This window comes from Labrus bergylta, chromosome 6, assembly GCF_963930695.1.
Source record: "Labrus bergylta chromosome 6, fLabBer1.1, whole genome shotgun sequence".
NCBI classification, from domain to species: domain Eukaryota; kingdom Metazoa; phylum Chordata; class Actinopteri; order Labriformes; family Labridae; genus Labrus; species Labrus bergylta.
In genome coordinates this window covers 4,719,970-4,853,409 of record NC_089200.1, presented here as the reverse complement: position 1 = coordinate 4,853,409, position 133,440 = coordinate 4,719,970, and the positions used below count along the sequence as shown (strand labels likewise).

Sequence of the window (133,440 nt, the reverse complement as noted above, 5' to 3'; positions counted from 1 at the left end):
GTATTGGATCAGCATTAGATATCAATCTCATCAACAGCCAAGACTTCACTGTGAGCTGTCAGGCTCTCAGCCCGGAAGTCGTTTTAAGCAGAGCGCTCTGCCTCAGAGGACAATGATTTGAAAGAGGCTTAAAGAGACCATTGACCCATGTTTGCTTCAGGCCTATTTTGTGAGTGACAGAATATCCCTCCTCCAAATGGTCTGGCTTCGGTTATCTTCAAGTAACAGCACCTTTAAAGTACCCTCGAGCAAGCCACTGTTTTCCAACCACCTCCTCAAGATCTGGTGTGTTGTAGTAGAGTGTAGCACCTGTGCTTGAGCAGGTTTTTATACAAGTTTTGGCAAAAAAAAAAAGAAAAAGAAAAATTGCCACATCCTTTTTTGAGCCTGTTGCTGAGATTAGAGTGTTTGTGTTTCTTTTTCTGTTAGCTTAAAATGCAACACCATGGCCACAAAACCACTGGCTGCGGTACAATGGAAGTGTTTACCTTGGTCTCTGCATGTGCACACTATGCACATAAACATTGTGTGTCTGATAAGAGAGGATTACTGTGTTGTTGATGCCTGGCTCAGTGAGCATGCTCTGACTTTATGCAGTCTGCAGTGTATAAACACAGATTAAAAGTGTGGTGTGTGTGTGTGTGTGTGTGTGTGTCATCTTTAGAAAGGTTTGACATAGCTTCTACATAGTCTTAGGTCAGCATACAGCTTTACATTAAAGGTTTTATATGCGATTTTTTTGATCCAGCAGATGTCGCCCTTGAGCACCAGCATGAAACCAAAACAACTTGCGCTGCATTGTTGTGTTAGCATGCTAATGCTAGCGATCTTTATTATGCTGGTATCTTCACACTGCATGTAAATTTACCTGAAATGAGCGTGATCTAGAAACACAGTTAAGCAGTGAGTACAGTATGTTATTCTTCTTTTCTCTAGTCCCTCAATTAAACAACTTTTATACACGAGGGGAGGAGTCAGCCGGCCGTCCGGGCGATGTAAACAATCTGAAGATAGGACTCTGAAAACATCACAGACAGTGGGACTCGGGTGTTACACCCATTGTAGACAGTCATGACTCGCAGAGTTATTTTCAGAGGATATACTTGATTTCTATTATATTTAAGTGTGAAAAATCACATAGAAAGACTTTAATAAAAAAAGATGTATCATGATTTTTTGTTAACATTGTAAATACTCCTTCCTTCCGTTAGCTCCCAGATGGCTCCTGGTTATGCAGTTGCAGTGATGGGGATAGACTTCACCCTACGCTATTTCTATAAAGTCCTGCTGGACCTGTTGCCCATCTGCAACCAGGACAAGGGCAACAAGATCAGGTAAGAAAAGGGATGCTAGGCTGACCTGTTTGTCCCTTTTTCTCTCTCATTTCTTTTTTCTTTTCTCCCTGAAATTCTGCAAGCAAGCAAGTTTAGCAAGCAAGAAAAAAAAACTTGCAAGGAGATGGGCGAGAAAAAAAAGAAAGGCCGGAAGAAGAGAGCTGATTATCATGGCATTCCTTCTGGAGATGTGACGTTGCTTCTGACTCAGTTCAACATTCTTTCTCCAGCTTTTATGTCTTTTATTTTTCTTTCTCTCTCTCTCTCTCTCTCTCTCTCTCTCTCTCTCTCTCTCTCTCTCTCTCTGTTGGTGTTCAGGAGCCATATAAAACAGGATTAGCCCAAAGGGGGGTGTGGGACTAAGAGAAGCTGCATTTAGTAGAATCTTTAAGAAATGGAGGGAAGCTGAATCGAGCTCTTCTATGAAGGGATTCGTGGAAATTTGAAAAATGTAGTGGTTATGTATGACTGATGTATTTATTAAATGTATCCTAACCAGACCACCACTCTGTCATGAACCCTCAAAGAACACATATAATATCTGTCTGCAGTCTTTAAATACATTTGTTTGTTTACATTGTAGGTGCTTTATAATGGAGGACAGAGGATACCTGGTCGCCCACCCTACTCTAATTGACCCCAAAGGTCACGCCCCCGCAGAGCAACAGCACATCACACACAAGGTAAAGGGATCCTGCTGAATGACAACAATCTTCCTTCTTGTTTTTTCATTATTCTGTACATTTTTGTCTCTAATTTACCATTTTTGTCTCCTTGTCTTTTTCATGGCAGGAGCCGCTGGTGGCAAATGACATCCTGAATCATCCCAACTTTGTCAAGAAAAACCTGTGTAACAGCTTCAGTGACCGCACAGTGCAGCGCTTCTATAAGTTCAACACCAGCATAATGGTGAGTGTGAAGAAACCCGATACATAACATGCTGTGTGAATGACTGCACTCAAAACAAAGTAGAACAGCGACACTCATTAGCAAGACGGTCACACACAAACACACACTCCTTTCTAGAGACTATGAAATATTTGAAAGGGTAACACTGCCTCCTTGTGGTGGACCAGGGTGTTGCAGCGTAGACATGTTCCTGTTTACTTTTAAGTGTTATTGAGTTAGACTCATCGAACCATTTTAAACTTCTCTTACCAACTTCAAGATGAAGAAATAGTAGACTGAAAAAGTGTAAAAAAAACAAAACAATTGTAAGTATTTTTTTTTGTACATTTAAAAAAAAAAAAGTTTTATTATTATTTATTTAAATTGTACTGCGTTCATTTTTTGTTTGCAATCTTTGCTCTTTGCTGCTGTAACAATGTAAATTTCCCAGTTGTGGGATAAATAAAGTATTATCTTTATTAGCTGAATGTCCTTTATAGTACTGATAACTGGTTAAGTTGTATATTCTCCTCTCTCTCGCCTCTTTTTAAATTATAATTAATCTTTGTGAGGAGTTCTTACTTTCTCTTTTTTATATTAAAATTTTAGGATTATTTTATTTTATTTAGAAGTATTTGTTTCTAAGACAGGAAGCAGCACAACATCATTGAGACAGCATATCATCTAGAATAAATTAATAAAAATAAATTATAATTTGACTGACTAGAGTCCAGTGAATTGATGTGAAGTTCTATAAACTTGTTACCGATACCCAGTGTTATAATGTGTTTATGATGTGTCTCTTTCTCAGGGGGACCTCACTAACCTTGTCCATGGTAGCCATTGCTCCAAGTATCGTCTGACCCGAATCCCCGGCACCAACGCCTTCGCTGGTATAGTCAACGAGACGTGTGACTCTCTGGCGTTTTGCGCCTGCAGCACCGTGGACCGGCTCTGTCTCAACTGCCACAGGTATCTCTTCCTTACCTCACACACTCCTGAGAGAGCAACTGGTTGAGCTGTTAAAACACTGAGGAGGACGCACACACAAGATGATGCTCCTGCTGTAGATTATTAAAGACATATTTAGTATTTGGCATGTTGGCTCAACAAGATCACACGAAGAACCTTCTGTTTTTATTCATTATCCACATCTCATCGTACAATTCTGCACAAGGGTCAAGGGTCATAGTTTAAACATCGCATACTGTACGTGCATGTGTAAAAGGTAAATGTCAGTTCACTTTAATGAGATTGTTTGTCACTGAATACTGTTTTTCAGAATGGAGCAGAATGAATGCGAGTGTCCATGTGAGTGCCCCCTGGAGGTCAACGAGTGTACTGGCAACCTCACCAATGCTGAGAACAGGTCAGTGTGAAAAAACATGTCTGAACTCTCCTTACTTAAAGATTACAGTGAAAGTTACTTAGCATTACCTATAACCTGTCGAGTATATTGCATTCAGTAATGGGGATGTGTAAGTGGAAATGTTGACTCAATATAGTATGAAGAATATTGTTTCTTTTAAGATGATGCTTGACTGATTTGGCATGGAAATTGTCAAGAAGCAATACATTTACATCAATTCCTGTACACACACAAAAAAAAAACTTTTCAGAGTTTTGGGAGTTTTTTTCCCCTTAATTACCCTCCTACACCAGCTCTGTGTTCTTAATTAACATATTATTTTGCACGTCTGATTCAGTGTTTGATGAAACTAATACAAAAGTGAATTTCTTCAGTTATTCCGCATGACGCGTTTCTTCTACAAATGCTCCTACTCTCTGTTATTGTTTCCTCTGTGCTCCTGCAGACACGTTGGGAGCTGAGTAAATGTTTGTGGGTGTTTCCTCACTTCTTTCTCTTTCTCTACCTCTCTTGTTTGACTCATCTCCTTTCATCAACCGTCATCCGGCTTCGACAGCGCACCAGTGTTTAAAACGCTCGTTCTTTCTTTGTTCTGGGAAGACGTGCAATTATCATTTTCCACTGTCAGATTTTTCTTTGTGTTTCGTGTCAAGCATCGATGCTGTTTGTCCTTTAAGCGCCGATTAGCATAAAATTAGCTTGCTGAAGTTATGACTTTGATGGTTCATGCTTCGGTTTATTTTATTATTTATTCTAAGTGTACTGCATTTGTAATCTAGCCGTGCTTCATTCTAGGATCTGAATGGATGCAGTCAGATAAATGTATTTTTGTATAACATATGCACGGTGTCATCACCTTTTATGTTTTGTTGTGTTGCAGGAACCCGAGTTGTGAGGTGCACCAGGAGCCGGTCAGTCTGAATGTGATCGATCCCAGTCTGCATGACACCCTGCCCCAGTGTATCAACACTCGCTGCAGCCAAAGATACACCAGCAGGTATGCACGCTTTACTGCACATGAGCACACTGCATGTGTTATGAAGACACCGTTGTTTGTATAAAGTGAATACAAATACATTTACAGAGAAATACACCACACAACACCTACACTAGCAGACCCCTATGAGCCATTAGGACCCTTGGGGAGCATCTTATATACCTCAATACCTCAGAGATGCAATATTTCACTTTTCTTTTTCACTTATTATTCATATTTCTTATTCATCTTTTGTTTGTATTCTTATTTATTTCTTGTATTTTTCTTCTTTCTCTTTTACTTACTACCTCAGGGATAAATTATATCAGATTCTCTTCTTGATAGAGACTTGTACTTAAAGTGTTATGTTCACTAATAATAGCCAACATATTATTTAAATGTAAACTTATCAATCTATGCACACTGCAAATGTTACCTCATGTAAATTCACCCATCTGTCACATAATTAAATACCCTATTTTTATGTCTATTTCAGCATGTTTGCACTACTGTCTCATTCGCCCTTGTACATGTTGGTCTTTGCTTAGTTTGTGTTTATTGTTGATTTAGTTATACTTTTGTACATAGAGAGCACAGTTCACCAAAGTTAAACTCCATGTGTGTGTGTGTGTGTGTGTGTGTGCCAGTACCTGGCCAAAAAAAAGCTGATTCTGATTCAACTAAGAGGATATATTTGGGTTATATATTAGCAACAGCACACTGCCCTCTAGTGGTAATAAATAGGTAGTTTGAAAAGTGACCTTTAAATGACAGATTCACTTTAATCATTTTGTAAATAAAGAAAATGTTCCTTTTGAATAGTTTCAGTTAAAGTATCCCTTTTGTTTCTGGGAGATTATTTATCTCTTCAGAAATACCTCCTTACTTCTTTTCATGTTTGCTTATTGTGACCTCTCTGTTCTGCTCTGTGTCGCAGTGACTGTTTCGGCGTGCTGGACTGTGAGTGGTGCATGGTGGACAGTGATGGTAAGACTCACTTGGACAAGCCTTACTGTGCCCTGCAGAAGGAGTGTTTCGGGGGCATCGTGGGTGCAAAGAGTCCCTATGCCGACGGCCTGGGACTGCTAGGTGAGTGAAATGCGGAGAAGAATCGAGAGTATAAATTGATTAGATAGAGATTTTTTTTTTTTTTTTTTTTTTTTTTTTACATATTTCAACATTGTCTGTTTCCTTTCTTTAACTTCAGGTGAAAAGTCGAAGCTTTACAGAGTCTTGCTTTGACAGTTATGAAATTTGTTTCCCCTGATGTACTGTTGTAGTAACTTGTCAGGCTGCAGGCTGAAGACAGAAAAAGGTCAAATTGTATCCAAGGCTTCTGGGAGAGTAGAAGTATGAGGGTTTTTTTTTTTTAGGTCAGGGAAAAAAGCAATACTTCAGACGAACTGTTATTTTCATCTTTGGTTTTGTTATCACTATTTCAAAAGGAGAACTGGCCGCCTTCCTGCAGTTGAATAATTCATCTTTGGCATTCAACACTGATAGAGAGAGAATAAGATCGCAGTAGAAAATATCTTGGCTGCGTCGGTGTGATTTAGGATCTGAGCCCGAGCTGTTTCATATCGGCTTGTTCTCACTTCTGATAACATCTGAGATCCTTTAACGTCTTACAACAACACCCAACCTATTATTTTCCTTCTTTTGCTCCTCCTCTCTCTCTCTTTCCCCTACAGATGAAGAGGTGGCTTCTCTGAACATGATCAAGAGCGCACCTGTGGGTCCGGTTGCCGGGGGCATTATGGGATGCATCATGGTGCTGGTGCTGGCTGTGTATGCGTACAGACATCAGATCCACAGACGCTCACACCAGCACATGTCACCGCTGGCAGCACAGGGTAAGACTGAGGGATACACTCAATCTTATAAAACATGTTTAAGTGAAATTGTTTGAGTTATGAAATTAAAGATTGAGTGAAGTTCAAGAAGACCATGAACATAAAAACCCACAGCATGGTGGTCGACATTTAATGTGGAGTTTTCCGCAACCACTGAAACATGCCTGGAAAAGCAGCTGCTTGCATGAATCTTCACATTTCCCATCACATACTGGCATTTCTGTTGATATGGAAGTTTAAAAGCATGAGGCAAGTGCTGCTGGAGCTCAACAGCTGACATTAGCGTCACACCACCACAGCAGCTGCAGCAGCAGAGATTTGTGTAATTACTCAGCGCTATTGACAAACCATCGCACCAGATTACTACCTCATTAAAACTTTTGAGTCCAAGTCACTTCCAGGCTCATGGTTTGGTAAACAACTTGGGATAGATGGCAGACAGTGTGGCTACATTAGTACCAAGGCATTAGGCGGAGGAATTAGCTCGTATAGTTGCTGTGTTTGTCTTTGTGTGTGTGCGTGCGTGCGTGCGTGCGTGCGTGCGTGCGTGCGTGTAAATGTACCAGTGACACACACACATGGTTCAAACAAACATAGTCAGAGGCAAATGTAGGGTTTCTATACTTTTATATACAGTATTGAAAAACATTTCTTCTTTCAGGCTTCTATCTAAATGAATTAATTATAGACAAAAAACACTCTCAACTCACTTTCAACAAAAACTACTGGGTGCTGAATCCCAACAAAATATTTCAATAAGAAAAACAATAAGGACAGCACTCCAAATGTTATATTTTCACACGCTGAGGAGGCATGAGGAAACGTTTTTCGTGACAATTAAAATATCAAATTTGGAGTGTTGTCCTTCTCGTTTTTCTATCTAAATGAACACAGGTCATTATGTGGCCCCAAAAAAATCAACTTCGTCCAAGGATATTCGGCTTTGAAATAAAAAATTCTGTTCACGTTGTATTTCTGCCCTTCATGCTTGTAATTTAAAAACAATTTTTCAATAGTTGCATGTATCTCACCTTGGCTTTCCTCTCGTCTTTTTCCCCCGTTACCTTCATGCTGCTCCAGAAATGTCGGTGAGGATGTCCAACCTGGACAACGAAAGAGATGAGCGGGATGAAGACAGCCACGAGGACAGAGGAATAAGTATGTACAGTTAAAGATGATGTTGTGTATCGACAACATGCTTAATGCAGATTATGAAACAGAAAAATGACCCCTGTGTGTGTGTTCTGTCCCCCTTCAGTCAGTAACACTCGGTTCATTGCTGCCGTGATCGAGCGGCACACTCACACTCCTGAACGGAGGCGGAGGTACTGGGGACGATCTGGGACGGAGAGTGACCACGGTGAGACAGATGACTTATCTCTCACAGTTCTATACAGAACATAGATTGTTATTGGTGGACGAGTTGTTGGCTCTGTATTATATCATACAGTGTATCAGCTTTGAAGGAAAAAGGAACTGAGTGGGTTGTATCTGAAATGCTGCGTCAAAGCAAAATGATTTGTGCACTTCCTGTTGTGGTATGCACAGTTCAACCTTTCTTTTTTTCTTTTTTCTTTATTATAGGAACACCCAATAGACAAACAAAAACACAAGAGGTACACTTCACCTCTCCATAAAGCCAGGACAAAACAAAACACAGTAAAACAAACAAAATAAATAAAACAAAACAAAAACCAACAAAAAATTAAAATTAAAAAAGCAAAAAAGCAAGACCCTTCCCGCCTCCGTCAACCGTCAAACCAGTTCCTTCCCTCCCCAATCTTTATAAATGGAAGATAATAAAGATAGTAAACAGAAGGAAGAGTCAGTAACTCAACAGATCAGCGAACATTTGTAACCGAACAGGTTTCATCTAACCGTAAACCAGGAAAGATAAAACTAAGAATTGTATTAAAATAAGCGGGGGGAAAAGAAAAAGAGAATCACTTGCCAGATCAAGAAACAAGACATTTTGCAAACGCTAAGTAAAACTTGAGTGATGATATATATCATATATTTACATGCATATATACAGTCATATATATATATATATACACACATACGTACACATTCATACACATTTCTATTGTTTTAATTAATTATTTTGTTGTTGTTTATTGCTAAAGTGATATTAAATAATTCAGTTCAACCTTTCTAATCTAACGGACTGTGCTTTAAAATACTCACAGGCCAAGCCGGAGTCATGGTTGTTAAGTTGTTAAGATCTCCATATTTCAAGAGGAGGCATCAATAATGTCGTCTGGCACGCTTCTTTTTTTAACAGCAAATATTTAATGGTAGTAATTGTTGACCAGTTCAATAACGACTTGATCTCTTCTCAACCTTCAAATCCATCACAGTCAGCTTTCTGTTGAATGCATTCTTGCATCCTCGACCAATATTTTGTCTGTGCGTCATGTTGCTCTTACACAACAGTCTAAAATAATCTGTTTCCTGTAAAATGAATCATCCATCAGTTACAAAACCGGCCCATCCTGCTCTGACTTAAATGTCAGTTTTAGACACACAAGTTCTCCTGACATTTGTTTTAAAGAAAGCAAACTACATAACTCAAAACTTGCTCAGGTAGAGGGGGGTGCTGGTTTAGCTCAGTTGGTAGAGGCTGCAGTCCTTGATGGACTTGGCCCTTTGATACAATCCTTACCCCACTCTCTCTCCATCTTAAGCCGTCCTGTCGATAAAAGATGAAACAAATTGCCCAGTTAAGAGTTACAGGTGGACTTGGCTTGCTGTTACAGACGGGATGAGGGAGTTCACACACTCACAGACATCCAGAGCAAAGCTGTTACTAATTTCTGTTGAATGGAACAGTTTTAGGTTTCCATTCAGGAAGCTCTATGAACTCGACCAGCTGAGGAGGAGACCTGTTACTTCAAATGAAGCACAATGAAAAAGTGATGCATGCAAAAAAGCCAAAGGAACCCCTTTAGATCTCTTAGGAAAAGCTTAAAGTTGTTGGGAAAAGTGTGGGTTATATTTCCCTCAACCTTTTGCTGCAGGTTTCAAAAAAATGTCAGAATAAATCAGGACTCTTTACTTCACTCAACACAAAAACGCATCAAGGTCAGCTGTAAGTATACTATTTAAATTCAAATAAGGGGCTTACTGTTGATCTTTTTTTAAAATCACACTCTGAAATCCTCGCTTACCTCTCTGTTGTTTGGCCGTTGTTTTTTCTTCATCACGTCACATCACGGCTCAGATCCCCGTTTCCTCTCGTCTCCAGCTTCCGGGAGAGTTTTGCTCATGTTTTTTTTCTGTAACTGATTGTACAACTTGTAAGTCTGACACTCGATAAAGCGTGGACGGACAGTTTCACCCACGCTGCGGGGCTCTTCACCACCTACATATGGCATCACTCCACTTCCTGGCATACGAGAGTCTCCAAACCCTTGTTGCATAACTGATGATGGCAGAGAGAAGCGAGGATGATGAAGAGGGAGAGAGAGTGTGGGCTAAAGTGAAACAAAGACATTGAGCGAGAGCTTGTCAGACGCATGTGTTGTACAGTATCGCTGTTAAACCGGAGAGGAGGAAAAAAGCCAGGACATGAAGCTGCGGGGAAAATAACATTTGTTCAACAACACCAAATGTAGTCTCCTGAGACTCTGCTGTGTTCTTTGCATATTCCGACTGATTTGTTACCATCCTAAATATCAACTAACTTGTGACTGCTATGCATGAAAATAAGACATAAACAGTTTTCTTTGAAAGGTTTTCTAATTAGCTTAAGAGAGAGCATATCGCAGCGACCCTGTAAATGGACTGAAAGGAGGATCACATGTTGTGTATGAGGGGGGGAGAGAATTTAAGTAGAATATGGAGGACAAGTGGAGGGATGCAAAAAATGATGAAAAGAGGGAAATAAGAGTGAAATCTAAGGTCAGGAGGAAAGGGACCAAGAAGAAGAGGAGTAAGAAATAACTTGGGGGGGGAGAGGGGGGGGGGGGGGTTAGTCCGTCAGCCCGTCAGCCCGTCAGCGATTTAATACAAATTCGTCATTAAGATGATGCTTCAAAGTTGTTGCTTCTTTCTGCTCAGTCAAAGGTGCCCTCCTCTCCCACAGTCCACTCACTCATACTGCTGAAGGATATGATGAAACAAACACACACACACACACACACACACACACACACACACACACACACAATAACTACATGCAGATCAGTGAAGGATGAGAGCATTTCATCTGTTGAGTGACGCACACATCCAGCAGTTCCTGTCGAGCTGTAATATTAGCTTACAGGCTATCACTTCACGTAGGTGTGAGCAACCCAGTTATAATGAAATATACTGTATGGTTGTTATATAAGCATCAACTTAAGTATACACACACTGCATAATTATAAGAGAGGAAGGGGTAGATATTATACTGTTCATTTTGGTGCAACAAATGTAAAGAAAATAATTTTTTGAAGTAATTTCTGTATTGGTGCATTTAAGAGATCACTTCCAGTTTGATGGACATTTTAAGTCACTTTCCAAAAAGAGAAAAATATACGTGAAGTTTGATACCACAAGTGCGTTAATGCTAATTCAGAAGCTACAGCTAGCAGTGGGCAACGTTAGCTGAGCTAGTTACCGCTATTTTGCAGTAACATTAAGATAGCACATTTGAACTTTTAACATTGTTGTAAGAATAAAATACACATACAACACTCACTAAGTTTACAATTTTTAACTTGTGGATGGAGAAGGTTTTCTGGTTTATGTGCTAGGCTAAGCTATCCCAGCTGCTAGTGTTAGCGTACTCAAAGCACAAAAATAAGTGATATTGATCCTTTTGTCTTGCACTAAACAGAAGGCAATAAGGTATTGATTTATCTATTTCTATTAGATATAGTTGTTCATATGTCGATGAGTCTTTAAACTGCAGTAAACCGCCTACAACATGCTTCCAGAGTTTAACTTGTCCCATCCCTCCAACCCGCTCGAAGAGAAAGTCTCGAGTGATTTTAAATCTCAAAGGCACAATTATCATTAGTCAGAAATGTGGAGTGTATCTGCAGGAGGTAAAAAACATGGTATTCAAACCACGTCTCTCCACGTCTCTTAACATTTAGAAGATTTTGTTTTCCTCACCTTGTGCAGCTAAAGAATCCTCAAAAAGGACACGGTTAGCTTAAAGTGTGGCTCTGGCTGTGAGTCATAGAGGGATAAACCGTGCTGAAGTTTACATCGTCCATGTCTGGAAATTCTTTGAAGTCTTCACTCCTTCCTTCCTCTCCTTAAATCCATCCTTTTCCTTTTCCTCTTCTTCGCTCTCTCTCTCTTGGCTCTTTTTTTATTTAGTAAGCATTTGCGATTTGTAAAGCCTGATAATGACAACAGATGTCCAATAAGACGTCTGCATGGTAGAATAAACGTTTAGAGCCACCAGAGGAATCTTGACATTTTCACTTGATGGTTTAGATTATTGAATTATTAATATACACCACATGGAAGATTTCTCGGTGATGCAATTGACACAAGGCCACAAACATACTTTAACCTACCAATGTTTCCCTAAATGCTCCAGACATACAACTCCCATCTGACAATGATACAATGCTAATGAATCATTTTGCTTTGTAGGTTTAGGGTTAATACTTAAAGGCTTAATATGCAATTTTTCACACTTAAATGTAATAGAAATCAAGAATATCCTCTGAAAATAACTCTGTGAGTCATGACTGTCTACAATGGGTGTAACACCCGAGTCCCACTGTCTGTGATGTTTTCAGAGTTTTCAGAGTCCTATCTTCACTTTGTTTACATCGCCCGGACGGCCGGCTGACTCCTCCCCTCGTGTATAAAAGTTGTTTAATTGAGGGACTAGAGAAAAGAAGAATAACATACTGTACTCACTGCTTAACTGTGTTTCTAGATCACGCTCATTTCAGGTAAATTTACGAGCATAATAAAGATCGCTAGCATTAGCATGCTAACACAACAATGCAGCGCGAGTTGTTTCAACATCGGCTGGATCAAAAAAATCACATATAAAGCCTTTAATCTTCCAAAACTGTGGTGACTTTCTAATAGATATATTATTGACACACTGTGGCTTACACTAGTTATTTTTGCTTCACTGTAATAACAGACCCATCATGCAGCATGTTGCTTATTTCACTTTACAACCTGAAAAAATGCACTAAAGGAATTCACTTGAATGTCAAGATAACCTCCCCAATATTTTCAGATTTGTCAGACTGTCTGTTTCAGTTGGATTTCATTACCCTGGAGGTGAAGAAACTCACTTACATTGTGCAATTTTAATTTTTTTTTAATCAAGTGAGAAAATTAAGCAAACTGAATAAATCCAGAGCCTACGAGGGCTTCATGAAAATGTGCAGCTGGAAGCCTTGAGCAAGCCGAGCACATGATTAATAATCTCAACCGTCACAAACTTGGAGGGTAAATTTGACTGAATCAGTTGATTGTTATACAATATTTGTCTCCATGTTCAATCTGTTATTTACTTTCCCTGACCTCGTAATCGCATTGTTTTCAAAAGGCAGCGGTACTGCACTCCCACTGATCCACTTACCGATGTATCCTAACCAGCATGTTGGCTTATGTTCTAACGTCCTCGGGCTAAACGTATGTGCAAGATGAGTAGGAGAGAGGTCATAAATATGTATGCTTCTTTTTTTTTTCCAGATTGTATGAGAAAGCTGAACACAGGGAGCCAAAAAAAACCCCAAAAAAACACCTAGTGGGGATATTTAGTTGTCAAAGCGCCATCAGAGAGCATGTTGAGCTTTCAGAGACATTGTGTGTTACCATGTAATCACTTCTGTGTTCAATGTCTTTGACTTGAGGGCGTCATCTGCTGACTCGTTTCTTTCATGGTGTCTTTCCATTTCTTTTCATTGCTCTGCGTCTTAACAATCACATGTACACCAACTCTTACCACAATCTCCCAATTTTGGGATCAATGAAGTAATTCTATTCTATTCTATTATTCTATTCTCGAGTTCCATAGACTGTATTTTACATTTGACTGAAACTCCCACATTTTTTACTTTTTATTAATTCAATTACCGGTAAACTTTTTCTTGAGTGATGTTGAAAAAGGGTAACGCAAAAAATATAAATGTTTGCTTTTCATCTTTTCAATACAGTCACAAATCACACAGCTGTGGCAACAAATCTCTTTAAAATTTACATTCACTGAAAGTGCTGTGGTAAAGTGCCAGATCAAAACAGAAGGTATCTCATGACTCTAAATATAGAGCTGGTCTGGGGTCACACTCTTTGTGATAATGTAGGAGAAATCCTTCCTGCATATCATCCCACATGCTCTTTTGTGAAGTGTCTAGAGATTACAGTTGTTATGAATTGGCGCTATGCAAATAATTATTAAATGATTGATTGATGATATTTGGAGAGAAAGTAAGGTCAAGTATCGAGGCAGAAAAAAGTCAAGATATAGAGAGAAGAGAGTGAATAAAGAATCATAAAGTTTACAGTGGGTTGTATTGTTTTGCACATTGATTCTCTAAAAACTTATTTAGGTTGTTCTTTTAGATAAAACTGTCCAATCAGTGGTGCCAGGTGGACTAGCGGTTTGTTTGTTGGGAGGCTGTAGTCCTCCCAATTTGATGGCCCGAGTCTGAATCTGACCTGTTGCTCCTTTCCTACATGTCTTTTCCACGTTCTCTCTGTGATTTCCGACTCCGGCCGCTGTCCTGTCTCTACAAAAAGGCCAAATAAAACGAGGCAAATCATTGTTTTGTGTATTTTCTGTAGTGTTTCATGTAAACTTTAAGGGTAAGTAATGTGGCCTCTTTAAAATGAGGATAAGGTCTTGTTTTTCTTATTTAGTTGTTGTTATGTGGTTTAGATTTCCACATCTATAGACTCAATAAATGAACATTAAAGTAATCCAAACCTTTGCATGTTTTTGTGTGTGTCTCCAGGCTACAGCACCATGAGTCCGCAGGAGGACAGCGAGAATCCGCCCGGGAACAACGACCCGCTCTCGGCGGGTGTCGACGTCGGTAACCACGACGACGACCTGGACCTTGACACGCCTCCGCAGACGGCGGCATTGCTCAGCCACAAGTTTCACCCTTACCGCCACACGCACACGCATCACCACCCGCTGCACACGCACACGCACCACCTGCAGGCCGCGGTCACCGTGCACAGCGTGGACGCAGAGTGCTGATCTTCAGTGCCACATGAACTCTGTTTGTTTTGTTTTTTTACTACTAAAGAGTATTTTTTTTAAATATGTTTGTGCGCAGACGAAGTGTCAGGATGGACACTCAGAGGGAGAGACTGTAAACCCCAGAGTGTCACTGAGCTGCTGGGACTTCTGTCAAGCATGGACGGTTAGCTTGATGGCTATTAGCCTTATGGTCTCATTGTGCCAACACCTCCATCTCAACCCTTTTTTTTTTTTTTTTTTGACAGCCTGGCATGTGTACTAACTTTTCATACATGACATGACCAGATCTGGGTCAGTGAACCCAATCAAATGGGATTTTTAGTTTTTTTTTTACTGCCCGAGAACAACTTCTGGGAGCAAGCTACTACAATGTTTGGACACAACTGGAAGCTGTGTGTGTGGGGGCAAACGTGTCCATTTCCACATGGAGGCCAGAGGATAATCACATTAACATGCCTCCCCACCTGTGGCAACAACAGGATGGGGAACAAAGCACTCATAGATTCATCTTGGATCAGGATGACCAGGATGTGTCATGTGGAATTCTAACATGGATTCATCTGCAGCTTTTACTCTCCTCGCTTTGGACTCTCCTCACTTGACTTTTCTCTAACAGTTGCTGCTGGCCTTGAAAAGATGTGGTTTTTGGGAATACATTTGGACATTTTCATGGAGTATCTGTGTGCTTCAAAGTACAAAAGAATTCACATAAATATAGGAAGAAACACTTTGAAGAGGAAAAGATTATTTTTCTACTATTTATTAAAGAAGGTAGATTTTCAGGACAGATGAGCGAGCAGTTAACACAACTAGAGAGTAGTCAGGAGAAAAGATGCATAACAAACCACTTCCTGTCAGAGTTAGGGGCTTAATTATTTTCTTTTTTTTGTTTCCCTCAGAATACACGACTGGTTGTGTTTGTTTTGAATTTTGAAGAAAATCAGAGTAAGAGTCAATTTTCCTCCCCGTCATCACACCAAGAAACTGCTGTGCATACTAAGCAGCGTGTCTGATCCATCTATTACACTCTTCATTTTCAATTACAAGAAACGCATTCTAAGAAATCCCTTTTCAAACAGAAGTTACCATTTATTCTAGAAACAGAAAAATGTTTTTTGGGGAGAGCAGCGACTGAAAATCTGAGTCAAATCATGACTTTCCAATGGGGGAGGAAAAAAAAAAAAAGTGAGAGATGTTGTTTTCTCTTGCCTCTGAGGCCGGGCTGATACTGTATGTATGTTGAGATTGTGTGAAGAAAATCAAGCTGAATTTTCCAGGAATGCCAGCGATGGAGTCTCTTTCTCATCCATGAGAGTGAGAGAATAAAGAGGGAGAGATGCTGCTGCTGTTTGTTGTACAGAGGTTACACCCATCTGTCGGCTCCTCTGTGGTTAACCACTCAAAATATCTTTTTCTACAAGACTCTGGTTTATCTGTTACGTGTATAACTGTATGTGAAAATATGTGTGTGTGAGAAAGTGTGTGTGTGTGTGGATGAATGATTGTCCACCTGGAACATTTTCATTGAATGCATAATTGTGATTTTTTTTTTCATGATAGTATTAGAGAATTATAGGTAAAATTATAATGATTGAGAAATCCACTTATTTTTATGAAGAGTCATATGACCCCCGCCCCCCCGTTTGTGTGCTTTATGGGTATGATTGTTGAGCTGGTCACATGACATCATTTCTTTCTGGATGCTTCAAATGTCTATTGTTTTTCAGAGATTCATTATGAAGTGTAAATACAGAATCAAAAAATAGCTATTAATGTCCTTGTACCCTCCTTATTTTTTTAAGTGTGAAGACATGATGTATGTCTCGAAATGAGGCTCAGATATTCGGGTTTGATATATTTGAAATTGTCTGTTCATGGTGTCTGATTATATCTTTTTGATGCCTTGGATTTTATTTTAGATTTTTTTAGGTCCATATTGGATGGAAGTAAGTACTTGGGGGGAGGGGGGATACCTGTACACACTTTTTATGTTTGAGAGAATTCTAGTTTTTAGAAGTTGTATCATGTGTCCTCAGAATGTTAAACAAAAGCATTTCTCTCCACGTCTTATTCAGATCTGAAAGTGAAAAAAACGGTACTCCCATCTTTTTACAGAGTGATGACCGAAACAGCCTTGAAGTGGATTCTAGGTTTACAGTGATCCTCTGCACGTCTGGCTTTGGTTCTGTTCCTACTTTTGACTGCTTACCAAATTCATTATCAGTCGTTTTCAATGTTTTAGTCGCTCAAGTAGAATATTTACACTTTACACAACAAAAAGTGAGCTCAGCAAACTTCTCAATGGATGTGTAGGTGTTTAAATATTCCACTTAAGACTTCATTTACAGAAAGATTTATCAACAGTGATACCATGAGACCTTTTAATGTTGGATTTCTGACAAAAAAAAAAACAGATTGCCTTCACTTGACCCTCCATAAAACATTTGAAGAAATCCATTTTTGCCACTTCATTGCTACACATTTTGAGTTCAGTTGCATTAGAGCAGTCTTGGAGCATTTCAGGGCGATCTTCAGATCAAATGCAGTCCTGTATGTGTGTATGAGTGTGTGTGTAGGAATGCTTGTGTGTGCATGTGTGTGTGTTGGAGATCATTTAGTTCTCCAAGTCGACTTTTATCATTGACATTTCTGGAGAAGTTTCAAACAGTATTTACAGGCTGTGCTAAACAAGTATGTTAAGTGTGTACATACACTCTGAATCATAATGACTAATGTACTGAAGGAATGTGTGCATCACCCCTCCCCCTCATGTATCATATAAAGTTATCAAATTGAGATTTATTGCAATGTGAATGTGATAAAGTCCATTTTACACTTAATCTGTCTGCTCTCTTTTCATTTCTGTGACAGTTTCAAGGTCAAGATGCACTTAGCCGTTTAGCTCAGCAAAGTGCTGTTTAGCTGCTCATTGGGGTTTAAATTAAAAAGTCTGCTCTCTCCTCTAATGTCCACAGGGGGTTTACCATTAGTGTTAAAAGCTAACAGCACTCAGTTACACCTGTGCTGTGTCCTGTTGTGATGAGACTAAACAAACTGCTCTGAAATACATCTTTTTATGTCAATCTACAAGGCCTGCATGTTTATTTCCATTTGCTTTTAATAACTTATGGTACATCAACTTGGAAGCGATTAGCGATTTCATCATAAACCCTTTTCAAACAAACGGAAATCTCCTGAAAAACTCTGGAGATTTGGCTACCCGGATGTTCTTTAGGCTATGTGTGAACCCAAACAGACGCATTTCTCGCACGGATTTTACCCAGAGTTTCTCCTCCAGACCTCTAGTATTTTATCCGCAGAAAGTCAGAGTGAGTTGATGTCTGAAGGCTGCAGCATATACTCCGGAGATTTCAACTCGAGCCAATAGAAAGAGAATGACGTTTATATACAGTGACTGTCTAAAGTGTCTGCACGCGACCTCTACGATCTCCGTGCTCTAATTAAACGTCTGCATTCTGTTTTCTGTTGGTCAATATGTTGTTCTCCTCTCTTTTCTGGATGTTATCATTCCATTGGATTACACATAGCATTGATATAAAGACAAATATTCTCATTATAACGTCGTGTAGCGGACTCTGTTGCTTCAGTCGCTACTTCCGCGTTGTTTATTTACGTCACGTCTTACCTCAGGAAATCCCCCGCTGTGAGGAGCATATGTGAACGACTAGGTCGGGAGAATCTCCAGAGAAGTCCTCCTGTTATTATCTAGATATTATCGGGAGTGCATATGTGAAAACGGCTATATAGATGAAATTGCTAAGACGCTAACCAAAAACTTAAAACCATAGGGAAACTGTTTCTGGAAACTTGATGGATTCAGTATTCACTTCACTTTCACTGATGAGAAAAACATTAAGTCTTTAGTAGTTACTTTTAGTTTGTTCACAAGCTAACAGAAGCTAGCTGCAGGCTAGTAACTCATTATGTCTGCTGTTTGTCGCTGGACAGAAAGCATTCAGCCCAGAAATCAGGTGATTGTTGACCTCAAGCTAATAGAATGAAAATCACAAAGTTTAAATGTTGTTTCATTGGAGAATCCTGTTTTGTTTTCACTAGCATGCCAAGTGAATTATTACAGCGTCATTCCAGTAATTTTCTAAAACTTCAAACCTATCTACTAAATAAGGCAACAACTACCAAGGTTAAGGGATCATAGATATTCTGAAAATAAGTCTTTATAAGTTTTAAAGAAGAAATTAGAAGTTGATGCCGGAAACTTAACGCAATTATGTAATTATAAATATATCTAAAAAAAGATGTCTTTTACTTGACTGTAAGAAAAACAATTAGTCAGCAGTCCAAAACTGTATTTTAATTTCCTCACAAACGTTTCCAGCAGACGCTCTTCTTCAGTGTGTAACAGGCAATTTTCTCAAACAATCACAGGTGGGACTAATTTATACTTGTCCAAAATAGGTACTAGTCCATTGACTGTACAACCTTTTCCCCGTACTGTTGGAGGTCGTGAACAGGTCAAGTGTGTGTGTGTGTGTGTGTGTATAACCTGGTCCAGTATTCACGTGCACTGACAGCAGAGTAATAATGTCTGATGCCTCTCTGGCCTGTATTATTGTTTCTGGTTCATTCAGGGACATTTAGGACACTTGGACTCCAAAAACGCTGCTCTTCAGAGGCTTTTTGGCCTTGTTTGGAAAGCAGGATTGTTAATATCACAGCTGGTATGTCAGACTTAGATAATAGTGTGACCAGCAGCCATAGAGATTTTAACACAAGATCCACATATGTCAGTGAGCGTCATCTACCCTTCTACAATTCACTTAGCAGACGCCTTTACCCAAAGCGACGTACATCAGAGAGTAAGTACAACACAAGCAAGGATCTAGAAAAAAGGGAACAATGTCAGTAAGAGCAAACGATCAGCTTTGAGTCTGATTGGACACACAGGTGCTGACAGGAAGTGACCAGAGGCAAAGCACAACATTGAGGGCAGTTCTTGAGAGCTCTAATCAGTATAGAAACCATCTTATAAGTCGTCCTTATCAAACAAAAACCATCGTCATTACCATCATCATCATCAATAATATGGAGACCATCATCATTAAGTTAGTAGGTATTCATGAAAGAGCTGGGTCTTTAGCTTTTTCTTAAAGGTACAGAGGGACTCTGCAGATCACATGGAGTTTGGAGGTTCGCCCTTGAGTTCACACTTGAGTTTGAGAGAAAGCCTAGTTTGATGCTCTGTCAATAATGTTGCAAACAGCAAGATTTTAAAAAAGGACATTTAAATTTAAAAACAGAAACAGCTGATCAAAGAGCTGTTCATGGCACAAAAGACCAACACAGTCAAATTTACAGAAGGAGACCAAAGCAACATGATTTAATTTCTTCGGAGGCCTCTATACAGCCCTCATGTATTTGGATGTTTTGTGAGGAAATACATTGTCAATCAAATCCCTTTTTTTAATCTTTAAAAAACCCCCTTTGCAAAGTTCATTTTAAGCCGTTCAACCCTGTTTTAAGAAACATATCCTAACTGAGACACAGTCTGCTCTGAGCTCGACAGGAGGGTCTGTTATTTTCAATGGGTGTGAATGAGCCTTAGGCCGTAGGTCATGCCATTTGTGGTTGGTGGAAGAATAGCTGTATCAGTTATTCATGAGGCCTTCCTGTCCATACAACGTTTCCTGCCAGGGGACAAAGGGAAAACAACCACAGATGGAGCGACAACATGGTGGAGATTAAACAAATAACAAGAGGATGCTGTATTTTTTCATTGGGGGGGGGATTTGCAAAGAAAAAAAAGTGGTGACACAACTTCAACTTCTACATGTTTTGATTTTTGATCTCTTATTTACTTATTTAAGTAATCCTATAAAAACACAAGACCAACACTAAAGATTTCTGATCAAATTGACAAACAAAGAATGTGAAGCAAAATCCTTATATAGGCTACTGTATGTTGTTCTGCTTTGCCATAGACCTCTATTTTGCCAAGTGCTACCTCATTATGTCTATGAATCACTGCATTGCACTGAGGGAACTTGGAAATGATGAAAATAGACACTAGTTTATTTACGAGTCAGTTGTAACGACAGCATCCTGCCGACATTAAAGCTCATATATGCTTTGGAAAGCCGCTGTAAACAGTCCCGCAAAAATAACAAAAAACAAACAAGTGATGCATTACGGTAACAAGCCGTAGGTTCAGTTGAACCTTATCTTACTCCGCTGTACTGTAGTGTTTATCTCAGTTTTTTACAGACTTTTACAGTTATCTTTTGTCTAACACGTTCATCATATTGAAGTATTATTTAAGTCAAGCTGTTTTATAATTGTGTATTTGTTTATTGTAAACACTGTAGAGCTAACTTCTATCCAAGCTAGTTCTCTTGTTATAACAGCATCCTCTAATTCATTTGATCCCTTTACTTCCTCTTAATAACTTGTAAAACTCACTTTTATGATCATGGTTGTTAGAAGTTGACTGTTGTTAATAAAAGACAGAATGTTTTTATTTTTTGGAATGGATCATTTTCTGTGTCTATGAAAATAGAAAGTACTTTTAGTTAAAGAGTTATTAAGTGTGTTTGTCAAAGATTTAATTTGAGATATTCAAACTGAGCACTGGATAAATTGCAAGGTCAGTTTTCTTTGATGCTTTAACTTGATCTTATCTTTTCAGAATTATTTTTTTTTTTTCAGAGGAACCATCATTATAGGTAAACAGTGGTATTTCTTTTTACAAGGTTATATGAACCAATTAGCCAAAACATTATGAGCACCTTCCTTATCTATCCTTATTCCAACTCACCCCACATCACTTCCTGTAAGCCCCCATCTCGTTTGACCCTGACCGGATGAGACATGGACTCCTCGAGACCTCTGAAGTTGTGAGGTGGGGCTTCAATGAATTGTGGACTTGGTTGCCCAGCACGTCCCACAGATGCTCGATTGTAATCTTGTGGATTTGGAGGACAAGTCAAGTCGCTAAGTTCCTATGAGCCACCGTCTTCCATTGCTCTGTGATCCAGTTCTGCTGCTCACGTTCCAGCTGTAGGCACTTTCAGTGATGAACTGCGACAGTTGAATCGCACCGTGACCATCAGTTCTACTTCCTTGGATCATTTTTGGTAGGTATTTTGACCACTGCAGACCTGGATCATCCCTTAAGAGCTGCAGAGTTGGGGATGCTCTGACCTGCTCGACTAGCCATTACAATATGGCCATTGTCAAAGTTGCTCACATCCTTACTCATCCTTACCATTTTTCCTGCTTCCAAAAAATCCAACTCCAAGGTCAAAATGTTAACTTGCTGCCTCACATATCCCACCCACTGACAGATGTAACACTAAAGAGATAAACCATGTTATTCACTTCACCTTTCAGTGGTCTAAATGTTATGGCTGATCGGTGTATATGCCTATTTTAAGAAAAGGTCTAATGTGCAGGGAAGTGAGTTATTTCTCCTTGAGTTGGGGAGGAAGTTTAACTCACCCCACATCTCTTCTTCCTGTCTAGCTGTCGCCATGTTTCATCAACCTGATCAGTTTGTCAGCGTGCACCCAACCCTCCCCCTACATGTCCCTGTTTTTGTCTCTTCCTCACTGTCAGTGTTTCTCCTCCACCCCTCCATCTCCCCCCTCACCCTCTTTTTCATCCCGAGCTGTCTGCTGCTTCCTGCCAGGGAATCGCTGTGAATTAGAGCACCGAGCTCACTGTGTCCAAGCACCCTCGGGTCATTTCAGTCAGACCTCGCTCTGCCAACTGGTACAGCAGAGATGCACTAGCAGCAGATTTTGTGCAGTCAAGAGTCCCAGTTTCCCAAATGCATCTTGACCCTGTAATCATCTTACGTCTTCCATGTAAGCAATTTTAAAGCACTCTGAGATCTCTTTGATAGACAATGCTTTCTATAAAGTCATCTGAGTTCAGCTACAAAAAAAAAAGATGGACAAAATACCTTATAACCAAATATGAAAGGGATTTGGTCACAGTGTTCTACTTAAAGAAGAAACATTGCAAACCACAAGTAAAAACTTCAACTATTTCCAGGGCTAAAAACAGGTAATTATTGTGTTTAAAAAAGACGCAACTTTCTCATTACCTACTCGACTTGCTGGCCACATAAAGGAAACTTACCCTGGCTGATGGTGAAAATGATTCTTATGACCACAGTAATTAGGACATGAGTGGACAGGGAACCCTTGTGAATATTGTACCTGTGGGTTTAGGTCAGATTTTTTTAGTAGGTCACATGTCCCTTAATCTCTTCTCTGGGAGAGGACAAATGAGGTCACAGCACCACATCTCATCTGTGGGCATTTATGAGCACAGACTCATACATGTAGGACAGAACAATCCTGTTGCCCTTGACAGCTTTTTGAAAAATGTATTAAACATGAAAAAGTATATATTGAAGGAGTCTCTGTAAGGAAATGATCTACAGAGGAGACCATGAGCTAGAAGATTGTGTATTTATAATGTTTTTCTTTTATGCCTGTGAATGTTTCCACCCAGTCGGTGTCAGACAAAGAATTCACAGTCTGCAGACAATTTACTCACAGGAGCTTTGAATGAAAAACTTCTTACAAAGAACAGGGTTTTCTTCAAAGGGCTGACATATGGCTGCAGTTTTACCAATGAGCTATAATAAGTAACTGCAAACACTGACACAAGCAGAGCAAGTCGGTCAACATGTATTTAGGAAAATTAATATCTTACAGTGATATATGTTTTATGCAACAAAAACAAATCTGCAAACATTGAAACTTTAAGAGTGTTGTAAATTGGCCTTTTAGTATAGGCCACACTTGTAGCCAGGCCATTTAAAGCTTTAGTGTTTTCAGAAGAAAAATCTCATCCTGCTTTCCTTTGACACTCAAACTTGGAGCTCATTGTGAATCTATTATTGAGGAAAGGTAAAGAAAGGCTGTTTAGGCACCTACCCGACGGCAGGGTTGACAGGCATATAGGATAACTTTATAAAAATAATCAATCTTCTGCCTGATTGGTCTCGTTTGCTTTTGTGGATTTTCTTTACAAATGTAACAACAACCTTCCTCTGTATACAAATATACATTGTTATCCATTCATCTCTCTTTATTAAAATGTTCTTTTAAGATCTGGGCCTCATAAATCATTGAATACATCAGACGTAGAGCCTGCTGTTCTTTTTATATCTCTCCCTGTATTACAGACAGGATTTTCAAAAAAAATGTCCTTAATCCTATTGCACAATCACACAGGATATACACACATACACTTGTGCTCACCATCAACTCCCACACACACTTTTCAATTTAGGGTTCATCCCCCCCCTCTCTCTCCTCCTCTTCTCTCCCATCCTCACGCCTACATGGACTCATCCCAGGTGCTTGCTTTTGCCCGTTTAGCCACTCTGGCCACCCACGCCTTCACACTCTCAGTCCCAGCAAACAGCAGCAAGCAACCCCCCACCAACCCCCCCACCAACCCCCCTCCACCCACTGCTTTTTTTTTTTCTTTTCCTCTGTCTACTCCCACCCACTCCAAACGGCTGTGAATCACTGGCTGACACGCAGAAGCACCATCAGGGCTCTTGTGTTTTACATGCAGAGGGGACGAGCATCTCTCTTTTTTCACTCGGCTTGTGAAGCGCATCCCATTCTGATGAGGGTTGACTTGCACATGGGCTGTGAAAGATACAGAGTTTGTGTGACTGTGTGGGGAAGCTGACATGAGTTAATACAGGTGTGTGTGTGTGTGTGTGTGTGTGTGTGTGTGTGTGCGTGGCATGCATTTGTGCATTTGGCAACCGAGGGGAACAAATTAATTGTCCTCTCATGGAAACGTTGTTTTGCACCTTAGCGGAGTGATTCATGCGTCGACCAAAATCCGCCTGTACGAGTGACAGGAGAGTCCTATAGCTGCCTTTTCAGAGAACCGACTGCTCAATGATTCATGTCCCCCAAATCTGTCAGGAGGCGGCAGCCATTGTTTGAGCAGCACTTACATCCAAGTCTGACTTCTCTACAATGTTTATCAAGTGGAGAAAATGACTGGTGCGGATGATAGCAGCTGAAAAGGAGTCGTCATTGTTACATGCAGTTGACGGCTGCTGATATTGGCCTCAAACAGCTGCACTGAAACATCAGACTAGAAACATTGAGACAACTCCACACCTGTGATAGTCATTTGTCTTAAAGGCTTTATATGTGATTTTTTGATCCAGCAGATGTCGCCCTTGAGCACCAGCATGAAACCAAAACAACTCGCGCTGCATTGTTGTGTTAGCATGCTAATGCTAGCGATCTTTATTCTGCTCGTATCTTCACACTGCATGTAAATTTACCTGAAATGAGCGTGATCTAGAAACACAGTTAAGCAGTGAGTACAGTATGTTATTCTTCTTTTCTCTAGTCCCTCAATTAAACAACTTTTATACGTGAGGGGAGGAGTCAGCCAGCCGTCCGGGCGATGTAAACAAAGTGAAGATAGGACTCTGAAAACTCTGAAAACATCACAGACAGTGGGACTCGGGTGTTACACCCATTGTAGACAGTCATGACTCACAGAGTTATTTTCAGAGGATATACTTGATTTCTATTATATTTAAGGGTGAAAAATCACATATAAAGCCTTTAAGAGGACTTTTTTTAAGACTTATTTTGAACCTATCAGCTATTGTCTGGCAAATATATATGCTTCTGGGAGCAGGGGAAAACTTCTTGGTAATTCTGGTGCAGCCAGCTGGTCCACATCAAAAGACTTCCAGTCAAGGCTTCTTTTTCCAAGCGCTGCATTGATTACAGCCCAAGTGCTGTTCATCTGTTTTAGGTGAATCTCAGCTTAATAGTACATTGTGGGTTCTTCACTTTCAGTATACAGATTCACTATGCTGCGGCTGCATGAACCCATAAAGGAACCCGTTTCCTGATTTACTTGCTGTGAACAGATCTTGAGCTGAATCATCATTTCTGATGCATAGCAGTTGGGAGTTGGGAAATCGCTGATTGGCTTTTGCAACATGAAAATCAAACATTGTTCGCTGAGATGTTTGATTCAGAACAGATTTTTTAGTTGCATTTTGAAGCCAATGGGAGGCTATATAGATGTCTTTAATGGGATTTATGTTCTGGCTTCTTTGAGTCTCCATACAGCCTGTTCTTCTGAATACACCACAGCCTGCTGATACTTGATTGGTAAATACTACTCGGGCTGAAAAAATGTCCAACACTTAAAATCAAGATCCACATTTCTTTGTAGGATCATGTATCGAGAGTAATATAAAACCAATGTGAGCTAAGTCAGAAATTCACAGAGAAGCACCAGTCTACCCAAACATCAGGAAACTAAGAGTTATTCCTCTGTGTGTTCTGGTTCAAAAAAGTATACTAGACAACGTTCACAAAAAAAAGTGTTGTCTGTAAGTAAGGTGTGACCTTAGTTATTTATTGAGGTGCCATTTGCTTCAAACCTGTCCTAGATAATTAATACACTGACTGTAAGAATCTCATACAGCCTTGATTAAATAAATACAAAGTACCACTTGAACTTTCTATTAGGCTGCAACAAACACCTTGTCTCTATTGAATAACTTTTCTACTAACATGAAGACTGAGTTCATTGTAATCTCCCAGAGCCTGATAGTGGAACATCACCAAATGTGTTTCATCTCCTAAGCAACAGTTCAAAACCCAAAGATACAATATTCAGCTTCACCTTTTTAGAAAAAAATAATTTCCTGTTTCTTCTTCTAATGTCTATTTTAACAAGTAGTGCAGCTGCATTCAAACATCCCCAATGTCTTTCAAAAAACTAAAACATAAAAGTTTGCATTTGTACGGAAACCCTTATGGACATGCATCCATACATTTAATTTACAAAACTTTTCAGTTACTATGAGTAATTTCTCTTTTTTTCTCCAAGATCTTGACTTATTTATCTTCATATAGCGACGCTTGTTGTCCCACGATAATGAGCTCATTTCAGGTTTATCAAGATCTTCAATTATTTTCCTTGTTATGACTAAACTGTTCAGATTCATTTTTCTCATTATCTTGAGATAAAATCTTGTTTCTTTGTGATGAGGGTATTTGATGATTTAGAAAGCAAAACAAGGGAATGGTCACTGTGATAGGCCTCACCATGACATGCTGCCATCGCCCACACTGATCAGGATAGTTGAGCCTATTTCTACGGATTTTGTGTGCTTTAAAGTCTTTAAATGTGATTTTTCACACTTAAATGTAATATAAATCAAGTATATCCTCTGAAAATAACTCTGAGTCATGACTGTCTACAATGGGTGCAACACCCGAGTCCCACTGTCTGTGATGTTTTCAGAGTTTTCAGAGTCCTATCTTCACTTTGTTTACATCGCCAGGACGGCCGGCTGACTCCTCCCCTCGTGTATAAAAGTTGTTTAATTGAGGGACTAGAGAAAAGAAGAATAACATACTGTGCTCACTGCTTAACTGTGTTTCTAGATCACGCTCATTTCAGGTAAATTTACATGCAGTGTGAAGATACCAGCATGATAAAGATAGCTAGCATTAGCATGCTAACACAACAATGCACCGCAAGTTGTTTTGGTTTCATGCTGGTGCTCAAGGGCGACATCTGCTGGATCAAAAAATCGCATATAAAGCCTTTAAAAAAACTCAGAGGATACATTATAAATAATCATGGGGAAACAGAGTGAATAAAATGTATGGATGCATGATGTCCACTTAGGGCTTTCGTACATGTTTGTCTTTTTGGAGATCCAATGCGCCCTCATACAGGTGTTCATTATTGTGATGGAGCACGGTTTCAATTTGCAGGACATGTTTGTGACTTGGATTTTTTAGCACCTTTAATACTAATATATGACGACATGTTTAGTCATTGCACTCTCGTCCAAACTGTTTGTGATGTCATAAAAATGTTCTTTTCTTTGGCCTTCGCACTCTGCAAACACTCGAGTGTAAGCCTGGTTGAAGCATTTATACAAACAGTTCATATACAGTCGGCGGGTTTCAGTTCCACTGGTTCAACCACTTGGCAATGTGAGATCATTTTCACCCACTGACAACTGTGATTGTCTGGAATCTCGATCTGCCAAGAAAGGCTTCACACAGATGGTGAGAGAGAGAGAGAGAGAACACGGAGGATGGATGATGGAGCTTGATTTCACCCTCTCCTCTTACAGACCTTGGCATAATCACGCAGTAAATATTTCTTTAGTGGGTTGATGTGTTCTTGCTGACATGTTTGTGGGCCTACATGAGTGTGAGTGCGTCTTAAGAGTGTGTCTGTCGGCAACGCACGCAGCCTGCGGAAGCACATATACGCATTGTGAGGACTCGGCGGGGAGCTCTGTTCCCTTTGTGTGTGCCAGGAGCAGCTTTCCACCCACGGTGGGCAGGCAGGCAGGCAGGCGGGCTCGGTTGGTTGGCGCCTAGTTTGGCATTCACTGGATGACTATGGTAGAAAGCAGGGAAGGCACACAGCCATTCATGGTAACATTATGCACATTGGGAAACAGGAAAGCTGTGGTGGTTAAGAGATATTCTCCAATGAACGCCTCCCTCGCTCTCTGTCTCTTGAAACAAAAGAATAGATGTGTTAATTAGGCTTTAGAAGAAAAATAAAAAACTGAATTCCTCTTTAAAGGCTTTATATGTGATTTTTTTTGATCCAGCAGATGTCGCCCTTGAGCACCAGCATGAAACCAAAACAACTTGCGCTGCATTGTTGTGTTAGCATGCTAATGCTAGCGATCTTTATTATGCTGGTATCTTCACACTGCATGTAAATTTACCTGAAATGAGCGTGATCTAGAAACACAGTTAAGCAGTGAGTACAGTATGTTTTTCTTCTTTTCTCTAGTCCCTCAATTAAACAACTTTTATACACGAGGGGAGGAGTCAGCCGGCCGTCCTGGCGATGTAAACAAAGTGAAGATAGGACTCTGAAAACTCTGAAAACATCACAGACAGTGGGACTCGGGTGTTACACCCATTGTAGACAGTCATGACTCACAGAGTTATTTTCAGAGGATAGACTTGATTTATATATTTAAGTGTGAAGAATCACATATAAAGACTTTAACCATTCACTGTCAAGAATGTACAGACGATAGTCCACTTCCTAGACTGAATGTGAGGTTAATTCACACCGTTTTTATTTGCTTTAAATCTGGGGAGAAGTAGGATCCCTTCAAAAATAATTAATATTCCACTTAGACTGATAACAACCTTCACAAGCACTAGGTTGTAAAAAAAAAAAAAAAAAAACTACGTGACGTCCTGATGTTTGAACTGACGGTCCTTCTTCGGCTTCCATACATTAGTCAGACAGATGGGGTCGCCAGGAGTCCACAAGGAGCAAACTAACAGCCAGGCGTAAACATTTCAACAAGTAGCCCTCTCTCATGTGTTTGCAAAGTGCCTCTTCCTATTTTACCTTAAGATTAAAAACTGAAGAGGAAAAAAAAACAAGTTTTCCTGATATATATAAATATATATTAACGAAAAATAAATTGAATGTTGATTCCAAGAACAAAACTACAAGCTGTAAAATGATTGAATGAGTTTTGAATTTAATTTTAAAATAGGCCTTTATTTATTTCATTTTATTGTTTTCTTTTCGCTCTTCAGCTGACACACCTCCCACCTGCTCTCGCTCTCTCTCTCTCTCACACACTCTCTCTCTCTCTCTCTCTCTCTCTCTCTCTCTCTTCCACTCACTCACTTCCCTCACACTTTTCACTCTGCTACCCAAGATGGCGGCAGCCCCATCCATCCAGCCGCCGAGCGTTCACTCTTCTCTAGCCGGGGAGAGCGCACTTTCTCCGGAGATGGATAGCCCTGAGAGCCGGCAGCCGGAGGATGAGGAGGCAGCAGCAGCGGCGGCGGGGGGAGCGGCGGCGGCGGCAGCGGCAGCGGCGGCGGCGGCGGCGGCAGCAGCAGCAGCGGGGGGAGCTCAGCCCTCAGACTCGGGGATTAGTGTCCGGGACCTGCCGGACCTGGAGCCGGAGGAGATCGAGAAGCGGCTGGCCAAAACTCGTCAGGAGCTGAGCAACAGGAGGAAAATCCTTATGAAGAACCTGCCGCCTGACACCACGAACCAGGTACACACAAGAGAAACTGCAGGGGGAAGCAGAGTGGGTCACTTCGCTTTCAGGTTTCACTCTGACTTTTTGTAAACCGGGGGTGCTCAAAAGTTCAGTTTGCACTTTTAAATAGACTATGGTTAAAGAACTGTTTCCCAAAGCTTTTTACTCTTTAATTTTCAAAGTAGGAGACATGGTAAATTAAACTTTACCTGGAAATATCAGCACAAATATTCTTTTTATGTAGCCTACTTCAAAATAATGTGACATTTAAATCTGAATCATTTTGTTTCTAAATGAGTTTTTGCAAACGATATCACAGGTTTACAGGTTTGCTGTCCTGACAACCATTGCATGGTGAAGTAAATATATCAGTGCACCTATATAACACTGAAACAGCTACATTACTGGATATTTTAAACATACTAAAGCTGTGCATTCAGATGCACAATTTCTATTTGATGCAGTCATCTGTTTTGTTCATGCAATCATCATTCTTGTAACTTTTGCAAGCCAACATTTTATATGCAACTCGATCGCCTTGGCATTAGCTGACTTATAATCAATGCACAGTTAAAGTTTTCGCTGATGGGGTTCTTGCTGGACAGATATTGTTTTGAACATTGTAAACTTGAGTATCCCAGATTTTCATACTGCCAGCACACGAGTGGTAGAGTCCATGATTTGTGTTGGCACAAGCCGATTTATCTGTCTTGTTTATTGCTCATAGGAACTTTGTCGGCATGTTTCTCGTCAAAGAACAACAGAGTGACATCACTGTATATATATCTTAAAGACCTTTTCTGTCTCCCCCACTCCTGAGTGTCGTTCATCACTCGTGTCAGGCTGCGAGCGTTCATGAGGCGGAGGAGCTGATTGTGTCCCTTCATGGCTGAAGCCCCAAAAACACTCTTAGAAAGAAGAACCTGCACTCTGCCTGAAGTTTGTGTGTGTGTGAGGAGAGGAAAGGAGAGTGAGACGGCATTGTGTGTGAGGAATGAGAATCGGAGGGGAAAGAGAGAGACGAAGCAGCAGAAGAGGAGTGTCTTCTCCTCTGTATATTTTCCATGAAATGCATGTGCCAGAAGGAGTGTGATGTGTGTGTAGTGAGCCCGAGCAGCAGAGAGAGTCTGCAAGGAGCCTGCTCAGCTGAACACAGCCACATGAATTCATTCATTTAAAGGAACAGTTCAGGTAGTTTTACTGATGAACTGACATTAGCTCTGACCGCGTAGTGTGTGTGTGTGTGTGTGTGTGTGTGGATGTATCTCAGCGATCTGACAACTTGTCAGAAGAAAACAACAAAAACATTTTGAATTCATAATCGGAAACCAAATATATTGAAACCATTTGGAATAGAGTATAAACATTGAAGCACATAAAAAGCTGCATTGTTGTTATAAATGCTCAAATGCATTGTGTTTATCATTTTCCTTATTTCCCCAACATAATTTTAATCTTCTAAAATGCAGTCTGTTAACTTTCTCTGTTATTTGATCACAAATTAAATATTTATTTGACATACTGGATGAAAAGAATCATTTGAAAAAGTAATAATGGGCTTTTTTTTCTTCTTTTAAGATACAAAAAAAGATGAATTGATTAATGTCAAGGATATTAAAAAATGAATTGGTATTTGAAATAAAAGCCCTTTGCAGCCATATTTGTGCATGTGCATATAGGGATGTGAATCTTCAGCCTGTCTCTTGCCTGGTTCCTCTACAGGAATCCAGTGATGCTCATACAGCCCCGTGTTGACATAACACCATCTTAATAGTATAAGGTTAGACATTTATGACGAAAGGAAAATCCTTGTCGCTGTCTTATATAACCAGTCTGATGAGCCCGGCCACGCCCAGCAGACTCCCATCGCCCATTCCCCTCATACCCACTGCCCCATTAGTGAACACTGTAACGCAGAGTGTGTGTGTGTGTGTGTGTGTGTGTGTGTGTGTGTGTTAGTGAGTCCGTGGTGCGCTGTATCAGATATATGGCCCTGCTGACAGCTCTCATCTCAGAGAGGAGTGGGGGGATGGGAACAGCGGAGAGAAGAGGAAGAGCGCACGTAAAGAAGAAGGGATGGCGAGACGGAAGAGTTAAAGGAAGGATGGATGAAAGAGGAACGAGTTTTTATCAAATGTATCCATCTCTTTATGTTTCCCTAAAAGACATCAGTAGCATTTTTACTGAATTAAAAGTTCTCATTTGGATCTACTTACCCAGACTAAATTAGTTTGAATAATTAATTGAAATAATAAGTTTGAAAGATTTGTGACTAGAAAGCAACTAAAAGTTAAGGGCTGGGAAATGCATGGGTTACCCACGATATGATGCAATTTGATGCAATTACGATATGATTTGATACGATGTGGCGATCCTAGCCCACGCTACATTATTGTCTTAATACAGCAAGCTTGTTGAAAATCATATAACGATACAGCACAATATCTGATCCACTGAAAAATATAAACTGCCTGAAATATAAACTGCACAAAAGAGGGCGGCTGTGGCTCAGTTGGTAGAATTGTCGCCTCTCAGCCAGAAGGTCAAGGGTTCAATCCCCACTTGAGCAACATGTGCGATGTGTCCTCGGGCAAGACACTTAACCCCACATTGCTCTTGCTGCTTCGGTGGCGGTGTATGAATGGATTAGTGTTGTACTTACTCTCTGATGTACGTCAGCTTGGATAAAAAGCGTCTGCTAAGTGAATTGCAGAAAGACATTTCCGTTCTCCTACTGTCTTCTTTTTTTTCCTTCTGTCAACGTCTTTTGCCAATTTACTGTTCAGTTCATGTTTCACTCGTAAGTGCCACGATGAGAAGTCAGGAAGTGGTGACACGGGGTCAGATTAAGGAAATCTGTTTAGAGTGCCGTTAGACACTGGCAATAGGATGATTGTATCACACGAGTCAGGACGATGATGTATTGCCAAATCATGTCCTCCTATTCCCGAAAATGCTATCAGTAGTAATTTAGTGAATAAATATTTCTCTCCATGTGCTGAGTGTGTGGCCCCTCTAAAAACTTCTAACAGAGCCCGTGGCCTCACACGCTCACTGACCACCGGGCACCGCGTCCTGCTCGGGTCAGAGCGAGTGTCGATCAGGTAAACTTGTCTTTTCCTCATCTCTAAGTTTCAGCAAATGACAGCAACATTAAGTGGGAGTGCTCTCCTGCAGCGCGTCTCTTTCTGTCGCTCTGGAGCATAAGCGTTGTGCTGGAGTGGATTTGCATCTCCATTTCAACAAGTCTACCTGCTTGAAGGTGTTTATATAGATGTCTCACTTGTTTTAAAGATAGGGTTGGTATTGTAAGATATCCACACATTTGGTATATCCGTTAAAACAGTCTTAACACCCGGCAGCAATCAATAAATCATGTGCTCTCACAGTGGTTTGCCGCTGCCGGAGGTATTTCATGACTACCAGGAGGATGGTAGAGAAAGCTCAACTCCATGGTTACTCGTAACTGTTCACCCTGCTAAAGAGGGCAACAACAAAAAAAGGTCAGAAGCAGAGAAGGCTGCGACGAGAAAGAGTGTAGATCAAGCAAGAGGACAAACCAGATTAAACATTAAAGCTCTTCAGCGATGGAAACGACTGAGGGAGTTGAAGTCTGAAAAGTGACAGCACGGTTGCTGTTGCCACGTTTGTTTTTTAACATTCAGTATGATAATGTTAGGTGTGTCATACCGCTGAACAAGACAAGAGGTAAATGTATGTAACACATTCTCTTTTACAAATAAATCTTTCACAATAAAACTCCCCTCCTTTTAAAGGCTTTATATGTGATTTTTTGATCCAGCAGATGTCGCCCTTGAGCACCAGCATGAAACCAAAACAACTTGCGCTGCATTGTTGTGTTAGCATGCTAATGCTAGCGATCTTTATTATGCTGGTATCTTCACACTGCATGTAAATTTACCTGAAATGAGCGTGATCTAGAAACACAGTTAAGCAGTGAGTACAGTATGTTATTCTTCTTTTCTCTAGTCCCTCAATTAAACAACTTTTATACACGAGGGGAGGAGTCAGCCGGCCGTCCTGGCGATGTAAACAAAGTGAAGATAGGACTCTGAAAACTCTGAAAACATCACAGACAGTGGGACTCGGGTGTTACACCCATTGTAGACAGTCATGACTCACAGAGTTATTTTCAGAGGAGATACTTGATTTATATTATATTTAAGTGTGAAAAATCACATATAAAGCCTTTAAGCTGTTGAAATGCTTTTATTATGAAAAGGTTATATCAGGAAATGTGGTGTCTTCAGCAGTGGCTGAACACACTTCTGCAGGAGAGCAACAAAAACTTACAACCGCACACAGATTCAGTTACGAGCTGCTGAGATCTAAATGCACGGTGACTTTTAATAACATCTTCCTCTGGTCTCACACACAGAAACTATACAATCAAACAGGCTCGTCTGAGGGGGGAGGAAAGGGGGGTCGTAGTGCGTGAATGTGATGTTTCAGTAAATCAAAGCACATGGTGTAAACATTTTTCTGCACTAGAGAATGCCAAATGTGTGTTTGAGAGGGTACGCATGAGGAAGTTACTCTCCAAGGACTTCTCTTAAGTTCTTTAGTTAGTCAGAATTTCAAAGAAATACACTTAAGCTGAATGTGTATGTGCATGTTTTATGTTTCTTTTTGACACCTGTGTGTGTTTGTGTGTGTATGTATGTGTGTGTGTGTGTGTCAGATCAAGCGTGCATCTATACAGGTGTACTCAAATAGGTGTAAATGTCACAAAACAGCATGTGCCTGAGCTGTTCTCCTTCCACCCACTTCCTCCTTTTGCCATACATGCTGAGATGCCTGTGTGTGATACTGTGTGTGTGTGTGTGTGTGTGTGTGTGTGTGTGTGTGTGTGTGTGTGTGTGTGTGTGTGTGTGTGTGTGTGTGTGTGTGTGTGTGTGTGTGTGTGTGTGTGTGTGTGTGTGTGTGTGTGTGTGTGTGTGTGTGTGTGTGTGTCAGGAGCAGATGTTCATGAAATCCTCCCCTCCTGACTGTGGGCAGGCTTCATCACCTTCATCACTTGTGCACACACGTTGTTGTGATTTATGTTGTATGTTTATGATGTTCACTGTGGAGTCCGTGCCGCTGTTTGTGAAGACGTTTCACCGCTGTCATTAAGATTCAACGGTTTGACTGAATAGTGCGAGTATCACCAGGACTGACCAACAAGCCCATTCACTATTTAGTTATTGAAGAGTTGTTTTTGGGACATGCTTACCTTTTATTTGAGAGCACAGTCGAAGAGAGACATTAAACGTTTGGAGGAGAGAGTGGGGGATGACATGACTAAAAAGGGCTGAGATTCGGAATCAAACCCACGGCCACTGGGACGAGGACTATAACTTCTGTACATGGAGCATGCTCGCACTAACCGCTGAGCTTTACAGGTGCAGATAGTGTATTTTTACAGTTTTGATACGGACTACTTTCAATTAAATTAAATTCAACCTTTATTTATACTCGAAAGATCATTGAGGGGCAAACCCTCATTTACAATGACATCGAGTCATTACAGAAATAATTAGAAAACAGACATTAAATCAAAAAGAAAAACGGGACAGATAATACAAGACTGCTAAAATCAGTCTAAAAAAGGCAAAAATGTACTAAGATAATTAAGCAAGTACAAAACTGCAATAAATAAGAGGCTGGGAGGCTTAAAATCAGGTTTCTAAAATGCCCAAAAAGTAAAAGTTAATTTCTCTCAAGAAGATGCTATATGTCGTTCCAAGAGTCCGGTGCAGAATAAGAAAAAGCAGATTTTCCCAGTTCCGATCTGACTCGAGGAACATTCAACAGTAAACGTCTTGAGGAACGTGTCTGGTAATGCGCAGTGGCTATAGTTCAAACATTTAGGTCACTTCATGTAAGAGGCAAGATAAGGAACTTAGTTTATAATGTTCTGTAAATGAGTTTAGCTTGGTGGTAGTGTAGATGAGGACGGCAGAGTGTTAAGGTGTATTTCAAATATGTGAAATATTATTTATTATAAAGTAACAGCATTTTTTTCAGTATCTGTATTAAGAATCAGAAAACAGATGCAAAATCAGACATAAAGTAACCAGACTGTTAGGCTGTTTGAAAAAGCCGTTCACGACTTTGCATTGATTTGAATCAGATTTAATCATAGACATTTCCTTTAAGCGGCTGAAAAACACAATATTAACAGCATATATTTGACTGACATGTCGTGATTGCTTTAATGGAGTTACAAAGACTGGATAAAAGGTTCAGGAGCGACCGAGACAGACGGTAAAATGCATTGACCAGACGAGTACAAGAAGGTTGTCTGTGGACTAATGGGATAAAAGGTTAAGGGGAAATAAAGTGTGTGTGTGTGTGTGTGTGTGAGAGAGAGAGAGAGGAGTACTGAGGTGTGAAGGCCTTCCTGGTTAAACCTGTACCTTTTCTTTTAAAAGAGACATTTTCACTTTCAGTTAGAACATTACTCGCTGTCTTTCCTTGTTGTTCCTGCTTCTCTTGACTTTCTCTCAGTAGCTTAAAGCTGAGTTTCCACCTAAAGTTCTCAGAACTTTTAGTCCCTGGGTCTACTTTTCAAAGGACTACAAAGTGATCTCAGTCCATTGTTAGGGTTTGTGTTAAGGTATTAAGTCGCGTAATAAGGCAAATTTGTCAGCTGACATTTTAAAGAATCTTATGAAAGCTGCAAGTGTCAGACATATTAGCAATGATCCGCACTGAAAGTCCCACCCCAAAAGAACTCGGTATGCCTCCCAAAGGTCTCTGGTCCCTGGGAAAAGTTCCTTTGGTGGAAACACACAAATATATCCATATAAACACCTCAAGCAAAAGAAAATAAAAACAGGCCAATCATTTGAAATGAGGTAGTTTAAACCTTCTCGCACAAAATTGTTGCCATACTTAAATGTGATTTTGTTCTTGCTGCGGTCCTTGAGCATGCCGTATGTCTTGCCATAGATATGTTGGGATGCACTTTGTTGGGAATCTGTGTTGAAGGCAACATGCAGTTAGCTGTTGCTTGGTTAAAGAGATACTTCACCCGTTGAAACATGAATCTGTATTGACTTTGGGTCATATATGTAGAAATGTGAAATACATTTTGAAGTTGGTGCCTTCTTGGCTGAGAAAAGGCAGAAAGTGTCTTTTTGGCTCATGTGGATGAAAGACACCAAATCCCAGAATGCACAGCACCGCAGGCCACTCCCACTAAGGTCCTCGATTTCAGAATCAGAATCAGAAATACTTTATTAATCCCAGAGGGAAATTCGATCGTTACACAAGACCGGCCTGTTGGCAGCAGCCGTCTCACCGCTATATTTATATTTTTTTCACCATTATCATCTTTCTCCATAGAGCCTGTTAGCATAGCTTCCAAGCAATATGGCGGACGTTAAGTTTGGATTCTGGGAGTGAGTTCCCACCCACTGATCTGGGATTGATCTGTAGCTTCAGTGGTCAAAAATATGAGGAACTAGCGTTGTAGTTTCACCCCGCTAACCGCAACAGCTTCCAGTGACGCAAAAATCATAATTATGCGTCACTGGAAGCTCCTTTTCAGACTTACAAATACAAAGATTTCCCATCTCAGGGGAAAATGAGGGCGGGATGCACGACCATTCAAAGATACTACCAGGTTTCTAATGATACAAAGCTTAATGCAAATGGGTGAAGTATCCCTTTAAGAGCAACACACTAACGGTCAGTACTGCTCTGAAAAGACGATAGATGTCCATTTTCAGGGAGCTGATCAGTTGGTGCCTCAGGTGTGTTTGAACGGCTGAATGGGTCGGTGCTGAAAGGAAGTCCTGGAAGAAGAAAAAAAGCCATCCTATAGGAATCATTATTGTCGCACAGCTGTTGGAATGAAATGCACCAGGGCATGTAGACACCAGACTGTATCAGATCAGATCCAATAAAAGAATTTGACTTTGAAATCTTCTGTTGGGATTAAATCTGTCAGAAAAACAAAGATTTTAATGAAGCTAAGCCATTGTTGGATTCATTTATGAGATCAATCAGGCGTAGGGGTTCAGGATTCTGCAGGAGACGAGAGCCTCCATCAGCTGATTGGAGCCTATTACAGATGTGTTTGTGTTTGGTTTAACTGTTTCCTGTTATGAGCAGAAATGGAAACTTTCTTAAGGAACATAATATACAGAAAACAAATCTACTCTCAGCACGGTCTGCAGCACATGTAGCAGAGCGTTACATCTGAGCAGACGGTAATCTGGAAGTTGGTTGATAAAGTTTACATTTTTGTTTTTAATTGTTATTGAAGGAACGAACCCTACTCTGTAACCTTTCATTGTATTGATGCATTAATTCATGTAGAAAAGGTCTTTTTTTTTATTCAGACTCAAAACATCAGTCCATCAGCTGCCATACCTGGACATTTTCCCCTTCGTAAACTGTATTTTATGTTTGCATTGGTAGGTCTCTGCTGTATCCAAGAGTTCTGGATATCTGTGTTGTGTGTCTGTCCAGGGATTTCTAAGCTCTCTGTGGTTGAGAGGCAAGACTCACCGTTATCCACCTTGGACAATTAGACGTTACTGTAGAGACCTGTTTCAACAAATCTAATATTTATCTCAGTAAGTGTCTGAGGCATGAACTGGGGAGCTGGCTTAGACGTTCAGGTCGAAGCCACAAAACAGTGTCCAATGCATAACGGGAGTTTGGATCCGTTGACCCATTTCCAAATTCACAATGCTCTAAGGATTCTAGTAATCCACATAAATGCTCAGCAACGTCCAGTAAATGTCAAAATATTAAGAAGTTACTGACATTATACTTTGACACGTTGATATGGTCAAGTCTGGCTGTATGGTCACCACAAGAAGCGATGGGACGATCCAGTCTTATATATATATATATAAAAAAACCTTCCACAGTCTCTCTTTGAAGACATTCAGACTGAACGGTAAGAAGTGTCCACAAATCATCTTCAAGACATTCAGACGAGATGAAACTGCTCCTTCTATATTATCTATAATCCAATTCTGACATTTCAGTTTAAAATATTTAATTTGAAAACCATAAAATTATTTGTATGTGAAGCGAATGACTGCAATACCAGGTTTACTACCGCTTTGTGTAGCCTTACACATAATACCAACAACAACAATAACACTATTATTTAGGATAATAAAAAAATCGGAATCAGTATTGGTATCGGTACGTATTAGTCGGAATCGGATCGGAACTGAAAAAAAATTGGTGCATCTCTAACCACAAGCCAATGCTCCACCTGTTGTTCCTTGTAAGGATTCCATACAAATATTCAAAACGCACGTTTTGGCTCCAACAACTACTGTCAAGAGAGGAGGCTCAAATTAGCAATGCCCGACCACCATCCATCAACAACATGAAATCCAGACAGTGGCAGCTCTGTGGGGGGAAAACAGCTCAGTAATGAAAGGTCAAAACAACAATGGAAAGAGTAAACCATGCCAAGTTCCACTTTTGTCACCCAAGAACAAAAAGGCAAACATCCAATCCAGCCGGTGATGACCAGAGTGTAAAAACTGCTCGTAGCTCAACCTGTCGGCTTTCCATTTCTCCTGTGAGATTGCTGAAGGCAGAGTTGAGAGCTCAATCCCATCCATTCTCCCTCATGTCAGTGGTTTCTTCATTGATCACTTTCAGAAGTTTGATTCTACCAACAGGAAACAGTGGATTCTGTCAGGATCAAAAGATACATAAAAAAGGGAAAGAATGTCACAACTGTAAGCCTAGATGGAATATGAACAGAAAACTATTTGACCCAAAATGCTTGACATAAGTCCAATCGCCCGTCAAACAGGCCTTTGTCACTTTTTGTTGATGTTGAATGCAGTATGGAGGATGTAGTGATAGTTTGGAATATATTTAAAATTCGATACAAATTTGGACAATTTAAATCAATGAGACAAAACATCATGAAATGTGAAATACATTTTGAAGTTGGTGCCTTCTTGGCCGAGAAAAGGCAGAAAGTGTCTTTTTGGCCCATGTGGATGAAAGACACCAAATCCCAGAATGCATAGCACCGCAGGCCACTCCCACTAAGATCAGGTTTACAGACATATTTACTACAACACTTAAGGCCGTTTCCTCAACTGATTCCGAGATTTCTTCCAGAAGGAATTGGTAGAAAACAGACTCCATGTCTGTGTCCATAGTCAAACAGTGAGAGCACCGACACCACCAGTCCGCCCCAGCTCGACCCGGCCCGGGCTCCTCGTCCTCACCGCCGCTGTCGGCAGCAGCCGTCTCGCCGCTATATTTAGATTTCTTCGCCATTATCAGCTTTCTCCATAGAGCCTGTTAGCATAGCTTCCAAGCAATATGGCGGACGTTAAGTTTGGATTCTGGGATTGAGTTCCCACCCACTGATCTGTGATTGATCTGTAGCTTCAGTTGTCGAAAATATGAGGAACTAGCATTGTAGTTTCACACCGCTAACCGCAACAGCGGTGTGATGCAAAATGACGATATTTGTGTCACTGGAAGCTCCTTTACAGACTTACAAATACAAAGATTTCCCATCTCAGGGGAAAATGAGGGCGGGATGCACGACCATTCAAAAATACTACCAGGTTTCTAATGATACAAAGATTAATGCAAATGGGTGAAGTATCCCTTTAACTACAGTACATTAATTTCTGGTCTTGAACCCGTTGGGAGCAAGTTGTTATGATCCAACTTTTCCAATGAATAGGAGAGCATTTTTCTCGCGTATCACACGTCATCTCGCAAATGTCCCTGTGTGAACACAGACCAAACTTGACGTAATTATGCAACGATGTTACAAATTTGGTCCGTGATTCGGACCAGAGAAAAGAAACTATAGGTGTGAAAACGCCCTTAAAAGCTTAAATGCCAGAAACATTAGCGGCACCTGTTTATTCAAAGACATCTTCCTTGTTAGGGCTATAAGTGTATCGACAAATCCTTTGTCTATTTTTCATTGTTTAAATACTTTTTAATAATAAAAACATGGATTATTCCAATCCAGGGGAGCTTTAAACATGAAGGCTCTGAATGTGTATGACTGCAGGAACAAAAAGAAGAGCGCTGTGTGGAGTGTCTCAGTTAATAATAAGATGAGAAAAGTTTTAAATCTCTCTTGAGGTGAGACCGTTGGTGAAGCTGACCTAAACACTCAGTTGATTTGTGAAGCTTCTTGTGATGGACATAAGCGAGTAATGGAACCAAAATGTTCAGTAATGCTGCATGTGGAAAGACATTCATCTTTCCCCATGAAGCCTGTTGATATGCATTATGCTTTCAGTGATGCCTCGGTGTAGGAGTACAAATGACTACAAGAGGCCATTTAGCTTTTATGCCTGAGAGCTACTCTGCCAGTTTCCACATATCTCTGCAGTGTATTGCAGTTTTCAGACTTTTAATACAAAGTCACACTGCTGGAAAAGTGCTGTAACAGTTCAAGAAGTAGGTGATTATAGAAATAAACTTTTTGTTCATCACATGTATAGTTATCATTGTTTTATCATCTTTGTTTACCTGAAAGTTTCGATCGATCCAGACTGCATTTAAAAAACAAACAGAATTACATTTTGACCCTGGGTCTGTACCACTCTGTTGTTATGTGAGGAGTGACTTCCTGCTCGGTTTGAGAAAATAACCTCCAATCTGAGTCCTGTGGCTTCAGGGCCAGAGCTAAGCAGAGCCGGGTGGGTGTTGATGTGGGGGAGGGAGGACGGGTCACACCATCTCACAGCAGAGTCGGTCCTGTCTCAGGGCGAGCCACCTGCTTACCCTGGGACCCCTGCTTGTGTCCTTTCTAAAATCAGATTAACCGCCCTTACGATGGAACACATGAGAATGGATGAACAAAAACAAATGGAGAAAAAAAAAAAAGCTTTCATTTTCTAAAGCCAGTATCCCTCACAGCAGGAAGTGACAGGAAAAACGATTTCCCCCTGTGAAATCCAAAGAAAGCTCCTTTTCCCCTCAATAAAGGCTTAATAGGTGATTTCAATTCCTCTAATGGGTGTCTTGGTGATAATTGTGAATATTATTGTACTATTGAGGAGTTATTAGGGCATGATGGGAGTTCTATTTTGAGAGGTTTTGATTGAGTTCACAACGATAATGTTTTTTTTTTTTGTCATTAAAGCTTCTACCCACACTTTCCCAATATTTCCTTTCTAATTTCTACAATTCTACAATTCACTTAGCAGACGCTTTTATCCAAAGCGACGTACATCAGAGAGTAAGTACAACACAAGCAAGGATCTAGAAAAAAGGGAACAATGTCAGTAAGAGCAAACGATCAGCTTTGAGTCTGATTGGACACACAGGTGCTGACAGGAAGTGACCAGAGGCAAAGCACAACATTGAGGGCAGTTCTTGAGAGCTCTAATCAGTATAGAAACCATCTTATAAGTCGTCATTATCAAACAAAAACCATCGTCATTACCATCATCATCATCAATAATATGGAGACCATCATCATTAAGTTAGTAGGTATTCATGATAATTTAGGATTTTCTTCCTCCTGTTTAGCGTTGTGTATATATTGTAATGATATGTACTACTTTGTCCTCCAACATTGACTCAAATGGAAAGCTCCTCACAGCAGCTTTAGATAAACAGTTAGTGTGTGTACTTTGCTGTACTTGGGAGAAAACCCCCCAAAAATCGACTTTACATTAAGCTAGGGCCAAGCGCCATTAGAAAGCACAATGGATCCGGAGTCATTTATTTGATGTTTGTAATTTATTTCAAGGATAGCCCCTTGAGATGCATCATCTCATTTCGAGGGGGTCCTTACAAAACATCAATTTAATCATTATAATACAAAATCAAAATGAAAGGTAAATCCAAAACATAATACCAAACATTTAAACACAGAGACACCCCCCCCCCCCCACTCCACACACACACACACACACACACACACACACACACACACACACACACACACACACACACACACACACTCACAATCACTCACACTTAATGCTCCCCCAAGACTAGCCACCCAACAACCGGTCAATATTACACAATCAGAAAAAATTTGAAGAAAAAAAAAGAAAGAAAAGAAAACCTCTACAATAACATACATGTAAAGGTAGAGGTAGAGCTGTGTACACTCAAGCATGCATATGCACCATATAAATGCATATACATGTATATATGCATACACATTATACAGTACATACACACATAGTGTAGGCAACATCAAGGCACAAGGCACAGCACAGTACATACATCTAGATATGAGGTACACGAGCGCAAGCAAGAGGAGAGCAAGTCCAGAAAGACTTAGTCCAACAAAGAAAGTCATTTATTTGATATGAAAGAGACACTCTTAGTTCTGAATTTCAAGTAGGCAGGGCGCGCGCCGTCTGGCAGAGCAAAAGAATTGTGTAAATCAGTTTAACTTCTTGTGATGAAAGATACAACAGAAAACTCAAAGTACTTTTTCTCGATTCTCTGATTTTTTTTAAATTTTCAAAATCCAAAACAGAAAACGCTGCGCATGGACTATGTGGAAATTTTCAGTTACTGTGAATCTTTGCTGTGGAAATGTAAACTAAGGCTGTTCCTTTGCAACCGAAAAAAATGCAAAAGTTATGTTTTAACTTGTGGTCGAAAGAATATTAACAGCGGATTTTTAAATGGATTAAAAACGGTATCTAAAGCCCTTTATATAAATATGATTTTAAATGCATTACTTTGAACAATTTCCATACAATGATACAGTGAGAGAGAGAGAGTGCTCTGCAGAGATTTCTTCAGGTTTCGCCTGTGTGTTTATGTACAACCCAGATTAAATGTCAGCAGACAGGTCACGGCGCACCTTGTGACCATGTGCCTGAGACAGCTGTGGTTGATGACGGGTTTGAATCCCTGCCTCTGCTGCTTAAAGAAGGAAAGTAAAAGTTATAGACACATGCATTTAGACCTAGAATAGAGACGAGAGATGGAGAGTGCCATGCAGTCTGTGTTTTTATATTCTCAGCCCCTTGGTAGGCGTATCTAAGCATGAAAATGGAACTGGAGAAACCATTGCTTTTGTCCAGACATAAGAGGAAAAGACAAAGAAAAAAGCAGGATACAGTCGAGAGGAAGAGGGGAGAGGAGTTCGCTGGGATTCCCAAGGACAGTAGGAGAGGAAGAGAAGCTGAAAGAAAGAGAAACAGAAGTGGAGAGGATTCAAAACAAACTTGTTAAATTGGAGGAATTCGACCAGTACCGGTGCCAGTGCAGAGAGAGGGTGTTAAACTGGCAACCAGGGTGTGAAGACTGTTGAGAAAGTGTTTGAGATGGAAGAGAGAAAAGAGTGAAGGACGAAGGGAAAGCGAGAGATGTCTGGATTCACTCTCAATGTGCGAGTGTGCAAGTTTTCTAAGAAGCTCTCCACCACAGGATCTGTGTGTGTGTGTGTGTTTGTGTGTTAGGCTGCCACCTGTCACCCACACACACACACACACACACACACACACACACACACACACACACACACACACACACACTCACACACACACCAAACCTTGGCTCAGGCTGAATATGGAAAGCGTTGTGTGTTTTTTGGATCTATTAGAGATGCATTGTTTTATTTTCTGATGAACATAAAACAAATTGTTAAACACTTCATTATGACTGATTGCAGCTGTTCTGTTGTGGATCTTCATTTGATTCATCATATTACACTGAGTGATTAAAAACATACACACATTCATTGTAAGAAATATTTTCTGTGTCCTATACGGACCGCCCTCCCAAAAATAAAGCTGTTAGAGTTAATCAACCTGTAGCGGCTGTCGTGATAAAATCAAAGAAAAGGAGGAAGTGATGAGACATAAGTGGTGTGTACACAGCTCAACAAAGTGCAGGAGCTCTTCAGTCGTTGCATTGGTAATAGCTTTACATCATAACCTGAGTGTTGTGGAGGTTTCCTGCAGACCCGGCCCTCTGTCTCTGTGTGATCTCTGAAGCGTTACCTCTCGTATCAGTGGGTCAAGGACACAGTCGCTGCTGCTAAGGAGGCCGTGCAGGGTGTGATTTCCCTCTAATCCCCCACTTCCTCCATCCAAATCTCTCTCTTAGACACGCAGAAGTGCACACACACACACACACACACACACACACACACACACACACACACACACACACACACACACACACACACACACACACACACACACACACACACACACACACACACACACACACACACAGTGGAAATGATATCTCAGTGATTTGCTTTCTCCCAGTTTGTGTGTTTGTGTTTGTGTTTGTGTGTGTGTGTGTGTGTGTGTGTGTGTGTGTGTGTGTGTGTGTGTGTGTGTGTGTGTGTGTGTGTGTGTGTGTGTGTGTGTGTGTGTGTGTGTGTGTGTGTGTGTGTGTGTGTGTGTGTGTGTGTGTGCGTGCGTGCGTGTGTGAAATGAACAAACAGGTGTCAGAGTAAACCCGTCTCTTTTTTGCTTGTTGAGGGGAGAAATGTTGCTCTGCGTTGTTTTCCTCGTCTCTCATCTACATCCCCTTTATACACTCATCAGTGTATCACTCCAGAAAGACTCCCCGAGTGCATCAAGAGAAATTACAAACACAGAAGCCGGCAAACAGTGCCAGCTTACAGATGGAAGGGTCAAAGAAACTTGTCTGAAAGGCAATTTGCAGTCCGTTTCTTTTTCTGTATTTGCTGTAGATTGACAGGAGAAGGTGTGAGTTAAAGAACATTTGCTGCAAACAACCTGCAGGATGTTTGCCGTTGCATATGAATTACAGCCCTCTTAACACTCTTTTCTCACACTGTTTTTTTTTCTATGGACTCACCTCTTGGGACATTTGAGGTATGCTAATCTGTGGCTAAAGATTCAGTCTCTTATTTTCAAAGGCATTATACTGTAGCAGGGTAGATTCTAAACACATGCCGATGGTTTGACTGCTGTCTTCAGCACTGAGTACTTTTGTTATAGGATGCAAAGAGTTATCGACTTTCAGGAACATTTGCTTCTAATCCTCCAAAAAAAAAAAGAGATGTGCGTTAAAGATTTACGACTAAATTACACAATTTTTTCTTTACACAAATTTAAATTAGGCAAGACAAAAATGATTGAATAATAACATGACTGTGAATATATGTGAACTTAAAATGACACAGATGCTGCTCTGAGATATTTGCTTACCATTCCTTCCAAAAGAAATGGTGATTCATTTTTTCCATATCCCCCACTCACAGCTTTTTCTATGATCGTTTAAATTATTCTTTAATAATCACTCTCCATATTTGTATTGCAATGGTGAGAAATGGAAGTTAATATTGCATATTTTCCTCATATGGTGTGAGACGAATAAGACATTATTTTTTTTACCTCTGAGGGGAAATGTATGAAGGGAGCTCCAGCAACCAGTCCTGATTTCAGTACATAGTTTGTTCTGGGATTTGAACCATCAAGTTCCAACCACCAAGTCCCTGCAGACGGAGCTACTGCCATCCCCAAACAAGTCGGCCCTTGTTGTTAGAAAACAAGCACAGCTCTTCACCTGAACGAGGACGACTCAGCGTAAGTTGGATGTGTGTGCTGTCAGCTTGTATACAGCAGTGAGTAGAAGCAGAAGCTTGGAATTAAATAATCCCCCTCCCATTGGGAGATCACCAGTTGGTTCACGGACAACTGTTTCAAATTTCACAGTTTGGCGTTTTGACTGTTAACATTTTGGTTTGTTGGATCCAGAAGTGTTCACCACTTCTTGATTCTGTTTTGGTAGCACCTTGTCCATTAAAGATAGCCACTCCCTGAAACATTTCCTGAGGCAATTATAGACAAAAAGAAAGCTCTTGCTGTGCTAAAGGAGACTTTATTTTTCATTCTTGTTTTACAAGAAACACAGAACAAGTGAGGACTAGGGCAAGACAGTAAGATCAAATACAAGAATGTAAAAGGCACAGGTACAGTACATAATGGATGGTACATTCTAATGAAAAAAGATATATTTAGGAGTCTTTATCTTTGTATAAATCCCATTTTCTCCAATATTCTTCTTCCTTCTCCCTTTGAAGTCACAGGACAAAAGTCATTTTTTCCATAAAACTACTTGAGGTTGGCAGTTTAGACCATTATATTGTTTGGAAAATACTGAATGAACGAATATATCATCAGAGAGGGGGGGTCTTCCTCCCATCTCAGTCAATAGTTACACTCATACACTCATTTTTTGCACAGTTTACATTTTCTATTTGCACTCAAATTGCCTTATTTTTTGTATATTTTGTATATTTGTATATATTATTATTATTATTATTACTTTATTTGGCTATGTTTAATTTTAATATTTTATTGTTGGCATTCATTGTGGGCGGCAAAGAAAGAATTTCATTGTACAGGGAAACATGTTTCCTACTGTGCACATGACAATAAACATTTTGAATGTTGAATCTAGTTTGCAGCAGTGGTAAGAAAGTAATGGAGCTTATAGGGCAACTCTTCTGATATGTGCACAGATGTGAGGCTGATGATCGGGTGATTTTGGGCGGAGCTTGGGGATTCATGTTCCTTCATGAAGCTACACCATGTAGTCACATCATGCTGCTATCACATTCCTTATGGAACCCATCCTCTCAGGGCACTTTAATATTTCACAAAGTGTGCCTATGTGTGTGCATCACAGAAATGTGCCCCTGGGCTTGAGGCTGGTGCAGGGGTACTGACTGGACTTGCTGGAAATGTCAGAGTCTTAAAGCGTTTCAAACACACTGAAAGAACTGAGTAGTAAAGGATGAGATTAAAAAAACAGCTTTACTGAGAGGAATATACTGCAAAGCAACCTTGAATAGGCGACACTGTGGCATCTTTTCTTCCAGTTAATGTCCAAGTATTACCCAGGTTCTCTGTTTAATCCAAGTGGTTATAAGAGGCAATTTATAATTGAAGATAAGGGTGTTATAATTAGCAATAACTGGCTTTAGTTGAGAGATGAATGTTTGCTCTGTCTGTGAATTCAAAGCTCTCTCTTTTCTCCTGTTTTTTCGAAATACTTGCGATCACACTTTGCTATAATGGCAGCGTTAATTAGAAAGCTATTGAAAAAGCGTCGAGGGATTCTCAATAAAAGTTGAAGTGGAACATCGTAGAACAGCGTGATGGGATGTATTGAGAGACAAGAAAAAAAATCATTAAGAATATGGAAGGTAAAAGGAAAAGCAGTGTGAAACAAACTGGAATAAAAACTAAAGTCCAGCATGGAGTGCTCAACTGGTTAATAGTGTGGTGGAGAAGAGAGAGAGGGGCGGGGCTTTTCTGACGCCTAAAAATAGTCTTTAAATGTGTTGTAATGGGCCAGTGCTCTGAGAAATAAAACTTTCAGCTAGATTTGGAGCACAGGGACGAGTGATGAAAGGAAACCAGAGAGAATGACCCGTGTCTGAAATCACCAAGTACACTGCAGGGTCAGTGAATGCATCATGTCTGGTACAGCAGTGACATCATCTCATCTTTTAATAAGTGAAAAAAGGGGTAATCATAGGCCATTTGTGCAGTCTTAACTATTACAATGATTGAATTCTTCATTCCAATTCACCTGCTTTCTTATGAAAGCTTCTGTTTATGTGAGAAGTCTAGTTAATGCAAGAGCAACATGCATTGTCTTTGGGGAAAAAAGACATGACACTGTAAACACAAAATGCATTTTGAAAATCAAAGCATGTAAGCTGTTGAAAGAGAAGGATAAATAACTATCAAAAACTAAGGAGAGCTTTGGTTGGCAACAACACAACAGTTGAAATACTTAAATCCTCACATTAGAACAAGCATGCTTTGATCTCAATCCTGCTTCATTAGTGTGTTTGTTGTTAAGTTGTTCACAGCCCTGTAGAAAGGCAGAAGTGTCTGTAGGCTTTATAGGAGACAGAAAAATCTTCAAACTTAAATATTATTACAAAATCATTTTAGCACTCCTGAAAATGTTTAGAAAATTCCAGGTGGACTACCCCTGAAATCTTCCAGACTGACAGGAGGAGCGGGTTGGGGGTGAGAGGGGGTCTCAGGAGGCAAGGTATGAAGTTAAAGGGATCCTTCACCCGTTGAAACATGAATCTGTGTTGACATTGGGTCATATATGTAGAAATGTGAAAGACATTTTGAAGTTGGTGCCTTCTTGGCCGAGAAAAGGCAAAAAGTGTCTTTTTGGCTCATGTGGATGAAAGACACCAAATCCCAGAATGCACAGCACCGCAGGCCACTCCCACTAAAGTCCTCTATTTCAGAATCAGAAATACTTTATTAATCTCAGAGGGAAATTCGATTGTTACGGTTTCTCCAAAACATACAGTATAGCAGTAGAAATGTAGAAATAAAAACATTTACAGACATATTTACTTCAACACATAAAGACGTTTCCTCAACTGATTCAGAGATTTCTTCCAGAATTGATCTTGGAAATTCCTGGCAGAAAACAGACTCTATGTCTGTGTCCATATGCAAACAGTGAGAGCACCGACACTACCAGTCCGCCCCAGCTCGAGCCGGCCCGGGCGCCTCGTCCTCACCGCCGCCGACAGGCAGGCCTTATGTCTCGGCTACTGAGCTGGCAGCGGCCGGTTGAATTTCACTATTTCCTGCTGTGTTCTCACATCGGCTCACTCAGCTTCTTCCGGAAAATTGAATAGGAGGCTGGAAGTAAAAATTGTGGCTGTTTGCATTCACACATGCAGCTCCTCCTGAAATGTCAGGAAGTTTTCAGGAGTTTTATCCAAGTGTAAAGGCACTATTGCAGTTATTTGCCTTGAATATATATATATATATATATATATATATATATTCAAGGCAAATGAAAATAAACCCTGAAAAACAAACCGGTTGAATTGTTGAACTAATTTCATGAAAGCAGCACAATATTCTGAGTCACCTTGCATATAATGTAACATCATCAAGGATTTGTTTTCTCCGTAGCTTCCCCCCCCCCTTGCTGGGACCTCTCGTCATTGATTTTGAGGTTAGCATACACCGAGTGGTTATTAAGATTTTCATTTGACCACCAGTTATAATTTGGAGGAAAAAAAAAATCTCAGTTTTTGAAAACTGGGACTGAAAGTGTTTTCTGTTTTCTGTCTCTCTCCTGGAACTGTCAAATCTGCTTTCACTTCAGTGTAAAAGGTGATTATTCTATACAATACACCCTTACTTTGTTTCTTTGGATGACAGGATGATGAATGCAAACAGGATGGAATGATAAAAGCACAGGATTCAGAGTACATTAGCAAACAAAAGAGAACAGACACCTCCTCCCAAATGCCATCAGCACTCAAAAAGAGCGATTGGCATTTTGGAGGAAGTCTTTTTTTCCCTCTCCTTTGTTCACATTTGAAGCCCATTTATTCTATTTAAAATCTATTAAGGGTGCTATTGAATTTATTAGGGAACATCTGAAAACAGTCAATGAATGTAGACAGCTACATAATGAGGGAAAGTGAAGAAGAAGAGGAGGCAGGGGGGAGGGGTCTCTACATCGTGCATTAATGATGGTGAATAAACTGTGTATGAGGATAAAACAGTCTCAAAGTCCTGCCCTGATGTGCATCATATTGCTATTACATCTCGTCTCTGGTGGCACTCAACACTAATTGCTTTATGCTGCAGTGACCTTGATTGATCCATGATTGCCACAGGGTTACAGACGATGTGGTTTGTTTTGTTTCGTTGCTCGCTGTTCAGCTGTCCACCTACACCGTGTTCCGCTTTCGACCTGGAACTGTTGGAAAGGTTTTGACTGTGACTGAGATTTGGCTACCCGGAGGTTCTTTAGGCTATGTGTGAACGCAAACAGACACATTTTTCACGCAGTCTTTACCCAGAGTTTCTCCTCCAGACCTCTAGTATTTTATCTGCAGAAAATCAGAGTGAGCTGATGTCTGAACGCTGCAGCATATACTCCAGAGATTTCAACTTGAACCAATAGAAAGAGAATGACGTTTATATACAGTGACAGTCTAAAGTGTCTGCACGCGACCTCTACGATCTCCGTGCTCTAATTAAACGTCTGCATTCTGTTTTCTGTTGGTCAGTTTGTTGTTCTCCTCTCTTTTGTGGATGTTATCATTCCATTGGATTACACATAGCATTGATATAAAGACAAATATTCTCATTATAACGTCGTGTAGCGGACTCTGTTGCTTCATCCGCTACTTCCGCGTTGTTTATTTACGTCACGTCTTACCTCAAGAAATCCCCCGCCCCTCCTCCCCTCTGACAGGGAAAGCCCCCCTGCTGTGAGGAGCATATGTGAACAACTAGGTCGGGAGAATCTCCAGAGAAGTCCTCCTGTAAATATCTAGATATTATCCAGAGTGCACGTGAAAACGGTTACAGTGACCTGACCCTGACCCCTCCCCCCCATCTGACAGGGATAGTCTCCAGCTGTAGTTGCATAATGATAATAAGAGCAGTCCTCCTGAAATGATCGAGAGATTTGCACATGTAAAAAAGAGCTTTATACCAGGAATGGCGACAGTAACCCATCAGGAAGGAGTTTCACTACAGAGATAATATAAATCATTACTTAAGTTTAATGGACTTAACTTTAAACAGACATATTTCCCTGATGTGCTGAAGTGTGAGTGAAGTGTGTGTGTGTGTGTGTGTGTGTGTGTGTGTGTGTGTGTGTGTGTGTGTGTGTGTGTGTGTGTGTGTGTGTGTGTGTGTGTGTGTGTGTGTGTGTGTGTGTGTGTGTGTGTGTGTGTGTGTGTGTGTGTGTGTGTGTGTGTGTGTGTGTTTTTGTCCCTCCTGTAGATTTGAGTGCAGTGTGGTGGGCGGCTGCTTTTATAAACCTGACAGGACAAAGAAAGCTTTTCATGTTAAAAACATAATTACCTGCTGGAGGTAAATTACTGCCATCAGAGGAAGCTTCCCATCAAAAAGTTATTTTTAAGATGACTCAAAAATAAAGTTTCTTAAAGCGTCATGCGCCAATAATCATCCGGGTTAATGGACCGTCGGTTAATGGACCAAAATTCTTCATCCTGTTTTCAAATCGGTGACTGTGAAAACACTCAGTGTCTTATTGAATGTGTTTGTTTATTAAATATCTACCTGCAGTTAGATTATAAGATCATCAGTTTTTGTTTTCTTTCTCCTTTGACTCTTCTTCTCGTTCTTTTAATTTCATTTTATTCTTTCATTTTATATAACTCATTTGTTTGTTTGCCTTTCCTAAAGATGTTAAATATCGTAGAGAAAGGGAAGAAAACCTCGATGGAGGGAAACATTTTATGTATTTATGTAACACAGATCCAAGCTACTTTAAACAAACTGTAAATCATGTTTCTGTATTGTAAAGTGTTGTTTTTAGTATTTCCACATCACTGGGGGGGACACAACCTTTTTGACACCGCACCACTTAAATTTTAAATATTGTCATCTTGAATATAAAATATGTGTACTGTATATGTGTACATGATGACAAGATTATCATAAGAGACTGAATATGCAAGTGAAGCCTAAATACAAATAGAAATGAAACATTGGAGTAAAAGATCGGATCAGACAGCTGCAGCTCAGCAACACCAAGATAGTAGAACACATTACCAGACCTCACAGCGCTACACTGGCTTCCTGTGAGTATCTTTGTGTTTAAAGAACTGAAATGTTTTGGGCCAAAATATCAGACATATCAGATCTCCCAGTCCGTTTTGACTCAACAAGCTACCTGTGATCAGCTCAGTTTGTTAGCCCTTTAAAAAAACACTTAATTTGTCTTAATTTATTTACTATTCTATGCAATCTTTTTTTTTTTAACATCTGTTTTGGGGCTTTTTTTGCCTTTACTGGGTCAGACAGGACAGTTGATAGAGGTGGAAATCAGGGAGAGAGCGAGAGAGTGAGCGATGACATGCCAGAAAGGAGCCACAGGCCAGAATCGAACCTGGGCCGCCCCCGCTTCAAGGACAAACAGCCTCTGTACATGAGGCGCCCCCATGGCTGTCTCCATTTTCACTCTAAATATATAATTTTCTCTTTGTTTAACCATTGAAGTCAATATTAAAATGCATTATGAGTAATAACACAAAACAAGTACATGACAGAAAGTTCACTTAAATTTGCCAGTATGCAAGAGCAGTGACGTCTGGACATTTGGATTCATCGTGTATAAGAATAAATAATAATAAAAGTGATTGATTGAACAAACAATAGAGAAGTCGATGAAGCTTTTAAGTGGATTTTAAGACTTTTGAACAGTTGTGTTATGATGATTGTTGCCTGTCAAATAAGAACACACTGCACAAAAAGTTGTTAAATATGCAGCAAGATAACTGTGGAAGCAAATGTGCAGCATTTCTCATCTAACAGACCTGTACACACTGAATCACGCTGCAGACCCACTGCACCAGCTTTGGTCTGAGTTTGAACTTGACTTCAGGCTGCTGCAGGTACAGAAAGCCCAGGATGAGAAGGACTGCAGGAGGCATCACTTCCTGTGCACCACGCAGCGTTCAGCTCTGATTAAACAAGAGGAAGTTGGCTTTCTGCACTTTACTGAAACTGCTGCTTACATGTAATCATGCGATGCTTTAATTGTGTGTTTTAGTGATGACTTTCAATGACTTTTGTTCACGCTATTATGCGCTCTCAAGTATGGTTGTTGATGTCTCTTTTATGATATCACGCGTTGCTGCAAGACAAATTCCCAGAGGGGCAAAAACATGTTTCACTGATGTTTCTTTTCTCTTTGACTTTTCCACAGGAAGTCCATGAAATCCTGAAAGAATATGAACTCAAGTACTGCTTTGTGGACCGGAACAAAGGCACAGGTAAACCTCACACTTAACCTCACACACTCACTAACACACATGTACTTGTACTCCTATCCTTGTGGGGACCCTTACTGAATGTATTCCATAAACACCATAACTAAATGACTTAACTCCAAAGCTTATGTGCTCATCTCTAACCACAAAATCCCAGGTCTAACCCCCTTTGAATGGACGACAATCCAAACTGTCCTCGGTCCTTAACAAGTCCTCACAAAGATAGATGAACAAGAGTATATGTATACACACTGTACACACACACTTCCAGCTTTTCTCAAATTCACTTGTGAATGAATGAATGTACAGCCATGCTCTATCTGTCATCACTGACTTGTATTAATAGTTAAATGGAAAGTTGTGCAGTGCTGATACTGACAGTGTGGATGGAGTGACACATGAGGCATGACTGACACATGACAAAGTGTAAAACACTGTCAAAGGTCAGGGGTCAGGCTTGCACATGGGCTGATACTTGTAACCTGTAACTCTAGAGACCAGGGTCTGCTTGTTTATTTATTTATTTAGCACAGTGATGGTATCTATGTGACCTCTACATGTTGGTTTAGGATACTAAGATGGCAGGTTAGCAGTAAATAACAAGTTGTCTCTTAGTTGACTCAAATAAAGGATTGTTGTTATAATATCAAAAAGCTTTATTTAAATGCCATTTTTTTAGGTAATTTAACCCAAAGGAATTTTAATACAACAGACATGCATGTGGAGTTTCCCTTTTATCTGATTAGTGGGACTAAGGATTCAGTTGTTTTAATTTTGTGATGTAGACAGTGTTACCATGCCAACGCCAAAAGGACTTGAGAATTTTTGCCAAACTGTGAATTTTGAATGGACCACCACTGCTCTTCCTCTCACTCGAGGCAACTTTAGGTTAAAGATATGACAATTATTGATCATTAAAATATTGTCCTGATCTCGATATTAAAATCTGTTTTTAGAGTTTTCAACCAGCTGACGTGTTCATAACTTTAAAAACACATTTAAATGAGTTTGCAAACACATATATTCCATATTAACAACTACCTTAAGTTTTTGATTTTAATGTTTTTGGGCAAGTTTTGAACTCAGTTTTAATTCTTAGCCTAATATTTATCATATATATATATATTGTTATATATCATTATGTGTCCGATTTGAAACAGTTTTTCTAAATCTGACTCACCTTCTGACCACAGATCGTTCTTTTAAGACTGGACTTACAAAACACACACACTCACGCACACACACACTCACACACAGAGCCATGTTCCCCCCTCTTGCCCCTTGAGTGTGGACCTTTCCAGGGAAATCTAACAGAGCCTATATTTAGTGCGAGCAGCCCGCCAAGCACCTGAAACATAACGCTTTGAGAAGGTGGACGTGGGGGTGGACGTGGGGGGGGGGGGGGGGGGGGGGGGGGGGCGGGGGGGGGGGGGGGGGGGGTGTAAACAGCTGAGATATCAAAGCACCAGTCTTACCAAAAGGTTAATGGAGTTTTAGAGCTAAAGAGATCCCTGATGAAACACGGTGCGAGCCCTCTTTGGACCTGCCAGCCCCCGGTACTGCAGCTAATTAGGGCCGCTGCGGTGGCGTTTGGTGTTGGGCTCTGACGTACCGAGGGTGGGTGGAGTGAGCTGATAATACAGCGTCAAGAACATCAGAGAAGTACAATTTTTTTCCTGACAAACCCACAGTGATCATAGAAACGGTGCAATGTTTCTTTTCGTCTAATTCCCCCCATGTTTCCCCTCCTTTTTTAGAATGCTCTTCATCCCTCAGTCGCTGTTGTTCCTTTTCTCCTCCTAACCCATCATCATCAAACTCTGTCAGCTCAAAACACTTTTATCCTCCTTACACTTTTACAGTTTCTCCATTACACTTAACTTCAGTCGAGTACCAAGTCCTTCTTTCACACTTGAGAGCATGAGATGGTAAGGTCAGGGAGTCTCAATATTATTTTTTACATAAAGATAGAGAAAAGTTTAAAGTTTAAGTTCCATGCTCTCGTCAAAGAGGTCTGTTCAAAGCCTCAGGTGAAAACCGTCCGTAGCACATTTGTTACTGTAGGATGCTTCGTCCAATACAAGGAGAGAATGGGGGAATTTTAAAATGTTACAATTTCATTCAGCAGATGCTTTTGTACATCAAAAGATGAGGATCTTTACAGCAGGGAGCAACGTGAAGAAGTGGGAGTGGATTGTGATGCATTTTGAGCAAGTGGTGAGCAAAGGCAAACTGAGTCCAGACCACCTGAAGGGGCGGGTATGCAAACTGTCAGAGACGAGTTAGCAAAGAAAACAGAGAGCAAAGAAAACTGCATTCTCTTTTTTCACTTTTGCCTCAAATAGCACAAAAGGTTTTATAATCTGTGTAGTCCAGAATCCACTGGAGCTAGTTTGTGTTGGCAGTTTTTGACCTCATGTAAGGGGGTCATTAAGTTCAACTTAATTTATTAAGTTGAACTTAATGACTCTTGTTTATTAACTCTCTCAGTGCGACACAGTTGTTTATGTTGCCAGAAGCTGTGTGTGTGTGTGTGTGTGTGTGTGTGTGTGTGTGTGTGTGTGTGTGTGTGTGTGTGTGTGTGTGTGTGTGTGTGTGTGTGTGTGTGTGTGTGTGTGTGTGTGTGTGTGTGGTGGGAGATCCCCAACTGCTTCTGTCCGAGGTGTGAAAGATTGTTTTCAAGCCTCTGCAGATTTTCACTTTGTGCATGTGTGTGCTGAAGGATTGAATATTCAGCCTTGATCCTGTAACCCCTCCTGACTTGTCACCTCTTCACTTTCCCCCAAACGCAGACCCCTCTACCATCTTTGTGTCTGAATGTGTGTGTGTGTGTGTGTGTGTGCTTGAGTGGCAGGGCGGTCAGCTTGAACTTGCCAGCCGTTGGATCAGTTTTCATGGCAGCTGGATAACATCAACCCGACCAAGTGTTTACAGTCTGACTCACTCTCTCCTTCCTCTCTCCCCCCCGTCTCCTTTTCTCCTCCACCTTTTCGTCCTCGCCAATCTTACAGCTTTAAAAAAAAAAAACACAATACAGCAGTTGATTTACTGACAGCACCCTGCGACTTGGTTGCAGTAAATGAGCTCATAGTGTTGAAAAGTTTAAAATGAAATGCCACTAAAGCACTGTGCACTGTTGGGTGGATGAGCCCAGGAGTTAAAGACTGAAGCTTCTGCACTTTATATAAGTTACTGCTCTACTCACTGAGCTGACCAGCTCCTCCGGAAAATAACTTTTAAAAGACATTAAAAACTTGCGCTTCCTTGGTTTTAATGAAGAAAGCCTCAGTGTGGATCACAACTTCCTCATTGACATTACAAAGCCAGCTTCTTTAACCCCCATTTTCCACATGAATCCATCAGGATTGTGTTTCCAGTGTGCCAGCAGTGCATCAAGCTCGACAGAATAGAACAACCCAAGAGAGGAAGTCAGACAAGGAAACGCACAGAGCATCCTGTCAATTTCAAAATAAAACACAATATGCAAAACCCATGATCGTGTTTTCCATCACATCAAAACAGGCACCAAACGAACAACATGTTGTTTTTCGTTCATTACGTTTTCATCTCTGTATTCTCGCGTGATCTGGAAGCTTACCTGTGATGTATTTACGGCTGCTCACGGCTGCGCTCATGTTCCAGAAACGGATACAGTGAGTATTTGGAAATTGGGCTTATGGCTCCAGCACAGTGGTTGCATAAGTTTGCAATCTTTTTTTTCTTTACAACATGCAAGGTCAAAGTTAAATACTCTTGCAATGGACTGGACAATTTGAAGCCAATTCTTGAGTCCTATACCTTTTTATATATCGGTCTAAACATGTCTCTTAAATTTGAGTTAAAACACCTGTATTGATAATTTTTTTGACAATAATCAATACTGTTAATATCAATGAAAGGATCAAACAGTTCTTTGTCACTCTCTGTTAAAAAAAACTAAGTATGAGAACGAGAACATTCCTCCGCTCCATTTTTCTTTTTTTGTCATCATCATGTGTCACCGTGTGTGTCTCCCTCCTGCACAGAGAGTAGGATCCTTGAGATTATTTATGAGAGTTCAGGTAAAAAAAAATCCTTCTTTTGTTGCAGGGCGCTCTCTGCTGAGGTATTTCTGACAGGTGGATCATCATTTTAGAATAGAATAGATGTTTGGAATTTTTGTGCGTTTCTCTCTGAGTCAGCTTCGACAAAAAAAAGTTAAAATGATATATAAAATAGAAAAGCATTATAAGCAAAAAAAAGTACAAAAGTACAAATTAAAAAAAATAAATAAGTTGTAGTAACAGCTAAGTGAATTAAAATAAACTGTACAGAAGCTATACACTGTATTAAAGCAAATATATAATACAAAAAAATAACAAAGGGGAACACTGTACAATGAAATGAAAATATAAATATGTTTTCTTGTCTCTACTTTCTACATCTCTTATTGCACCTGAGGTTATCGCACACATATTTTTCACATTATATAATTACACTGTTTTTTGTTTTTAAGGTTAATATTGCACACTTGTCCATTTAGTCTGTGATGTGTGGGGTGAAGTACTTCCTTCCCGTCTATTATTTACCCATTTTCATTGAATTCTCACAGCGTATAGAGTTTAATTTGTGGAGATGGTTTTTGTTGATGCTAAGGCGTTGTTACTGTTGTGGATGTTTCACGAGTGGAGCAGAAAATGTTTCATGGGAAACACATTTGTACGCCTCTAGTGTCTGAACCTCTTCTGTTGTTGATAAAGAAAGAATATAGGTAAACAGCACTTGATATTGAAAGCAATGCTTCTTTAGCTTTTACACACAAATACACAGACATACACAAACAGATATACACACTCACACACTCTGTTGAATAGTAAGACCTTTGAGCTGCTATGGAAATTAGACGCACAAAGACGGAGCTGAACTCCCGTTCCCTTACTCAAGCTAGCATCGCCTCTACTATCCGAGGACAAACAATGTTTACTTCACTGAAGCGACATGAATAAATAATATACGACTTAATAACCATGGTTGATCTGTGCAGGAAAAACAACAACACAAACAGAGAAAGAAGGAAATAAAAGATTCTGCTAGATAAACCCAATAGGTGTCTGACTTTGATGATATTTGTTCATCTTCAACATGTCAGCCCGTTCCCTCACATTTACCTACACGGTTGTATTTTTAAGAAATGTGTGAATTTAGATTTTTGTGAACTAGCTTCGGCATTGTTGATCATCTTAAATACTTTTCAAAATGGATACAAATTGGAGAATCGACCTCCCACGCGAAATGTGTTGGAACAGATTATTTTATGAAGACGGAGAATATGGAGCACATTTTACATCTCAGAGAGGCTGTGGGATTTTTTGTTGGTCACTGTGAGGCAGAACTAAAGGAGAACACAGCTGTTATCAGATACATTAGCTGAAAACATAAAAATTGGTTTTATTGGATCTTTCTGCTGTTTTTATTAGTCCGAGGGCTTTTGTAATAAACACACAATTAAGTATTAATCATACACAACAGAAGCCGAGCTCCCTTTGTTTTCTGATCTCCACACAAAAGTGTTCATCAGATAAATGAATCTTCTGTAACGTCTCACGGCGTGTGGGTTTCATGTTTTATTAAAAAATATGTGGTCCAACATGTAAATATTTGTTTTCTAATTTATAGATGATTGAGTTTTGTGATCATTGTTTAGATTACAAAATAAATACTTCAATATTTTCACTCATGTCACTCACTCTCTTTGTCGGAGCACTTTTGCAAAGAAGGAGCTACGACAAAAAAAAAAGAGAAAGTTGAGATAAAATACGTGGTGTCTCAGAATCCCATGAGTGTCAGACTCTGCTGTCGAGCTCCTAAATGACATTAAATCCCTCGGGCGACAAGAAAGATTTTTTTTTTATAATTGGTGTGAAATGAACATATACTCCCGAGCTCAGTGTGTCACGTATATGCAGACAGAAAAAAACACATTCAAGCATTCACAGGACTCGAGTGTGAAGAAGAGTTTTCACCTCGGAGTGAGAGAGGTTGAGTCTGTTTGAAATGGTTGTGTTTGTGTTTGTGGAAACTTGGGACCCCCTTCAGAGACATATACTGTACACCACACATTAATACAGGAAGTTTTTACATAACTTGAATCACCATTTTCTGTAAGTGTACAAGTGACATAATGAGGAAAAGTCAGTGTTTATGATCATCAGACGTATCAGATACAGTGGTTACTGTAATTCCTGTAAACTGACTATAAAAGACTCTTTTGAATATTGAATGCTGTAATTATTACATTATTACATTTCTTTAACCCCGGTCATTTTTCCTGTTTGTTGTGGAATCATTTACTTCCCAGTTCCAGATCATTTCAAGATTATAAATGCATCACGTCCTCGATTTTTAAATCTTTCAAATCAAGTAATTTTAGTTATTTAATCTCTCTAATCTCAGGTTCTCCTAAATGATTTAGAATCTGTTGGCTTGTGAATCGATTTCGGGCGTAGGAAGTGTTCTGGTTTCCATTTGTTGTCTGAGTTGATAGAAGATGTTAGCGGTGCACCAGCAGGGTTCAGTGAGGCAGAGTCGGCAGCAGACGAGTGCTAACAAACATCTAAATAACAAGATTCTGCCATCAATTTCAAGTCATGATTTGCATCTCAAAGTGGATGCTCGGTTGTTGTACGTCTGTCTTTTTAGTCCTCGGAAAGTTTCTTCTTCTTCTGTGGGTTCTTCTCCAGTAGAGCAGCAAAACTAAACGCTCTTTTCCCGAGCTCAGTGCGGACACGAGGCACAGACGGTTTAAAGACATCACAGGAACGCGAGGCATCGTGGCTTCTGGTTCTTTGAAGGTTTGAACATAAATAAGAAGGCACCAAACTAAGAAGAGCTTTATAAATAAGCTTCAGCCAGTGTATACGCCTGCACACCTTCAAAGATGGTCTTAAAGGCTTTATATGCGACAACTCGCGCTGCATTGTTGTGTTAGCATGCTAATGCTAGCGATCTTTATCATGCTGGTATCTTCACACTGCATGTAAATTTACCTGAAATGAGTGTGATCTAGAAACACAGTTAAGCAGTGAGTACAGTATGTTATTCTTCTTTTCTCTAGTCCCTCAATTAAACAACTTTTATACACGAGGGGAGGAGTCAGCCGGCCGTCCCGGCGATGTAAACAAAGTGAAGATAGGACTCTGAAAACTCTGAAAACATCACAGACAGTGGGACTCGGGTGTTACACCCATTGTAGACAGTCATGACTCACAGAGTTATTTTCAGAGGATATACTTGATTTCTACATTTAAGTGTGAAAAATCACATAGAAACTTTAAACTGAGTAATTACTAGTTAACGGTCATCCTTACAAGATTCACATTGTGTTAGTGTTATAAAGTGTTATCATTGATTCGATTCAGTTCCTTCACTCCTTTTTTCCTTCACTCCTTTTTTCCTTCACTCCTTTTTTCCTTCACTCCTTTTCCCTCAAGCTGTTTCTTCTGCACTAATTACATAAATATGTATTTTTGTCTCTTGACCCTGTTCTGATTGAATGTCCTTTGATACAACTAGAGAGATCACCTGTTGTCTCCTGGCTAACTTCTCCATCTCTACAGTGAGTTTTTCACCACTGTTCTGTGTGAGTTCCACTCAGTGGGTCTTCACTCTGGCTGCTCTCCGACCCCTCTGCTCCGATCGAAACGTAACTGCTCGGAACAGCTTTGGCATTCATCTGCACTTCATGACCATATCAGTTCACAGAGCCGGCCTGCACCGTTGGACTTATTAGGACATACTCACAGGAGTGTTTATGTGTCTGTGTCCTGCAGAGCACATATCTGTGTGTTTGAGTGTGTGTGTTTTTGAGCGTGTCCCGCTGTGTGTGTGCACGTATCTCAGTGTCTCCATTTGTGGATTCGCTCCGGGCTGTTGCTCAGCACCTCGGCTAATGATGATTCTTTTCTGTGTAACACACCACCCTCCAAAACACACAGAAAACAGATTAAGAAGAGCACCTCTGTCGCTTCCTAGCTGTCCTTCATTTCCTCTGCCCTCCCTGCACTCTTCATGTTTTCCTTTTTACTAAAACGCTTTTTATAGCCAAGTTCAAAAATCCCTTCAGTGTACCTTTTGATTGTCCCACATCTTACCGCCTCCAGCCTCTCTTCTTTCCTTCCCTCGCGTCCTTGTCTCCCCATTAGCAAATTGGTGGCACTCTCCCAGCAGCTTGTTAGCTGCCCCATGGCCCACGTTCAAAAAGTCAAGCATCTATCATTATCCGTCTTCATGCTCACATTACTGTCCGCTGGGGTTGCCAGCGCTGGACAGGATCTCATTATCAGAGCAGGTTACGAGACGGCAGATTTAGCATATTCAGATTCCAGCTCTGGCCACGTTTGATTTCAATTTTTGGGCCCTCTGTCCCCGATTGTTTCCATTTACCTGCTGCCAGTGGCTTTTTAGATTGGCCCGTCGACTACCCATGTTTAATTTGAATGCAGTGAAATTCTCTCTTGGCTTTTCATCAGAAGATTTCAAAACAAAATTCATATGCAAATGCACACCAGACTGAAGAGTTTAAATTATTTACTTCTCATTATCAGCTTCAATCTTGCGCAGTCTTTTTTTCACTGCCAATCATCTCAACTGGCCTCAGGCAGTGACTCCGTGTCTCCAGTTTTAATCAACTAATTATTATTAATATCCATGACTCATTTGAGATCTCAGACCAGCAGAGGAATATTTACGCTACGCAGCAATGCTAAGAGCAAATCTTTAAGATCGAAATAGAAGATTCAACTTTTTAGGGAAAGCTGTTTTGATTCTGATGCCACTATCAAAAGATTCCCCAGACACTGCCGAAGACACAGCGCCGGGTATCAGAAAGTAAACTTGTCTATCCATTGAGCTGATGTCTTAATTTAGAAGCCCGGACAGAGTCCAACGGGTTTGGACCACAAATAATGTCTGCTGCTCCAAAACAGTTATTACACAGCAAGCTGCTCCGTTCTGCTGCATGGATATTTAACGGCTGCTACTCTCGTTTAAGAGCAGCAATTAAGAACTGATTTCTGCTCATTTATTTGTGACCAAAGCAAACAACGTTTTGTTAGCATAAGTAACAGAAGGTTGGGATTTAGTGAACCACTGCAGAGTCGCTGCTAACGTTAGCTTAGCTCGTTTGTAAGCCCTCTGTCTCCTTTTTAAGATAAGGCTTCCTTTATCATACAAAGTTCCTGAGGTGTTTAAAGGTCCAATGTGTAAGATATTTACTGAATCAAATCACAAAATGACCTTACTATGTCATCAGACATTAAAGAAACATGCTTTAAGTGCTGGCTTCTTTGTCAACGATGCAGCATGCTGTATGTCCTCCTCCTTCTTAGTTTTAACTCCAGGGCAGAATTGTTTGTTTTTGTTTTGACGAGAGAAGGTAGGCGTTTTAATGGCACACCCACTCGGGCCATTTTGGACGCCCCTCGGTTCCCCCTGGCAACAATAAAAGTGGGCATGCTAACTGGTTCAGATATAACTGATTCTACTGACCTTAAAAGCCTGAAGGTTTTCTAAATGATTCCACAACCAGAAGCGCAGTAAAACTAGAATAAATATTGGAAAATGGAGCGAGGTAAGAGCGCAGAAAGGTTTTCAAGAACGATGACTAAACACTGAAGCTACCTACCGCATGCACATGGTTTCTGGTGAAGAGACAGCTCTCTCCAATGATTTTCAAACACCAGGTGTCAGAGTTACATTATTGCTCCTTTAAAATAAAGTTAACATCTCTACTTCAGGAAAAAAAAACAACTTAACTTTTTAAAATAAAGATAATTTGAGTGTCAGGTTGTCATGTCTCTGCTGCAACGATTTGAACTTATTTCTGAATGTACAACTCAGCCGGACAGTTCGACAGGCAGCTCTCACAGATACAGACAGAGACAGGCACATGAAGCTTTCTGCCAGCCTGTTAGAAATCTGCAGGCGTCTATCCATCCAACTAAAGGACACAGTCAGCCACAGTGAGCCCTGCCTCTTCCACATGAGCACACATGGAGTCCAGAGGTATGTGTGCTAGTTCGGCAGCGCTGCGGAACCGCGGATCAGGGACTACAATGGCTGTGTTTATCCAGGGAATCCCATCCTTTCAATGAAGGCCTTTGTGATGGAGGCTGTGCCGTCCAGTAATGAAGACAACACCGGCTGGCAAAAAGCTCATTGGCCTGTTGCTTTCTGTGCAAATATGTGTGAAGTTGTGTGTGTGTGTGTGAGAGAGAGAGAGAGAGAGAGAGAGAGGGGGTGAAATACAAAAACAAAAGCCCAGGGACAAATAAAAGCGTGATGGAGAAGCTATGATTTTTTTCTTGTTCTTGTTTTAATGTATTTTTGTCCTTGTGAAACAGTCTTTTCTTTTTCCCCTCTCAGAGATCAATGTCCTTGTCTTTAGAGCCTATAAGTTTGTGTTTCTCTCTTAGACTCCATTAGCTTTGCTTCATTTTATTTATGATCACTGGAAGGTTGCATTTAGTTTATAAGCAGACGGAGAAGTTTGACGTCATTAAAACGGCTGTGGTTGGTTCGTGGCCTTGTGGTTCTTCACATAATAAAAAATAACCATTCACCCTATTTTTTTGTTATGTTTAGCATTAGCGAGGGACTAGAGAAAAGAATAACAACATGCTCTACTCACTGCTTATTTGAATGTCACATCAGCGCTTTTTACATCAATTTAATTTTAAATGTACACGCAATAGCTAAAGAGCGCTACCATTAGCATGCTAACACAACAATGCAGCTCGAGACGAGGACAATTTTGTCCGCTGCTTTTGCTTACTGCCTCATTACGGTGCCTTCCGATTTGATAACTCCTTTTGTGCAAACGCGAGTGGAGAGGGGGTTGGATGTGTGTCGCTGGAGGAGAGCGGAGGCTTCAGTATGGAGGAGGTGTTAGCAGCAGTTTGTTTTGGTTTTTCAAACCTGTGCTCAAGGACGACACCTACTGGATCAAAAAGTCGCGCATTCTTCCTTTTAAGAATTTGTTTCTAGCCATGCAAGCAAGAGGTGGTACAGCAGATTACTTCTGACTTTAACCATGCTTCTTGTGTCATAGTATAAACCAGGGGTTCTCAAACTTTTTTAGACCATGGACCCTTTTCAGGTGAGACATTTTTCCAAGGACCCCCCTCATTATCATAACGTTAATTAGTATATATTAATACTATGTAATAATGTACTATCTACTTTGCAAAGATATAATTAGGCTACATTTATACTTTCCAAGTAATTCATTTGATAAACTTTGAGAAAATGTTGTCTCCGAGGTGTTTTTTTTTGTTTTGTCACGATCATATCAGAATTGATCTCATGGCATGAAACTAAAGTGGGCGGGAGTATTGGACAAAACAGCTGATTTTATTGGTGCAAGAAGTCCCAGTTTGTAGATATGCTTTTTCAATGATATAGCACACTTAAAATTGTTTGTAAATTATTCTGCAGACCCCCAAGCTATGGTTCGCGGACCCCTGGGGGTCCTGGGACCCCACTTTAACAATCACTGGTATAAACAACACGGTTGTTCCCAAGAGCTGGATCAGTTAATCCATCCATAACAAAAAGTTTTGACATCTGCTTCGATAACTTTACGTCTTTGGGTCGCAGGGTTTTGGACTGTTGGACCAAAGACATGAAACTAAATGTCCTCCTGGCCTCTGGGAAATTATCATGAGCATTTTCTTTTTTCAATACCTGACATTTCACTGAATAAACCGTTGATATTTCAATCATCAAGATAAAGGGTTATTTGCAGCCCTTAACCCATGTACTGAAACTAAACAAGTCTCAGAGCACGTGGTCGCTCTGCTCAGCAGCGTCTCTTCTAAACAGAGGTTCATATTCATGGATTCACCTTTCCACCCCAATGAAATTAAATAGACATTTAAAGAGTCTAACATGGGGAAAGAAAAGCATGTTAAAACAATAAACAATAAAAACAAATGAATCCAGATAAGAAAGGAATGGAGTTACGCTACAAAACGTTAAAATAAGCCTTCAGGTGAGTGTGAAGAGTTTCGAGCTGTGCTTCAGCTGTACTGCACATTTAAAGCAGCTCTTCTAATAATTGCGTTGGTAATTGGAGTTGAGGATTTGCGTCTACAGTCAGTTGAGTAAAACGTGTGTGTGTGTGTGTGTGTGTGTGTGTGTGTGTGTGTGTGTGTGTGTGTGTGTGTGTGTGTGTGTGCGTGTGTGTGTGTGTGTTGCTTGGGGTTGTTTCTCCCAGGACTGCACGACACCAGCTAACAGAATCATTATGAGACTTGACACTCTGCTCTTCTACTTTTTCTCTTTTTGCGCTCCGTCTTCCTGTCTTAAGTGACAGCAGCAGTGACTGTCTAATTGCGTCCCTGGACAGCAGCTTGTCACTGCCGTCTCTCTCCCTCACTCTCTCTCTCTCTCTCTCTCTCTCTCTCTCTGTCTCTCTCTGTCTCTCTCTCTCTTTTTCTTTCTGTGCATCTGTGCATCCCCCTTCCCCGTCTCCCTTTCTCTCCCTTCCTCCTCTTTTCTTTTCTTTTCTCCCTCTCTGTCATCATCCGTCCATCTGTCTGCTTGTGAATCACTAAATGTAAATCAGCACAGGCCGAGGAAATGTGATGCAGCTGTTATCTTTGATCACGCACACACACACACACACACACACACACACACTTACAAACACACATAAACACACCCTGTGTCTGTAGCCCTTGACTATGATAAAAAAATGTGTCATCATGCTTCATTCAGTGTGCAGCACTTTGCTCCGCGGATGTGTTTTGTATTACTACATATTTCTCATTCTGCACGGTTAGTATCCATGAGCCTCGTCTCGTTTCAAAAACATCTTCATATGTGACACCAAGAGGAGGAAAAAAAGGAAGATGATGAGGAATGTGATGATTTTCTCCTTTTGCTGTTTCTCAGCAGTGTTATTGGGTTGTTGTTTTTATTTTCTGAAATTCCAAGGCGACTGTCTATAATGGAAACCATCGCGCTTGTTTATGGGACACTTGGGGAAACTGCTCCACAGATACAGACTGCCTCACAGTGTGGATATAAATACATTTTCAGTTATCTGCTGTGAACTGTTTAAAAATCTGCTCATATGATTGAGAAATGCGTGCTCATGGTGGTCTTCTGTTGGAGCAACAACTCCTGCACAAATTTCACACAAAGTACATCTTAATGAACCTACAGTGTCGCTGTCTTAGTTGGTACCAAACCACGGGCAGCAGACGTTAAAATATGTTGTGATGGTGGTTTGCTGGGCTGCATCTGTTCTTATGAGAACCAACATAGGGCATCATCAGTACCCAAGATGGTTTGTCTGACATCATCTACTTTGTTTCTTAATCAGCTTGGGCTGTGTTCGTATTACTGAAGCAGCCATCTAGCCCAAAAAAAATAATTCTGTGAGGTGTTTTTAACTGGTTATGAAACAGACTGAAATGAAAAGATCAATTTTGGAATAGACATCATAATGATGTCAGTTTTTGGTTGCAGAAAAAAACAGCTAAAGCCGGTGGAGGGAGAGACAGGGAGCAGTAGTCCAGATCCTCGGTTTAAGGGAAAGACTGTCTTTATTATGTGCTGTTTGAGGTCAGACTAATAATGCAAAAAAAAAACATTTCCTCGGTTTCCTGTACAATACTAATCATTGAGGACACTTACAGACATAAGCTGTGTCGTCGATTATCAAAAATATGGCAAAAACATCTTAAAAATCTCCGTGTTGAACGTCCTGGACGTTACAGCAACGTGCAAAACTGTTCGAGCAAAGAGATTTTTATGTCTTGAGTTTTCCTTTAGTATAGAGAAAGAGAGAGAGAGAGAGAGATTGTCCTCTTGTTGTTAACAACAGATGGCAATCTTGTACAAATAGAAAGGTGCTTAAATTGTCTGTGAATACACTGTGACTGGCTGTCTAGGTATCATCTACGTGTGGGGAAACTCTGGAGGTTGCGTCATCAACTGCAGAATCTACATTTGTTGTTGTCATGGTGCCACGGCTCTATTCAGCTGCGATCGACCTGCAGATGTGAAAGACGAGAGAACCTTGAAGTATAAAGTTTCACTTTTCATTGGAGCCATTTGAATCATCATCCATGTGCACCGGTTTTAAAGATTTATTTTTGGGCTTTTTGTGCCTTTATTGGAGAGGTAGGACAGTGGATAGATTTGGAAATCAGGGCGAGAGAGAGAGAGAGAGAGAGGGGGGGGGGGATAGACATTTTGGGAAAGGAGCCACAGGTTGGATTCTAACCTGGGCAGCCTGCTTGGAGGACCACAGCCATACACAATGGACGCGCGCACTAACCACTGAGCCACCAGCGCCTCACAGTTTTCAACTTTTGAAAAGCTTTCTTGAATCTTTCATCTCTGTTGAAATGTCACCAAGTGCCTCAATTCTTTTCCAAGCCTGTGGTGGAACATTCTGGCAAATGAGCCAAGATTATTAATATCAAAGCAGTTTTCTGAAAGCCATCTAATATTTATTCATGCTTCATTTCTGCTTAAAATTCACTATCTGACTGAATTGATATCCGACAAGCAGCTTTGTATAATACTCAAGAAAAATGTGTCTTCATGTAACCTACAGCGGTGTTGACTTTGACTTTGAAGAGTGCATGTATACTGTATGGTGTATGGACACAGAGCTGCTTCTTTACAGCTCGTGTAAGCACGTTCAACCCAGCTGTGGCAATAAACTGTTTGTTTGCTCCCAAGAGAAACAAAAAAATAAATGTTTTTAAGACAATGCAAAGTGAAATATTGAAGGACTGCAGATGTCTCATTACCTTAATCACTCACTGTGTTTTATCTCTCAAGTTTCTCTCTTCAGTAAACAGAGTTTGTGTGAGGAAGTGTTTGCTCTATCTGTGCTTCACACCAGTGCACACACACACACACACACACACACACACACACACACACACACACACACACACACACACACACAAAGCTTCACAAAATGAACAAAATGTAAATTATAGAACTTGTGCTATCAGTTTTATAAGAAGAACACAAATGCACAGAACAGATAAAAAGAGCCTTTTTTAACCAGCTGACCACAAGATCTCACACATAGAAATACACACACACACACACACACACACACACACACACACACACACACACACACACACACACACACACAGCTGAAGGCTTCAGAGAAAGCCAAGAGATGACGCTGTGTGCCTCCCTGAGGTAATGTCATGTTACAGTTTTGAGTCCATAAATTCATCCCCTTAATTAGTTTTCTGTTTGTGCGTATAGAAGTGAAATAAGTTTAAAAGGTTTAAAACATAATCAAATTGTCATCAACTAAATTTTAAAACAAGTTTGTTTTAATTTGCGTTGGTGTGCTGTTGGCAATGGCGGCGGCTTCACTTAGGGTCATGACATCACATGACTCAGCATTTTATACCTGCCCTTTAAGGTGCATCTGTATAAAGGCCACAGCCCACTTTTTAGATGAAAAATATGTCTTAAAAGTCTTATACACTGGATCTTGTGTTTCTTTAGAACACATCATCTGATCACGCTGACCACATTCAGAGGTCTCCTGGGCTGCATGTGGCCACACACACACACACACACTAGCAGTAGATCAAAATGATATCGTCTACATAAGTTAAACCAGGGGTTCTCAAACTTTTTTAGACCACGGACCCCTTTCAGGTGAGACATTTTTCCATGGACCCCCTCATTATTGTGTTGTTGATAAGCTATTAATCCTATGTGATTTCCACAATTTCCCAGTTTGGGATCAATAAAATAATTCTATTCTATTCTATTCTAATAATGTACTATGTACTTTGCAACGATAGAATTAGGCTACATTTATACTTTCCAAGTAATTCATTTTTTAAACTTTGAGAAAATGTTTGCTCCGAGGTGTTTTTTGGGGGGGTTTTTTTGCGCACTATGAAGTGACAGACATTTCACGATCATATCAGAATTGATCTAAAAGCACAAAACTGAAGTGGGCGGGAGTATTGGACAAAATAGCTGATTTTATTGGTGCAAGAGGTCCCAGTTTGTAGATATGCTTATTCAATGATATAGCACACTTTTACAATTGTTTGTAAATTATTCCGCGGACCCCTGGGGGTCCTGGGACCCCACTTTGAGAATCACTGAGTGAAATGACACACTCGTTTGTCTTAAAAAGCAAGAATGAGCCTCAGCAACAGGATTCTTGTGTATAGAGAACAGACTAAACACAAAGTCCAATTTCACATTGGAGCATGGATTCAAAACGTTATGTGTCATGTTTGCAAAATAGAGCAGGCAACTGAGGTCCAATCACAAGAGGCCGATTGAGAGGTATGTGAGGTTTCCAATGCATCTGTCAGCTTGTGAACAACAACCCTGTGCATTTAAATACCAACAGTTTGTCAGTTTCATTTGAAAGCTTAAATTTAAGGTATTAAGTTGGATAGTAGTTCTGATAGGGAGTGAGGAGGAAGAGAAGGGAACGGAAAATGATGGTAGGGATCAAGAATGAAATGAAATCTGCAGAAGGGGTGGAGCTTAGGGGTTAAGGAAGAGAATTAATGGATGGAGGATGAAGGTGAGGATTGACTCAGTCGACAGGCTGAGGAATGAAAAGTGGAGACAGACAGAAGTAGATGCTCCAGAGAAAATGAGAAGGATGAAGGGATTTACTGAAAGAATCACATGATGATGAATTGATGATATAATGGTTTGCAGGGGAGGGGCTTACATGCACAATACAAATGCATTGTCCTGTTTCTATGTGGTTCTGAAGAATTGGTGTTGATTGGGAGCTTATGATGGTTCATGGGATGGTTAGGTCACGATGTTGGTTTGGTATATTTTTTGTATTTTTTGTCTTTGGGTTCTTGTGTTCTTATGATTAAGTAGTTAAGTAGCTTTTTTGAATGAAGATAAAAATCAATATTTGCCTCTGTTTTTGTGTCCTTTTGATGGCATGGTTTTAATTGTAAATGCAAATATCCTTTCACATCCTTAAACTGGATCTAAAGAACACAAAAAAATAGCGTTTGTGGAATGGGGTTGCATCCATTTTTAGAGCGAAACGTTTCAAAGAGGGACACAGCGGCAGAGTGAACAATGTAGCTGATGTGGGCGTGCGAGTGGGCGGCTGGTTGAAGAGATGCCGAGTGTTAGATCCACTCAGCGCTGCCTCTTATGCATCTCTCATCCCTCCATCCCCTTCATTTCTCCATCTCTCCGTCCACCTATGCATCAAAACCACCCACTCAACAATCTCGTGTACCTGACTATTCCATTTGAATACTGAACACGGCAGGAACGAACGCAGTGAAAAGAACGACTGCAAAAAAAAAAAGGTGTTGTGATAGATTTTTTAATCACAACTTGTAAATAATAATCACTGGAGATACTCGTTTTTTTTACATTCTGGATTGTGTTTCCTTTTTTTTGTTTAATGCAAATTTCTAGATTGTTCCTGCTGTTCAGCTTGATCGCATTTTGATCATCTTCAGTTCCAGCAGTGGCTAAACATTAGATCAGACAAGAGTTCCCTTCACAAAATCTGGATCTCATATTATTTCAGATATTGATATTGTCTATGAAACTTTGCTTCATCTACCATTTGTCCTTTAGAGGTAGTCTTTGAAAAGTTCTCTTGCGGTTCAGGCGTGCATGTTTCCTATTAAAGGAGCGACTTGAAAACAGGTGTGTTGCAGCGTAACTCAAGCAGAGTTTAGTTCTTTTGGGGCCAAAGGTATAAATATGACGATTATGTGTCAAAGCAGTTTTCTATGGAATCCTGGGGAGTCAAAAATGAAAGGATTTTTTTTTTTTGTAGTTGTCAGTTTGTCTTCTCCAAAAGTATCTCTTTGTAGTTTTCAACTGAATGAAGCCTTAGCTTGACGCTTTAACGATTCCCTCGTTTGGATGTTTGGAAAAAAACAACATAAACATGCTCTAAAATCATCAAACCTCTCTTGACAAAAGATCAGTTGCGACAGTCTCTTGGAGCGCGAGGCAAAAAATCAATTTAGGGGCCCTCCAACCAGCATTCATCACCATCACATCTGGAGGGTCACTTTACTCCTCTTCCTCTTTTTCCCTGTTTCTCTTTCTCTCTCCTATAGACCAATAATTCCTCCATTTTTATTGGTTGACTTCATCGACCGACTTTGGTTTTCACAGCAATAATGCATGCAGGGTTCAGCAGGGAAGTAAAGTGAGTGCTGTCAGATGGGGCCCCCTAAAGGGAGGTTTCCTACTGTCGTTTAAAAAAAATGCACATGCTGCTTTGGTTTCAGTTTGTGAGCCCTCAGGGGGGGCCCTCTACTGGTTCGGGGCCCCAAGCGGTTACCTCCCTTACCTGTTGATAAGCAGCACCTCTGCAAAAGATTCATATATTTAATTACAAATGAGATTTTCTAACTCAGAAAAATAAAAAAAAATATGCATTCACATGTTTTTACATATAATAAGCCTCACCTGCTCTTCTTAAAGACAGTGTGGGAACAAAGAGATTTGTACTTTTAAAGTAAATTGACAGCTGATTTACAACAAAGCAGCGTTTTTTAAAGCTGAAAAAACCCAAAGTGTGACGAAATGATTTAAGATTTCATCGTATGCGCTCAAGTTTGGAAGAATCCATGCTGGCAGGAGGGCAGCAGAGATACGTCACTGTGGCTACATGTTAAATGAAAGTTAAAATAGAAAGATAATGTGAATGATTGTATGATTTTCAGAGGTGGGTTTGGATTTTGTGTTGAGGAGTGGCTGTCATATATTCTCCAAGAAACGCTGCACAATTCAAAAATGTTCAAGAATGATTTAAAAAAACATGATTTTCAAAAAAACAAAGAATCATTTCTTCCACTTTGTTGCTCTAGTGTCATTTGATGCTTGGAAGAAAACCCAAAAGAACATTGTGATAGTCAGGACTGACAAGTTTAACTCAAAAGACCTGTGAAACTGTTTTGTTCAGAGACTGAACCTGTGTGATGGCGTTCCAGATGACAATAGTTTAAAGATTTGAAAGTAGCAAAATTTGCCATATTTATTCAACAAATGTGTTGACAATTCAAATCAATTAAACAAACAGATTTAAAGGGATAATGCTCCCTTTAGGACTGCTGTTGAAGTGCTGCTTCAGGCTGCAGGACTGCAGTCGGAACTGACGGATGAAAAGAGTGCGAAAACAAGAGGGAGCGAACAGGATCAAGAGGAGGAGGAGGAGGTGATGATGATGGAAAAGAGAGTGTGGGAGGGCCGACGAGCGAGAAAGACAAAGGGCTCAGAGGATGAGAGGAGCGCTCTGGGGAGGGAGAGGAGAGGAGGAGAGAGGAGGATGAAGTGTTTACTCATGTAGATGCTGTAGCACAGAGTGACAGGGAGGAATAAAAAGGCACAGAGATGCATTGGTGATACAGAAATGAGAGGCACCATCATGGCAGAGTCATAGTGTGTGTGATATTTGTCGTATTCCTGTTTTAAAAAATAATATATTATGCACTTCAGCCTTCCAGTTCAAAGCTGTGATCCTCTCAGAGATGATGTATGCTGTGATCTGAGGATTTATACACTTTCAAGAGCATCCTCGGGGGGGGGGGGGGGGGGGGGGGGGGGGGGGCTTCCTTTGTTACCATGACCCTGAGGAGACTTGTAAAATGTGTGTGTCTGTTTGCAAGAGATGTAAAAAAGAGCAAAGGATCTAAAGAGAGCTCCTCCTCCTCCCTGTCCTCTCGGCCCCGGCTCAAACAAAGATGATTTAACTTCAGTCCAGGTTGACATTGCAATGATGATGTAATTTCCAAACACCATCCTCTCTGCTCCCTGGTTTCCTCTGTTATCTTGAATCTTTCATCTCTGAAGCAAAATTGAAATTTTCCAAGCTCATAACTCAAGCACCTGTATCAGAAACAAGAAGGATCTGTGAAAAGGGTACAATAATAATTCATCACATGACGGCCTGTATGGGATGAAGACAGCATGGAAAATAATGGATGACTTCCTGACTTGTTGTTGGGGAAACAATTATGAATGTAAGCATCTTTTTCTGAACCTTAGTTTCATAAAGTAGGGATTCTCACAGTGACTGGTTCCCCTGTCGATGAAATAGAAACTTCATTGAGGGAAATGTTGGTCCTCCCTGCAGGTTAATGTCCACATGCCTGTGCTGAATGTTGTAACACATTGTTCAGGTTGAGAGGTCATTCTTCCACCGTGCTGGTTTACATCCTGGCATTTGAGCACCGCCCATTAACTGGAGCTGCAGCCAGTGACGGGAAGCTGCGTTATAGCTTAGCCACATCATTTAAAGTCAGGGTTGATCATTTCCTCCAGATGTACTTTTTAAGAATTTGGTTGAAATTGTCCTGACAGAAATTAATAACTCATGTTCTCTGTCATCTGTAGCAGTTGTTAGCATGTAAAAACTTCAACCAATGTCTGCCACGAGGTACCAATCTGATGAACCAATCATGAACCTCCCTGTCTCCCTGCTCGTTCTCTACCCCTTGTGTCCACTAACTCACACTCAAAGCGCGTCACAGATGACTTCAGGAGTTTATACTGTGAGTTTGTCGTCAGCTGTTGTGAATAGTAAAATAGTCGTTTTTTTAAACATATATTATGATAAAGTTTAGTGTTTAGTTACCGCTGAATGAGACATGAGACATCACAGTGCGGTGCTCGTGCATGTCACTCCGCTGTTCATCTCCTTACACCGGCTCCCAGTTACTGCTCGCATCAAATTTAAAACTCTGCTGCTCGCTTACAAAACAGAGACAAAAACGTCTCCTCCTTACTTTAACTCTCTGATCCAGGTCTACACTCCCCCCCCCCTCCCCCACTACGCTCTGCCAATGAAAGGCGTCTGATCCAACCTTCACAACAGGGTCCTAAGACGCTGACTAGACTCTTCTCCTCTGTCGCCCCCCGGTGGTGGAATGAACTTCCAAACTCCATGTGATCTGCAGAGTCCCTCTGCACCTTTAAGAAAAAGCTAAAGACCCAGCTCTTTCATGAATACCTACTAACTTAATGATGATGGTCTCCATATTATTGATGATGATGATGGTAATGACGATGGTTTTTGTTTGATAACGACGACTTATAAGATGGTTTCTATACTGATTAGAGCTCTCAAGAACTGCCCTCAATGTTGTGCTTTGCCTCTGGTCACTTCCTGTCAGCACCTGTGTGTCCAATCAGACTCAGAGCTGATCGTTTGCTCTTACTCACATTGTTCCCTTTTTTCTAGATCCTTGCTTGTGTTGTTCTTACTCTCTGATGTACGTCGCTTTGGATAAAAGCGTCTGCTAAGTGAATTAGAATTGTAGTGAGGGGGCGTGGCTTTTGAGGGAGCACAGAAGGGAGGGGGCTGGGTGCAGACGCAGCACTGAGGGAATGCTACTTTCAAAATTGTGCTAGTTTTCGAAAATTACCAACCCTGCCTTTAACTGGCATTGTGGGCCTGCATCAATAACATATTAATAGTTAGTTAAACCAACTAATACTTCTGGTGCAGCATAGCGAGGGAAACAACGTCAACACAACCCTAACCAAACTGAGAGACTTAACTACATTTGTTTGTCTGTTACACATTTTGTTTGGTCAATGGTCACAAATGTTATTTTGAAGAACTTCCACAATCAACTTTGGTTGCAATTGTTTTGTTGATTTGTTGGTAAAAGTGGAGGAAACAAAATAATAAGAAAAAATAATTGATGTGGACCAGTGGTCTTAATGGTAAAGCCATCACCTAATGCATTATGCTGAGCATGGTGTAAGAGAAAATATGGTCCATCTTCACATGGGGAAAAAACAGATTTTTGTTTTGTTGATTAACGAAATGTATGTGGAGGGAAGAACAAAATGTCCTGGAGGCAAGGCAAGTTTATTTATGGCTCACATTCCAACAACAAGGCAATTCAAAGTGCTTCACACAAGACATCAAAAGCATCATGACAGAGGAAAGAAAAGAAATATTAAAATAGAACATTTAAAAATCACTGAATTTATTAAATCTGAAAATATGTTTGAATAAAAATAATTCAAATAAAATTAATTGAAATAAATCAAGTAAAAATATAAAAAGAGTTAAATGTTACAGTGCAGAGTTAAAGTTTAAAATCTTATTAAAGCTGTTTAATTAAAGGCAGCTGTAAACAGGTGAGTCTTCAACCTGGATTTAAAGAGCTGAGAGTTTCACACAGATCACTCTCATTTATTTTCTTTCTCTCTACCTGAGACTTTTTTCCAAAAAAGGCCTCTGGGCCCGAGATGAAGCAGCAGGGACCACTTTCCACACAGCAAGAGGACCTGCCCCGCGAGATTCAAGGAGTCAACCCCGCACAGTTTGTAACTCCTGATTTTAATTAGCTCCTTCAACAGGGACTATGGCAGCAGAATAACAGCTTTGGAAGACTTCCTTTTCAGTTCCAGCACCCCCTACACACTCCTCATCAGAACAACGGGAAATAATCGACACGTTCACAAGCCAGAGAACCATAATTAAGATGTTGGGGCGCTTTTGTGAAATCTTTTTTTTTTTTTTTTCATGTTTTCATGAAGTTCACTCAGTAGCCCACTCAGTGATTGCACAGGCTGTGAATTATGAGATTTATTTTGTAAGCTATTTAAGAGTTCTCTTCTTTGACTGCTGGAGAAAGTATGGAGCAGGATTTGACGTCAGCCCCCGCTCGTCAGGTCTGCACGGTGTCATTAGAGGGCGAGAGAGAGCGAGAGAGAGAGAGAGAGAGAGAGAGAGCTTTAGCATAAAACCCCAAAGTATATTTCTCTCCCATCTCCTCGTAATGTCTAATGTTAGGCAGCATACTTAGCGGGTTAAAACCAGATTAGAGTTCGAGATCCATTACAGAGCAAGTGTGTGTGTGTAAGAGTATTAGATGGGCTTTGAGGTAATTGATTTGGGTGGAGGCGGTATCTGAAGACAGACAGAGGCACATAGAAATGGAAGATAGAGAAACCGAGTGCAGACGGGGAATAATGCCAACAAGATATGAAGAAATGCAGCAGTCAGAGAGCAGTATGGTGGGAAGCAACGGCACCAAAAGACAATACAGAGATCAATAGAGGTTCAGATGGGGGAGAAACACAAATACATATACGCAGAGGTGGGGATAGATTTTCTATGTGTTACTCAGTCCTGACCTTGATTTAGATCTGCCTACACATTGATGTTCCACTCTGAAAAAACTCAAGATGCCTGTGGAGCAGGTGTCCAAAATATTTGCTTATTTGAACATTTTTGGCTCATATTTTCCAGCCGAGTTCTGCCGATCAGTGAACGGTGCATGCACAGGAAGAGGTAGAGGAATTTTTCTCTTGTTAGAGTTTTAGTTTCAACCTTAAAAATGTAGACATCGTTGTGATATGTGTATTTCTGGGTTAATGTGCAGAAGCCGACTGTAGCTTACATGTTAGATAAAGAGTGTGGCGTTCATGTGCAGGGTCAGCGGGTGCGGGAGTCCTGCTCTACAGAAGGTTTGAAGCTATGACTCCAGATCTGCTCTCTGCCCTGCACGTGTTTGGACTGTCAAATTTTGGTTGTGGAGGTTCGGAAGATGCATACACGTGGTACCAACGGGCAGAAAATGTGCAGATCCTTTACATATTTAAAGACGGTTTAAAGGTTAAAAAATGAACAATCCACAACATTTATTCATGGTGAAAGTCTCTTGTCATCAAAAAACAATATATCATCTCTATCTAGCTCCTTATTTGTGAAGATGTCCGACCTTTTCTTTGCGTTTCTTTGGGTTCCAGATGTTTATCCTATCGGGGTAAAAATGTTGAACACTTTTCCCTTTTTTCTAATTTCTTAATCACGCAAAACAAATATATTTATCAAAAAAAAATGTATTGAGGCTGTAGTCCTCCAAGCGGACGGCCCAGGTTCAAATCCGGCCTGTGGCTCCTTTCCTGCATGTCATTCCGCTCTCTCTCTCTCTTTCCCTGATTTCCAACCCTATCCACTGTCCTATCTCTACATTAAAGACCAAAAATAAATCTTTAAAAAAGCCAGCTGATTAATTATAAATGCAATTTATTGTTCTTTGTAGCCCTCCTTGTTGAAACCAATCCCCCCTATGGGACAAATAAATCGTTCTTAAGCACGGTACTGGAGTGCGCCCTCGGGCACAAAAGGTGGCTCTAAAAGTTTCTAGTTTGCTCCTGCAGTGATTATAGTTGGATTGATGTTGATTACCAGCAGCAACAAGTGATTTTGTGTCACAAAGACTCAGAGTCACAACCCTAAAAAGAGAGCATCAAAACATTACTAGAAACGTCTACACATACTTTTTCAGTATAATCCACCCCCCCCTGATTGTTGAGTTATACATTCATTTTTCTCTAAATAATCAAAGTTTCTTCATAGCAGAGCTGAATGCATCACCTATGTGCTTCACTTCCTCCTCTCAGAGCCGTTTGAAAAGGCTCCATGTGCTGTGGTGAAGATGCTTTTGGAGAAATCAAAACAGGCGCTATAATGGTTAGGAAAATTGCAGCATGACTCAGAAGTTGTCCGAGAGGTTTTTTCTAATTAACTTGAAGCCAAAGTTTGTTTTTTTGTCGTTGCCACGCTCTCCGGTTGATAAGGAGCCGAAACCTGTTGCCTTGAAATGGACGTCACGTATAGATGAGAGTAATCACAGTCAGCGCTGCTCGTGATTGAAGCAGCATATTTTAGTCACCCACAAAAAAAAAAAGAAAAAAAACACCACTCACAGCTGATGTGTTTTTGGCTGTGTTGCTCTCACTGATGAGTGGCAGAGACACCAGCTGCCAGTGTTTTTATTTGAATAATTTAACACACAGTGACTTGGTGAATTGTGGGCCGGTGATGCTAAACTCCAGTGTTTAGATTTGCATTTCCTGTGGAGGGGGGGGGGGGGACTATTTGTTTTGCACTCAGGATCAGACACAGAACTTGGCATTTCATGATGTGTTTCTTCTGCCGCTGACTTGTTCTGAAGGTGTGTGTGTGTGTGTGTGTGTGTGTGTGTGTGGGGGGTGTTTAAAGAGGCCAGAGAACATGAATCATCTCCTCGTTTTCTGCCTTTTGGTTTTGCTCGTCTGTCTTGCTGCTTTTTATCCACCATTTATTCAACTTAAGGCTGTAAGCGACCTGATGTTTTGAAGCTTTCTCTGCTCAATTCAAACCCTTCATTTCTCTCTTGTTTGAAGGAGAGTGAGTTAGCAGCATGAAGAAAGGTTTTATTCACTAATAGTGGTTCTCATAAGCATGTGATGTTTGTGTAATGTAGATATGGCTACCTAAACCTTATCTAAATCCCAATATTCCTCAGTGCCACAGTCGCAAACACAAATCTTTCCTACAATAATGAACACTTCATGTGCTGCAGAGGCCCAGCAGGGTACAACACTGCCCCTTTAAGAGGTCAGCTCTAAGTTAAAACACTCCAGGGAAGACAATACTGTTCATCTTTTCTTTGGCCGTCACTCACAAATATCTTTTAAAACATTCAAAATGACCAATACAACCATTTTACACATAAATCATTTCCCTTGTACACTTGCAACATGATGAAATGAAGATCATGTTTGGAGAACATAAACAAACGCAGATTGATTTGTAACGTTTGTTCACATTTCTGTTTCAACCGTAGAAATGTGTCTCCCTGTTTATACAAATCATTTTGTTATCATTTCTAACAGAGTCAGAGAGACACTGAAGCTTAACATGAAACTGCTTTATTCAAAGTTATTAACAGATTGATCTATACATGGCCAAAAAAACAGTTGTGATAGGCAACTACCGGTATAGCTCATGTTTAACTCAAGAAAAAGTTTACCGGTAATTGAATTAATATTGATGAAAAAGTAAAAAATGTGATACTGATTTGTCTTTGACTATGAAACTACAGAAAACAGGCCGATTTAACATTGCTTTCAGCGACCTTCTTTTTTTAATTTTTTCTATTGAGGTTCCAGCATCATTTACATTTTTATGCAGTTTCAAGTGTTTACAGGAGAACAGTTGTTATTATAATGTTTGAACAACCTACACAACACAACACACACAAAAGAACAACCACAGCAGAGCCCTCATTCACAACCGAGATAAGAGAACAGAAAAACAGATAGATTATTAAAAGAAATAATTAACATCACAAGAAATACACACAAGACCAAATACCCACACCAAGTGTGTCTTGACGTTACAGCATGTCTTAATAATATAATCTAAAAGTCAGTTTCAGTGTTTTTAACAAGGCAGAGCAAAGTCCAGTCCTGAGGGATCAACCATTACAAAACCCGGTTGCCATATTTAAAGAAATCCGTCGTATAACTGTCCCTAAAGGTGTATGTTAGCTTTTCCAGGTCGAGTGTTCTCAGAAGCTCCTTGTACCATCGACCAGTGTTTCAGCTACCTTCTTATAAGTTAACCCCTCAGGTGAAGCACTTTCAAATTCTACATTTTATCTGTCTTGATTGTAAATGTAAAACTGATCGTGATCATATTAATTCTCATAATTATCCCTGCCCTTTTTAAAAGTGCACACAGAGTCCTCTCAGTGTTTAAGGATGGAGACCTCTGGGGTTTCAGCTTCCAGAACAAAGACACATTTTTTATCAATCTGAATGTCAGGTGGATGTGGCTTCTCTGTCTGATCATCTGTAGTGGAAGACGAGAGTTAGGAGGGGCACTTGACTTCAACTGCTGCCATTTTTTTAGGCTTTCACTTTCAACATGGAGCGTTATCGAAAGACAGAAATCAGGTCATCATCAGAAAAAAAGCCTCTGCTTATCACTTATTATACAAATGTATCGTATAGAACTGTGCAGGTATGTGAAGAATAAAAAGCAGTTCTTCAGAAAGCACATCTTAAACCAACAGGAATAGTCTCTGTGCAAGATGATGGCTTGAAATCGACTTTTGGTTTTAACCATGGTGTTAGTGCGTGCAGCCCCTTTTTCAATGTTTTGGAGATTCAGTGATGAAACTCTTTAGAAACACGTTCAAGAACAGCGTGTGCATGACTTTAGAGTCACAAGAACAGCTGGTGAGGTTGAAATTTTGATAAAAAAAAAAAAAAAAACACAAATCACTGGGTTGTTTTCTTACACATGGTGCATGACTGCAGGGTTTGTCCTGAGGCACGATGATGTATTCCTGCTGGTCATGTACTCAGAATGCAAGCCAAGCCAACCTTTTGTTTCTCCACCAGACTCGCTCAGAGCTCCAGCTGCACCTGCACGATCAGATTGTATTCGGCATGGAAAGTTAAAGTTGTAAACATCTCGCTGCACGTTGAATCTTTAGAGCTTTTTATTTCATTTTTATGATCAGTGATACAATTCAGTTAATATTTTAGCTTCACTTTTCTTATATTGGACTTGAAAAGATGTTCAGTATGAAAATAGCATTTGCATTTTTTTTTTGCTGGCTTGCTTGTCATTGGCCTTCCCCACAGTAAGGTCATAACCACCTGTGTGTTTCTAGCTGCATTTGCATGGCTAGGTGTTTGCAATTCAAATTCTATTCGAACTCAGGGTGCCACAAGGTGCTGTAGAGTTAGGTTTATTTTGTTGCCTTTCTCTTTCTCAGCGTGGCCATTTCAACAGCCAAAACCTCAAAGAGCTGCTCGATGCAATCTCAGTTTGATTCTGTTGATTCTGCTCCGAGCAGCTCCACTAGACTCCGGGCTAAGCTCTGCAGTTCAAACATAATTTGTTTAGGGATGTGATGGAAGGTTTAATTTACCTTCCTGCACATATTTCCCTGCCTGATTCTCAGACCTCTCCTCCCTCCTCAGTAAAGTCACAGCTATGCTCACATGGCATATTGCCTCTGCTTTTGGAAGTGTGATATATTGGACTGTGTGGTCAAGTTTATTCTCCTCCTCAGCGCTGTGTACATTATGTGTTAGGTCAGTGTTATCATGCATCTGGGCTGACATCCTGTTGTCTCTTTATTTTGTAACTTGGACTCTGCTTTAGTTTTGGCTACAGCCTTTTATTTGAATCAGTATTTTCTTTAGTTTCCTTGGAGTCATGTTCATATTTCACACGCACACGTTTGGTTTTCTTAAAGCTGCAGTAGATAATTTAAACACACACGATGACGCAGCTTTTAGCATGTTGAAAATGTCTCTCTGATGATGACACTTTGTCCTCTTTTGGAATATGAGTTATTGTACCTTGGCCTGACCACCATTGCCTCTTGGCTTTTTAAAGCTTTGTAGCCTCCTAATGCTCTATACATTAAGCTTCAATAAACTGTTTTTTTTTCAGGTTTGGCTGTGGTTTCATTAATGGGCCTATATGTGCATTTTGTTTTTCTTATCCATCATTGAGCTACCATGACTTTGAAGAAATGCCTATTAAAGCTCCTGTGAGGAAGTGTTAGCTGGTCATGAAACAGCCTGAAATCAAAACTAATGCCATTTCAAGACATTCAAAAGCAAATCGGATCATTTGTAGAAGTTTTAATATTTCCCTATAGTTTTTTTATGCATGCAATTGTTGCAAACGTTTAGGTGTCACAGGACCCTGCATGCCAAAAACATCCTTTTAATACATTTAACAAAGCAAAGATTCACAGTGAGTGATATGTTTAAGATAAAGTCATTTTTTTAAAAGAAAATAAGACTTACACATCGAGCCTACAGGACAAGATCAGCAAAAAAGGATGACTGGTACCGGTTTGTCCACAGGGGGCGCCAAAATCAACCCTAACTGAAAGATCCTCACAGGATTACACAAAAAAAACATCAAAGCCTACTTAATAGAGTCACAGGATATAGAGCGCCACAGGAATGAGTCCTAAAACCCGGAAGTAAGTTAGCATTTGAGCGCCATGGGGTCTAACGTCTAAAAGTCAACGGGGATTTTGAATGTGTTTGTGGTTAGACTCCTGAAATAAGGTCTGTGGTTAACACAAGCTGAAGAGATGTTGGTGTTTTGTTAGAGCACATAAACTACGTTAGGTAATACCTCCACTTGGGAAGTTTGAAGTTTTTACTCGTCTTTAAAAAGGCGGTTGCTAACAAGCGGCTAAATGTGACTACAGTGGTTGTCGGGGACATTAAAGGTCATCACGCCGGACACAGAGGGCGGGAACTCTCTCACTAGTCGGAGATGTCTCCTGTAGGTTTAATCTTTAGGTTAAGGTGAATATTATGTTAGTAAACTATTTATTAAGCTACGTGGATTAGTTTATCGGAGATCGTCTGAAGCATAACGCTAGTGACGTCACAATCATCCCACCGTGGTGTAGTTAGCTTGTAGCATAACGTTAGCTTTTTACTTCTGTCGGCCGCGTTAACTCTTCAAACATCATAAAAATGGCGTTCATCTGTGAAGATTATCCTGCTGAACAAAACGCCTACGCTTCAGAAACGTGTTTAACACAGAGATTATTTTCTGCAATCATCCAAAATCCAATGAAAACATCCCAGAGGAGAATTCTCATTAGACCTCATGGAAATGCTACTTCCTGGTTGGCCTACAAAAATACGTCATGTGGTTTGTTCTCTATAAAGTGGGGTTTCCTTATGTTTAGGCAAAAAAAAAGCCAAGTGAGCACCGTGTGCAGCCTGACATCCTCCACACAGCAAACCTGTGTTGCTTTATTGAACATAAATGAAATGGGATTGTTCTTTCCCGTACAGCTGACGTTTTCATCTGAAAGAAAAGATGATAAATCATCCTCAAGAAGGAACGAGCGGAAACAAAGTGTCAGTCAGGCCTTGTGTTTAAATGATATACACACACAGTGAGGATGTTTTTTTATAGTGGGATAAGGTGTGTGTGTGTGTGTGAGAGTGTGTGTGTCACAGTGGATTCCCCCTGCCTAGTGGCTCCCTATTGGCTTTCTTGCTAATGTGTTGTCTTTCTCTCTGTGTATCTGTCTGTCTGTCTTTATGACTGTCTGTCTGTCATTTTTTTTGTGCCTAAATTTTATTTTCTACTTATTCTTATTTTCGTCACTCTGCCACATTTGGCCCGTCATTTATTTCCTTTGCTTTTCATGTGGGTTTGTTTTTTTGCATGTCTCCTTTCTGCATCCTCCACACACTGCATGCTCTCTCTGCCTGTTTTTTGAATGTCTGCTTTAAATGTATGTTTGTGTTTTTTCATGTCCTTCACCCGTCCCCCCCCCCGTCCACTTATGTCCGTGCATCTCTCTTTCTTTTTGTGTGTCCATCATCGTCTCTTCGTCCGTCTTTTTCCCCTCTCGTCCGCTGTCTCCATAATGTCCCCTCCTCCAGCCTTTGTGACTTTGCTGAACGGGGACCAGGCTCAGGATGCCATCCGCTCCCTCCATCACAGCACTGTCCGCGGACGCCTGATCAACGTCACCCTGCAGCCCACCGACTCCCTGCTCTGCCTCACCAACCTGCCCCACACCTACACCGCCCAGCAGTTCGAGGAGCTGGTGCGCGCCTACGGAAACATCGAGCGCTCCTTCCTGGTGTACAGCGAGCTGACGGGACACTCCAAAGGATATGGGTTTGTCGAGTACATGAAGAAGGACTCTGCTTCACGGGCCCGCTCTGAGCTGCTGGGACGACCAATGGTGTGTAACAGCAGTTTTTAAAATAGTACTAACATGTTTGATTATCTGATTTTTTTTTTTTTGCTATTTTATCTTTAAAACTGAATTGATGTTGGAACGATTGGTTCTGTCCAAATCCTCTTGTTTCACTCTACAGTTCATGATTAGCAGAGTATGAATATAAACGATGGAAACCCAGGATTAACCACATGCCGTACATAAGAACAGGATGTAGCCTCTGGCTTCCTCAATAAAGCTAATGCAGAAGTGTCTTAAAAACTGCATTATTTAAGTGGCCAGAAGGGGGAGACACCACTGATTTCAAATACCATTGGATTTGGTGAAACCAGATAAAGACGATGACCCCACTGTTCAGTTTTTTTACCTAATTTAACTATTTTCTTGGGGCGCTGGTTGCGCAGTGGTTAGAGCGCACGCCCCATGTATGGAGGCTGCAGTCCTCCAAGCGGGCGGCCTGGGTTCAAATCCGGCCTGTGGCTCCTTTCCTGCATGTCATTCCCTACTCTCTCTCTCTCTCCCTGATTTCCAACTCTATCCACCGTCCTATCTCTCCATTAAAGACAGAAAAAATAAAAAATAAAATAAACATTTTTCTTATTAAGTTATTGCCATAGCAACTAGTTTCTATTCTTCTCTAATACAGCATGTTGGTCACAGTGGTCACCTGTGGTTAAAAGAAAAATGACAGCAGCCAAAATGCTTAACTAGAGGCTTCAGACAAGAGGTTGATCAACCAATTGGTGATCAGCAGCTGCTCATTTTTTTTATATTCAGTCTTTGGGTTCAGCTTGTATCGGTTGAGCTGCAGCAGCTTAAGATAAGGCATTTATCTCATTTCCATGCATTTTATTTTGTTCTCATTTTATTCAAAGTTTTCTGATAGTAATCAAATTTAAGTTTTTAGCTCCAAACAAAACTTTGACCGGCTGGCCTTTTTTAGATTGAAACATAAAACAGGTGTAAAAAAAGGAATAATGCATTTGAATCGTTAAATCTTATCTTTAACCTGAGTTATTACTTCTAGAAAACTTTAATGAAACTTGTCATCAGTCAAATAGAAAATGGCCGGACCAGAAAATCAGTAGTAAGAATGGTTCTGCAGGTTGAGTTTGGTTTCAAGTTAAGTGTAAAATTAGAGTTTAAACAGATAAATATCTCAATGTGACCTTCTTTAACCTCAAGGTTCTTCCAACCTTGCTTCATGATCAGCCGTGAAACAAGAACTGTAAACTGAATTGCTGAAGAGTACATTTTGCTCCTGTTATTTCCATTTCCATCTATATTAAAAAGGAAATAATGTTCAGAAACGGTAAAGGGGTAATAATGGATTTGGAGTGTCTAAAAATGGAAATTCTGGTGAAGAGAATTGAAATAAGACCAAGTACTTTGAGTTTTCTGTTGTATCTTTCATCACAAGAAGTTACTCTGATTTACACAAATCAAATCAGCACTTGAGGATGAAAAGCTTATATCTCCATATATAGATTTATATCTTTAAGAAATGCATTATTTAGAAGTTACTTGAGAAGTGCAGGAGAGTAAAGCCAGTTCACAGTCTTCACAAATGATATTCTGAATCTTGCTTTGATGATGGTTTTAGGGCGATCGCTCGCTGATGGTGCAGTGGATGGACGTCAACCAGCTGAGCCAAGAGGAGAACCTTCACTCCAAGTGTCTGTGTGTGAACCGGCTGCCGCTCGACCTCTGTGACTCTGAAGAACTGGCCCAGTACTTCTCTGAGACCTACAAACCCGTCTTCTGCCAGGTGAGTTAGTACTTCAATGGGTGCACATAGAACTTCCTTCTTCCATATTTGACCCAATAGAAGCACAGAGTTGCTGCAAGGTTGTCAGTTGATCATAAATGATGAGAATCTGCAGTTCCATCGCATACTCTAAAAACCCAAAGAGATGGTTGTGTGTGATATATACTGGTAGATCAGTACACCTGTGCTACATTCAGAGCCAATTAAGTTGCCTCTCTCGCTGTTTGAATTCTCCAAATGATAAGAAAGGAGCTTTGTTGCTTCCTTTATTATCTCCTTTAGCATCAGATGTACTGGACCATCCTTTGCTCCTTCCTCTGGCCCCTCACTGTGCACTGTGCTGTCTCATGTCTGTGACTTTAGATGTCTGTGTTTTTTATATCTATATGCACAATCGATAAACAGGGGGGAGAGTGTGCAGGACGACCTGCAGGTATGTGCAGAGGCAAGAGGCAGACGTGCGCTGTAAGAATAGTTTTACCCTAACCAGGAAGTCACGACCAGATCAAGTGTGTGCATGATATATTGATCGGAAAAACAACAACAACTTAAACCAACGACGTGTTTCCATGAAGCAGTTTTGTTCTGATCAGCTTTTACTCCAGTTATGTGTGTCCATGCTCACATAACCACTGATACATAACAACAGGTTGATTTTGCCATCGTTTTGAGAATGTAGCAAAAGAAAAACAAACAACAATGCAATACTCAAAAGACATGTCAGCTGTGGCCTTCATAGTTTAGTTTAGTTTATTTGCAAATTTTTTGAAAGAAGAGTCAAACAGAAAAATAAAACAAATAAAAAATAAAACACATGTTTGGTGAGGTAGAAACCCATGAAGACTTATCTCAAAACCTCACCTTAAGAGATTAAACAAAGTTCAAATAAAGTACAGTAAAAATAACAAAGAATATTTACTATCACAAATAAAATTTGCCCGATTGAAAATGACATAAAAACATTGAAAACATAAAAATAGAGTAAAACAGGACGTACAGTATGTAGACAATATAACAAAATCAGGACAATTCACTATTCACTACAAATCTACACATACAGTTGTCTATAACATCTGACATTATAATATACTCTGCTTGTTTTTAACTCCGATGATGAGAGTAGTTTACAGCAGCTAGACAACCGCAGCCTGTTGGTGCTGATTGGGTATGCCTCCCCCCCCCACCCCCCACTCCCCCCGGGAAGCGATAGAGATCACTTTCTTGGAGGTAGAAACATGTCAAAAAGTGTAGCTTACCTGGTAAAACAATATTGTAACCTGCTTGATACCATGGCAACAAAAATAGAAGTCCTAGGCATTCATATTTCCACAAACTCCTGCACACTGTCTTAATTAGACAAATATGTTGGCAATGTTGCCAACGTTTTTTGTAAAATTTAGACTGCTTTCTCTCTGGCCGCAGCTTTTGGTTAAAATATGAGTTCAAATATTTTGGGTGGTTTTTAAAGCCTTGTTACTTTTTGAAACTAATAAAAAAAATGGAGATTGTTTGAAACATGTGGTATCAACGTGGAAAAGATTTAGGCAATCAGCATCAACAGGCTGGAGTAATGCAAAAAGCAGAGAAACATGTTGTTGCCACACTAAGCAGGCAATGCAGTGGAGTTGGTAGATTTTAATGCAAACAATTGCATGGAGTATCTGCCAAGTGATTGGTCGATTAGAAATCTTCCATAACGAGCAGTTGGAACAGGTGTAATTGTCACCAATGTAGGGTGTCAGGACATCCAGCCTCGAGAGCTCTCTGCATCACAGATATACAGACTAAATCAAACCCTGTTTCATTGGAAGAGAATACCAAATATGACAGGAAATTAATAACAGCCTAAATACATTTTGACAGGGCCTTCAGTTTTCACACCCCGAACAAATAAGACCAGATCTGAGAAATGATTTTGTCTATGAGGATACATCTCATTGACCATGTCCCCGCGCTGCTCTGAAACTTAATATTGGAGATTAATGTTTCATTTTCTCAGAGCTTCACTGTTATGTCATTGATAATGTGACACACACTCCACTCAGGATGTGTTCTTCACACAGTCATGTTTATATGACCCACTTGTTTCTCACGTTTATCAATACTGGGTTAAAGGTGCTGATGTAAAAATTCAGTACCAAGCAACCGTTTCCATGGTGAGGTGGAGGTGTGGCCCCACCTTCTAACTCCTCCTCTTTCTGCTCTGTTCTCTTTTTTTTATCTGCTCTGTTCAGCTCGGTTGTAAACCATCCCGCTCCACCTCCACCCACACACACATGCCCACTCAGACATCACTCTTCACATTAATGGGTATCTGTCATCCACTGCATCTCCAGTTTTAGCTCCACCCTTTCTGCCCCACTCCCACATAGAAATCAATACACACCCACATCATCCTGGTCCCATGATGCTTTGTGGGTGTTTAGCTCATGTTGCTTCGCTATTGCAGAGCCAGCAGGCTTTGACCTACGGTTCAGCGTTTTTTTGATGCACAGTACAGTGTGTGCCTGCAAGTGTGTGTTCGCTGTGTGTGTGTGTGTGTGTGTGTGTGTGTGTACTTAAAAAACTTAGTGCGCAGTCCTATGAAAGGCTGTGCACTAATGGACAGGATGCAGAAACAGCACTAACAGCGGTATGAAAACGTAGTATTTAAATGAATGGGACAGCTGCTTCAGATTGTGTTTTCAGTTTATTTAGCAATCAAAATGAAAGGTTAGAAAAGTGAATGTAGCTGCTAAAACCAGACACAGTGCTTTGATGTTAATTCTCAAAATCATCGGCAAAAAAACAAAATACTTGTCTGAAAATGTAAACCTCTTGTTTTTTGCATTTTCTGTCTGGATTGTCTGGATTAGCAAAGTAGCTGATGTTGAATTTATGGCCTCATGTGAAGCTTTGTGAACATTGTTTCTTCATTTTTTATTTCATTATATTGTTGAAATAAACATTTTTAAATTTAGTTTCAGTCTGGGCTTCATTTAAAATATAAAAACATACATATAGCACAGGGGAGGTGAGGTTCCCCACACTCACTGTACAAGTTTGTATGACACTACTGAGAGCTCACTGGATTACAATGCAAGATGTAAAAAAACATGTTAAGAATGACTAATCCCATTGCACCAGCTCTGCTTTGATAAAAGACATAACTATGGTCATTTTCATTTTCAGTCTAGTTATAACATTTTTCACCATAAAGGTAAATGTATTATAGCAATCCAGAAAGTCCTTGGCATTTAAAATAATAAGCGTATAATTGTGACCTCTCAGATGAATTGACTTGTATGTCATCATTTGTTTTCTCTCCCGTAATTTCCTTAAATGTCAATTCAAACAAAAGCAAAACTTACCTATACAATTATTTTTAAAGGCTCATTATTGATGCTTCACAATGAAAAAGTATCATTAATATCCACAATATAATATATAATATCAATATTATTTTTATTACAGTGTGAAAATCGAACCTCAACATAACAGTGTTAAAGAAATGTACAAAGAAACACATTTTGATGAAAGATAACTTCAGCTGTCTAAATGAGTCTTTGCTTTTGACACTGATCAGACATCCCGCTTTAAAAAAAGGGATTGTAGTTGTAAACTGAATGTGTGAATAAAGTGTTTACTTCATCCTGCTTCTGTTCAAACATCAACTCTTCACTTAGTGTTGAGTTTTTGCAGCTGGGTTTTATTTTTTTTTAACAAGATGTTAATTCTCTAATTTTTAAATCTTTTATATTTTGTACAACTTCTCCTTCGTTATAAACTAGAATCAGAAATACTTTGTTTATCTATAGGAGGTATTGTTGGGGTGTTGCCGTTTCTAAAATAGGAATAAAAGCATGAAGAAAGGACGGAAATGTGAACAGGAGAAGGACATTTATAAAATCTGTGAATTATGTATACAATACAACTATCCAACACACTTTTAGAGCAAATTAGGCAAAAAATAAATATTGGAACATGTGTATAGATGACAGATAAAAATCAATCAATTCCCATCTTCAGGTTTTTTTTTAAGGTTTTCAACTTGTGTACAGAGACCTAGAAATCCTTTGTGAATGGACACTTAAGATTAAGATCTGTTCTGTTGACATCGTTTGTTGTAAATCAACCTAAATGTCTTGCTGTCGTCATCTCCAGTCTGCCTTATCAAACCCTCCTCTTCCTCTCTACACTCGACCACCTTGTCACTTCTCCTCTGCTCAGAGCGCTCTTAACATGTGGCCTTGGCTCTGAGCGCCGTAATTCTCGCTGCCCACATAAGAGGGGGCCCTCCAGTTCAGCACTTTAGCCTGAGTCAGCCGGGAGAGACGGAGGCAGGAGCGGGAGAAGAATGTCAACCGTGTTAGAGAGAAGGACGGCAGGACGCAGACAGCGAGGAGGGAGGATGGTGCGGAGAATGCCAGACCTATTAGAGAGAGAGGGTGGGGAGGGGCGAGCGGTGGAGGGTCGGAGGAAGAGATGGAGAGCTGAGGTGAAAGAGTGGAGAGAGGTTAGAGGCTTTATTTGCAGAAGGTAAATGTAATAATGATGTCTGAGAGCAGCTGAGACTCGCATATGGACTTTCAACAAGTTTGGTCTGAAATATTCTTGAATCTGTTAAAAGATGGAAGGAATGATGACTAGAGTAACAATAGAGACAAGTAGCAAACGAAATTATTTTTTGAGTAGTTTTTTGGAGAATCTTGACACAATTATCCAAAGTTTAAAGGGTTTCCAAAATGATTTTTCAAAGAAAGGATTATATAAGCGTGGAGTGTTAAATCATTCAAAGATGAGCACAAAAAAAAAAGAAAAAAATCCACCTGGACATTTTGTTGTTTTCTGAATTTCTAGCGGGATTTACGGGAACTTTTTTTTCATGTGAGATCTCCAAGTCTTAGTAAAGATAAAGATAAACTTTATGGATTTTTGTCACAACAGCTCAAGAAACAGGAAAATAATTATCAAAGATAACAAGAAGTTGAAAATCAATCAAAACTTTAGTACATGTGGACTTTCAACAAGTTTGGTCTGAAATATTCTTGTATCTGTTAAAAGATGGAGGGGGACATTAGTTAGGGAGGAGGGAGGAATGATGAATAGAGTAACAGCTAAAGTATTCCAAGATAGGTTAGTTTTAATCATGCAAAGCTGAACACAAATAAAAATTAAAAAAATCCACCTGAACATTTTGTTGTTTTCTTTCATTTCTAGCGGGATTTACTGGAACTCTTTTTTTCATGTGAGCTCTCCAAGTCTTAGTTCATATGATTTCCTGTTTACTCATTCGCTTTTTAATAATCACTTTTTAATAATCACAATATTTGCGTCCCCTCTTTCCCTCACTCTCTCGCCCACACAGACACATCCTCTTCCAGCCCTCTTCATAAAGATCTTTACAGTTAAACTTGTCACTGTGACGGGTCCACAGACGGCTCTGACGGGGGGGCCTGTCGTGACCTCATCACTCATACTTCATACAGCTGATGTGGCTGTTTAAACTCACACACACACACACACACACACACACACACACAACAAACACACACACACACAAACACAAACTGACAGACGGTGGTCCGCACAGTCTTCGCCCTGCCGATGACCCAGTCAGCATCTCTTGGCTCCAGAGGGGGGGGGACTGTGACTCGGGGTCAAGAGCTGTCAGACACATTGTTACACACACACACACACACACACACACACACACACACACACACACACACACACACACACACACACACACACATACACACACACACACACACACACAGTCAGAGATATACAGTACATGATGCATTCAAGATAATACCAGATTCTGTCAAATTTCCTTCGTTTTACCAAATAATCCTGATCTGCAGAAGTGAGCTGTGATGAGACAAAATCAACACATATCAACACAGTGATATTTTCTCCTGTGAAACGTTTCCTTTGGGGGGGCCGGATAGCCTAGCGGTTTTTATCATGCACCCCATGTACAGAAAGCAGAGGCTATAGTCCTTGAAGCGAGAAGCTGGGGTTTAACTCTCAGTACGTTGCCACTTGTCATTTCTCACTCTATCATCATGGTTTTCCTACTTTACCCACTGTCCTCCTCCTCCTCCAAAAAAAAAGATAGCATTTTGGAACCTGCTTTGCTGACCTCGGTACAACACTCATTGAGTGCGTTTACATGGACCTTAGTATCCCGATTTTCATTATAAAATGATTTTAGAAACCAGGATAAGCCCTTATCCTGACTTTTTGGAAACCTGATTTAGCTACCTGGAGAACTCACAGCTTTTCTGACAGCTGCCGACTACCTGTGCAGGCGTGGCCTCAGCCTGGTGACGTATCAGCAAAACAAACTTGGCAATGAGAGCGTCTTACATGTGACGGGACAACAAATCTGAGTTTTGTATTTCGGTAATGAAAGAATGAAATATCATTGAAAGTTTAGGTGGGAGACAGCATCGAAATGCTGACATACTCAAGTCTGTGGTGAACAGGCTACAGGGCGGCTGTGTTCCAACATGTACGATGTAGCGTTCAGGTGCCTGCACAAATAAGATGCAGTAATCAGAAACCAGGATACTAGTATCTAACATGTTTACAGGGATGTGAATAAGCAGGTCTCTCTGTGTGCATATATACACACCTACCTGGAGATGATCAAAACCAGGATACTCATGTCCCATGTAAACGCACTCTGACTTTTGTTTAACTTTGTGAACCTTAAACATTTCAAATACAGTGTAAAGAAAACCCTTTTAGTAGAACAGATATCTTTATATTTCTATTTAACCTCCTCTGAAGAGAGGAGCCGAGAATATTGAGATTTTTAAACACAGTCTTAAAACTCATTTATTCAGTCTGGCTTTTATATAAATTCAACATTATTGTATTGTCTTTTTTATCCTACTACAATTTTAAATATTCTTCTCCTATGTATTAATTTTAATATCTTATTGCTTTTATGTATCGTATTTTATTTTTTCATTTTTATACATATTTTTTTTTTATTCTTATTGGTGTGCATTAGTCTCTCAATGATTTTATAAACTGCACTCTTGTAAAGCACTTTGAACTGCAATTTAATTTGTCTGAAAGGTGCTTTATAAATAAAGTTTGATTGATTGATTGAAGAGGTCATGTTTTCAATGACGTTCGTTCATCAGGATGTTGTAAAAACTTCCGGCTCAACTTCTTTGTCTGAGCGTCTTTGCAAGGAGCCAAGAAGGAGCCAATTTAATCTTTAGGTGGATTTGCATCTAACACACAAAACATCAAGAGTATAGCCAAAGTCTAAGTAGAGTTAACAAAATTACATGACAAAACGTAAAAAAACCCACAACATCACAGATGCAAAAGGTCTGGTTTCTCTTCTAAATCTATCTTCATCGCGTTTGTAGAACTGAGAATATGCCTTTATCAGCTGCCATATGGTTCCTTCCTCAAACCCTGTTAATAGTTTGAAGAAGACTCTTTCAAAATGTCTGTATTTTTTCACTTAGAAACACATGAAGACAACCAAAGAACATGTGTACTGTAGATTTCTCCCATGCATTTGTTAGATTTGCATGATTTTGTGCAGGTTTGACAAACGATTGAATATGTGATGCAGTGTGAGAGGAGAGAAGCTCTACTCCGTCTTCACATCATTACTCACACAGTCACACAAACACAGAGTTGATGATAGTTTGAATACCATTTGCACAAAATCTAATTTGAATTTAATATATAATGTTTGTTCCTCATTTTTTCTCACACACACACACACACACACACACACACACACACACACACACAAATAATGATTAGCAAGTTTTTCATCTGTTTTCCCCTCCCGTCTTTTCCGGCTTTTTGGTCGCTCTCACTTTATCAGTCACTAATGTTTTTCTTCTCCTCTCCTCTTTCCTCCTCCTCCTCTCTTTTTCTCTCCATCCTCTCTTCACTCCCACTCTCCTTCCTTCTTCCATCCATCCATCCATCTATCCATATCTCAAGAGGTAGAGTGCTTCAGGTCATTTCCATACAGTTTGCTTAATGTATGCTGATGATAATAGCCTATCGACTTACTCCTCCGTCCATCCATCCATCCATCTATCCATCCATCCATCCATCCATCCATCCATCCTCTGTTCAGACCAGAAGGAGCAGGAGGCGAATGAGAGAAAGAATGGGTGGAGGGAGGGAGGGTGGAGGAGGGGGGAGAGGGCAACTTGATTGAGCGCTGATGCTAACAGTCATCACTCAGCACAGTACAAGTACAGTTTTTTGTTTTTTGTCATAAATTATTTTTCAAATCAATGTGAAAAAGCTTCAAAAATGAAAAATGTAACAGGACAGATAATCTCATTTTGCAGAACGTTTCTGAGCTGAAGAATGTGAGTTATAGTAAATAAAAGACTCTTTTCTATCTCCTAAGTTGAAGATTTAAAAAAGGAGAATAATAACAAAGTGTTACTAGACCAATGGTATGAAATAGAAACATCCAGCCTCCTTGGAGTGAAATAATGGTAAAACAATGTCACATAACCAAAGAAAGCTAATTTTCCATTTTGATTCATGTTTTTTTTTTTTCTTTTTCTGAGATGTAGACGAGCATTTGAACCGGCTCTGTTTAAAACAGCGTTCATTCACTTCAGGTGCGTCTGTCATGAAAAATGCCATCCATGTGAAAGAATATTTGTGAGATATGAGACCTTTAAAAAAATGAAGTCCAACATTTGCGTTGCTTCCCAGGAGTTAGAGAATGAGATGAGTTTGATTTTACCTTTTGGGTAATAAACTCAGGTGCTGCCCCTAGTGTCCAGGAGGGCAATGACAGTAAAAAAAAATGGGAAAATGTCTGCAAAAGACGAGTTTATTTTGAAATCATATGAAAGTTTTCATGTGATAGAATGATGAACATATTATTATTCTGGTTGCAGCATGATGACTTTATTTAATCTAATGATAGCAAGTGTATGGCTTTTGTTGGATTGTTCTCCAACAGTTTCTAAAATGTGTCATTTAAATAGTAAGATACATCTTTTTAGTATTTATATAAACTGAAAAGTTCACTTGATGAATGTGTTCCAGATATTTGAAACAGTCTCACATATTGGACACATCTTGTTTAAATAAATTAAAGCACCCATCATGTATTTTTTAATTGAGCTCAGCCACCACCAATAGGTCAAGTGGTGTGTTTTAACATTGAGCCATTAGCTTTTAGCTATTTTCATGATCCAATATCACCCATTAGCATAAAGCTATTAGCTTGCTTGCATTATTTAGCTGCTCCGCACACAGTGGAAATGACTGAACCCTCCTGACAGAAAAGTCTACTCATTCAGTCATCACTCGCGCCGTCTGGCCTGGAGAGCATTGTTTGTATTGACCGGCGACCGTTAAAACAAAACGGAAATTTTCTTCTTTTAAATCTCCATGTTCGACCAGACAAAGGCAAAAAAAGTGGTACAAAGAGATTTGTTCTAAATCCGGTCTCTTTTTGTTTCTCTCACACTCATTGAGAGTCCATGGGATTTTTTGTTTGTTTTTATGTTTGTTAGGTTGTGTGTGTGTTTGAATTAAGCGTCGGCCTTTGCTGTTGAAAATTGAAGCCAATGCAGAATCTCTCGAGTCCGCCTGTTTGTAAACTGAGCACGCCTCATAATAACATAAAGCGTGCATGTGCCCTTAGTCACTTAAGCCCCATTTCCACAAAGCGTTCTCGTTTGGTTCTGACGAGTTATTTACGGTTCAGAACAATAAACCTTGCTTGACCTAAAGATTGGGTGAGACAGTATTTTCATTACGCCGACTGCCACCGTTGGCCTTCAGAGTTAAACCACCGACTTCTCAATTGTTGCCAGCGTTGCAGTGTTGACTGTGTTCTGGCTTTGAATAAAACAATATAAATTGCTCTTATATCCAGCTTCATGCATAGAAACTATCACTGTTCCTTGATAGAGACATGAACATACCATCCATGGTGTCTTGTAGGGACCATTTTTCCTTCCCATAGTAATTATGGGAAGAAAATAAATTGCAGCTGTGAAGCAGTGCATGCTTTAACTGTTCACCAAGTCGAGCTGTTGCAGAAGCATAAATAATCGTATTAGTTGTATAAACAGAAGTCTTTGGTGCCCTGCGGTTCAAAAGGACCGCAGGGCACCAATTACTTCACTGTTATAGCTGTGTTTAAATGTTTTAAAATATCTGAATTATGATCTTTTAACATTTTATTTTGTAACTGATGGAACACTGAATCAGTATTTCACCATGCTTGTTGCAGGTCATTGATTTATAATGTGTTTTAATCGAGTTTACTCTGTAAAAGTGTTCACTTTAACCCTTTAACTCAGGGATGTCAGACATACGGCCCGCGGGCCCTATCCGGCCCGACAAATGACAAATTAAAACCTATAATGAGCAACGTAAAGGTTGATATCATGATACGAATATTAATTAAACGGTTTTATTTGTGAGTTTTATTTGCTCACAAGTTGCCAGAATCGTATCAAAGCTACGGGACTTAATCAGCGCTCATCCTGACAGTCTTCAGTTCTGTCCACACTTCTTACCAGTTTCTCCTGTCTTCACTGATGGAAAACAAAAGTTTTAGTAATGATAACAAAGCTTCCTATGGAGTGAGCCACAAAGAGCAGCTCGTGCAAATAAAAACAATCCTCTCTGTCCTGCGTAACGGCCCAGACCGTCTCCTCACATCCAGACTAAGTGTAGGCTGTGGACAGCAGCGTTGAGCCCGATGCATCTCCCAACTAGTTTTACCTCTGCTTATTGTAAAAACAGTAAATTAAAATGAATAATAACTGATTTTAATTACAGATGGTCCATTTTTAGGTCACTCAGAGGTGAACGTGTTGTGTTGATCACCTAAAGGTTTCAGTGTGACATCACTTCTAAATGCAGTAGCCTGCTGTTGTGCCTTTATCACCAGCTTTCATCAGACTGTAAAAATATAACTATTACTGAACATTTCATTCTTATCTGAAAACAATGTCACGCACAGGCTGTCCGATCATACAGAGGTCTGCTGGTTTAACTGTGGAGCAGCGCTAAAATGCTTTCTCGAATTGCGAGATGGCACAGATTCACGGTGCATAAAAAGTCAGTGACAGAGTTAGATTACGATAGTGCGGACACGGAGAAGAACGGACTGCCAGACTCATTTCGTTTAACTGAGTTTACTTAGTAGCACTCCTTTAGCTTTATTTGTTTTAATCATACATCAGCCTATGTGTTGAGTTATAGTGATGTCTGCTAAATAAATCCGGCCCACTTGAGGTCTCATTTGAACAAATCCGCCCCCGACCCAATAGGACTTTGACACCCCTGCTTTAACTGAACTCCTGTGAGAGTTTCTAACTAGTTATCAAAAAGACTGAAATGAATACTTATGCCACTGTAAAAGCAAACAAGGCCATCAGCAACAAGATTTATTATCAATATATAGTTTAATATAATGTAATTTTTTGATGTCTGAAACTGCTGCACTGGGTGTCAGATGAGGCTTTAAAGTCTTTATATGTGATTTTTCACACTTAAATATAATATAAATCCAGTATATCCTCTGAAAATAACTCTGTGAGTCATAACATACTGTACTCACTGCTTAACTGTGTTTCTAGATCACGCTCATTTCAGGTAAATTTACATGCAGTGTGAGGTGCTCTAGGAACTACACTGTGCCACACCCCCCCCCAGCCTGTTCGATGGCCACGTCTGGCCCATGTATTTGAAACACATCAGGTGAAGATACGAGCATAATAAAGATCGCTAGCATTAGCATGCTAACACAACAATGCAGCGTGAATTGTTTTGGTTTCATGCTGGTGCTCAAGGGGCGACATCTGCTGGATCAAAAAAAATCTCATATAAAGCCTTAAACAGCATGCTGCCTAAATAACTTTTGTTGACTTTTTCCACTGGAAAGAATTAAGTGATATGACCGGCCGTTAAAAGAAACCAGGATGAGGTTTTTTTTAGGCATGTGCAGAACAATATCATCAAAATGACAAAAGGAACGGCTTTGTCCACAGGGGTCGCCAAAATCAACGTATACTGTACCAAAAAGATCTTTAGACCTGCAAAAACTGTCAGCCATTTCTGGATGTTTACACCTCACTGCTCTGTAGACGGAAGAGTATTTTTATGTTTTATTAGGAAGTCACAGCGCCAACTCCTGGTCCAGCATGCATACTACAACATGTTGATTGTTTTTGTAGAGTAGTGTGCATGGCGGTTGTTATCAAAACATTAACGTCTGAATGCAGATCCAGATTTTGAAAACGAAAAGAGGCCTTAATCTGCCAATGTGCACATTCAAGAAAAAACCTTTTCAGAAAATGTTTTAAGTTGTCACTTTAAATTAAAATCAAAGTCCTCAAAATCTTTTTTTTTCGTATCCATCTTCCAGCTTGCTCAGGACGAGGGCAGCCCGGTCCGAGGCTTTGGCGTCGTGGAGTATGAGAGTTCGGAACAGGCGGAGGCTGTGCTGATGGAAATGGACAGAACGCTGGTGGGAGGACAGGAGGTTCGTCTGTCACTCTGCAGCCCCGGGACCTCAGGGAGAAGCACCCTGGCTGCACTCATCGCTGCCCAGGGTATGGTGAGTACGACGCCAAAAGAGCGGCACGAACCAGCATGCATACAGGAAGGGAAGAAAGTTACACTGTGAACCCCTAATAGGGTTAAATAATCTACACACTTTGTGGTTGTCTGACATAAGATATGCTTTTTACGAGGTGTATTATTTGAATGCAGTATATGTGCACTTCAAGACGTTTGATTTTCATCAACTTTTACTCACCATCATCTCATTCACTCGACTCACCTTTTCCACAATCAAGATTATGTTTTTATTGTGATAAGACTTTTACATCTATTTCTACTTTTGTCTCCTATCTGACATGCTCTGATGAATTCAGCGTACATATTTTTAATTGTTCAGACGATGGCTGGCAATGATGCAAAAAAAAAAAAACAATCAGTAATTCCACCCATTTTCAATTTAGCAAGATTTTATCTTTGGCTACCGATATTAGCTTTCCTGGATCTTATAGCTGCTTTGTTCAGTACACACAGGACAGCAAAATGTAAAGATTCATATTTTTAAATTAAACACAAAGCACAACATTTAAATAATGGGAAACATTTTATTGCAACATCAATGATTTTCCTTTAATTGTTTGGTGTGCCTCCTTTTCTGATGATGATGATGATGATGATTCTCTAAATAAACGATATCTGTTTGTGGTTAATAATTGATATCCACTTCTGATTATTCATTTACATTTGGAGTATTGAAGTTTAAATTTAGATAATAATATATTATATGATAATAATAATAATAATAACTTTATTTATATAGCACTTATCTTAACAAGGTTACAAAGTGCTTTACAGAATGCACACAATCAAACAAAATAAAACATACATTAAAAGTGCTTCACAAAGTACACAGTATCAAACATTGGTGATTCATAGAACTATGAATAAAAATGGATTAAATCAATTAAAGAAGGTATTGCCGACCTCTCTCTGCTTATCTTTTCAATCCTGTGTGCACACAGCCCTAAAGTCTCATGCCCTTATAAGGGCATTAAAGAGTCTTTTTCTATGCTATTTAGGAACACCTTCCATGAGCTTCCAATTCATGAGGGCAGTACATGCATCAATTTAAGGACACAGGATTATTTTGAAAAAACATGAATATTCTCTGTAGAAGAAAACATAATATCCAGACACTGTTGCACCAAAACATGGGACTCTCCAGGCTAACATACACACAGCATGTAAACATGTAAATTCTTAATCCACTGACATCTGATAACTGCACCCAGTGTTCAAATAAACTGGAGTTTGACATGCTGCACATGCTTTAGACCCCCCTGGTAGAAATCATGTGTGTAGCTGTGGTATCCCTCCTCCACAGCGCTGTGCCAGCAGAGACTCTCTGACAGGATAATTATAGTTCTATAGACTGATTGGGCTCCTCCACCAGCTCCTGCTGCCTGAAATAAACCCAACCCCCAGCCGGAGACACAGTATGACACTTGTAAAAAAAAAAAAAAAAAATACACACAAGCAAACTTACACACACATGAAGGTAATACAACTGAGAGGAAACAGTACTTTTTCATCGACACAGATTCATATTTAACAACTTCCAGGTACGACATTTAGATTGATTTGAAGTACACATTTCAAGATGAGTGGAAATGCTTGTGTTAAAAAAAAAAACAATACCAAAAAAAGTTTATGTAGGTACGTCAGTGAATGAGTGAATTTTCTGAAATTTGTTATGAGACCTTAATGTCCTATTTGTGGGACTCTTTCTACCTCACTGTCCGCTTGCTTTTTCACCTCCTATAATTGTCTTTATGCTAAATATAAGTAATGCACAAATGTATATTGTTGATATTGATCCATCCAGAGTTACATAACAACTCCAATCATGTCATTTTTTAGTACTCCGACTCAAGGTGCACTGCAATAAATAAAAAAAACAGACCAGTAGTGGCCCAATCTGTGTAATGCACTTTGAGTTCCTTGTGAGTAAGATGTAAAAAAAGTTAATTTTCTGTAGCATTGTTTTCTGTAGTAGAGGCAAAAATTACTACAAAAAAAGGAAAAACTACAACAATGGACACTGTACGTAATATATGTTTTTAAAAGAACAGAATGGAGACAAAACAAAACAATGATCATCGCTTCCCTTCAGTTCATCTGCCTGTTCTGGTGTATTCCCAGTTCTTCTGCACAACCAATCTGTGTTCCAGAACAAAGCCTTCAAAAGCAGGATTGTATATAATTTATGAACTGCATTAACGTAGCACCTCTCTAGTCTTCTGACCACTTAAAGCACTTTACACTACTCAACACATTGTCCCCATCAGTACACTGAGGGCAGAGGTTTCCATACAAGATGCCAAAGTGTTGATCACGATCTAATCCAACCTAAACCTGATATTTAATTACAAACTAATGATGATTGTGTGTGTGTTGGTGTGTGTGTGTTTGGATATTTTCTACTGTATTTGTGTAGGTATATATATATATATACATGTGTGTATATGTATATATTTGTTTTTATTCTATATATTTATATTTTTATATTTCAGGCATGGCACAGTAAATTTTGTTGTACTCTTGTGCAATGACAGTAAAGTCTATTCTATTCTATATTTGTGATTAGGTGTCATGCCTAAGGACACTTTGACAGGTGGACCACAGGGACCATTAATTGAACCACTGACTTTTTGCATTATTTGAGCACTATTTTCTCCTAGAGCCACAGCCTCCCAATCATGAACTGGGCAGTTTACTCTAATAACTCTGAGATTAAAATTACACTCATGGAAATGTCTGAAAGTGTATCACTGTTTAACTTTAACCCTCATGCATCACTATGGACATTTTTGTCCATTTGGTCAAATGTTTCGTCTTCATCTGGTCATCATTTTGTCTGTTAGTGCATATGACACCATTTTTTGTAAGAAAGACTCTCTCTTGACACATTTTGGAATGCACATTTTTTTTTTTTAATAGATCAATAGAGCACTGTGTAAAAAATGTACTACCCTTTTAAGTCACTAAGGACTAAAATGTCCACTTACAAAAAACTGCTATAAAAATAGAACAGATTAATATTTTTTTCTACTTTTTTCTGCATAAATCTCTTAAACAACATTTTTGGCACGGACATTTTTGTCCTTAGTGACTTAAGAGGTTAGTCAATTAAATTGATGCCTGAGAATTAGATGCCTGAGAAACAACATAAAGCAATATTGACTCTGTCAAAATAAATTAATACTTTCCTACGCATAGCAGGTTTATGCTTCTTAATGAGTTACCCATCATTGGGCTAAGGAAAACTATTCGGCATGCTGTCTGACCCTCATCTGATGATGAACATTTAGAACATAATTGAGTTTATGGAGGATTACAATTGAAAGTCAGAAGTGTATATGTTTGGATGACTCAGACTGCAGTCCTGTTAAACCTTGGTTCATTGGCCTAAACGTGTTGTGATGTTTAAATTTCAAACACCTCCATTGGCACTTGTTGATTTTTTATTTTTTTTTATTTTTTTTTAGAATATATCCTCCAGCTGTTTTCTCTGTGATGTTATTCCCAGCTGCTGTTTGAGCTCTAGATTTATCAAGTGCACACAAAGACGCTCGTGTAGCCTCGAGATAGATGCTGAAAAGCAAAGAAAGCAGCTCAGAGCCTGAATTGTGACAAAGATTATGAGAAGACATTTAGAGAAAAAAAATGTGTTTCTGAATAAATTAGCCAAGGAAGATAAGACATGAGGAGGCAGGAGGACATAAACACAGTGGATGAATACGGTGGGGGAGGAGGAAGAAGACTCTGAGGTTAGATTTGTGCCCAGAGGCTCCTGTGAATGTGAGCAGCTGGTAAAAGCAAAACATCAGACCTTCAGAAAGAGATCAGGACCTTCTCCTGGCTGCAGATCTCCTCTGAGGCGATTGTGTCATTTCTGCAGTTAGTGAATGTGAGTGTGAACGCAGAGGGACCAGATGGCCTCCATCTCCCTCCTCCTTTCTTCTGCCTCCATCCTGGTCGTTGCGCGACACTTTCTCGCCTTCTCTTCACGGCTTCCTTACCTCCCTGTCGACTGTGTGTGTGTGTGTGTGTGTGTGTGTGTGTGTGTGTGTGTGTGTAGGTGCGTGGGTGTGTGGCTGGATTTTGTGCCAGTAGCCAAACAGACTGATGCATGATGACATTTTCTACCAGCAGAAAACGAAATGAGAGCACTTCTCCTCCTCCTCCTCTTTACTCTTTCCTTGAAAGACGCCGTCAGCGACGACTGGCCTTGTGCAACACCATCACACACACACACACACACACACACACACACACACACACACTCTCATCAGTTTCTCTTGCTGTGCCACACAAACACACACACACTGAATTTGCGCAGCAGACTGTCCTCTTCCTCTCTCTCTTGCTGACATCCTGGAGTCAGAGCCGCTCCGTCCTCGTCAGTAATGCTCTCTCTTCAGGAAGAGACAAGGAGGAAGTAAGGTTGACTTGAGCTGAAGTTTCTCTGTAGCTCCGAGGCAGAAGGGAAGGAAAATGTCACCACCCTGTTAATGTTGTTTTAAATCGCCGTGTGCTATGCAGTGAGACCATCAGAAGTAATTCATCCATTCATAGAAATTCATATGCCTCCAATGTAATTATGCTGATATTGTTTCCTTTTTGCGCGTATCTGGCATTCCAGCTCCTGGCTAACTATTTTAGCACCGTTCTTTCCCCCCTGGGAGTAGTTTGCAGATAAAGATAAAAATAAAGATAAGTATAAACTTTATTGGGGCGCTGGTGGAGCAGTGGTTAGTGCGTGCGCCCCATGTATGGAGGCCGTAGTCTTCCAAGCGGACGGCTTGAGATGTCCCATCTCTCAATTAAAGGCACAAAAAAGCCCAAAAATAAATCTTTAAAAAAAAACAAAAAAAAAAAACGTTATTGAACATTTTTTGTCACAACAGCTCAAGAAACAGGAATATAATTATCAAAAATAACAAGAAGTTAAAAATCAAACATACGTACATCAGTTAAATAAAGGGAGAAAAAATACAATAATAGAATAACACTAGGTATGTACACTTCCACTTGTGGAAAGAGTTATTAATATGATATGACCTTTCCCATTGTCTCTATGGCCTGTGATCATCTAAACAGGACCAATTCTTCACCATGATTGAAGACGTACAATCCTTATGTCACCTTTAAATTTAGATTTAACAGGTTGAGCTTCAGCACTTGTAGAAGAGTGGATACCATGTTTTACAGAGTTTTATCTTCTTTCCAATATGGAGTCTGTTGTGAGTTAGAGTTCATCTGTCTAATACACGTATTATAACTCTCTAAACCAGTTTATCTTTTTTTTTTAATCATAAACAGTCCTCCTGAGACTCAATTTTAATCAAAAGGATTTTGATGTGTGTTGGCTTGTAAACCTGATTTCAACTCATTCATTGTGTCTTGTTCATTGTATCAGGTTTTAGAAATAGTTGCATCACAACCTGATGACATTTGTTGGGTTGTTTATTTTCATTTACAACACCCACACACTTTTTATAAAAAGGTATAAACGGAGTTTTTACATTTCTTTACTGAACTCGACAATAAATATGATGTTTTGATTTTAAAAACATTTAATCAAAACCATGTTTTTGGGCTTAAAACTCTGGTTTTGTTTACCTCGCGGTTGGTGCACTTCATTGTTAGAAGGCGGACTCGTTTGTGTGTTTACTTGCAATGTGATTTATTCACACCTCACACCAGATTACGACAGACTGCAACAACTTTTACAGAACATTTTTAGGTTTTTTTCCACATAATGTCAACATGCAAAATGTGCAGAAAATGGACGAGTGAGTGCACGTCTACTTTTCCTGAAGTTTCTACTTCTGCTTTCCTCCAAAATGCCTCGGTTTTTTTTTCTGTCACATTTCCCCGTCTCTTCACCCTCCTGCTCCTTAACTCTCTCTCTCTCTCTCTCTCTCTCTCTCTCTCTGTCTCTCTCTCTTTCTCTGTCTCTCTCTCTCTCTCTTTCTCTCTCTCTCTCTCTTACTTTCTTCTTGTATTTTTTTGTCTCTCAGATCAACTCTGCTCTGCTGACAGTGCAGACATATCCCGATGATGTAAACTGGTGTAATCATTAGTGTGTCCATCAGGGACTTCCAATAAGAAGATCAAAACACACACACACACACACACACACACACACACACACACACACACACACACACTCACAGTCTCACTTATTCTAACTTGTATTTTTTGTCTGTGCAGATTCTGAGTAACAGGAAAGGCCTGCTACCAGAACCCAACCTAGCCCAGCTGCTGACCAGTATGACCAACCCCGCCGCCCTGCAGATCCTCATGAGACCGTACCACACTGGGAAAAGAGGAGGTATGACTGGGACCAGCATGCATCAGCTTCTCATCTGCTTTTAAGTCACAGAAATGATATCAAAATGTGTTATGACTTATTAGTGTAGATCAAGTGCAAACATGTTTTACTGGCAAAGTGTTTATTTCATAGCTTACCCTGTAAACTAAATAAAGTGTACAGGTTTAGTTAGGCCTTGTCGTCTGCTTCACTGAACTGCTGAAGTTTATCTCCAAACTCACATACAAAGTTACAATAAAACTATAGATTGCTCAAATTGCGATGCAATGTTTTCATCTGAATTAAGTCAATAAATAAATGTAAAGGGGCGTCGGAAAGCCTAGCAGTTATGTTGTGTGTCCCATATACGGAGACTGTGGTCCTCGTCGCAGTGGTGGTGGGTCTGAATCCGACCTCAGCCCTTTGCTGCATGTCATCCCCCTACTCCCTCCTCCCCACATGTCCTGTCTCTCTTCAGCCGTCATATCTAATAAAGGCAAAAAAGGCCCCAAAGAATAAATACATAAAAACACTTTTAAAAAATGTTTAAATTATGAAGATTTAGGAAAAAATTAAATTGGATGACTCAAAACAGATTTGAACATGGCTTGGACATAACATCCACTGAGCGAGCTCATAAACTAAACTATTATAAAAGCATTTTGTTGGGCTGTAGAAAGGTTTCTTTCTTCATGATGTGTTCTCTCCTCACAGGAATATTTCCACATATTAAGACACACATACAGTATTACAATCATACAGATTTATGTAGTGAACATTTCTTTCCTTTTTTTGAAATAATATTCGTACCTGTCATTTTAGCATGTCATGACCAGGTCTACATCCTACACCATCAATGAGCCTGTTTCATCGCTGTAACAGAGAAGGAGCAGGGTGGTTGTTGAATTTTAGATCAAAACATGTTGCTGCTGAACTCAACCACACTTCACCCAGAATATAAAACAACTGATTTACACTTCAAGTTCTGTTTTTTTAATCATCACAATCTTCATCTTCATCTCTCTAATTGGATATGTTAGACTCAGATGTATCTAGAGAGTCAAACTTGACTTCTCTCACTCATGTTTTATGTAAGCAGGCTGAACTGTTGGTCTTTTTGTTAGTCACCAGATATTTTCTCGCTCTGTTTTCAATCTTTTATTTTTTAACAAGTTATTCGACCACATGCTGATTCAAGCTGTAGTACTGCCTCGGCCTTGGGTCGCTGAGATGTATACTGAAATAATGAACAACATTTAAATGTTCTCTAAATAAATCCTCTAACTCTGCATCAGTAATTCAACCTCAAACAAAGTGTCAGTGTGCAAAGAATCCAAAATATTCAGTTTTTTAAAAATGATGATATTTCCTAAAATCCATTTTGGTTATTGTTTGTATGTTTGGTTTGCAGCTAGTTCAATGCTCTCAGCAACATGAAGCTAAACAACGTTCAACTTGATACACGCACATGATTTTAAATTTGCATTTCCACTGACTGCACATTTAAATGAAATCTGAGCCCTGAACGTGTTCTTGTGACGAGTCTTTCCACTCCTGAGGGACACAGATAATAATCAAAAACTCACTGTACGAGATCGTCCCCCTCCCATGTGCTGTAGTCATCACCCGGTCCACGGCTTCATTATTTGATGAATGGCTAATCAGGTATTAAAATGAAATCGTGTGTCATTAGCAGAACAAATGAGAACAGGAAGAAGGGAGGACGGATGGGAGGGGTGGGGGAGTTCTCTTAAAGAAGAGCACGCACAATTAAAGTCTAAAATTAGGACCTTGATTAAATGTTCAACTTTCTCCACCTATTCTGGTGAAAGCTACTATTAGCATCCACGCTCACATTTATTATGAGGAGACCTCGCGATGCAGAGGAGTAACATACATGCACACAAGCAAAGTGTGTGAAAGGTGGAGGGTGTCGATGGCCTGAAGTTTGAAGATGTGACCGGGTTTTCACCGCCATTAATCTCAGCAAGACAAAAAAAAAAGAAAGAGTGTGACTGCAGATGAAGCCTCACTAATGGACGTTCATACACAGTCTCATTTCTACACGTTACCATGGTGATTTAATAAGCAAGAGAACTGATTATTCTCTGTGCACTGGTGAGAACAAAAGTGTTAGAATCATTGTTAACAAACACATATTTGGATATTTTTTTTCTTCCACAGACTTGATTAGCATGAACAGCAGAAAGAACCATGATTTATTCATGACTTCATTCTTTATGGAAGAAAGTATAACCGTCATCAGTGCACAAACTGTACCGCTGTTACCATTTCACTTCATTTCCCACCAACCAGGTTTATCAGTCTCGGTGTGATGCAGCAAGCTAAACATGCTTCCAATAAAAGTTTAAGACAACAGAGAGCCTTTTGAGGATTGTATTTGAAGCATTAGCAAGCCTGAAAAAAGATGAGATACAGCAAACAAGTCAGACCAAATGAAGAAAAAATTCATCCAGAAAGAAATATTCACAAACATGTAGAAAATTGTTTAGTGGGTCATACAGTGTGGAACAATTCTCACTGGTTGAGTACTTCCAGTTTTCAAAACACACATCAGCAGACTCGTGTGTCTGCAGACTCGTGTGTCTGCACGAGGGGAGGAGTCAGCCAGCCGTCCTGGCGATGTAAACAAAGTGAAGATAGGACTCTGAAAACTCTGAAAACATCACAGACAGTGGGACTCGGGTGTTACACCCATTGTAGACAGTCATGACTCACAGAGTTATTTTCAGAGGATATACTTGATTTATATTATATTTAAGTGTGAAAAATCACATATAAAGACTTTAAACTGCAAAAAGAGATCAAATGTCTCTCATGGCTAGAAAAGCACAGTATCATCAGTAAAAGATCCACATTTTATTCCTGCATCTTTCTTCCCAGTTTCTGACTCAATCCAGTGTCCTATCTTTTTAAATAAAGTTATAAAATGCACTAGTTGATGTTTTTTATTTTGTTGTTTGTCTCTGTTTGTAGGAAAGTACGGGCGTCACAGCAGCCTGCCGTTCCTCAGACCTCCTCTCACCACGGCTCTGCTCACGCTTGGAAAAGCACACCAGGTTACAAAAAACACGAGCATCTGTACAGCTCTTTTTTTAATAGACTGTGACGATGTAGTCGTGATGTGTTTATTCCTTTTACCTTTTGCAGAACGCTATGCTCGGTAATGGACTTGTCCTCCAGAACCTCCTGCATATGCAGCTTGCACAGCAGCAGCTTCTGCACATCAAAGACAAACGCATCAGCAGCGTAAGACCCCTGGTTATCTGTGTGTGTGTGTGTGTGTGTGTGTGTGTGTGTGTGTGTGTTGTTGATAAATTGCACAGGTTAGTGATAAGTTTGTGCACATACTGTATTCAGCACATCTCCTGAAATCATGCAACCTAAATGCTTCTTTTCTGTTTTAAAAGACGACCTGGAGGTGTTGTCATGTCCCCTCCACGTTGCCATTAGCATATTTTTTTAAATGTCTCCGGTGTTTTCTTTAATTGCAGGAGTGAAGTTAAAAGTCACAGTGACTGATGCGAGGAATATTTGTCGTTTTAAGAACTGGATGATCTAGAAAGCAGAGCGGGGGGAAAAAACTGCATATTTTTTTCTATCTTTCTGGGTTTTTTTCGACCCTCCACCAACACGCTCTTTTTAAAAACAGTACATTTGCCTGATTTTTCTTTTCCTCATTAGTTTCTTTATGGTTTTAAAATAATAATGAAAGTCGTAGCAGTGCAGGAGAATGGGGAACTCTTTAAAAGGAAAAAGAAGATCATCTTCTGTAGTCTAATATTTCATACTTTAAAAGTCATTGCTGTCGTTGTATTCAAAGTTTTTCTTGTCTCCATTTTCTCTCAATCTTATCTCCTTTCCTTTCCTCCTCCCTCTCCTCCTCCTCCTCCCTCTCCTCCTCCTCCTCCCTCTCCTCCTCCTCCTCCCCTTACTCCTCCTCCTCCCTCTCCTCCTCCTCATCCTCCTCTCTCTCCTCCTCCTCCTCTTCTTCCTCCTCCTACTCCTCCTCCTCCCTCTCCTCCTCCTTCTCCTCCTACTCCTCCTTTTCTTCATCATCCTCCTCCTCTACCTCCCTCTCCTCCTGCTCCTCCTCCTCCTCTACCTCCCTCTCCTCCTACTCCTCCTCCTCCTCCCTCTCCTACTCCCTCTCCTCCTCCTCCTCCTCCTCCTCCCTCTCCTCCTCTACCTCCCTCTCCTCCTACTCCTCCTCCTCCTCCTCCTTCTCTTCATCCTCCTCCTCCTCCTCTACCTCCCTCTCCTCCTCCTCCTCCTCCTCTACCTCCCTCTCCTCCTCCTCCCTCTCCTCCTCCTCCTCCCTCTCCTCCTCCCTCTCCTCCTCCTCCTCCTCTACCTCCCTCTCCTCCTCCCTCTCCTCCTCCTCATCCTCCTCCCTCTCCTCCTCCTCTTCTTCCTCCTCCTACTCCTCCTCCTCCCTCTCCTCCTCCTTCTCCTCCTACTCCTCCTTTTCTTCATCATCCTCCTCCTCTACCTCCCTCTCCTCCTGCTCCTCCTCCTCCTCTACCTCCCTCTCCTCCTACTCCTCCTCCTCCTCCTCTACCTTCCTCTCCTCCTACTCCTCCTCCTCTTCCTCCTTCTCTTCATCCTCCTCCTCCTCCTCCTCTACCTCCCTCTCCTCCTCCTCCTCCTCCTCCTCCTCCTCTACCTCCCTCTCCTCCTCCTCCTCCTCCTCCTCCTCCTCCTCTACCTCCCTCTCCTCCTCCTCCTCCTCCTCTACCTCCCTCTCCTCCTCCTCCTCCTCTACCTCCCTCTCCTCCTCCTCCTCCTCCTCCTCCCTCTCCTCCTCCTCCTCCCTCTCCTCCTCCTCCTCCCTCTCCTCCTCCTCCTCCTCTACCTCCCTCTCCTCCTCATCCTCCTCCTCCTCCTCTACCTCCCTCTCCTCCTCATCCTCCTCCTCCTCTTCCTCCTCCTCCTCCTCCTCCTCCTCCTCCTCCTCCTCTCTGCTCCACAGGTCTCCAGTCTGCTCGGGGACCCGTCCAGGCTGCTGATGCAGAAAGCTCTGTCTCTGCGTCCTCCGGGCCTCGTGCAGCTGGGGAAAGGTCTCCTGGGAGACTCGCCTACAGGTGAACAGTGTGTCCCTGTTTAATGACTCGCTGTAATTACCACAAAGCACTGACACAAGACTGAGAGCTACATGAGGTCTCTTACCCATCTTCTTTTTATAATTATCTCCTACTCTCCCTATTACGGCAGAGTTCTGTTCCCAATGTAGAATAAAAAAGAAACTGATAGTGATGCCACCAGCAGAGTTGCATGTAGTTTTTATGGTTGAACAAACAGTAAAGTAAAGAAATGTGATTTTTGGAAGAAAAAAATATTTGATCTAAAATTTATCATCTCAAAGAATATTATAATTATTCTCTTGACATTTTGAGGTGTGTCTTGAAGGGCCTGACTGATACGGATTTAGGGGTGACAGAAAAAAGAGAAATGCTCGTGTAATACATCCATCCACTATGGCGGGGGGGCTGGAGCCAATCCCAGCTGCCATTGGGCGAGAGGCGGGGTTACACCCTGGACTGTTCACCTGTCAATCACAGGGCTGACATAAAGAGACACTCTCACATTCACACCTACGGGCAATTTAGAGTCACCAATTAACCTAACGAGCATGTCTCATGTCTGTGGGAGGAGGTCAGAGTACCAGGAGAGAACCCACACATGCACAGGGAGAACATGCAGACTCCCCACAGAGAGGCTCCTGTCCCACAAGGATTTGAACCAGGAACCTCCTCGCTGTGAGGCGACAACACTTACCACTGCAGCACCGTGCAGCCGTAGTGTCATACAATGAAACTGAAATGAAATGTTACTTCACTGGTAAATAAATCGAGTAATATCTGTGTATATATGCACATACAATTAGCCCATACGACAGTCACTTGATTTGCTAATATCGGACAATAAAACTGGCTGGATGATTTATATGTCGGGATCTAGTTTCTTTTAAATCTTAATTAAACTTTAAGAATGTTAACCCACACAGTCGAGACTTGAACTAGTAAGGGCTCCTCTTACGACATCTTATAAAACATAATCAGAATCAGAAATACTTTATTAATCCCAGAGGGAAATTCAATCGTTACAGTTTCTCCAAAGTATACAACATAGCAGCAGAAATACAGTAATAAAAATATGAATGAAATAGAATAGGACTGTAAGTAAGATATCAAATAATAGGTACAAGAAATATTGAATATGAATAAGAGTCAGATGGAATATACACACATTATCAAGATTATTGCACTTTGTTATCATGGAGATGTTATTCATTATTATTATATTGCAGTTTTAATAAATAATGAGTTATGGTGGAGGTTACAGTTTTTCAGTTTTTCTTTTTGTTTTAAAATGATAAATTGAGTAATGTCACACTTTATTTGAGTTCTGTTTGACCAGAAGTCCTTTAAAGGTGGTCATTTTACACAATTATACATAGCCTCTGTATCCTGAAGAGAACTTTATATTTTCTCTTGTATTTCTCACAAGTCGGACCTCTCTCATTTTGGGGTTAAGAAGTTAAATGGATTTTTTAAATAACCTTCAGTCATGAGATGTAACCGTCAGGTGCAGGTTCCTGAACGCCTCACAGTTGTAAATTAGTGTACAAAACATGTTGCGAGGAAAACCGCAGTGCATTTTACAATTCAAATCCCCCAGCTGAGAAAAGCTGTGTTGTTTTAAATGGAAAAGATATATCACAGAGTGAGTGCACCAAAAAACAAGCAGCTGCTGTGTCTGTGTGTGAGGATGGATTTGTGTGTGTGTGTGTGTGTGTGTGTGTGTGTGAGGCTGCTGGGATTGTTAGCTTAAGGCTTGTTAGAGCTGATTATTTTATCGTGCTGTGGAGGCCATTTATCACGGCAATATTGGATTTATAATAAGTGTGATTGTGTTTGTGTTCCTGCTTTTTTTGTGTGTTTCTGTAAATGTGTGTTTGTGTGTGTGTGTGTGTGTGTGTGTGTGTGTGTGTGTGTGTGTGTGTGTGTGTGTGTGTGTGTTTATTGAACCCTGGAGTGAGTGAAGTAGGAGGAGTGAGCAGCAGAGTGCCTGCCTGTAAATAATCGTGATAAGTGATGATGTATGAGCGGTAAAACCTATTCTCAAATATTACAGCTGGCTCTGCGGAGACGGTCGGCCCACAGCGCTCAGTTTCTCAGCCGTCTGAGTGATTTTTTTTTCTGTCCAGAGGAGACACAGACACTGATGGCCATCAGTAGAATCCATTTCATGTGGTTATCTGGAATCTCCCTTTCGCTGTGCTTTCATTTCCTTTCACTTAATATCCTTTGCTTTGCATTGCTCCTTTGTGCTGTATTTTATGTTTCACCAAACTTTTGCCCACCTTAAACTCGCTTTTCTGGTTTCCATTTTCTCCCCTTTCATTTCCCCTCCCTTGATTTCTTCCTTTTTTTTTAATGTCTTTCTCTTTCCTTTTCATTTCCACTTCACCTGTTTAATTGTCTTTAACCTCCCCTACTTTCTTTTGCCCCTTTTTCTTTTCGTTTGGTTTCTTCTTCTTCTTTGCTTGTCATTCCTCATACTGCTTATCCCAAGCCCCTTCATTATATTTAAATATTTCAGTTTTTTCTTTAACTTGCCTTCTTTACTTGTTCCCTTCTTTCTTTTCCTTCTTTTCCTTTCTCTTCTCTTCTCTTACCTTTCCTTTCTTACCTTACAGAGTTAGTACCAGAGTCGGTGCCAACGTCTACCAACAACGCCACGGTCGTTGTCTCAGCAGCAGGTGTGATGCCGTACCTCCATGGTCGCGTGGGTGGAGTCGAACAAAACAGCGGCCATTTAATCCCCGCAACATCTTCTGCCACCTCCTCCTCCTCTTCTTCTTCCTCCTCCATCACCACCTGTGACAGGCAGCCAGCTCCTCCTGGGACACTCGTGGGCTCCCATCTGCAGGGACAAAGCTACTCCTTGGGCATAAGTAACTCAGGCCTGGGCCCGCCTCCGCCCATCCCCGCTAGAGGAGTGTACACGTCGACAGGGCAGCACAACGGCTCAGATGGATGCCACCTGGCTAGCATGGTGAGCCGAGCAAAAAAACATGAACACACAACACGGTGCCATCAAAACCCACTCTGCATCTACCTTAAAATATGGCCAATCTAGTTTACAGCAGGGCGCTTCTTGCATTCAACAAATTGCATATTATCAATTCAGAATGCACTACACACAAACAGATGTCATACTTTATTAAAAAATATATGAATAGTATGAAATAATGGGATTTCAGACACAGTCATAGTAAATGTAATGTATATCTTGAATTGTGGCTTGGGGGAAAAAAGGAAGAAGGAAATAATCATCCGCTAAACCATGCCTCCCTTAGTAACTGTTGCTATGCCCCTTATTCTTTAATATACTTAAAACACTCACTGTCAATGTTTTGTACAAAGTTCTGCTGAAAATTCAACACACTGCATGAATAATGTTTCCTTCATTACAGACAGAGATAGACCAAAACTGCCTAATTTTTATTTTTTGAGCAAACAACCTAAAATTTCAGTAGCAAAAATGTCAACCTTAACTGGCAGATTAAGATCATTACGCCAGCTCCAGCTTCTTGTGGTGTTTTTTTGTCTTCAAAAACTGCCTTCAGACTAGGATGTTCTTAGCTGACTCCATTTAAAGGGCCTATATTATGCTTTTTCTGGTTTTATTTGCTCTTTAGTGTGTTTTCCAAGTGTCCTGTGCATGTTTAGGCACATCTATGTGCAGAAATTCAAAGTCCGCGGAAACGCTGCTTCTCCTACGTCCTCCTGTTAGCTGTAGCATTAGCTGCATGTAACGCTCGGTTCTAGCCCCCCTCGAAAAAATATTTCCAGTGTGACGTCTTGTCAGTGTGATGTCACTGATCTAAGCCCATTGGCTCGTTGTGGCCCTGCAGCTCATGTTGCACGCCCACGATATGCCGTAGCCTGCGGTAGCACAGTAGTGCTAAGGTGCTAATGTTTTTGCTCCCCGGCCCTCGGAGCCAGAGTGGCTGAGTGACTGACCAATTACGGCAGAGCCGACAGGCCGACCAATCAGATCAGACTTGGCACACGTGGGGACTCTGAACGTGGGCACTTCAGAGCCTTAGAGAGAGAGTCAGAAGAGAGCCGGTGCATGGAGCGGCAGTTCATGAAAGATAAAGTTAAACTTTATTGATCCCCCGTGGGGGAAATTTGTGAAAACATGAAAACAGACACTTTTTTATAACTTTAGCTGTTGTGAACATACTTTAGTCGGTACATAGATTAAATATACAAACCCCAAAAAGGGCAGAATATGACATCTTTAAAGGAGAATCACATACAAATTTCATAAAAATGCCCAGGATGGAAACTTGTACTTGCCTTCATGATGCTAAAAGAAGCTAAAGCTACTAGTTAGAACTATCACTATGTAATACTTCACCCTAGAAGACAGAAATGGATTACCAACAGATTAGTTTACCAAATCTAATGCTTTCTATAGTGAAGTTACCAGTGGTCACCAAGGTATAATTTTCTTTCACCTTTAATACAGTGAAGGACACAGTAGCTAACATTCGTTTATTTGGCGTTAGCTTAACTAAAAAGGCAAATGCTTTTCTCTGATAGCAACCAGATTGTCTTCAACATGGTGGGAAATAATACATAGTAAGCATTCATTTTGTGAATGGGACTTTTTTTTTCACTTGTTTTCATCACAATTACGTTTTCAGTTAAGAATCTGCTTCTTATGGAAGCTCATTTCAGCCAGTTAAAAAAATAAAAAGAGAGATAATAAAGTCGAAATTATGAGATAATAAAAGTAAGCGTTGACACGATGATACCCTCGTGTGGTCTGTTTGGGCAATGACACCCACAAGGGCCAGATAAAAAGCTAAGTTTAAGGACAACAGAAATAAATAAGTCAATAAATACTTAACTACTGTAAGACATTCAAGGATGCATCACGGTCACATTGAAGACTACATTCAAGGACAGGCAGAGCAAGGGACACGATAAACAAAGAGAACATTTTGATCTTTATCTCATAATTATAACTTTATTATCTCATAATTATGACTTTGTTAGCTCTTTATTTTTTTAACTGGTGGAAATGGGCTTCCATACCTTCTTGTCTTATAATAAACTATTTTACTAACACTAGGGTACTGCATGTAGTTAACCAGTTAGCTCTACCTACAGACTTGCTTGCAGCAGTCTACTCCTCTGTCCTCTCCTTCACATATGTCTCCTGAGGTCGGTTGTTTGTTTCTAATTGAGTGTCATTTGGTCTCAACCTCCAGCACACAAACACACAAACCAGATGAGCCTATAAACAGCCTCCCCCAAGACATCTTCCTTTCCCATAATGCGTCCTTACTGCCCTTACTGTTACAGTAAGAAGCTCCTTGTCCTCCAGCCTACCTGCCTGTTCACTTGTGTTCACTCTCTGCACGAGCTGAAGAGCTTTCTGTCTCTGCACTCACCAGGCTAACATCATCGTCTATAATAAGTAAGTGTGCAGAGATAATCACAGCATAGAAGTTCTTTAGGGAACTGTTTCCTGTCCCGGTGCTTTCTTCTCCAAAGTCTCTCTAATGGAGGGAGGATGTAATTAACAGAATGTACAATTCTCCCAGGTTGTCGGAGCCTATTCAGCAGAATCTTTTCAACATTTAAAACCTGACTCTGACAGAGGTATGTTGGTTTAAATAGGGTAAAACTCCATTTCGACAGAACAGGCCTGATCAGTTTACAGTTGTGGATCAGAGGTTGTTTGATAGGCTGATCAAATTTGCTGTAAAAAACAACAACAACAAAATAACCAGCACACCTTAAGCCTGCATTTTGTTTTCTGTGTGTGTGTCTCTTCAGGTGGGCAGTGGTCAGAGCTCCTTGTTGGGCGATCCTCCAAAAGAAGTCAGACTGCCCTCCAACCCTTACCTGAACCTCGCCAGTGTGATGCCAGGGGTCGTTTTGCAAGGTGAGGAAACAGACGCACAACAGTTAAGACCTGTGCTTTTCTCCTTTACCTTTTGTTTAAGTGCAATTATCTGTATTACGGTACAAAGATATTAATTCCTCAGTGTTGTGCATTTAAATATTTATATTTATAAATAATATGTAGGCCTAAACTACGGTGGCCCTGAAGTGCAAAACACAACAACAAATAAGAAAACACAGCGACAAATCACAACAACAAATAAGAAAACACAACAACAAATCACAAATTCATTTGTTGTGTTTTGTAATTTTTTTGTTGTGTTTTGTAATTTGTTGTTGTGTTTTTTGATTTGTTGTTGTTGTGTTTTTTGATTTGTTGTTGTGTTTTTTGATTTGTGGTTCTGTTTTGTGATTTGTCGTTGTGTTTTCTTATTTGTCGTTGTGTTTTGCACTTCAGGGCCACCGTACTAAACTCTTCCAGTATGAGGATGTTAGGTCATTTTTTTGTATTTTACACAAAACAAGTTAAAATGACTCATGTCCAAACGTTTTCACCTCTTTTTCTAAGTTGCTGATTTGAATCCAAAAAGTCGCTGCCCTTAAGCCAAGAAATAGTCCCGACCCAAACCTCTAATAAAGTATTATCTCTATTAAAGATGTAGAGATGCCAGCAGGAAGATTTTCTATATGTTAACAAAGTTACACTTATAGTTTTTTTGTTTTTTTCATGAATGCACAGAATAAATTGCTTCCGTCACCCTATAGCCTCTTCATCTATGCAAACCTCCTCCACAATCAGACAAAGGTTTGTTTAAGTGGTTATATAGAAAACTGCATTCATTAAGGATAAAGCTACCACCTTTCAAAAGCACAGTTTCAAGGGCACATCGGACAGGATTTCTTTTACAATGTGTATGCTATACATTAGTACCTACAGTGTTGTTTAACTCATTGTACCTCCTCCATGTTTTCCCTCCTGTACTCAGGTTCAGTGGGGAATAAAGCACAGGGTGGACAGCCCGGCTCAGGAGTGTACGGCAGCCCGGTTGCTCCCGTCGTCTCCCAAAGCTCTGGCTCCTACCCCCACAGCGGTACAGCAACAACCACAGCTCCTTATACCACTGATACCTCCACTGACTACAGCCAATACAACCAGGCCTACACACAGGTACTGCAGCATGTACAGACACACTGCAAAGAGACACACTAATGAAGAAATACAAAGATAAATGCAAGACTCACACAGCATCCATTTTCCTCTGTCATGAGGATGTGAGCTCAAATTATAAGTTTTGTACTGTTGTGTCACATTTAGGATCAAACAATCATAACAATTTCCCGGCTTCTACATGATCAACAAAAAAAAACAACTATGAATGCAGTGAAAATCTGGAGGGGAAATCAGTCACAAGTTAAAAAAATATAGATTTAAACCACGTTAAGGTCACATACTGTGTTTATTACAATAAAACACAATAAAACAAAATGTCAGCTTGAAAAAGGTCGAATGCTAGCTGTTTGTTTTTTTAGCTTTGTAGCTAAACAATTAGCTGTTTTTTTAACAACACATTTGTTAACGGCTTCATATGTGATTTTTCACACTTAAATGTAACATAAATCAAGTATATCCTCTGAAAATAACTCTGTGAGTCATGACTGTCAACAATGGGTGTAACACCCGAGTCCCACTGTCTGTGATGCTTTCAGGGTTTTCAGAGTCCTATCTTCACTTTGTTTACATCGCCGGGACGGTCGGCTGACTCCTCCCCTCGTGTATAAAAGTTGTTTAATTGAGGGACTAGAGAAAAGAAGAATAACATACTGTACTCACTGCTTAACTGTGTTTCTAGATCACGCTCATTTCAGGTAAATTTACATGCAGTGTGAAGATACCAGCATAATAAAGATCGCTAGCATTAGCATGCTAACACAACAATGCAGCACGAGTTGTTTTGGTTTCATGCTGGTGCTCAAGGGCGACATCTACTGGATCAAAAAATCGCATATAAAGCCTTTAAGGTCACATACTGTATTGTGCAAAATACACTTTACCATAGGTGTGTTGCCTGTCCTATCTAGTAAAAACAATAAAACACAATAAAACTGCAATGTCAGCTTGAAAAAGGTCGAAGGTTAGCTGTTTGTTTTTTTAGCTTTGTAGCTAAACAATTAGCTGTTTTTTTTTTTAAACAACACATTTGTTAACGTGTCAAAAAAGCTAAGATACAAAGACTGAAATTCTAATTTATCTTTTTAGACAATCAAATGGTAATATTAGCTAGAAAGTCGATGTTGGCTATCAGCTATCAGTAGCTAAGAAGTAATCAAAACAACACAAATATAAACTAATTAGAACAACTACGATCAAACAGCTGACCCTAACTAATAAATAGTACATAACTTATTATTAGAACAAAGTCTCATCAGCTAGCTAACATCACTTAATACCAATGTATGCCCCTCCTATCATATATTGTAACACAGTCTAACAATAGGCTACTGTTAGCTAGCATGTGGTTGTATGCTAATGTTAGCTGTAAGCCGCCCACTGGTTTCGAATGATGTTGTTGTACATTTTAATTGTCTTTTAAGCTGCAGTGAAAGATAGACATTAATACAACCACAACCTGTGATACAGCAGTACAAAAAATGATGATTTTCACACACACAGCAACTTGTCATAGAAAAATGTGGATATGGTTAAATTGGTATCTGGCTTTCCTCATCGTAAAATGTGTCAAACAAAAGAGTGAGCGATGGGTGTCAGCTGAATAGATGATGGATGGATGCATAATGAGTGGATGGGTGCAGCAGTGACAGAGTGAGCTGTAAGTGTTGGAGGCAGGGAGGTGTAAGAGACGAGGATTGGTGGGGATATTTGGACAGAGAGAATGAGATAGGATTTGGCAGATAGCGCGCTGTCTCTCCATCTGTCCCTGCTCCTTACTCTCTCTCAACACTTCCTTCTCTGAACAAGTGATGAATCCTTTCTCCTCGCTGCTTGTCTGCACCTCTCTCTCTCTCTCTCTTTCTTATGCCTTTCTCTTCTTTCTCTGTTTTTATCGTCATTGTTTTTCTTCCTCAAGCAGCAAGTGACACATCTGATATTTGCATTGTTATACAAACCCAATTTCAAATATTAATTACAGTCTACTCATCCAGACTAATGAATCGTGATTAGATTACCAATAAAACGTTTGGTTTAATTTGTCTGGAAAGTGGAGACAATGAAGAGGAACAGGGCAGAGCCATCGGCAGAAAAGACAAAAAAAATAATGACAAAGAAAGAGAGACAGAAATAAAGAAGGAGGCAAATAACCTGCAGAGACGAGAAAATTATTGAGCAAACATCGATCTGTCTGCTAGCACCGCAATGTTTTCTGATGTGTGTGTGTGTGTGTGTGTGTGCCATAGGAGGCCATGCAGCAGTGGTACCAGCACTATCAAGCAGCACAAGCTCACACATACAGCAATGCTGCTTCACAGGACAGCACGGCCACAGACTACACCAAGGAGCACACTCAGGTAATTCTTTTTTTTTTTAACAGTATTGCATCTGTTTCTGCAGTTTTCTATTTTCCTTCTATTTTTTTGACCATAAACATGCAGGTTGGTTGGTCTCTGTTCCTACAGTAGTACGGTCAGGTCAGAATATACCGATACTGTGTCCCTGGACGGCCCAGGTTTGTTCAGCTGTTTCTTTGCTGCATGGCTTTGTCTCAAGGAAGGGGCAAAATGCCGACCACTTCAATAAATACACTAAATATAAGGATTAAAAGTAGAAACAACTAATATAAAATCCAGCATTAAAACTTCCAACATGACTCTAAATCTACAGATAGATAGATGTTTAGTCCTTGACGGTCCTGTAGATCTTGAATGAATACTAGAACTGTTTGGCCAGTGTGCAGTTGAGTCTTAAAGGTCAAAGGTTAGCACCATGACAGTACAGATCAACCCAAAAAAAATCATCGGCCAGGTCACTAATTAATTACTGCTGTAACACCAGAATTTTTGTATTCAAGTTGGTATCGTTAAAAAATGTAAACCTTCTTTTTTTTCACAAAAAATGTGCAATGTTGGTTTCTTATTAAATAATTTCATCATAAATGGTCTAAAAAAAGAAATATAAGAAAAACAATTAGGACAGCACACCAAATTAAATAAAAGTAAAAACGTAGAATAAATGGCCTTCACCATGTGTTTATTAACCTTCTTGTGTTTCAGGCTCCACCAGTCACGACCTACGGGGATTACAGTTCCTACATGCAGGCGGTCACTCAGTACTACTCCCAGCCTGCAGCAGTGAACCAAGCCTACGCCACCAAGGTATATACTCTACATATACTGAACATATACTCTACATATACTGAACATATACTGTACATATACTGTACATATACTGTACATATACTCTACATATACTGAACATATACTCTACATATACTGAACATAAACTGTACATATACTCTACATATACTGAACATATACTGTACATATACTCTACATATACTGAACATATACTGAACATATACTGAACATATACTGAACATATACTGTACATATACTGAACATATACTGTACATATACTCTACATATACTGAACATATACTGAACATATACTGAACATATACTGTACATATACTGAACATATACTGTACATATACTCTACATATACTCTACATATACTGAACATATACTGAACATATACTGTACATATACTGAACATATACTGTACATATACTGAACATATACTGAACATATACTGTACATATACTGAACATAAACTGTACATATACTGAACATATACTGTACATATACTGAACATATACTGAACATAAACTCTACATATACTGAACATAAACTGTTCATATACTGTACATATACTGAACATATACTGTACATATACTGTACATATACTGAACATATACTGAACATATACTGAACATAAACTGTTCATATACTGTACATATACTGAACATATACTGAACATATACTGAACATAAACTGTTCATATACTGTACATATACTGAACATATACTGAACATAAACTGTTCATATACTGTACATATACTGAACATATACTGTACATATACTGAACATATACTGTACATATACTGTACATATACTGAACATATACTATACATATACTGTACATATACTGTACATATACAAACACATCCAGTCAAACAGCTCCTTCATGTACTCACTGCATGTATCACCATCCTCAACTCAACTATGATAAACTATAGAGATGCACAAGTCTGCTTCCTCAAACACGTTTATATAATAAGAATCTTTATTTATAGTACTTTTCAAAAACAAGTTACAAAGTGCTTTACAAGGAGAGCAAATATAAAAACAGGCCAGTCATAGAATAATAAACAAGGCAAGATTAAGGAATAAAAATCACTTTTAAAAGAACTGTAAAATACATAAAATTCCTTTTCTAAAAAGTAAAAATAGTAACAATTTAAAATCAACAAAAATCGACTTCTTAATTTTTTTTTACCAAGTAGTAGTTTTTTTACTTAAAAAACTAAAGTTCTTGTCTTTATTGTAGTGGACGGTGGATAGAGTGAGAGAGTGGGGAATGACAAAGTGCCCAGGATCATATTCAGGCTCACAGCTTGTTCTCGTCTGGATTGAGTCAGTGAAAAAACTGTACCTGTGTAGGCCTCGCTAGCTGCTGAAGCTAACTATCCAACCAGCTAAACAGTCCCCAATAAAACTCCACAAAATGTTGCTGACTCTCATGAAGTTTACTGAGGTTTCTTTTCTTTTGTGAAACTGAAAACAATACAAAAATGTTCTTATTAATAAACACAATAAGGCAGTTGACTGTGCATGTCTACACATGTTAAACAAGCTAAAGTAGCCACACAGCACTAGCATATAGCATCTTAAACAAATGAATGGTAAAGTTAACACTAGCTTAGCAGTTAGCATCTATACAGATACAAAAAAACGTCCTTTCTAAAATGAATACACATCAACGTTTATACTTACAGACGTTGCATTAGCGTGCAGGAGTAGAAGAAACATGTGAAACTATTGAGCTACCGAAAGTGCTGCAGCCGACTCAATCAATCAATCAATCAATTTTTATTTGTATAGCGTCAACTCATAACAACTGTTATCTCGAGACACTTTACAAAAAGCAGGTAAAAGACCTTACTCATTGTTATGTTACAAAGAATTACAAACTCACTGGCTCATGGTCTACTATTTTACTTTCAGTTTCTATGACAGGAAAAGTAAGGTAGATAAATACAAGCAAACACCACAAGGTGGCACCGTAACACAACAACAAGTAAGATGTCTTTAAAGGCTTTATATGTGATTTTTTGATCCAGCAGATGTCGCCCTTGAGCACCAGCATGAAACCAAAACAACTCGCACTGCATTGTTGTGTTAGCATGCTAATGCTAGCGATCTTTATTCTGCTCGTATCTTTACACTGCATGTAAATTTACCTGAAATGAGCGTGATCTAGAAACACAGTTAAGCAGTGAGTACAGTATGTTATTCTTCTTTTCTCTAGTCCCTCAATTAAACAACTTTTATACACGAGGGGAGGAGTCAGCCGGCCGTCCTGGCGATGTAAACAAACTGAAGATAGGACTCTGAAAACTCTGAAAACATCACAGACAGTGGGACTCGGGTGTTACACCCATTGTAGACAGTCATGACTCACAGAGTTATTTTCAGAGGATATACTTGATTTCTATTTAAGTGTGAAAAATCACATAGAAAGACTTTAACATGACTTTGTATGGGGCATAACAATAACATAAAAGAAAAGTAAATAATGAACAGTGAGTCAATTCATTTGAAAAATGGTGACTGTAGGTGCTTTTAACAATAATGAACCCTGTGATGTAAGAGCTTAAAGAGTGTTTATCATTCTTTTATTTCTTTGTTGTTGTCTCTCAGGAGGTGGATGTGTGTAAGCCTCTAGGAGTGTCTCTGCACGCGGTCAGTAACGGTGCCGCCCCTCCGCCGGCCGTCCTTCCAGCTGCTGCCGTGCTCCCGGCTTACAGCACCCTGCCTTTAATGCCCGGCTTCCTCGGACCGCCGCACCCGGCCGGAGCCGCGCCGAACCCAGTTACGCACCCACACACTGCCGCTACCGACTGGAACACTTACTACTACGTGAGTGGAGATTCACACAGATATTCTTTTTTTTTTTTTAAAGGATTCACCTTAGTTTATGTCTAAAACTGGGGATAAACACCTTCTTTTGTTGTTTTTCAGTTATTTCATTTTCATTTTCATTTTCATTTTCATTTCATATTTGATTTATTTGCTCATTTCAGTGTTTGGTTTCAACACAATAATACACAACAAAAAATATTTTCTGAGCAAACAGGAGCAGGAAGAAGAAAAGTTATAATACCTGCCCCCCTTTTCCTTATAACACAAGATACTGTTTAACAGAATAAGATGGCTAACCTGTTGTTTTCTCTTTCACAAAACAAAAAATAGATCAACAATATAGAAACAATCAAATACAATCAGTTAACTCAATACAGAACCTTTTCTTTATGCATTCTTTTAAATTGAATGATAGTCGAGCAGCATTTTAAATGGTTATCGAGAGAATTCCATAATTTAACTCCATTTACTGAAATACACATTTGTTTTAATGTAGTGCGTGCAAATGGGCTTTTAAAAATTAAATCTCTGTCTATGATCCTCCTCATTAGATGTAAACACAAACAACTTCTGTACATTTTCAGGTAATTATCTGTTATGAACTGGAAGCTCGGCGTTAGCTCGCTCAGCTCAGGTGACAGAATCCAAACATTTCATTTTTGCAGCTTCCTGCTCGAGTGTCTCTCCTCTGAAGTCTTGATATTAGTGGGCAGTGTGAGCTGTTTGCAGACGTGAGCTGTGGTAGAAGATCTCTGCTCTTAGGCTTTAAGATATTAATTTGAAATAGCCACTATGGGCGGGATTTTGTCCGTTAAAGTTCCAAAACAATATAATAGATTGTAGTGTCTCACTGCTTGGTGTGGTGTTTTTCTCAGACAGAGAGCAGGATGATGTGAGGAGACAGGATTCAGACGCCTGAGCTAATCTCTAGACACACTTACATTTGTTTGTGCAGACAGCCTCTGTGTTCCTGCTGGAGACGTTCAAACTGCTCGAGCTTAAAGTCTTTATATGTGATTTTTCACACTTAAATGTAGAAATCAAGTATATCCTCTGAAAATAACTCTGTGAGTCATGACTGTCTACAATGGGTGTAACACCCGAGTCCCACTGTCTGTGATGTTTTCAGAGTTTTCAGAGTCCTATCTTCTGTTTGTTTACATCGCCGGGACGGCCGGCTGACTCCTCCCCTCGTGTATAAAAGTTGTTTAATTGAGGGACTAGAGAAAAGAAGAATAACATACTGTACTCACTGCTTAACTGTGTTTCTAGATCACGCTCATTTCAGGTAAATTTACATGCAGTGTGAAGATACCAGCATAATAAAGATCGCTAGCATTAGCATGCTAACACAACAATGCAGCACGAGTTGGTGCTCAAGGGCGACATCTGCTGGATCTAAAAAATCACATATAAAGTCTTTAAACAGACATACATGCAGGATGATTTTATATGTGGTAAAATCCACAACTATTAACATTGTTTTCCTCTTTCTTTTTATAATAACCCATTTTAACTTTATCTTCAGTGTCTTTTTTTCCTTTTTATAATAATAATAATAATAAATTTGATTTATTTAGCGCTTTTCTAAATACTCAAAGACGCTTTGAGAGGAAACAACAAAAAACAAAGCAAAAACTAAGAGAACAATACAACATAGAAGTAGTGTCGAGGGAAGAGGATGAGAGTCAGTGGTTGGTTTATGCTCGTTGTTCGGAGGTATTTGAAACATTTGTGACTTTGTAATGTTTGTTCCAGTTGTCTCTGTTTTTCTGTTGCAGACAAAGGGTGACATGTTGTTCCAGGTCCTGCCAGTTTGGGAGTCACAGCGTTACAGCATTTTTTTAAATTCCTAAAGTCTAGAAAAAAACTTGTGAATAATAATTACAAACAAAAATAAGTACTTACTTGACGTAATCTTAAAATGTGTTTAATGATTGCATCTTGCAAAATACACTATAAAGTTAGGAGTGCATTAGATTTTATATGAAATAGAGGATTTCTTGCGAGGACAAATGTTCTTCAATAAAAGCCTTGTGACAGAAAATCTTAAAGGTCTACTGGAACCTGTCTAGCCTGGTGTACACTTGTAGATGCAGCAGTTCATTTTAACATGAGCGATATGAGAGATTAGTTTTTTAATTTGTGTCTTTTCAGAACCAGACGAGGGGCCATAAGAGAGAGTACCCTCAGCTGGCAGTGCAGGAAGTGACATCATCAGACGGTGCCTACATCGGGCAGCACTCCCAGGGCCTGGGAGGGCAGTACGCCGACTACTTCAAGAGGAAGAGGCTCTAGTACCAACCAAACCTACTTTAAAGCTTAACACTTATAGAGGGGAGCAACATGCAGCGTCTGCTGGATGTCACAGCTCCCTCTAGTGGCCTTTCTGAGGTGGCCAATTTTTGCATCCCTACAGTAGGTAATGAGTTTATTAGAAGTGGGGAATGCAAATGGCTCAAGTGAAAGTAAGCCATAGTGCTCTTTGATTCTGGCACTTATTTACACACACACACTGACGCACACACACACACACACAAACACGGTGTTGCTTTTGTCCTGTTCAAGCCTTAAACTCTTTAAACTTAAACTGTTGTTTCTCAGTGTGTCGACTGTACTTAACCTAAATGATCTTGTACATGTTTTATATCACAATGTAAACTTCAATATACTGCATCTGTGCGTATAAGCTGCTTTTGTATTTGCGGCCAGGCGACCTGTGTGTCCGCCTGCTCAGCCTGTCTATAGGACCTGTCTTACTCAGGTCTGTCTCCTTTGGAAAAAGACAAAATGTGTCTTTTGTTGTTGCTTTTATTAGTCAGTCCAAACTGAAATCTGTTTGTTCTCGCTTCAGTGTCTTTTCTCTCTTTTCCTTTTATTGCCCCAGGTTCCTCTTTTGTACCTCCCCCGCAGAGAATTAAGAGTGCGTGTGTGTTAGTGTGTGTTTTAATGCGTGTTTATTTGCTTTTTTTTTTTTCACTGTAGGAAGTGTCAGCCATTTCACTCCCATTGGTTTGGGAGCACATCAGGAAAAACAAAAAAAAAAAGGGCCTGAACCAATCAAAGCCCTTTATTGTGGTGACTAACAATAGCTTCCCTTAATGAATGGACCTTTGTGAAGGAGGAAAAATCAAAGGCTGCTGTAAATACAGTGTGTGTAATACAGAATATATAAAGCCATGCGTAACAGACAATATCGTATATATAACGGACGTTTCAGAGCTCGAGTGTGAGCGTGTTGTTCGACGTGAGTGAAAGGAGAACGTCGATTAAGTGTCTACTTCTTTTGTCAATCGAAACTGTTATATATATTTGTAAGATAATATATGAATAATAATAATAATAATATTCCAACGCAATTCAAGACATTTCTAAGTATTGAAGCAGATTGTGTTGACTTTAATGTATTTTTTTTTCTTGCTTTGGTATTTGAACATTGAAGCCAAATACTGGGGCCCAGTGCTTTCTCTTCTTTTTCTCTTCTCTTCAATTTAACACCAGAGAGTGTGTGTGTGTGTGTGTGTGTGTGTGTGTGTGTGTGTGTGTGTGTGTGTGTGTGTGTGTGTGTGTGTGTGTGTGTGTGTGTGTGTGTGTGTGTGTGTGTGTGTGTGTGTGTGTGTGTGTGTGTGTGTGTGTGTGTGTGTGAGAGCTGTTGTGATTGTGAGGAGGAAAAAAAAAGAGGCTCTACTTCCATTTCCAGCTGCCATTAGAGTGTTGAGGTTTCAGACTGACGGTGTCCTGGATCCATACTACATACTGAGGAGAAGCTGATGCTCTGAGAGTTTAGTATCAGACAGTGAACGTGATGTGAGTTTCCTTGTGAGGGAAATGAAGAATGTTCTTGTAATAATCTTTTTAGAAAACTTTGTTACTTTACTCCAAGAACACTTCTCTGAAAAGTTTAGAGAGACTTTAAAGTTGCAGTCTAATTGAGATATTGAGATATTCTAATTAACTTTTTGTCCCTTTTGCATTCTTACTTCAAAATAATGTACACCGTGAATCTAAAGTGTATCTTGTCAATAAGAATCAATATAATCCAACAGTCGATCACCGATCATATGCAAACATCTGCTTTAGTCTAAATCCTTAAAGCAATGCATTTCCTCTGACTGAGGAGCAAAGAAGACAGAACATGTTCACTTTTATAAAAGCTGCAGTCAGAGACGTTTGACTTCCTCTTACTCAATCTAAGAGAATTAAAGGAGTTGTTGATTGACTCAGGCTCAACAAACGGACGCTCAGCTGCATACAAGATTCAAGATTCAAGATTCAAAATGCTTATTGTCATGTGCACAGTAGGAAACAAGTTTCCCTGTACAATGAAATTCTTTCAATGAATGCCAACAATAACACATTCAAATTAAACATAGCCAAATAAAAAATAATAATAATAAAAACAATAATAATATATACAAATATACAAGAAAATAAGGCAATTTGAAGGCAGTAGAGTGCAAATAGAAAATGTAAACTGCAAAAAAATGAGTGTAATATGTGCAAACTGAGCATCTTCTTTATGGTATGAGATCAGGACACCGTCTTTTATCGGGTGAGGGGCTGTACGATTTTCACAATAAAAGAACGTGTGTGTGTTTTTCGACGGTGCTGAGAGAATTATCACGCCGTCTTTTTTTTTTTTTTTTTGAAGTTGCCGCCGTGGGAAAAGGCGACTTATCGATTGAAATCTTTTGCAGAGCTGATTATTATTATTATTTTTTTTTTAAAAGCTGCTTTTACAAAAGAACAGTGGAACGATTTCTTTACTCGTTGTTCTGTTATTGTTTTTAAAATCTAGCTTATAGAGCAAGAGGCTTTGAACTGAACTATACTTCATGTCAAAGAGATGTGTTTTGATGTTGATCACAAAGGGCGGGGGGGGGCTTGTTATTTTGAAACCACAGCTTGGACATGAGGGGACGTCTCTTGTCTTAAAAGGAACAGGCAATAATAACTCCGGCTCCTTCTTCTACTGTAGAAAGATGAATGTAAAAAAAAAAATGTTTCTCTTCTGGTGTAAATGTTTTTTTGCCTTTCACGCAGCGTTATATACTCTTACATTGTGGCTCAAACACTTAGTAAAATAGTTTTTTTTTTTTTTTTACTATTTGTACGTGTGTTTGCTCACGATATATACCCCGAGTAGAAATACCATGCTCACACACTGTGAAACGCAAATGCAGGTGATATCAGATGACACACACACACACACACACACACACACACGTACAGCTCGTCCTGGGCAAAGAAAGAAACATAACGCAGACACAATAACAGATGAGCCGAGAGTATCTGTATGCTTATTAAGTACTAATAAAAATGAAACTAAGGGCAATAATTGTTGCTGAATTCTTTGTATTGTCACTAAAATACTCACAAACACACACACCTTTTATGTTTTCCATTGGTTTGTGTGTCTGCTCCCAGTGATGTGTTTCAAAGTGTCACATGTTTCCCTTTACATCTTAACACTCATCGCAACACATTAACAAAAGCATGCATGAATAAACGCAGCCTACAGCGCTTCAATGCAATAAAGGACTCTGCTCGTTGTTTGTACAGGAAGAAGGAAGAATAAGCTCATTGTCTTTGTGTCATTGAACGCCTCTCGATATGTTGCACATGTTTAGCATAATGATCGTTCACATTCAACGGCTTTCTTTCTGTCTGCCCGGTTCTTATTTATGATCATCATCGACCTGTGAGGGCAACATGAACAAAGAATTACCTCTTTTCATAAGGCTGTGCTCTAACCTTTGATCAAAAGTGTAAAAAGGTAGAATATAGATTCAGATCGTTGGTGGTGTCCCACTTTCCCCTCTCTTACCAAAACCTTAAAACTTGACTCTTTGCATAACACAGACAAGATGTGTTATACTCTCCCCTCTAGAGGTGATACTGAAACTGAGACTGAAAGTATCACAACATGAGGTATTGTCTATGAGCTTAGTGAACCAATAAATGTGTCTGTCCTCAAACATTACTACATATACCCTCAAAAAATCAACTGGTTAAAGATACATCGATATGTAGAGGTGTAAAAACCAATAGTAATATTGCAGGCTTGCATTGTTCTCTATCAATGATATGGTTTATTTTTCTGTAGCAGTATCCGAGGGCTTCTCTGTATCTGTAATTATTCAAACTCTAGGTATCTGAGTTGTTATCATGAAGAGCAGATAGCTTCATCACATCTTCTCTTTTCCATTTCTCTTGTTAGTGACTTGTCCTCACACATGTCTTTGTTGGGTGTCTTAGTTTCCCTTGTGATTTTAGACGTGTCGTCTGGTGGCTGAGCTCATCGTCTTTAATGCTTTCATTTTTGTGATGTTTTTTTTTTTTTTTTGAAGATTTATTTTTGGCCTTTAATGTAGAGATAGTTGGAAATCAGGGAGAGAGAGAGAGAGAGAGAGAGGGGAATGACATGCGGGAAAGGAGTCACAGGTTGGATTTGAACCCGGGCCGCCTGCTTGGAGGACTACAGCCTCCATACATGGGGCGTGCCCCACCAGCGCCCCCCTTTATGATTCTCTTTTAATGAGCTTTTTGCCGGCCTGTAAGAATCAGATCAGCTTTTATTAAACCACTTTAACACACCAAAAAAATAACCACAAAGTCATGAAATGTTTCTAAACGTTAAATGGAACTGACAACATTTTTTATTAATTCATTTAATTCTGTTTTTCATTAAATCAGTTTATTTCTTAGAAACTTGAAAAGTTGGGAATAAACGGAGCCCCGATTTCTATTTCCCCCCCATAGAGTAATTTTTCTGAAACCTGGACCCCTGCCCTGTGGAACATGGTGTGTTGATGAGTTCCTCTGAACTGCTCTGATCCGCTTTGATTTTCTTGTTGGTGTGAGTGGATGTATAAAGAAGCCAGCTGGACGCTCTCTTTCTGACAGGTCTTAACTCTCACCTCCACCTCTCTTTAAATGTGTGTTGGTTTGTGTTCAGGGTTTGTGGATGTGAAGTGCTGAGGCGGCAGACTTTAGACAGCTCTGTCTGTGTGAATAGTTTCTCGTCTGTCTGATTTCTGGTCCGACTGTCTGCCATGATGTATTCAGGCGTCAGGTCTGAATTGTAATAGTGATGCTCCAAATGTACTGTCAGCTTTTTTCTCTGCAGTTTGTCTCACTTCCTCTAAAGCCGTGCATATACACTACGGAGCTGTCAGCGTGTGTCGATATAAATATTGAGGAAGAAATCAGTTTGAGCTAAAATAACAACAAGTAGGTAGAGAATCAGGACAGCAGGGTGCAGATTGAAAGAAATGAAGAGTGTAACTGAAGCTTTGAGACCTCAAGAAGATAAAACTAATGCTGTAGAAAAGCCAAAACAAATGCATTGACATCGAAATTCCTGCAAATACACAAATGATGCAAAGTCAGAGCGAACAGATCAAATCGAAAAACACATGCCCAGCCTTCATGATCAATTACAGCTTTAATGAAATTGCAGCCGGTTTCTGCCTGTGAAAATGTCAAACCAAATCTTCTTCTTTCCGGCGCAGTTTTGTCAAAACCCAGGCAAACAGGGAGACCACACAGTATTACATTTATTAGAAGAATCATTTATTGAAACTAACAGCAAAACATAACGCAGAATAATGCAGTTAGGGCAAAGAATAATGCAGAGTCTGTAAATAAGTGGTGATTGATGAAAGGGTTAAGGACTCTTATCTTGCAACTGAACAAGTGGAAAGGATGCCACCGATTAAATGTTAGTTTCTCCTCTGCTGAAGCGTGTTTTCTTGAAAGCTACAGAGAGAACTATAAAGGAGAGATTTTCTGACCTCGTCGATCCTGGAACCTGTTTTCATAAACTGACCAGGTGATGCAGTCGTATTGCTTACGACCTAAATGAGCGTGATCTAGAAACACAGTTAAGCAGTGAGTACAGTATGTTATTCTTCTTTTCTCTAGTCCCTCAATTAAACAACTTTTATACACGAGGGGAGGAGTCAGCCGGCCGTCCAGGCGATGTAAACAAAGTGAAGATAGGACTCTGAAAACTCTGAAAACATCACAGACAGTGGGACTCGGGTGTTACACCCATTGTAGACAGTCATGACTCACAGAGTTATTTTCAGAGGATATACTTGATTTATATATTTAAGTGTGAAAAATCGCTTATTAAGCCTTTTAACAACAAGCTTTACGGTTTTGGTCTGTAAATATTGAAGCAAAGAATCTGATATTTGGTCTGAAGTTGATCTGGTTTGGGTTAGGGTGGGATTTCTGACATTTCTCATATCTTTTTGTGTTGCCATAGCAACTATACAGAAAGATGTGGTTATCTTAAGGCCTTGAGGTTGTTGACATTTCGGCCGTGTTTTGATGATCACACTGCTTTTTTTTTTCATTCCACCCTGAAGTCTGTTGATTATTGCTCATTTATAGCTGTTGTATACCTTTCTAACTTGGAGACATCTACGACAGCCAATAATGTGCATGCTGTCCTTTTTCTTGCTGCCTGCAGCGGTGACTTTTTCTAGTTGTTTTCTAGAGGCTGTAAGAGTTCTTACTTACTGTTCATGCACCCTGGTATAGTGGAGTTTTAAAGGAACACTGTGAACGACTGGTTGAAAAAAGTCAGAGCGAAAAAAACACCCAATAATCTGTCTGTTGAGTTTCCATCAAAATTAGGCTAAGGACGGGGGAGTTGGTGATAGCTTGCAGAGTGTTTTTTTTTGGTAAAAGGAGACACGATGCGCCAAACATTTTTTGTCAGTATACATACATGTAGGATTAACTACATGCTAAAAAACACAACCAATCTATCTATACCAAATCTATGTCTTTACATGCAGATTGGTTAAAGCTTCTATTTGTCGAGCTTTCACTGGAACCACTGTCTCTGGATTCCTTGTTCCCGATCTTGCACAATGTGACTGAATTACAGATGAGGGGTTGAGGGTTTTGGATCAGTAATTGTATGAACTCTCAGTTTGTGAGTTTCTAAAAAAAAGAGAAGTGCTCTTGACTCGGCAGGTAACAGGGGTTAGGAGAAGGATGGTGAAAGAAAGAGAGAGAGACGGATGGATAGAAAAACAACTCCAGTCGCCTTCAGCCGTTCAGCCGTTCAGCCGTTCAGCTGCTGAGCCTGCAGGGACTTTGTTCTTTTGTTTGTCCTTCTGCTTTCTCCTCTTGTGTCTTCTCGCTCAGTGAAGAGTGATAGTTAGGAGACACCTGTAGAGCTGTCACACACTCCAGCACACTCAAAGTGTTTTCTCTGAGTCAGACTCTCGTAGACCATTTCTTCTTGTCTCCACTCTCACACAAATAGATTATTGCCTTCATGTTGGTATGCATATCCTCGTCTGTACTGTGGGACAGATTGCACCCGGCCTCCAAACCTGTCAATCTTGGGATGTGTTGACATTGCACCTTTGTGAACGATATAACTCCACTCGACCAGCACCAATCACATCTGAAGGACACATTTCAAAGTTTTTGTTCCACTTCAGTACATGGCTTCCTCCACCTGTCTGTTGTGTTCATCCTAAAGCTCATTCACTTCCTACTGAAGACACTTTGAATGGAAAATGCTTACAATATACGACAGCTGGGAAGTGTAGTTCTTAGTGAACATTACTGATGAGTAAAGGATTTTTTTTTTCCAAAGAATGATCCTTTATTTTATATCTTGTTGTGAACTCACATTTTCCAAATGTTTCCATAACATTTAGATTGAAACAAAAAATGTGATTCATTCAGCAACATTTACATTAATGAACGTTTAACCTCCACTTTCGCTTTTGCCCCAAAGTCTTAAGTTTCTAGCCCTCACAGTGTAATTCACTTCACTTTAATACTAAGAAGTGGATGCTAAATTAGTTCACTTTAAAGCTCTTAATGTTGCCTTTCTTTAAAATGATGGATGTATAATTCTGGAAATTAGCCAATATCATCTAGAAACCTGTCCACCACAGTGTGAGTATGGTAATACATTATACATATCATACATAGAAATGTATACTGGTGGAAGAAAAACCTATCTTTTATTTATAGCAGAATGTTTTCTGGAGTAGATGCACTTTCAGAAAAAAAAAAGTCTTCTCTCTCCTCGTCGTGCCTCTCTCTCCCTTCATGATTGTACACAAAGTTTACACAGCACAAGAAAAGCCTGCTTATTAACAAAAAGAAGAAGGATGCTTTTATTTAGTACAATGTTGATAAGTTTAACTTGTGAGAGCCGGCTGCAGGTTACACATCGGATAAATTCTGTTTGTGTGTATGCAGCAGCAGCAGCAGCTCATTTTTTAAAATGTGGTTTTTATGGAAGCACTAAGCAAACATGCATCCTTATATTTCATTTACTCCATTTCCTCTGAGAACATGACACTTCCTGTAGTTTTCTCAAGATCTCAACTTTCTGACATTTTTGGTCTGGTCACTGTGAGAGACCAGAGCATGACTACATGCTGCCACTGCCCACTCTAATGAGGGAGGTTAAGCAAATGTTTGTTTAGTGCTTTTGTAAAATAAATCATTCGAAAGCTCAAGAAAAAAAAAAGCAACTCCAACGTATGGATGCACGTCCACTTTGGGCTTCAGTAGTTTTGCTTCAGTGTCACTCGACATGAGAACAGGAAACCTCATCTGCAGAAAACTCCAGAATCATATCGAGATTGATTTGTATTCTTGTGTAAACGGAGCCCACTTACAGCTCCAGTTCATTGA

The 133,440-nt window shown here is 40.0% G+C and overlaps 2 protein-coding genes across 2 annotated transcripts in view; both read left to right on the top strand.

Annotated features, from left to right (window-relative positions):
• The window catches only part of cachd1 (cache domain containing 1), a 95,720-nt gene extending 78,281 nt beyond the window's left edge, over positions 1 to 17,439 (top strand). Inside the window, exons 17-27 of the mRNA XM_020654945.3 lie at positions 1,212 to 1,334; positions 1,918 to 2,017; positions 2,127 to 2,243; positions 3,034 to 3,194; positions 3,505 to 3,591; positions 4,472 to 4,588; positions 5,505 to 5,656; positions 6,259 to 6,420; positions 7,501 to 7,578; positions 7,679 to 7,780; positions 14,346 to 17,439. Coding sequence (XP_020510601.1) covers positions 1,212 to 1,334; positions 1,918 to 2,017; positions 2,127 to 2,243; positions 3,034 to 3,194; positions 3,505 to 3,591; positions 4,472 to 4,588; positions 5,505 to 5,656; positions 6,259 to 6,420; positions 7,501 to 7,578; positions 7,679 to 7,780; positions 14,346 to 14,596 — 1,450 coding nt within the window. The 3' untranslated portion in view covers positions 14,597 to 17,439. The remainder of the gene's footprint in view (positions 1 to 1,211; positions 1,335 to 1,917; positions 2,018 to 2,126; positions 2,244 to 3,033; positions 3,195 to 3,504; positions 3,592 to 4,471; positions 4,589 to 5,504; positions 5,657 to 6,258; positions 6,421 to 7,500; positions 7,579 to 7,678; positions 7,781 to 14,345) is intronic.
• An 11,858-nt stretch (positions 17,440 to 29,297) lies between these two features.
• raver2 (ribonucleoprotein, PTB-binding 2) lies at positions 29,298 to 127,477 on the top strand. The gene is made up of 16 exons (XM_065955601.1): positions 29,298 to 29,675; positions 53,352 to 53,418; positions 83,665 to 83,972; positions 85,573 to 85,737; positions 98,129 to 98,320; positions 104,542 to 104,662; positions 107,639 to 107,721; positions 107,813 to 107,911; positions 109,635 to 109,746; positions 112,365 to 112,723; positions 115,528 to 115,636; positions 116,583 to 116,764; positions 119,011 to 119,121; positions 119,824 to 119,925; positions 122,533 to 122,751; positions 124,912 to 127,477. Exons 1-16 carry the CDS (start codon positions 29,328 to 29,330, stop codon positions 125,050 to 125,052), a joined length of 2,718 nt encoding a protein of 905 aa, XP_065811673.1. The 5' UTR covers positions 29,298 to 29,327; the 3' UTR covers positions 125,053 to 127,477.
• The last annotated feature ends 5,963 nt before the right edge of the window (positions 127,478 to 133,440 follow it).

Coding starts and splice junctions, on each gene's coding strand:
- raver2 (XM_065955601.1), top strand. CDS start 29,328: ATGGCGGCAGCCCCATCCATCCAGCCGCCGAGCGTTCACTCTTCTCTA. Junction 85,738..98,128: donor ACAAACCCGTCTTCTGCCAG/GTGAGTTAGTAC, acceptor TCCATCTTCCAG/CTTGCTCAGGACGAGGGCAG. Junction 107,722..107,812: donor CGCTTGGAAAAGCACACCAG/GTTACAAAAAAC, acceptor TACCTTTTGCAG/AACGCTATGCTCGGTAATGG.